At 45.1% G+C, this 144,179-nt stretch overlaps 1 protein-coding gene and 1 long non-coding RNA gene across 4 annotated transcripts; both read right to left on the reverse strand.

Annotated features, from left to right (window-relative positions):
• Window positions 1-32,221: 32,221 nt before the first annotated feature.
• Window positions 32,222-40,103, reverse strand: LOC143930296 (uncharacterized). Its single transcript, XR_013262747.1, has 2 exons — window positions 39,941-40,103; window positions 32,222-32,982 (listed from the first exon to the last, which is right to left on the reverse strand). It is a non-coding gene; the product is annotated as an uncharacterized LOC143930296 (long non-coding RNA).
• A 3,731-nt stretch (window positions 40,104-43,834) lies between these two features.
• On the reverse strand, window positions 43,835-97,766 carry NOLC1 (nucleolar and coiled-body phosphoprotein 1). Of its 3 annotated transcripts, none has more exons than XM_077454502.1 (13): window positions 97,588-97,765; window positions 86,652-86,707; window positions 78,588-78,706; window positions 77,998-78,092; window positions 68,439-68,604; window positions 67,028-67,125; window positions 57,722-57,902; window positions 56,521-56,658; window positions 56,073-56,291; window positions 55,499-55,654; window positions 53,774-53,896; window positions 46,699-47,274; window positions 43,835-44,079 (listed from the first exon to the last, which is right to left on the reverse strand). In XM_077454502.1, exons 1-13 carry the CDS (start codon window positions 97,696-97,698, stop codon window positions 43,964-43,966), a joined length of 2,154 nt encoding a protein of 717 aa, XP_077310628.1. In that variant the 5' UTR covers window positions 97,699-97,765; the 3' UTR covers window positions 43,835-43,963. The 3 variants fall into 3 exon arrangements, with proteins under 3 accessions (XP_077310628.1, XP_077310627.1, XP_077310629.1); XM_077454501.1 differs by having other exon boundaries at window positions 77,998-78,101; XM_077454503.1 differs by lacking the exon at window positions 46,699-47,274 and having other exon boundaries at window positions 77,998-78,101; window positions 97,588-97,766.
• Window positions 97,767-144,179: the final 46,413 nt, after the last annotated feature.

Consider the following 144,179-nt stretch of genomic DNA (forward strand, 5'->3'; position numbering starts at 1 on the left):
CGAGGAAAACAAAATGAACGTTAAGTTGATTTGCCCTCGCAGATAAATTCGCTGATGTAGCAAGAAAAAAAAACAAAAAACACTGGAGCATGAAGGCCCCCATTTGCACTAAAGTGGAAGCGGTGTGGTGGCCTGGCTTCTGCTCATCATCCAGGATAATGTCGTCCTCTTCATTCTCCTCTCCCCATCCACACACAACAGGGATCCCAGAAAGGTTTAAAGCATGCTCTTCTTGCTCCTCCTCTGACTCCTCTTCAGACTCCTGTTGTTGACTTGTCTCAGATAGAGTAGCCCCCCCTGGGAATTTATCCAGCATTACGACTTCCTCATCTTCCCGCTCCTGCTCCTCCACAGCTTGATCAATGACACGACGCAATGCACGCTCCATAAAGAAGGCATAAGGTACCATGTCACTGATGGCGCCATGGCTGCGAAAAACCAGTTTGGTGATCTCCTCAAATGGCCGCAGAAGTCTGCATGCGTCGCACATGAGCAGCCACTGGCGCAGTGAAAAAAAAAACAGCTCCCCAGAACCTGTTCTGCCGCAGAGTTCATACAGGTAGACGTTAACTGCACGTTTCTGCTGGAGCAGCCTATCAAGCATATAGAAGGTTGAGTTCCATCGCGTCGGGCAATCGCAAATAAGACGTCTGACCAGCAGATTGTGTCGCCGCTGAATGTCAGCAAGGCGAGCCATGGCCGTGTAAGATCTTCTGAAATGGGCCGAGATTTTCCTTGCCTGCCGCAAGATGTCCTGGACCCCAGGGTATTTGACAAGGAATCACTGCACAACCAAGTTTAAGACGTGTGCCATGCATGGCATGTGCGTGATTTTGCCCTGTTTCAATGCGCCAAGCAGATTGGCACCGTTGTCACACACCACTTTACCAACTGTCAAATTGAGCGGTGTTAGCCACTGATCTGCCTGTGAACGCAAAGCTGAAAGGAGTGCCGGGCCAGTGTGGCTCTTGGCTTCCAGGCACAACAGACGCAGCACGGCATGGCAACGTCTCACCTGGCATGTCGAATAGGTTCTGGGGAGCTTGGGCGGCGCAGCGGAAGAGACGCTAGCAGCGGAAAGTGAGGAGTCAGCCGAGGAGGAGAGGGAGGAGGATGGAGTAGGAGGAGGAGGAGAAGAAGGGTCAGGCCTGCATGCAATCCGTGGCGGTAAAACCAAATCTACACGGGTGCCACGGGTTACATGCTTGACGGCCGTCAGAAGGTTCACCCAGTGGGCAGTAAAAGTGATATACCTTCCCTGCCCGTGTTTGCTAGACCACGTGTCTGTGGTCAGATGTATCTTGGCACTGACACTGTGCCAGAGATACATTCACTTGCCGCTGAACATGGCCATATAGCTCTGGGATGCCCTTCTGTGAGAAATACTTCCTTCCTGGGACCTTCCATTGTGGTGTTCCAATGGCCACAAATTTGCGAAAGGCCTCCGAGTCCACCAGTTTATATGGCAGTAGTTAGCGGGCTATGAGTTCTGACAAGCCAGCCGTCAACCGTTGGGCAAGAGGGTTATCCGGTGTCATCATTTTTTTACGCACGAACATTAGGCCCACGGAAACCTGCCTTTTTGCAGAAAAACGTGAGCTTAGCGTGATGGAAGGTGGAGTGGAGGACAATTGTGAGGAGAGAGGAGAAGGAGAAGTAGAAGACGAGGCTGGACGGTGAGAGCCTGGAGTGTGGCTTTGTGTGTTCCGTTGCTCCCACTGGGCTCGGTGATGGCTGCTCATGTGCCTTCTTAAGGCGGTCGTCCCTAGGTGAGTGTTGGGCTTACCGCGACTAATGCGTTGACTGCAAAGATTGCAGATGGCAACGCTATTGTCAGCAGCGGACATGTTAAAAAAAGCCCACACTGCAGAGCCATGTGCCGGTGTCCTGGGAGCGCCAGATGTGACCGTACATGGTCGATGACTCGCTCCTGATACATTTGCAGTCTGCTTTGTCCCTCCTGTGCAATGTAAGTTATTCCTGCTTCTCCTCCCTATCTGCTGGTCCATATCTCCCTCTGAACTCCCTTCCTCTTCCTCTCTTGTGGGCACCCACGTGACATCACTAGACACGTCATCATCGACGTCACCTTCCCCACCGCTATAAGTAGAGATCTCGGAGTAGGCAGCAACACCGGGGACCAACCTCCTCCTTGGGCTGATCTGGGTATTGTCGTCAGACTGCCGAGTAGCGGTTGTTGCTACCTCCTCTTCCTGATCCAATATCAAGAGTGGCTGCGCATCAGAAATGTCTTGATATGGATCGGAAAATAATTCCTGTGACTCAAGCGGAAGGTATGTGGTGGTGGTGGTGGTGGTGTTGTTGGTGGTAGTGTCTTTGGGGGTGCACATAGCAGAGAGTGAAGAAGAGGGTGCAGATCGAGAGGATGAGGAGGGTGCAGAAGAGTAAGGCTGAGTGAGCCACTCAACCAAGTCTGGTGCGTCCTTTAAAGTAATTGAACGCACCTTCTGCAACTTCCCACTTTGGCTCAAGCCTGTTGCTCCTGCCCTACTCCTACCACCCCTGCGGAAGGGCCTGCCTCTTCCTCTGACTGTCATTTTTTAAATGACACTGTGACAAAACTCTCAGTCCCTATACCGATGAAGGACTGCTGCAGTATAGGGCAGCAGTCAGCAGTAGTGTACCTCAACCCTATGTATTGTGGACCTATACCAGTCCTTATAGAATGGCAGACTGTACCTCACTCAACCCTATGTACTGTAGAACCCTAGACAGACCAAGTTACCAGTCCTTATAAGGACCTTTGTGGAACAAGTAGGTTGTGTGTGACTGATTAGCAGACTGTACGTCAGTCGCTATACCTATGAAGGACTGCTGCAGTATAGGGCAGCGGTCAGCAGTAGTGCACCTCAACCCTATGTATTGTGGACCTATACCAGTCCTTATAGAATGGCAGACTGTACCTCACTCAACCCTATGTACTGTAGCACCCTAGACAGACCAAGTTACCAGTCCTTATAAGGACCTTTGTGGAACAAGTAGGTTGTGTGTGACTGATTAGCAGACTGTACGTCAGTCCCTATACTGATGAAGGACTGCTGCAGTATAGGGCAGCGGTCAGCAGTAGTGCACCTCAACCCTATGTATTGTGGACCTATTCCAGTCCTTATAGAATGGCAGACTGTACCTCACTCAACCCTATGTACTGTAGTACCCTATACCTTACCAGTCCTTATAAGGACCTTTGTGGAACAAGTAGGTTGTGACTGATTAGCAGACTGTACGTCAGTCCCTATACCGATGAAGGACTGCTGCAGTATAGGGCAGCGGTCAGCAGTAGTGCACCTCAACCCTATGTATTGTGGACCTATACCAGTCCTTATAGAATGGCAGACTGTACCTCACTCAACCCTATGTACTGTAGCACCCTAGACAGACCAAGTTACCAGTCCTTATAAGGACCTTTGTGGAACAAGTAGGTTGTGTGTGACTGATTAGCAGACTGTACGTCAGTCGCTATACCTATGAAGGACTGCTGCAGTATAGGGCAGCGGTCAGCAGTAGTGCACCTCAACCCTATGTATTGTGGACCTATACCAGTCCTTATAGAATGGCAGACTGTACCTCACTCAACCCTATGTACTGTAGAACCCTAGACAGACCAAGTTACCAGTCCTTATAAGGACCTTTGTGGAACAAGTAGGTTGTGTGTGACTGATTAGCAGACTGTACGTCAGTCGCTATACCTATGAAGGACTGCTGCAGTATAGGGCAGCGGTCAGCAGTAGTGCACCTCAACCCTATGTATTGTGGACCTATACCAGTCCTTATAGAATGGCAGACTGTACCTCACTCAACCCTATGTACTGTAGCACCCTAGACAGACCAAGTTACCAGTCCTTATAAGGACCTTTGTGGAACAAGTAGGTTGTGTGTGACTGATTAGCAGACTGTACGTCAGTCCCTATACTGATGAAGGACTGCTGCAGTATAGGGCAGCGGTCAGCAGTAGTGCACCTCAACCCTATGTATTGTGGACCTATTCCAGTCCTTATAGAATGGCAGACTGTACCTCACTCAACCCTATGTACTGTAGTACCCTATACCTTACCAGTCCTTATAAGGACCTTTGTGGAACAAGTAGGTTGTGACTGATTAGCAGACTGTACGTCAGTCCCTATACCGATGAAGGACTGCTGCAGTATAGGGCAGCGGTCAGCAGTAGTGCACCTCAACCCTATGTATTGTGGACCTATACCAGTCCTTATAGAATGGCAGACTGTACCTCACTCAACCCTATGTACTGTAGCACCCTAGACAGACCAAGTTACCAGTCCTTATAAGGACCTTTGTGGAACAAGTAGGTTGTGTGTGACTGATTAGCAGACTGTACGTCAGTCCCTATACCGATGAAGGACTGCTGCAGTATAGGGCAGCGGTCAGCAGTAGTGCACCTCAACCCTATGTTTTGTGGACCTATACCAGTCCTTATAGAATGGCAGACTGTACCTCACTCAACCCTATGTACTGTAGAACCCTAGACAGACCAAGTTACCAGTCCTTATAAGGACCTTTGTGGAACAAGTAGGTTGTGTGTGACTGATAAGCAGACTGTACGTCAGTCCCTATACCGATGAAGGACTGCTGCAGTATAGGGCAGCGGTCAGCAGTAGTGCACCTCAACCCTATGTATTGTGGACCTATACCAGTCCTTATAGAATGGCAGACTGTACCTCACTCAACCCTATGTACTGTAGAACCCTAGACAGACCAAGTTACCAGTCCTTATAAGGACCTTTGTGGAACAAGTAGGTTGTGTGTGACTGATTAGCAGACTGTACGTCAGTCCCTATACCGATGAAGGACTGCTGCAGTATAGGGCAGCGATCAGCAGCAGTGCACCTCAACCCTATGTATTGTGGACCTATACCAGTCCTTATAGAATGGCAGACTGTACCTCACTCAACCCTATGTACTGTAGTACCCTATACCTTACCAGTCCTTATAAGGACCTTTGTGGAACAAGTAGGTTGTGTGTGACTGATTAGCAGACTGTACGTCAGTCCCTATACCGATGAAGGACTGCTGCAGTATAGGGCAGCGGTCAGCAGTAGTGCACCTCAACCCTATGTATTGTGGACCTATATCAGTCCTTATAGAATGGCAGACTGTACCTCACTCAACCCTATGTACTGTAGCACCCTAGACAGACCAAGTTACCAGTCCTTATAAGGACCTTTGTGGAACAAGTAGGTTGTGTGTGACTGATTAGCAGACTGTACGTCAGTCCCTATACCGATGAAGGACTGCTGCAGTATAGGGCAGCGGTCAGCAGTAGTGCACCTCAACCCTATGTATTGTGGACCTATACCAGTCCTTATAGAATGGCAGACTGTACCTCACTCAACCCTATGTACTGTAGCACCCTAGACAGACCAAGTTACCAGTCCTTATAAGGACCTTTGTGGAACAAGTAGGTTGTGTGTGACTGATTAGCAGACTGTACGTCAGTCCCTATGTCGATGAAGGACTGCTGCAGTATAGGGCAGCGGTCAGCAGTAGTGCACCTCAACCCTTTGTTTTGTGGACCTATACCAGTCCTTATAGAATGGCAGACTGTACCTCACTCAACCCTATGTACTGTAGAACCCTAGACAGACCAAGTTACCAGTCCTTATAAGGACCTTTGTGGAACAAGTAGGTTGTGTGTGACTGATTAGCAGACTGTACGTCAGTCCCTATACCGATGAAGGACTGCTGCAGTATAGGGCAGCGATCAGCAGCAGTGCACCTCAACCCTATGTATTGTGGACCTATACCAGTCCTTATAGAATAGCAGACTGTACCTCACTCAACCCTATGTACTATAGCACCCTACACCAGGTTATTACCAGTCCTTATAAGGACCTTTGTGGAACAAGTAGGTTGTGAATGATTAGCAGACTGCAGCAGAAGGGCAGCAGTCAAGTATAATATTCTTTCTATATTTGGAAGAAAGAATATTATACGTGTACAAGCCTATTACCATACCACTGATACCAGTCCTGAAAAGAACCTTTGTGGACCTAATATAGTAACAGCTACTGATTAAACTGACCCTCACTGCCTCACACACTGCTTCCTGCCTGTCCCTATATAAACTGACAAAACAGAGGCTACTGGAACAATAACTGGAATAGCACTTTTGTGGACCTGATAGTAACAGCTAATGACTAAACTGACTGTCCCTACAGCAGACACACCGTCCTGTCCCTTTCTCTAAACTGACAAAAGACGCTCAGGCTGCTGCAACAATCAGTAGCACAGCAAACCTATATACACCTAACACCTATACCAGTCCTGAAAAGAACTTTTGTGTACCAAATAGCTAGTGATTTGGGTCACTGCAACCTCTCCCTATAGTGACAGAAGAAAGAATGTAAAATGGCCGCTAGATCGGGTGTATTTATAAGTTGGGGGAATGTCCAAGTGTCCATGTGCTGTAATGTCTCAATTGGCTGTCCTGTACCCCATGATGGATGTGTCATCATAGGTCAATGTTCTTTTACACAGTAAACACGGAAGTCCACCGGGCGAACGGCGCCAATAGTCCGCCGAACGGGCGGACCGCGAACAGCCGAAATTCGCCGCAAAACGACCGCCGGGCGAACCGTTCGGCCATCACTACTTGCAAATACCAAGTACTTACGACTTGTGTCAATACAACATAAATGGGCGCAAACCGCACTGCAAAGAATCACCATGTGAACAGGAATTTGGTGCGATTCCTGTCCAAATCATATGTGCCATCTAGTGGGCAGTTTTTTAAAATGTCATAACTCATATTAAGTACATATCTGGTCAAATCCGCATAGTGTCCCTGTCCTGCCGATAATAGAAAATCATGGCTGCTGGAGATGCTCACAGGACGGAAGTGATGTCAGCTTGGGGGCAGACCGCCTATACATCTCCTCCAGCCCTGTGAGCACCTTCAGTGATTTTTTTTTTTAAATCGGCGGAACTGGGACAATATGCAAATTTTGCTTGTGACCAGATATGTACTTAAAGTGAGTTATAGCATTTTTATTAAACTGTCCGCTAGATGGCACTTCCCTTTTTATACACACAGGAGCGGTGGGGGATATTGCATGCAATTTGAACAGGAATCTCATTGCATTCCTGTTCAAATCTCATGTGATTTTTTGCAGTGTGATTTGTGCCCTGTATTGATGCAAATTGCACCACAAAGCATTGGTTTCGGTATCTAGAGCATTTTCCCACGTAAGGATTATTCTTGAAAATACTGTGCCGGTACTGGTATTGGTGCATCCCTAATTTTGACCTCTTTAAAGACTTCAGTGCCGACACTTACAGCATTGTATTGTTCGCCTCAACCCTTCTGTATGCAATACAGATATTCATGGAAGTATTTGGTAAGTTCAGCCATCTGATGAAGACAGTTTGCAGTGATTGGCTAAATTCAGGCCAGGCATAGAAGTTTTGGGATAGGATAAGTCACTATTCTATAGGAATCAGAATACTCAAAATGAATATAATTCCAACAGCCAATGTTCCAACAGTTCTGTGTGTGTATATATGCATGCTTGTGAAAGCCCATGGTCGCACAAGCTTTTTGCATTTCTTCTCTGCACTGTTTATCTGCAAGAGACCAGATCCCATAGATCCACCTCAACTAAGCTCACAGCACGATCTTCTGCAGCGGATGTCTCACTCTACAATCTGTGACCCCGCTAAGAAAGCCACCGCGATGCAGTGTTGCCAACCACCAGTATTTTTACTGCCAGGCAGTAAAAAATGGGCACTTTTCTCCTGCCACTAAATACCAGTGAAAGAAAAAGGTTGCCAGTAAAAAAATATGGCTGTGACGCTTGGCCGAGACCATCCAAGTGCCTGCTACAGTGTGTTCGGACTGTACCAGCAGTGTGTCATGTGAAGACATGGTGCAAGGGAAGGGAGCAGCCGGAGCCTCATGTGCAGGTCTGTGGAGTGGGAGGAAGGTAAGCTGGGATTGGACTGAAGGGACCACCTGGCATGGAGAGAGAGGGTCACTGTGACTCAGCAGGGGAGGTGTCATGTTGGTGAGGTGCCATCATCATCTGTGTTGCTGCACACTGCTGTCAGTGTCACTATGAGAGTCAATAACGTGTGTGTGCCACCCATTCTAATTTTGTTGCCCTCACGATTCCTGTCCCTGAGCTACTTATTTACTATTTTAAAAATAAAATAAGTAATATTTTTTTGCCTTAATATCTACCTTAACCACCTCAATACAGTGCAGTTACACCCCCTTCCTGACCAGACAAATTTTCAGCTTTCAGCGCTCTCACAGTTTGAATGACAATTACTCAGTCATGCAACACTGTACCCATATGAAACTTGCATCCTTTTTTCCACACAAATAGAGCTTTCTTTTAGTGGTATTTAATCACTAGTGAGTTTTTTATTTTTTGTGCTATAAATAAAATAAAATGTAAATTTTGTGAAAAAAATGCCTTTTTTTTTGTTTTTGTCATAAATTTTTGCTAATTAGTAATTTTTCTTCATACATTTTGGCTAAATTTTATACTGCTACATATCTTTGGTAAAAATAACCCACATTAGTATATATTATTTGGGCTTTGTGAAAGTTATAGAGTCTACAAACTATGGTGCTAATCGCTGAAAATTGATCACATCTGATCAGGCCTTCAGTACATCAGGTGTATCTCATTTCTTGAGACACTAACAAGTCAGGAAAGTACAAATACCCCCCAAATGACCCCTTTTTACAAAGTAGACATTCCAAGGTATTAAGTAAGTAGCATGATGAGTTTTTTTAAGTTGTCATTTTTTCCCACAATTCTTTGCAAAATGAAGATTTTTTTTATTATTATTATATTTTTACAAAATTGTCATATTATCAGGTTATTTCTCACACACAACATATGCATACAACAAATTACATGCCAAAATACATTCTGCTACTCTTCCCGAGTACGGCGATACCACATGTGTGAGACTTTTACACAGCCTGGCCACATACAAAGCACCAACATTGATGTAGTACCTTCAGACGTTCTACGAGCAAAAATGACGCATCTCATTTCTCAACCACCTATTACACTTTTGAAGGCCCTGGAGTACCAGGACAATGGAATTTCCCATAAAATGACCCCATTTTGGAAAGCAAACACCCCAACGTATAATCTGTGAGGCATAATGAGTCTTTTGAATGGTTAATTTTTTTCCAGAAGTTTTTGGAATATGTGGAAAAAAATTAAAACACATTTTTTTTTACACAAAATTGTCAATTTATGAGATATTTCTAACACATAGCATGTATATAGCAAGAATTACAACCCACAACACATTCTGCTACTCCTCCCGAGTATGGCGATACCACATATGTAGGACTTTTACACAGCCTGGCCACATAGAGAGGCCGAACATTGAAGTAGTACGTTCAGGCGTTCTAGGAGCATAAATGACACATCTCATTTCATTCCTACCCATCACACTTTTGAAGGTCCTGGACCACCAGGACAGTGAAATTACCCACAAAATGACCCCATTTTGGAAAGCAAACATCCCAACGTATATTCTATAAGACATGGGCTGCAAATAGGTACTCGGGTACTCTGAGGGGCTGGAGATAGGTACTCTGATGGCCTGGTGACAGGTACTCGGGTACTCTGATGGCCTGGTGACAGGTACTCGGGTACTCTGATGGCCTAGTGACAGGTACTCGGGGTACTCTGATGGCCTGGTGACAGGTACTCGGGGTACTCTGATGGCCTGGTGACAGGTACTCGGGGTACTCTGATGGCCTGGTGACAGGTACTCGGGTACTCTGATGGCCTGGTGACAGGTACTCGGGTACTCTGATGGCCTGGTGACAGGTACTCTGTTGGCTTGGTGACTGGTATTTGGGTACTCTGAAGGGCAGTGACAGGTACTCATATGGACTGTGACAGGTACTTGGGTACTGAGATGAACTGTGACAGGTACTGAGATGAACTGTGACAGGTACTCGGGTACTGAGATGAACTGGGACAGGTACTCGGGTACTGAGATGAACTGTGACAGGTACTCGGGTACTGAGATGAACTGGGACAGGTACTCGGGTACTGAGATGAACTGGGACAGGTACTCGGGTACTCAGATGGACTGGGACAGGTACTCGGGGTACTCTGATGGCCTGGTGACAGGTACTCGGGGTACTCTGATGGCCTGGTGACAGGTACTCGGGTACTCTGATGGCCTGGTGACAGGTACTCGGGTACTCTGATGGCCTGGTGACAGGTATTTGGGTACTCTGAAGGGCAGTGACAGGTACTCATATGGACTGTGACAGGTACTTGGGTACTGAGATGAACTGTGACAGGTACTGATTCTGTGTGTAGTGAGGGGGGCAGTGAGTCCAGTGAGGCTAGAAGTGAAGCGTTGTAGACAGAAGTGGCTAGGTTGGTGCAGGAGAGGGGTGAGATTTTGTCGTAGAGGTTGTCGGTAGCAGAGGAGGGACGAAAGGGGTTGATGACTGAGTTTTTTGCAGGTAACTTTTGGGTGGTTGGAGGGAGAGGAGGTGGAAAAGAGGGGGAGAGTGAAACTAATGAGGTAGTGATCAGAGAGAGGGAATAGATAGAGAGGTTGCATGGAGTGCAAAGGAGAGAGAAAACAAGGCCAAGGGCATTGCCTTCAGAGTAGGAGTGTGTATCCATTGCTTCAGGATAAAGGAGGAGGTTAAGCTGAGACGTTTGGAAGTGGCAGGAGTGTTAGTATTAATAGAGATGTTGAAGCCACCCAGAATGATTGTGGGGATTTCAGAAGAAAGAAAATAGGGTAGCCAGGCAGAGGAGCCATCAATAAAGGTTGATACTGGTCCAGGGGGCCTGTAGATCACATCTATCCTTAGAGAAATTGGAGTAAAAAGACAAATACCAGAAAAATTCCCTGATAGACACATTCCCTTCTTTAACTAACTTCAGATAAGGTCCAGTACGCCTCAAATGTCGCAATGGAGTCGAGAACTGACACCTTTCAAGGAACTTTGCACCAGACAAGAACCACAGAAGCATCTAATCTCTGAACTTTACTCGCTCCTCTCCCCTAAAGCAAACAGTTTCACTGATCCTGCCATTAAAAGATGGGTGGAGGAGTTGAATTTAGAGCTAACACGGGAAAACATTCTGCTACATATACATAAAGGCTCCAGGAATGTGTCAGTCCAAGAGAATGGTTATAAACTTTACTCCAGATGGTACAGAACGCCAGACATATTACACAAATTCTACCCTAACACTCCGTCCACATGCTGGAGATGCAAGGAAATGGAGGGGACAATGTTACATGTTTGGTGGGACTGCCCCGTTATCCAACCGTACTGGACAGCCATACACCAACTAATTTCTAAAATAACAACCTACAATCTGGAATTTACACCTGCGCAATATTTACTCCATCATGCCTCCATCCCACAGAAGAAATATAGGAAATCTCTAGTCTTACACCTTGTGAATGCAGCAAAAATGTGCCTCCCCATTCCCTGGAAATCAACCTCTCCCCCCACCATAGGAGATTGGATTCGAAGAGTGGGTTCGGACAATGGAGATGGAGGAACTTATTTACCAACTCAATGACACATTGCTCCAAGTTTACCACAGTCTGGGCATGTTGGCTACATTTTCGAGCATCCACAGAATGTAAGAACTTGCTGGACGAGTTATAGCCTGACCTGAGAAACCAATCCACTAATCAGATAGTATTATACGCTTCACAAAAGTAAATTGACTCAGAATACCGCACCCCTCCTTCCCTCTGCCTTACCCCCATATCTTCCTACCTCTCCCCCCACCCTCCTATCAATACTTTGGAATACTAATAGTAATTAGCTGAATGTAAGATGTAACAGGAGTCTTACCACACGGACGCTCAGGTTCTGTTGGGACGTATGTTAATGACAGGGCCCTTTTACGCTCATAGCTAGGCTCCAACATTCCCTCCACTCTCACAGTGTGAGCCCTGTTGGGGTGAGAGTGGGGGAATATGAACTACCTGTCCTCTACCTGAGCCTGGACTGGATATCATCCAGGTCCGATTCACAACACAGTATATCAGTCTCGTGATAATTATATATAGCCGACTGAGGAGCAGTTGATAGTTAATTAATAATACCAGCTTATTCTTACAGAATATCTGTTTCCTGTTTTGCTGTTCAGTATTGTTTAATACCTAAACAGAATGTGCTAAAGTTTTCCACTTGAACATATTGATATGCAAGACAATATACCTTGACAAGGGGAGTTTGTAAAAAGTAAGGCCCCTTTCACACTGGGGCGGTGCGGGCGTCGGCTATTTTTAGCGGCGCTTTACTGTCGTTCTAGCGGCGGTCTGCGGGCGCTAGCGGGGTGGTTTTAACCCCCGCTAGCGGCCAAAAAAGGGTTAAAACTGCCCGCAAAGCGCCGCTGCAGGTATTGCCGCGCTGTCCCATTGATTTCAATGGGTAGGAGCGGTTTAGGAGCGGTGAATACACCGCTCCTTCACCGCTCCAAAGATGCGGCTAGCAGGACTTTTTTCACTGTCCTGCCAGCTGGAGTGAAAGGGCCCGTTTTTTTTCAGGTGCTACACAGGCGCTATTTTTAGCGCTGTAACGCCTGAAAACCGCCCCAGTGTGAAAGGGGCCTAATTGTAACAGTTTTTTTGAACATATTGTCTTGTACTGCATTCCTTGAATAAAAATATTTAAAAAACAAAAAAAAAAGCAAAAAAAAAATAAAGACAAATACAGTGTGCTTCGAAAGAGGAGAGTGACTGAGAGGGAGGTGGTTGAAGTACCTGAAAGGTGCTATGTGGGGCTAGAATGATTCTGACACCTCCTCCCTTACATCCACTGGATCTGGGAAAGTGAGTCCAGGGAAGGCCACCATGGTATAGGGCAGCAGGAGACGCAGTGTCGGACTCGTGAAGCCAGGTTTCGGTAATGGCGAGTAGATTAAATGAGTTAGCGATAAAGAGGTCATGGAGAGAGCTGAGTTTGTTGTAGACAGAGTGGGAATTTCAAAGGGCACAAGAGAAAGGGAGTCTGGTCTTGGTAAGAATAGAAATGGGAACTAAATTGTGTTGATTGTGGCTGCTGCCAGAGGGTGCAGGATGATGGGTGCATGGGGTACAGTTAAATGATGGAGACCCGGGGTTTGGTGATATATCTCCAGAGGTTAGGAGAAGCAGGAGGGTGAGGGATGCAATATGGGAGTGGGATTTATTTGAAGGGACATGCCCCAGACTCCTGGTGATTTTTTGTGTGTGTGGATTTAGAATTAGCAGGAGTTGGTGGATGCAGTAATAAGGCGAGAACAGACGTGAGGGTGAAATATATAGATGCTGTGGGGGAGAGAAGAGGGGTGAAGGTGAGATAGTTTGAGAGAGCTGTCAAAAGTAGTAGAGAGTGCATGTTACAAGGTGAAAGAGCTGAAGGGGTAAACAAGGTCACTTGATGTCTGTGCAGTGTTTTACAAAGAAGTTTCTTGTGTTCATTTGATTTGTGCATTCGCTGAAGTGCAGAGTCCGAAGTGGCATTTGATCACATACCAGCATTATTAACCACTTGCCAACCAGCCACCGCAGTTGTACTGTGGCAGAATGGCACGGCTTGGCGAAACGTTATGTTACGTCACCTTGGCCTGTGGCCACTAGGGGCACGCTCCCGCTGCTTGCCCTCAGAGCCGATGTGAGTGCCCGGCGGTCACAATCACTACCAGGCTCCCGCGATCGCGGCTAACACATGGAGAACCTGGATCTGTGTGTGTGTGTAAACACAGTTTCTGGTTCTCTGAGGGGAGAAGAGAGTCTGTTCATACAGAGTATGAACAGCGATCTGTCATCTCCCCTACACAGTCCTCTCCCCTCTTCAGTTAGAACTCACACTAGGGAACCCCTTGATCGCTCCCTAGTGTTAACCCCTTCCCTGCCAGTGACATTTTTACAGTATTCAATGCATTTTCTAGCACTGATCGCAGTATGCCAATGGTCCCAAAAATGTGTCAAAATTGTCTGACATGTCCGTCGTGTCGCAATCCCTATAAAAATCGCAGATCGTCAGCGTTACTAGTAAAAAAAAAAAAAAAAAATTTAAAAAAAAATTAATAAAAAAAATGCCATAAAACTATTCCCTATTTTGTAGACGCTATAACTTTTGCGCAAACCAATCAATATTGGTTATGCTTATTGCGATTTTTACCAAAAATATGTAGAAGAATACATATCAGCCTAAACTGAGGGAAAAAAAATAGTTTTTTCTATATATTTTTTGGGGGATATTTATTATGGCAAAAAGTAAAAAATATTGTGTTTTTTTTCCACATTGTCACTCTCTTTTTTGGTTTATAGCACATTTACTGTGTAAATGACACTGGCAAGGAAAGGGTTAAACTCTAGGGGGCAATCAAGGGATTGAGTGTGTCCTAGGGAGTGATTCCAACTGTTGGGGGGGTGGGATGTGCTACCAGCCTACCACTGACATGACTGCGATCACTGCTCCCGCTGACAGGGAGCAGTAACTCCCTGTCTTGTCACTAGGCAGAATGGGGAAATGCCTTGTTTACATAGGCATCGCCCCGTTCTGCGGCTCCGTGACATGATCGCGGGCACGCTGTACGCGGCAGCTGTAGGCATGTCCACTAGCCCCGCCAATTAAAGGGGGTGTACAGGTATGCCCATAGCTACCATTGTGCCAACGTATCTCGATGTGCAGCGGTCAGCAAGTCCTGGAAGATTTTACCTCCTTCCTGACCAGAGCACTTTTTGCGATTTGGCACTGCGTTGCTTTAACTGACAATTGCGCGGTCGTGCGACGTTGCACCCAAACAAAATTGATGTTCTTTTTTTTGCCTCTCAAATAGAGCTTTCTTTTGGTGGTATTTGATCACTTCTGATTGACAAGGTCCTAGCCCCGCCTAGGTCCAATCAGACGTCGATGACATCACTTCCTGTTCCACAGTCCATGCTGGTCTGTGTGGAGCTGCTTGGTTCCTTTGCTCCTGGAAAAACACTGTGATCCATTCCAGCCAACTGCGCAATCCTTTCCAGCCACCCAGAACAGCGGTAGGACCCACGGAGTTATGTGGAACACCAGGACTGCACTTTACTTTGCCGAGCATGCATCTTGTGTTTTTAATCTTATACTATTAAAATCATCATTTTAATACTACACTCAGGTCAGCGCCTCCCCTACCTGTTATTTCATTAACATAAGCACCTCTTGTATCATGTTTGCAGTCTCTGACCATTTCTTGTTTTATGTCTGCAGTCTCTGACCATCTCTTGTATCATGTCTGCACACTCTCTGACCATCTCTTGTATGATGTCTGCATAGTCTCTGACCAGCTCTTGTTTTGTTTCTGCAGTCTTTGACCATCTCTTGTACAAGTCCGTACAGTCTTTGACCATCTCTTGTATCATGTCTGCACAGGCTCTGAACATCTCTTGTATCAAGTCCGCACAGCGTCTGACCATCTCTTGTATCATGTCCGCAGTTTGACTATATATTAACCTGACCTTCATGTAAATGGAGAAAATAGGATTTTTGTACTCACCGTAAAATTCTTTTCGCTGTAATTCACCGGCAGACACAGCTCCTCTCTGTAACTAAATTTGTTAGCGTGCCATTAGGAGAACTAGGCAAAAATTGTAACACAATACACAGAACTTTAGTCCCGCCCCAGGGGGCGGACCCTGTGCTAACAACCCTCCCTGCTCCCAGGCAGAAATCAGTACGTCAACAAACAGTATAACGTAGAGAAAAGGAGGGGTGGGTGCTGTGTCGGTCGGTGAATTACAGAGAAAAGGATTTTACGGCGAGTACAAAAATCCTATTTTCTCTTATATGCACCGATCGACACAGCTCCCCTGCTGTAACTAAATGAGACGTCCCCAAGCAGTGCCAAACGAGGGGTGGGGAAAAAAACAGCATTAAAACTTCATCCACCATGGCAAGTGGGAACTAGTGAAACTAAACCCACAAAAAAACAGCAGTGTATGGAAAACACACCGCCATAACTGGGCATTCTCAACAGGAGAGATCCCCAACACCGCAACCTTTTTGCGGAAGTAATGCAACAGTGGATTAACAAACAGTACTGTGTTTTTATCGAAAAACCAGGAAAAAATCTCAATTGCAACTACACGGCCGCCTGTAAAACTTTGCGGCCAAAACAGGCATCAGCCGATGCACTGACGTCTACCTTGTAGAACTTGGTAAATGTATGGACAGACGACCAGGTCGCCGCCTTACACACCTGAGCGACAGACGCTTGGTGTCCGAAGGCCCAAGATGTTCCGATAGCTCTTGCAGAGTAGGTCGTGAATGGAAAGGGGGGCACCTGCCCCTTCAAGGTGTAGGCTTGGACTACAATCTGTCTGATCCACCTGGAAATGGTGGCAGACGAGACCACCATACCCTTCTTTGGACCAGTCACCGGAACAAACAGTGAGTCTGGCTTCCGAAAGGGAGCCGTGGCAGACAAGTACACCTTCAGAGCCCTAACCAAATCGAGAGCATGAAGAGCCACCTCTTTGGGGTGCTTCGGCTTAGGACACAACGATGGTAATACAATGTCCTGATTGATATGAAAAGCCGAAACCACCTTTGGTAGAAAGGACGGTTGCGGACGCAACACCACCTTATCCCTGTGGATGACCAGATAAGGCGACTTGCATGACAAGGCCGCCAATTCCGAAACCCTCCTGGCCGATGTGATGGCCACTAGGAAGACCACCTTCTGTGAAAAGGTCAACAGGGGAATCTCCCTGAAATTCTCAAACAGTGGCTTCTGAAGCGCCGACAACACCAAGTTCAAATCCCATGGGAGCAACGGTGGACACACCGGAGGGACTACATGTCGAACCCCCTGAACAAAGGTACTCACTAATGAGTGAGACGCCAAGGGTCGCTGAAAAAAAAAAGACAGCCAGCGCTGAAATTTGCCCCTTAATGGTGCTCAACGCCAATTTCTGGTCTACTCCTTGCTGAAGAAACAGCAGGATCCTGGATATAGAAAAGGAGCGCGGATGACACCCTTTCTCCTCACACATGGAGATATAGGCCTTCCAGGTACGATGGTATATCTTCCGTGAAGAAGATTTCCGCGCCCTCAGCATAGTTGGAATCACCGAGTCCGACAGACCCCGGTTCCTCAGCACCTGGCTCTCAATATGCCGTTAAAGCCAGCAATGGTAAAGCAGGGTGAAAGATTGGACCCTGAGATAGGAGGTCCTCTCGCAGCGGCAGTCACCAGGGAGCGTCTGCCACCAGACGCACCAGGTCTGCATACCAGGGCCGCTGAGGCCAATCTGGGGCAACCAGGATTACTGGGATCCCCTCATCTTCCACTCTGCGAAGCAGACGTGGCAACAGTTTTAGTGGAGGAAAGGCATAGATCAGCTGGTACTGATCCCACTGAGCCACCAGCGCGTGTGACGCGTCCGTCTATGGATCTCTTGTCCTGGATCCACATCTGGTGTGCCCCATTTCAGGCACAGCAACCTGCATATCTCCGGATGCAACGCCCATTCTCCTGGGTCCAGCATCTGACGACTCAGATAGTCCGCCTGCCAATTTTCCACCCCCAAGATGTGAATGGCTGACAGAGCCGAACGTGGCGCTCTGTCCACCGAAGTATGTGAGCGACTTCCCGAGCAGCGGCTGAGCTTCTTGTTCTCCTTTGGTGATTTATGTACGCCACAGCCGTGGCGTTGTCTGACTGTATCCTGGTCGGACATCCTTGAAGACACGTCGACCACTTGGAGGCACAGCCTGATCGCTCTCAATTCGAGCAGATTGATTGGCAACCCGGATTCGTCCGTCGACCAGAGGCCCTGAGCCGACTGAATCCCCATCACTCCACCCCAGCCTGAGAGACTGGCGTCCGTAGCGATCACCGTCCATTTCAGAGGAAGGAACGATTTTCCGGACTGAATCACCGGGGACCTCAACCACCAGATCAGATTGTCCCTGACTGGCTGGCTCACCTGGACCTGTCGATCCAGGGACAACGGAGATTTGTCCCATTTTGTCAAAATCTCCTTCTGCAGGACTCTGGTGTGGAACTGGGCATAAGGTACTGCCTCAAAGGAGGCTACCATGAGCCCCAGTACTCGCATTCAAAAATGGAGAGATTCATCAGTAGTTTGACCGCAGATCAGAGTCTGCAATTTGTCTGAGGGGAGAAAGACCCTCGCTTTCCTGGAGTCCAATAGTATACCCAGGTACTCCAGACCCTGGGTCGGCACAACCACCGACTTCTTTAGGTTCAACAGCCACCCAAATTCTCGCAGAGTCTGTATGGTGATCGCCACATCCTCCTCTAATTCTGAGGAGGAAGATGCTCTCAAGAGGAGATTGTTTAGTTAACCCACGATCGCGATCGTGGGATAGTTTCTGAAGCCATGCTGACCCTACCCTGTCTGCCACCTGCAAGGGGACCTAGAACAGTGAAGGTCCTACCCTCCTGCTGCCACCGTGTGGGCCTAGCGCCAGACTCACCACCCTGGGGCGTTCTGTGAATGTTACTAGCCGTGCCTGTAGTCCCTAGGAGGTTGCCCAGTTGCAGAGTGAAGAAACAGTGTCGCAGCATCTGTATAGAATAGCGGTGAAACAATCTACAGAGCTTGTACCAGCGTTCAGGGAAGAGCAATCCAGCGTCCTATATACACAGTGGACACAGGAAACAGCATGTGAGAGCACATGTAAAGCTGTCACAAAAGAACTGCGGTGAAAAGAGCGCTCGGGCTTAAAAAAAATGTCCGCCAATAGAACTAATAGGAAAAGCCTATAGAAAATGGCTGCTGAGGTTCACAAGGGGAACCTACTTTGCCCACAGTCAAAATGGCCGCCAGACAGCGCCATGAGGTGACAGGAAAAAAAATCACAGAACAGTGCTGCCTGCATTCAGCAAGAACACCTTCACAGACACCTTTTGGGACCCCCCCAGACCGGGACCAGGACCAACGCTAGCCGCACAGAGCCCCCTACAGGTGAGAGACCCAGCGAACCCCACACACACACCGCCCACAGCACATGCAGCCACCCACCCCCGGAGGGGAGATAGGGATGAGGTAGAGAAGAGAAGGAGGTGAGGTGGCCCCTGAATCGACCTCCCAGGGAATGCCCAGCTGTTCACCCCACCGAAGCAGGGAGAGCCGTACTTACCAGTCCTGAAGAGCTGGGAGACATTCCATCACAGACCTACTCCTGTGCAGTTACAGGGTAGCTGCTGGCCTGGTATACTGTGATCCAGACATCAGTAGCCTGGTCATATGTATACCCCGGAGCATTGAAGGCTTACCAACCACCTCTGCAGCTGAGGTATGTCATGGCCTGCTGAGCCTTAGCTGCGGCCTGCACACGCTTGATGGCCGGACTGGGGAGACTACAAGGATAACTTAACCAGCCTGTCACCCAGCCAGCAGTTGATAGAAGATCCCAGGATCTTACATCTTGCGCAAAAATCATCAAACCCGCATCAAAAAAATGGACAAAAGGGCCCACAGGGTTCCTAGGTCATTCTCCTTCACTAGGCAAAATAAAACGGAGTTCTGCCTGGGAGCAGGTAGGGTTGTTAGCACAGGGTCCGCCCCCAGGGGTTGGGACTAAAGTTCTGAGTATTGTGTTACAATTTTTGCCTAGTTCTCCTAATGGCAGGCTAACAAACCCATTTAGTTACAGAGAGGAGCTGTGTCAGTCGGTGAATATAAGAGAAATATGGTTTTTGACTTTTGTTATAACGTAAACACGTTGCTAGTAGCAGCTTCACAAATTGTATCTATATTTATGTGCATATATATCTCCCTATGTTTAATGATATTTGATTAAAGAGTAATTGGTTAGAGAAAATTCTAGAAACTGTGAATTCATAGTTCATAAGATTTAAGGCTCTTAATATATGCAATTTATACAGTTAATTTCTATTGCTTGAATTATTTTTCCCATTATGGGCGTGAGTGGGGCCTCATGTCTAAGATTTGCCTTTGCGAGGGTTAAATAACAAGCAGGGATTGGCTGTTGGCGCGCCGAGAATGAGGCTTGGTTAGCGCCAATACCCACACAATATACCGGCCGTTTAGACTTATAAAAACAGTTTTACATACATTTTCTCTGGTAAAAAAAATTATAAAATGGGAATTTGGAATATAGCTTCAAAACTTTTAAAGGGGATATTTAGCATTTGAAACAACCTGTTTATACGAGATACACACTTCCGTTTTAATTTTTTTTGTTTTTAGCGTAAGTGACGTCAGGCGGAAGCGATTTGGCGTCCTGAACGATCTGGGGTCACCATTCCTTTATAAGCGATGCTGGGAGAGGGGGTCCACACCCCAGATGACGACTTGGTAGTCGAAACGCATTGTGTGGACTCCTGCAGGCATCGCTGTTTCTCCATTCATGTACGTGCCGTTTTTCATTAAAAAATCTTTCGTAACAATATTACACTATGTTGGACCTTTACTTTTATGGTTCTATGTACGAAACCATTACCTCATCTCACATTGGATATTAACAAACATCTTGCCTATGTGACGTGGTGGTGCAAGCTGAGTCTGTGGAGTTTCTACGCCTATCAGGCGAATTCCATACATAAAGCCTATTTGACTTGGGGGGCATACGCCTGACTAAGTCCAAGTCTTCCGGTAAGCCTCCCCCAGTTTCACGGTGCTGGTGGTGATGCATGTATGAAGAGTACACCATTTTCTTTGGAAGCTGTTTCTTGGAAAGTTGATCCTTCTAAAAATTTACTATTGGACTTTATATTTTGGGACTTACTTAGCACCTGCACATCTTTTTGATAATTGTCCATGAATGGTCATTATTTAGTTTTTTTATTCATTTTTTTCACTTGTATTTGCATTTCAAAGGTTCATTTAACTGCCTTAGGCTCCATGCACACTGAAGCTCAAAAAAGCTTTTTCTGGACGCCAAATTGCTGGCAGAAAACTCTGGTTGAAAAACCTGCTTTTAATAGCGTTTTGTACTAGCGTTTATGAGCGTTTTTTTAATAAAAAATACACAGAGGACACTCCAAAAATCCCACAGTGCATTCCAAACTCCCACAATCCATTGCAAAAATAGAATGCCAAACACTAATTAACGCGTGTTTATAAGAGTTTATGCGTGTTTATCGTCGTTTGTCATTTTTTGGCGGTGAAAAGCGGCACTTTGAACGCAAATTTCTGGCGTTCAGAAAAAAGCCCATAAACTCCACTACTCATTAAAGCTAAAAAAAAAAAAACATCCATGTGTGCATGGGCACATAGGCTAACAGAGTAGAGTTTATGGGCTTTTTAAAAAAAATAAAATAAAAACGCCCAAACTCCAATAAACTGCAGTTTATGAGCTCCAGTGTGCATGGAGCCTAAATGCGGTTTATGTTTTTTCACTATTCGGGAATACGTTTTTCCTTGCTTTAAGATTTATATGGTGACACGTATAATTTTTTAAAATGTTCTGTCTTTGTCATAGCGCTACACATATATTTTTCCTATCTTCATTTTTGCTTTTTTGTCTAGAAGCGCTGTTGGCGGCTTGATAAAGTTTATTATCACAGTGCAGTATATACCAAAACATTAAGATTTGCCTAAGGCCTCACAAAGCGTAGACTCGCCTCTGTTATAAATTAAAGTGTAATAATAACTTGTGACAACAGTCCATAAAGTGATTGGTGCAATCAATCTTCAGTGCACAGAAATAGTTCATACAAATTGTCAGCGATCAAAGTGCAGACCCATATATCAAGCTCCTCGATAATGCTTCACCATCTGTGTGCAGTGTGCCCCAGCCTCTCACCTCAAAGAAAGACCCGCTATGGGTCTAGCCATACCAATGAGGAATCTCATAAATCCACAGCAGTAGGCTCTCTCTTACTGTAGTCCTCTATTAGATAGGGCAGCAATTTTCACAGGTACAAGCAGGGATTTCCATTTAAAACAGCCATCGCCTCCACTTTTCACCACCAATGCAGTCATGCTGTCCCCCATCGTCGTTGTGGTGGGGAAGCATGAACCATAGACTGTCTGACAACATAAGCCTAGCGTGCCGCTTCTGAGAAGACTCCAACAACCTAAACTCAGGAAACTCTAGCAGGGTTGTTGGAGCTTCTCAGTAGCAGCACAATAGGCTTGGTGGTGAAAAGTGGAGATAGCGGTTTTAAATGGAAATGCCTGCTTGTACCTGTGAACATCGCTGCTCTATCTAATAGAGGACTATAAGGAGCTGTGGATTTATATCAGATTCATCATTGGTATGACGACCCGTAGGGGTCTTTGAGGTGAGAGGCTGGGGCACAGACGGTGAAGCACTATCGAGGAATTCGATATATATGGGTCTGCACTTTGATTGCACCAAGCACTTTATGGACTTTCGTCACAAGTTATTATTGCACTTTAAGTTATAACATATCTAGTATTGAAAATTATTATTGCACTAGTATTTTATTATATTGATGTATTTGCACTTGAAGGATTTACATCCATTTATTGATTGAGAATTATTTTGCACATAGCACTTTATTTGCCTTTAATTCATTTTTTGTTTATTATTACACTTGAAGTAATATAATTTTACTGAGAATGCACCACATTTATTCGTTTTCAACTACTCTCAACACCTGTATTGGTAGCATGGTGACCTTCAACAGGAGCGCTGAAGGTTGTCCATGCCTCCCAACTTTTGAACTTCAGAATGAGGGACACTTGGCAAAGGAGGTAATCTGAGCTGTGGCAAAATGTGGGTGTGGCCAAACATAGTGGGAGGGGCTTAAGGAGTGTGGTTAAACAAAACCTGGGCTTCCTGGTACTTATACGGGGGTCAGGATAGCAGGGCCCATGGGTCAGTATACAGAGTCACAAGGGCAGAGGACAGGGGGTCAATAGGGCAGAGGACAGGGGGTCAATAGGGCAGAGGACAGGGGGTCAATAGGGCAGGAGTCAGTAGGGCAGGGTACAGGTGTAAGCAGGATGCAGGACAGGGGGGGGGGGGCCAGTAAGGCAGGGTACAGGGGGGGGGGGGTCAAGCCGCCCCCCCCCCCCCCACCCACCATTCCTCCACCTAGCAATAAGCCCCTCCCTGCCAAATTAACCATCCCTGCGCAAATAGCTCCCCCCCCCCCTTCTACAAACCTCTCATCACAACCCAAATACAAATGATTCTTATAACCCCCCCCCCCCCCCCCCCATTGTAGTGTCAGTACAATTCCCCACCTGTAAGTTCCAACTCTCTCCCCCTCAAACTTACAGGCAGGAAATCACTAAGGCTGCTTTCACACTGGGGCGGTATTCAGGCGTTACAGCGCTAAAAATAGCGCCTGTGTAACGCCTGAAAAAAACCGGCCCCTTTAACTCCAGTGTGAAAGCCGGAGGGCTTTCACACTGGAGCGATGCGCTGGCAGGACGGTGAAAAAAGTCCTGCCAGCCGCATCTTTGCAGCGGTGAAGGAGCGGTGTATTCACCGCTCCTACCCATTGAAATCAATGGGACACCGCGGCAATACCGCCGGCAAAGCGCCGCTGCAGCGGCACTTTGCGGGCGGGTTTAACCCCTTTTCGGCCGCTAGCGGGGGTTAAAACCACCCCGCTAGCGCCCGCACACTGCCGCTAAAACGACGGTAAAGCACCGCTAAAAATAGCGGCACTTTACCGCCGACGCCGCTCCCGCTGCAGTGTGAAAGCAGCCTAAGGCTGTGCTCCCCCCTCCTGTCATACCAGCACTCCTCCATACAGCACGATAATGGATCAGATTGTACACTGTATGATTACTGTTCTCCATCCACATTTTATGCTGCCGGAAGCACAAAAGGGGCCATAATCAGTGTAAAAACAAATTTATGGATCCATTGTCACCTGCCATATGGGGGAATCGCTGGAATGACATGAGGAGGAGAGAACAGCCCCTGTCACTTCTCTCCAAGCTCAGCAGCCAGGAATGCTATCCATTTTGGGGCGGGCCTGACCCCCCACCGCCGCCATAAATCTGGCCATGACATGACTCCTCCCCTGCTGTCTGTGTGCAGGAAAGCATCACAGCCAAGGAAGAGGCAGGTTCAGCTACACACTGCTCTACTGGGTACTGTATGTATGCATCCTTCAGTACTGGCTGTCTGTCAAATATACACAGACACCCTGCACAAGTGCGCTTGCAGGTAACCAAATGGAGCCAAGGGATGGAACTTATTCCGGCACTGGGCTTTACTCTGGGACAAAGCCTCAATTCGCTGTCAAATGCCAGGACAGTGCTGGTGAATCCGGTACAATCGCTATGGCTGGTCTCCTTAATAAAAGGTAAATATGCACATACCCTTGTCAGTAATAATTTAATGCAAGCAGTTACCTGCAGGGAAGAAATTCCTACTCCAGAAGCAGCATATTACCATCCCCACCTGGGCACCTGCTTATCAAATTCCTGCTATGTACAGGAATGCTGAAAGCTTACTCCTGTTAGTAAGAGAGAGAGAGAGAGTCTTAGCGTAAATAAGGGGCGCTAGTAGTATAACAGTCCTGACAACACCACAGCTATACAATGACAAGATGTGAAAACCATCTGAGGTCAACTGCTTTAATATCTATGTATGAAGAAATGGACATATCAAGCATTTCAAACCATGCCCTCATAATTAAGAAAAGAGGCCTGATATCATAAAAGTGTTAAAATGTCACTACTATCTTCTGCGATATCAACGTGTGGAACGCAATGTTTTGTACCACTCATGACAGTAAAATAGTCCTATCAGTTGTAGAGATTTTGGTAGAATAACAGACAACGAATGCTGAATGACTTCAACAACAGGGTTGCAGCTTTATCCGTTTGTGTTGCAAAAAATTGGATTTTTGTACTCACCGTATAATCCTTTTCTCTGAAGTTAATTGAAGGACACAGCTCCTTTAATTCTTGACCTTAAAGGTATGATGCCACCTTCAGGAGAGGACTAGGCAGAACATGTAAAAAAACAGGACCAACCAGGGGGGAAGTCCCTCTGGCTTGACCCCTCACCCTGGTTCCTGCAGCTCAGTTTGTCAAAAAGCCGTACAAACATAAATAGGAGGGGTAGGTGCTGTGTCCGTCAATGAACTTCAGAGAAAAGGATTGGAGGAGAGTACAAAAATCCCATTTTCCCTTTCATTCATTGACGGACACAGCTTCTTTAATTCTTGACCTTAGGGACGTCCCCAAACAGTGTAAAAAAACAAGGGGTGGAAACAGCAAAACATAACTTCACCCACAACAAAAGGAACACCTCAAAAGAGGAGTTGCCATGATAAATGGCCATCATCAAAACGTGCGGTCAACTTGTGCATCAAAAGATGCATGCACAAAAAACTTGTAACTTAAAGAAAGTGTAAATTGCAACCTTACACAGCCGCCTGTAAAACCTTGTGGCCAAAGCAAGCATCCGAAGATGCGCTTACATCAACTTTGTAGAATTTAGTGAAAGTGTGAACGGATGGCCAAGTCGCCGCCTTACACACCTGGGAGACAGACGCTTGATGTCAGAAAGCCCAGGAGGTTCTAATTGCCCTGGTGGAATGACAGGAAAAGGGGGCACCCGTCCCTTTAAGGCATAGGCCTGAACCACAATCTGTCAGATCCACCGAGAAATGGTGGTCAATGAGACCCCCAGACCTTTTTTCGGACCAGCCACTGAGACAAAGAGTGTCTGACTTCCAGAAAGGAGCCATAACAGACAGATACACCCTTCTTATCCTTGTGGATGACTAGGTAGGGAGACTTGTATGACAAGGCCGCCAACTCAGAAACCCTCCTGGCAGATGCAATAGCCACTAGAAAGACTACTTTCTGAGAAAGAGTTAAGGGAATCTCCCAGTGGTAGCCCATCCATAAGGGACGCATGTGCGTCTCCCCCCAAAATCCAGTCAAAAAAAAGTTCCTTTAAGTGCGCTGTGTTCGGGGCGGGAGCCGGACACAACGCACTATGGAGGTGTCATGCCAATGCAATCCTGTGATTGCAGGCAAGACGCTACATTTGTGGTGTTTTTTTATGCCCTGTGGCGTGCGCCTCTAGACGCTCATTGGGGCATTCTCCTTCATGTCTGGGCGGTGCTGTCCTTGGGGTGGCGTGTCATTTCCTGTTTCAGCTCTGTGTGAATGGAGAAGGCAGGTATGTGTTACAAACAGCTTGTAATTGTCCACCCCAGCCATATACAGCAGCACCTTATGCTGTATATTTTCTTACTCTGATCGGAGGGAGCCTCATTTCACCTCTGCCCTGCCTGGAATCAACCTCCTCTCCAGCCCTTCACCCGACTATGTGCTGGAGCCTTCATTACACATCTCCTGTATGTGTATACCATGAGGGCTCCCAGTACTGCATCCTAGAGCCATGCTGTACATTCTCATATCTCTCTCTCTGCATATATATCTCCATCTGCATGGCTAACTGCACATTTATCGACCCCATCCCTGGCAAGTGACGTTTTGTGTGTGTTGGGGGGGTTTGGATTTTTGTGTACGCCCTCCAAAAAATAAATAAAAAGCAGCACCAGCCGCCACTGGAATCTCCTTAATGTTTTCAAACAGTGGTTTCTGAAGCGCCTATAGCACCAGATTCAGATCCCAGGGAGGTAGCGGTGGTCAAACCGGAGGGACTATGTGTCGATTCCCTTGCACAAAAGTACTAACCAATGAGCGAGTCACCAAGGGACGGTGGAAAAAGACAGCCAAGGCTGATATCTGCCCCTTTATGGTGGTTAAGGCAAGTTCCTGATTCACTCCTCGCTGCAAAAACAGCAGGATCCTGGAAATTGAGTATGTGTGCGGACTCCACCCCATCTCCTCATACATGGAGTTGTAAGCCTTGTATGTACAATGGTAAATCTTTTTCGAGAAGATGACTTTCGTGGCCTCAGCATAGTGGAAATTACAGAGTCTGACAGACCTCGATCCCTTAGTACCTGCTTTTCAACAGCCATGCCATTAAAACCAGCGATGGTAAAGCAGGATGAAGCATCGGACCTTGCGTTAGAAGGTCTTCTTGCATCGGCAGCCGCCAAGGAACATCCGCCACCAGGCGTACTAGGTCAGCGTACCAAGGACGTCGAGACCAATCTGAATCCCCACGGCCTCCACTCTGAGCAGCAGACGTGGTAGAAGTTTGGGGGGGCATAAATCAGCCGATAATGACCCCATAGAGCCACCAATGCATCTAATGCATCCGCCCAGTGGTCTCTTGTCCTGGACACAAACCTCTGCTCCTTCTGATTGAGCCAAGAGTTCCACATCGCGTGTGCCCCACTTTAGGCAAAGGAGCCAGAATACATCCGGATGCAACGACCATTCCCCTGGGTCCAGCATCCGATGACTTTGGTAATCTGCCTGAGTTTTCTACGCCCCAGAATTTATATGGGCGACAGGGCCAGCACGTGCTGCTCTGCCCACTGGAGGAAGTGAGCGACCTCCTGTACTGCAGCCGAGCTGCTTGATGGTTAAAATAAGCCACCGCCGTGGCGTTGTTCGACTGGATGCCCCTGTAGCCTCCTTGACCATGTGGAGAGGCACCTCCTGATCGCCCCAAACTCAAGAACACCGATCAGCAGATGGGATTCTACCAGTGACCAGAGGCCCTGGGCTGCCTGTACATCCAAAACAGGTCAGGCTGGCGGTTGTTGTGCTCACCATCCAATGGAGATAAGAACATTCTCCCGGACCAAAGGGCCGGAGACCTCAGCCACCAGAGAAGGGAATCCCTCACTAGCTGGCTCACCTGAATTTGACAATCCAGGGATAACGAAGATTTGTTCCATTTTGACAAAATCTCAGTTTGCAGGACTCTAGTGTAAAATTGAGCGTACGGTACCACTTCAAAAGTGGCTACCATGAGGCCCAGAACTCGCATGCAGAAGTGCAGCGATGACCACCTGCAGTTCATCAACAACTTCACCACAGCTTGAAGAATCTTCAGCTTGTATGAAGGGAGAAAAACGCTCACTTATGAGTAGTCCAGCAGTAAGCCCAGGTACTCCAGGCATTGAGTCAGCACTAAACAGACTTCTTTAGGTTCAGCACCCAAAAACTCCCGTAGAGTCTGTAAGGTGATCGCTACATCCTCCCTTAATTCTGAGGCAGAAGCTGCTCTCAGAAGGAGGTCGTCTAGGTAAACTACAATTGCGATCCCACATTGTCTTAACAGCGCCAGAATTGGAGCTCACACTTTGGTAAAGACTCTGGGGGCTGACAGGCCAAAAAGGGAGAGCCACAAACTGGTAGTGCTCTTCCGACTGCAAATCTCAGAACCCTCTGATGCCTGAGTACGTGGACAGCACAGGTCGTAACACTGACCCCACCACCGTAAACATGGATCAGGCTACTGCCTTAGTCCTCCTGTTGGCAGGGTCATTGAAGGTAGGAGTCCCTTCTATGGGAATCATGGTTACTTTATTTAACCTGGATACCGGGGGATCGACGACCAGAGAAGACACCCATCTTTTCAGGGGCTCTCCTCAAAGGGGTAACGCACTGCCTTTCTTCTTGGGACTGAAAAGGCCTGTTGCGGGCTTCCCCATTCCATGTAGATGAACTTATCAAAATAAGTAAAATACGGAAACACCTTAGGAGTGTGGGCCAGTTTTCGGGACCCAAAAGGGACCACTGCAGCAGAAGTTCCTGCTGCATCCTGTATCTTCAGGGCATTCCGCACCCTGCGCTAACCCAGACAGTCATTCTCACTGCCCGAACGGTCCTGGTCCGCATCCTCGGACACGTCAAAAAAACAGGGGCCGCCAGTCACTGCGGGAACAGAGTGTGAATTAGAGCTTTCCCCAGAAGACAGGGAGGGGCAGGGGGCATTTTTACCCCCCTTGCACCCACCCTGGCAACAAAAGGTCTCCAGGACCACCGACAAAGTGTCCATAGGCACTGCATTTTGAGCAGGTGAGCCGGTTGCAATAGCAGGGATGTCTGGGGAAGAAGCGACAGCTTCTGACGCCATGCTGACCCTCACCTGTCTGCCACAACTTGGGGACTTAAGGCAAGGTACACAAATACCACCCACCTAGCTGCTTGCAGACTGAGGCGATGTGCTGACACTTTTGTATCTGCCCCGAGTCAGTCACAAAGTGCCCAAAGTAAAAACTACGCTGCTCTGAGGTACACAAATACCAGCACTAGCGGTAAACAGCACTGAGGCTACAAGAAAATTGCAGCTGAAACTTCTATAAAATAGCTGACAGTACATACACTGCATAAGGCGACAGGAAAATGGCCTCACAGTGAAGGAAAAAAGGTAAGGAAAGAAAAAGTGGACTCTAACAGCCAGTGCAACCCCCCGCCAAGGCCCGGAGCCCCTCAGGCCAGGTACATACACTGCACCTAATGCCCAGTCATACAGCGGCCCCAGCAGGGGGAAGAGGGATAGGGAGAGAGAAAAGGGAAAGTAAGACCCCCCTAGCTGATCTGCCACGGAATGCCCAGCTGCTCCATCCTACCAAGGCAGGGAAAGCCATACTTAAGCCTCCTGCCGGGATTGCTGGACGTATTCCACCACAGACCCATCACCCGAGCAGTACGGGGTGGCTGTTGGCCATGGCACACTGACATGGACAGCAGTAGCCCGGTCATATGTGTGCCCCTGAACATATAGCTCACCGGCCTGCTCTGGAGCAGAAGTAGCATGTCGTGGCCAACCCAGCGCATAGCTAGGGTCTGCTCAAGCTCAATGGCCAGGCTGGGGAGACTACAAGGATCAATATTATCCAGCCTGTCATCCAGCCCAGCTGTTGATTGTAGATCATAGGATCAAAATTACAGAAAAAATGAAAAAATTCCCAGGACCAATGGGCCCCTCAGGCAGCCAGGTCTTTCCACACCAGGCAGAAAAAAACTGAGCTGCAGGGTGAGGGCTTATAGCCAGAGGGACCACCCCCTGGGCAGTGCTGTGCACTCTTGCCATTTTTACATGTCCTGCCTAGTCCTTTCCTGAAGGTGGCGTGATAACCCTAAGGTTAAGAATTAAAGGAGCTGTGCCCGTCAATGAACGAAAGAAATCGAGCTTCCAAACAACCCTAGGCAGGCCTTGTCCACATTTCTCTCACTGCAGAAAATGCCTGATATGAAGGACTATTTATATTGCAGCTTACCAATCATTAGATGGGGTGGTTGCATCAGTTTTCTTTAGCTTCCCCCCCCCCCCCCCTCACCTGGGAATCTGGCCAGTAAGACTCGGTTCACACCTACGCAGTTTGCTTTCGATACGTTCCTGCAGTGCTTTTTGGAACATTTGCAAGCTTTTCTGCAGCTCCCCAAAAAAAAAGTATAGATGGGAGCATGTCCCATAGGAAACCATGTTAAATGGACTGCAGTTTTTGTGCATTTCTGCAAAAAGCACCAAAATGTATGGTGTGTGTTAAACATAATAGAATTATTACACAAAAACCAAACTCCAACTCACACTTTATAAGCAGTTACAGCTGATTTTTTTTTTTTTTACTATAAAGGTTTTTAATGAATAAAAGCTGATCATTTTAAACACCCTGGCAGTGCTAGGGGGGTTTGTCCCATTCATGTATACTTTGCTTCAGCTTGTGAAGAATAGACTTGCTGGCTAGATCCTCACGTGAAGATAGAAGAAAGAAAACCTAAAAAGGAAACTAATACAGCCATCACATCTGAGAATTGATAAGTTGCAATATAATTCTGCTCCAGGTCAAGGGCAGCATCATCACTCGGGGGGGGGGGGGGGGGCAGCTGTGCATAGTGAACAGTCATCTTCTGAGTTAGTTGAACAAGCTGAAATTAGAGGCCGATTGGTTGAAATGCATAGCTGCACCAAATTCTGTATGCCCCAGTTTTAGTAAATTGCCCCCTGAGCTTGAGTGTTGTAAAAGCCTTCAACAGAGTGAATATTCGCCTGAACTTTTGCTGTGCTCTCTCTCATGGTGTCCAGCTTAGCTAATAATGAGGGTAATATTCTGGGGCTACTCACGGCGTACAATGTGGAGTATAGGGTAATTATAGCCAGGACTACAAAGCAACCCAGGTGCAGACCTCTTGTATTAAAGTCTTCATGGCAATTGGGAGGGAGGAAGCATCTCTAGGTGGAGAAGTTGCAGTAAATTGGTGTCATTTAATGCATTTTCATCCACCTGAGATTAAGCTCCTAGCGGTTGCATTTTAACACCAAGTTAGAAAAGTTTACACTGCAAAATGAATACATTCCAAACATTGTAAGAGTCAAACATACAGACCCTGTCTTATCTGTCTACAACACTGGACTCTTTATAGCATCCACAGTGGGCATAACCCTCAAAAGGGTCTTCTGGATGGACCACTGCCCTGGACCTGTATGGTACCCTGCAGCTGACTATATGTATTGCATAAAGTGCCAAGGTGAGTGGCCATGAGGGATCCAGTACATGAAGCAACATTACAGGCCACCCTCAGGGTTTTACCAAGGTTTCTCTGATCCAGATACATTGCTTTTACTGTGGTATTAGAAGACAATGAAGAATTCAAAGATAAAATAAACTAGTTAAGCTAAAATTAATTTCTCTGTAAGAGAAGAGGTTTATCATCTTAGGACACTAGCAAATAACTAAGAATTCACAGCGTAAGGTAGGGCTAAAGGGGAGGTGCCCAGGCAGCTTGTCCTCAAAAGCATTGACAGTCACCTGACAGTATAAGCCAATAACCCAGTGTCTAAGAATAAAAAAGCCAGGGTCCTGCACAATTATATATATAAAAAAAAAAACACACCAATATCTTTCAGAGTTGTCTGGAGGTATCAAAACTCAGCCCATCTCAAACAGCACTTGTGTAAATTGTTAAGAATGCTAACCAATCTGGTCTATTTGACTAAAACAATTGGCAATACTGTGCAAAGTACATTAAAGAGGGATTCCACCTACAAAAAAAAAAAAAAATATTAAAAGCCAGCAGCTATAAATACTACAGCTGCTGACTTTTAATAGACACTCCCAACCTATCCCAGGGTCCAGCGATGTCAGCAGCCGAGACCGATCGATTTCGTCTCGGCTGCTGCCATTCTAGGTGAGGGAATCAGGAAGTGAAGCGTTGCGGCTTCACTTCCCGGTTCGCTACTGCGCAAGTCACGCAGTGCACTAGGAATGGTCTGCGCCGTCTCTGGGATGGGGGGGCGCGAGGGTTCCGATGAGCGGAAGTTCCACTTTAGGGTGGAACCCCGCTTTAAGCTCACTATGAAAGTCATAGAGGTGTACAGACTGGCAGATATGGGCGCAGCAATTTTACTAGAAGAAATAAAGCACACCTGCAATGAAGAAATAAGAGGTCAACACTGACTTTACTGATGCTCAAGCAAAAGGGTGAGTCAGAACACTGATCTGCTGCATATACTTACTCTGGGTCAAAGAATAAGTACCATATCCACCGAATCTATAGATCAGCAATAAGTATTTACAAAAAAAGGTCTACAATAGCAGCTTCCATACTGCCTCTGAACAAGTCATCTTTTTATATTAACAAATGTCCTTTGATACTATATCTATACTGACTACATTTAAGCTGTCTTGGCAGGTCCACTTTTTAAGATGGTTATCCTCAAATTCTCAATTTTGAATCTAAACATCAGGACGAAACGTTTAAAAATAAAGTTGTAAAAACAAAACATGGCAATTTAATCTTAAATTCTGCAAAAATAAGAACAAAGCATCTTCTTAAAATGTATTTTCTTTTCTTGAATGGCATAAAAAAAAGTTCTGCTTTTCTTAAAGATACACAGAAAATGATCATTCGGTCGTCGACAAATCCTGGGCAGATAAACTCCCACGCTGACGAAGTCAAGTACTGCACAAAAAGTTCTAAAGTACAGGCATCTGGAAAGAAGTTCATGGTTTGAAAAAAAAAAAAAAAAAAAGTTCATTCACTGTCAAACTTGATGGAGTTCACAGTTGTAGAAATGGCACCACCGCAATAACTGCCCCGCTTTTTCTTAGTCTTTTCATGACGAAAAGATTTTCCTTTAGTGAATTTTAAAACGTTATTGGCTCGCTCACCCCAGTCTCCTTGTGCTCCTTTCTGGAATAGAAAAACATAAAATAAGTGCAAAAAACGTTGCAAGATAACATTTACTTGAAACGTAAAAAGGGTCACTAAGGGTCGACACAAATATTTACCATACATCTAAAAAGCAAAAATGTTTGGCCTTTTCAATACATGTACACTTATACACATTTGTGGACACCTGACCCCACACGCATAAGCTTATTGGGCATCATTTCCAAAACAATGGGCATTAATAAAGTGTTGCACCATCTTCGCAGATTTAACTGCTTTCCCTGTTCTAGGAAGGATTTCCACAAGATTTTGGCCTATGACTGGGGTAATTTGTGCCCAGTCAAAACAGCATTTGTGAGGTCAAGTACTGATGATGGACAAAAAGATCTGGCTCACAATCAACATTCCAATTCTTTACAAAAAAAAGTGTTCACTGAGGTTGAAGTCAGCTCATTAAACTGTCTTTGTAGACATGGCTTTTTGGACCTGGTCAGTTCCAGTTCATCCTGTGACAAAAAAGACCTCCTCCAAACTGTTGCCACAAGGGTTGAAGGCCACAGTAGTCTAAAATGTCTTTGTATGATCTATACAGCGTTAACTGGAAAAAAGAAAAATAACCAAATTTGTGGGTGGTGGGGGGTGTCAGCCAGCTTGTGGAGTAGGTGTGTTGGTCTGGTGTCCACAAACTATTGCCACCCATGTGGTGTACATGCAAAAGATCAGCTTGATGTAAATTTTAAGAGGTAATGGTTTTAAAAACCTATGTATAATCTATATTTCTACAAAAACATGGGAACATCCTTGTATACTACCCATGTATAAATATATAAAATTCTACAAAAATATGGGACCATCTGCATATGCTTATTTTTGTTTCTTGCTTGTTCTAACAATACCAACTTAAAGGGGTTGTAAAGGTAAATGTTATTTCACCTTAATGCATTCTATGCATTAAGGTGAAAAAACATCTGACAGTGCCTGCGCCCCCAGCCCCCTCGTTTTACTTACCTCACCCCTCGAAAGCCCCGCACTCGTCTGACGTCCTTTTCACTGTTCAGCCTGGCCGCTGATTGGCTGGAGTGGATGGATGGAAAGCAGCGCAGCCATTGGCTTGCGCTGCTATCAATCACATCCACTGACACGGAGAGCCGGGGGGCGGGGCCATGTGATACAGCGAGCGTCTATAGCCGCCGGCTGTATCACAAGAGCGCACACGCAGATGCTTCTCACCATGCGAGGGTGCTCCGCATGAACGTGAGAAGCACCTGCAGGAGGAAGCAGAGACAGCTGCCGAGGGACCCCAGAAGAGCAGGTTCGGGGCCACTCTGTGCAAAACGAGCTGCACAGTGGAGTTAAGTATAACATATTATTTATAAAAAATAAAAAAAAAATACTCTTTACAACCCCTTTAAGAGCGACAAAAAAATAAATAAAGTGATTTCGGTGTGGCTGATCTCTTAAGCAGACCACAGAGGGGCAGCATTGGACAACTGATAGCCTCACTAGAGACTAATCTATGAATCTTTACACTTACAAAACCACTCTAAAAACTAGGAAGAACAAGCATGAACATGGAAATTACGATTTACTTTAAAGTGTTACTAAATCCAGGACCCTGCATTCACTATCTGGTCTCGCGCAGTACACAGAAAATAGAAATGCAATTGCTTTCAGTAAATATAAACGGCTAAAAAATTTCAGCAGTATATAGCAGTCTTGTGACCATCAGTGTCCAGTTAATTAAAGCTTGTAGAATGAGTTTTCATCCTCCTCCAATAGTCCTATGAGGCTGCATGACCCCTGATCCTCTGTCTGCACAGTGCTAACTGGCCCTGTGCTGATCACATGCACTCTCCCAAGAGAAAAAATAAAAAATCTAGCAATACACACCAAACTGAGCATGTACAGTCACTCAGAGACTGCACCATCAGGAGATGGATTTGGGACTGTGGAAGAAGGGGAGGATCAGAGAAGACAGGATCAAACATCACCCTTCTTTATAAGTTCATGATTTGCTCCATATAGTTAGCTCAGTGGAAAAGTTCAACATCAGACCATAAAAAAAATTTTTTATTATAAATTGCAATTTTCTCTGTTCTTTAGCCCAGGTTCACACTGACAGTGGGATTGAAATCGTACGAGTTCAGCTGAACGCACACAATTTCATGTCAGTCTTCAGGGGCGATTTCAGAGACATCTGCGTAGGTACCTGCACAGATGTCTACACAAATAGCACCCTTAAGTCGCCAAAAGTAGTACAGAAACTAGTTTTTGGAATCTGTGTAGCGTCACACCGATTCGGTTGGGACCATTGCATCGATGTGAACCTAGACTTAAAATGTGCTGCATCCAGGTCATAATGACCCAAAATCTCAATCAGTGTGGTTAACTGACTGCTTAACAGAACTCTGCCCATCTCCTACTCATCTGTCTCTCCATTGTGAATTGATCAGTTTCCTACCAAAACAATTCTTTGCCTGCAAGATGCAATTCTGGGGCTGTGCTTATGTCCATAGCAATGGCCGCATCAGCAGTTGCTCCTGGAAGAATTTTGAAAGACTGGCGACATCACATGAGTAAAAAGGCATCATGCACACAAGGCTTTTTTCTTTTCATGCTTGTAAAAGCACTGATGTTAGCCTATGTGGCCACGCACACATGCATTTACAGGTGTATGTGAAGGAGAGTTTTTTTTTGGTTTTGTTTTTCCTGTAAAAACCAAAGGCGCATTCTGAGAGGAGCTTGAGCTGAAAAATGTACATACATGTCTACAACACTTGTTGAAATGCATTTAAATGACCAGAATTGATTATTGCTGCTAGTAGAATGCATTTAAGCTCAAACACCAAACACTATATTGCACATAGTACACAAGAGGCTTTTTTTCCTGCCAAATTCTGGCAAAAAATGCTGCCTATTTTGATAAGCCTGGGTGCACGAGGTTCAAAAGAGGTTTCTTGCTACAGGAAGATGAAAATGACCAAGCATGCTCTAGAAATAATATTAAAAATGCGCCATTCACACTGTGCGTTTATCTGCAATTTGGTAGTTTAGCTGTGTTTAGAGGAAATATAATTATGTGCATCCAAGATCCGACTAGACACTAACCATAGCTAAATGTAAATGCATCTAAGCCCCTGTTCACATCGGTGCGATTTGACAGGTCAAATCACATGTTCAAATCTGAGCCTATTGCCGGCAAAAGGAGCGTCCCAATTGGAGCTGCGCCCCACCGATTTCCAAATGTACTTACTGCACTTTGCCGACTTCTGGGGCAATTTCAATAGACATCTGTACATTAACCTGCACATATGTCTTTAAAGTCGCCCCCAAAGCCAGATTGAAATGTGGCTTTGAAAGCATAGGAATTCAGATGAACTTGCACAAATTTCAAAGTCGTGTTCAGTGTGAACAAGGGCTACATCTGGTTAAAGCAGGAAAAATGTGATTTGGTAGGCAAAGTTGTTTATACTTCTGAGTGACTTCTGCACTTAACCACTAGGCATCCGCCCTATAGCCGAAAGACAGCTACTGCGCGGACTCCAATTGCTGCGAGGGCGTCCCTGGACGTCCTCTCGTTTTCTTGCCCTCTGCACACTGCCACGGGTGTGCATCTGGGAAATTCTGTGTTGGCTGTGTCCCTTGGACACAGCCAATCACAGATCGTGCCAAACGGCCAATCAGAGCGGCCATTTAGCACTCAATCCAAGTGTCCAATGAGAGATGCTCTCATGTAAACATATGAGATCTCTCATTGCCGGTGTTGCGTTGAATACTGACCCCCGGATAGTTTCCGCCCTGTACTGCGCTTGCGCAGTACAGAAGACAAGGAGACGCCAAAAGTCTCCGAAGAGGAGTCCAGGTTCAAGCCCCACCATCCAAGTGGACAGAGTTAGAATAAAAAAATAAAAAATCGCCAAGCGAGGCCGTGCCCAAAACATAGCGAGCCTGCGAGGGGCCCTGTTACTAAGTGCTACCGTATGTCCACTTGGATGGTGGGGCTTTTACTTGGACTCAGTGTACAGGCACCACTCATCGGAGACTTTGCGCAGTACAGGGCAGACACTATCCGATGGGGGGACAGTTTGACAGTTTTTGGCAGAACACCAGCTCTCCCTCCTCAGAGACAGCGTGTGAGGAGGGAAAGCAAATGGCTGCAGTGAGAGTAAGAAAAAATAAAAAAAGGGCGGGGGGGAAGAATAAAGTGCCCACAGTACATGTCCATGTCACGTGTCCAGGCCACCTATCATCAAAGCCACATCAGTGCAACTGTCCTGGTGCTCCAGGGCCTTCAAAAGTGTAATGGGTAAACAAAACGCAAGATGTGCAATTTATGCTCCTAGAACACGTGATGGTGCTCCCTGCATGTTGGGCCTCTCTATGTGGCCAGGCTGTGAAAAAGACCCACATTTGTGGTATCGTAATACTGGAGTAGAGTAGCAGAATGTATTTTGGGGCATCATTTGTGGTATACACATGCCATGTGAGAGAAATAAGCTATTACAATGACAATTTTGTGGGAAAAAAAATAAAAAAATAAAAAAAATTTGGCAAACAATTGTGGGAAGAAAAAAAAATTGCATCAAAAAGCTCACCATGCATCTTACTAAATAGCTTGTAATGTCTACTTTCAAAAAAGGTAATTTGGGGGGTATTTGTACTTTCCTGGCTTGTTCGGGTCGCAAGAAATGATAGGCCACCAGTACATCAGGTGTGATCATTTTTTTATGATTTGCACGACAGCTTGTAGACACTAACTTTTACAAAGCCAAAATATCCACTTACTTGGGTTATTTTTACCAAATATATGTAGCAGTATAAATTGTGGCCAAAATGTATGAAGAAAAGTTAATTTGCAATATTTTATCACAGAAACCAAGAAAAATGCATTTAATCAAAATGTTTGGTTTTTTTCATTTATAGCGCAAAAAAATAAAAAACCCAGGAGGTAAATACCACCAGAAAGCTCTATTTGTATGAAAAAAAAAGGACAAAAAAAACTCCATTTGGGTACAGTGTTACGTGACTAATTGTCAAAGTGTGTGAGCACTGAAAGATGAAAATTGGTCTGTCACGAGGGGGGTTTAAGCGCCCAGTTGTCAAGTGGTTAAATGCAGGAGTTTTGCAAACTAAATGCACTAATACCAGTGTGAATAAAGCCCAAGAACACAAAATGCAAATTGTCCTCATTGGAAAAAATTTCCCACAGTCAACTGTGGGTTTACTTTTTCTTAAGTGGAAATTAGGTGTTTTTTTTCAACCTATGCAACTGAAAAGCAGGGAAGTAGAGCCAGGAATTGTTGCACATGGGTCTTGCCACCAGTCATCGAGGTTAAAGGGGTTGTAGAAGTAAATATTTTTTTTCATTCTATGCATTAAGGTGAAAAAACATTTGACAGTGCCGGCACCCTGAGCCCCCCCATTTTACTTACCTGACCCCTCGAACGTCCAGTGCTCGCCTCCGGTGTCCTCTTCGCCACTCAGCCTGGCCGCTGATTGGCTAGAGTGGATGGATTGAAAGCAGCACATCCATTGGCTCACGCTGCTGTCAATCACATCCAATGATGCAACACGCCGGGGGCAGGGCCGAGTGATACAGTGAGCGGCTCTAGCCACTGGCTGTATCAATGGAGCGTGCTCGCAAGTGCTTCTCACCATGCGAGGGAGCTTGTATGAACGTGAGAAGTACTTGGAGGGAAGCTGAGACATCCACCGAGGGACCCCAGAAGACCAGGTTCGGGGCCACTTTGTGCAAAACGAGCTGCACTCCACTGAGCACTGTGGAAGTATACCACTTTGTTATTTAAAAAAAAAAAATAATAATAAAACTTTATAACCCCTTTAAGTTAAGCCAGTTCGGTAATACAGCTTGAGGACAAAGATAAAGGCCGACCACACAAAGGTGTAGTGGATAAAACAAATTTACAGAGTATGCACATTCCATGTGAAACGCATCAACTGCCCTCTGTCCTGTGGTTTGAAGCTGTGATATTTGTATTTTTTTTTATGAAGGCTGCAATATAGTCTTATCCAAAGCACCATGCTCAGCCTTTCATCTTTGCTCTCAGATTGCGGCGACCACAGATCAGACCGGCACCCGTTGGTGTGTGGAGGGGGCATTTGTACTTGTGCTCACCTGCAGGGGTGACTTATAGGTAATACAGCTTGCCGTGTTTTCCAGTAACTGAAATGTCAATTTCAGGTTGAAATACGCCGTTTTTCATTTGCAAGGCCTAGTTCACACCTATGCAGTTTGCTTTTATAAGTTTCTGCAGTGCTTTTTACAGTGCATGTTGCTTTTTTACAAAAAAAAGTTTAATGCGATTCATGATGTTTATGCATTTTTTGTTAAAGGGGAGAGGTTTGTTAGGCAGGCTAAATGAAAAACGCATCAAAACACCACAGTGTCCATTGAACCAAAAAGATTTGAGTTGAAAAAAAGTTTGTGAACCTTGCAAAAAACGCAGTAGCTGAAAAAAAAAAAAAAAAAATAAAATAAAAAAATCGGAGATATGAATGTTTCCAATAGGAAAACAATGTTAAATGGATTGTAGTTTGTGTCTGCAAAACGCTAAACGCACAAAAAAAAAAAAAAAAAAAAAAAAAAACAACACGTGTGAGCCAGGCCTAAATGCATCTGCCATTTAGGGCCTGGTACCCACTGGTGCAATGTCTGGCATCGGATGCGATTCACACAGTACTGCAAATCGCATGTGATCTCTGCAATGCGATTTCAGCCATACAGATTGCATGGCTGAATTCACATTGCATTCAGACCAAACTCACGCTGACCCTTTTTTGGTCCACAGTAGAATCGGATGTGTGAACACCGATGCGATTTCTGTCTGAACTTGCAGTTCTTGCTGGGATGAATGTTCAAATATAAGAACGCAGCAAATTAAATACTATACGGGATGAGCAGACCTATTTTGTGCCACAAAGCACCTTCCTTGTAAATGCTACAGACACTATACTTTACCTTTGCTTCAAATGAATTATTACAAACTCGAGGGTCAACTTCAACTTCCTCTTCAACTACTCTTCGGAATGGAACATTTTTCTGACCATCCTATACCGTATCAAAAACAAAAATTCAAATATAAACAGGAAATAGTAATTTTCAAGGTCACTTTTTAAATTCCAGAAATATCAAATTGCACAAAAGTATTTAGAAACACTAAAATTGTTCAAGTGACATTTTAAGCAGAAAGCAGTCTCATTGTGGTAGTGTAGGTATAGTAACTAATCCAGACACAGTCACATAAACGCATTCCAGAAAGATATCACAAAGCAGCATGAGAAGGGCTATGCAGTCCTTTTCCACAAAGCTTACCAGCAGCAGGACATTTGTGAATGACCCATGTAACGTCTAACCATCTCAAGGTTTTCATATACAGAATGGCAAGAAGCCTGCATGTTTTTATTTTTACTTTACACAGAGTAATGGAGAAGATTCTGCATTCTATAAAGACAGGAAGGGCTTGAGAAAGTTGACTATTATTGTGCATCAGTCACAGAAGCTTTTAATAGAGGTTGCCTAAAGGCTGCATAGTAGCTCAAGGAAAAAAAAAAAAAAAAAACGCTGAAGCTATTCAGACATCCTGCTGTGCAACTAATGTGCAGGCAAAATGTCAGAATTGCACCTTCAAATAGTTTTTCCGTGTCAGGTGTTATGATCAATTTCCTTTAGTCTCCACCTGAAATGGTGCAGTAACTTTTATATATTAAAAAAAAAGAAAAAAAAAATCTATGTTACTGTTAATAGGTGTCATCTCACGGGGCTTAAAGCAGAACTAAATAAGTTACATCTAATGGACACTTATCTATGCCTGACTCACTCTTACTGTACAAATCTTATGCTGGCCATACACTATACGAAAAATCGGCCGAATCCATTTTCGAAAAATTAACATTTGACCATAAGCTCAAACGATAGCGCCATAATGTAATGACCGATAAATCGTACAGTAGACATAAATTAATTCGTTTTTTGTTCTTTTACATATACCCCAGACAGTTTGGTTAATCTTTAAATTTATTGTTCATTCGGCAGAAAATTTCCAAACTCGTACTTCAATTTTTTTCGGCTAAAAAATGTCCCAACGATTATCGATTGTGCCCATTAACTGGCTCAAAAATGAAAAAACTGTCTAAACTGAATTTCGGCCAATTTCTCAGTGTATGGCCAGCATTAGTATCATTCATCCCAGATAATACATACAAAGCTCATCTAACGGCTTTGTCAGAGCTCCAGCTCTCATACAGTAAAAGGAACCTGTCATTAACCCTCTTCTCCCTCACCCATTCACAAAAAGCCATATACTCTCTTCACAGAAACAAGGCACTGTTTGACCAGACAAGTGGAGAGGCAGGTAAACCACAGGATCTACCCTTGTTCGTTCACAGAGTGCTTGATATTCTGTGAAAAGAATACAAGGCTTTACGTGAACAAGGGGAGAGGACAGGGTGAGTGAATGACAGATGTCACTACCTTTACTGTATTGAGTGTCAAAGTCGCAGCACTGGGAAAAAAAAAAATGCAGTAACCGGGATGAATGAAATTAAGATTTGTTCAGTAGCAAATTGAGCATAGGACCGTTGTCATAATAGGCAACCTATTTGATTTGTGCCTAGTCCAAAAAAATAAAATAAACAACCCACAACAAAAAGTTTTCCCTGGTGTTTCACTTTAACCTGATCTAAAATGTGTGTAAAACTTCAGTATATGCATTCCAGTAATAACGAATGAAGGGACATTATCAAAAAATTTTCAAAGCCATCAGGCAGTTCAAAGTCATGTTTTTTTTCTTCACTCGAAAAAAGAAAGATTTTAGGAATTGTGTGGCAACTACATATATGGATGAAACATTGAAAAGTCTGCCAAAAAAATAAAATAATCCACACATAGGTAGCATAATCCAAACTCTTATGCCCCGTACACACGATCTGATTTTCAAACAAATGTTGGATGTGGGCTTGTTAGCGGAAAGTCCAACTGTGTATACTCCAAACGTTTCCACCAACAAATGTTGGCTAGCAGGTTCTCAAATTTTCCAGCAACAAATTTTTGTCGGACTTTACAATCATGCGTACACAAGTCCATCACACAAGTCCACGCATGCTCAGAAGCGTCCAGTCTTTTAAACTAGCACTCGTAATCGAGACTTAACATTCTTGACGTGGCAAAATAGGAAATCTCCAAATGCAGTGCACAATTCTCTCTTCTTTAATGGGATAATAATGAAGCTGCTTTGCTGGTGATACTGATGGAGTTATTGCAAAAAATCTTCAAAGGTTTTTTTTTTCAAGTGATAAAGAATATTTTTATTACTATTAATAATGAGGAAGAAAAGAAAAGAAAAAAAAAAAAACGCAAAAACAGCGTGAATCAACACTCAAACATCTACCAACACGAAATTATAAGAAGGAGCCCAAAGGGTGGCGCTAAAGAGCTGAAAAACCACATAATACTTCTAGTATGTCGCTACGTTCATAATTGTTAGCCAATATTTGTGTGACCGTGGCTATGCAAGACAAGTTGGAGCCAACAACCAAACAAAATTCCATGGTGTTGTTGTCAGAAAGTGTGATCGTGTGTACGCATTAGGGGTACATTTGTAAAACAAAATATGAGGCTATTGACTGCAGGACATGTTTTTGTTTGATTTAAAATTAAAAATGTCCATTATGGCCACTAGTAATTATAGGAAGTTCGCCATCTAGTGCCCAATTGCAATATTTAGGCACTTTATGAAAAACATTTGTCCAGCACACAAAATAGCCAAAGATATTTTTTTTGCCCAGTCACACAGAGAAAAATATACATAAAATTATCACTGGGCAAATTAAAGCTTAAAAAAAAAAAAATAAAAAAAAAAAAACAACATCCCTGCTTAGATCAAAAATGGCTTGTGAAAAGCGGCTACTGGCTCACTTCTGCAGTTCCTAGGCTCTGGGGGACCAGTAACAAGGATGCACTTTGATCCTCAAGGATCTCCAGGTGAAATAATGATCATATTTCTTATCAAATCTTAGGAGATGAAAATTCTGAAATCTAACGCTGTAAAAAAAACAACTTACCAGTTCTCAGCTGTAGTGGCTGCTTCAGCTTTTTTTTTTTTTTTTTTTTTAAATAAAGGCTTTGGTTCATTTATTTTCACTTAGTAATTCTGCCAGTAGCACTTCCTGTCCTATGGCGACAACTCACTTTACTGCATCAATGGAGTAGCAGTATTGTCACCCTAGGACAGGACGGAGAGAAAAAAAAAAGAAAAAAAAAAAAAAAAAAACACACAACCTCTCACTCTTATGCATAACATAGGTGCTCTATAGCAGTGGTCTCCAAACTGCAGCACTTTCCTAGCCTTTATCTGGCTCTTGGGGTGCCATTCCACTGACACCGCAGCATCATTCTCGTCACAATGGGGCGCCTATCCTCCCACTGACCCCAATGAAGGGGGCACCATTCCTCTCACTGACACCGATAGTACATTATTTTGCCCACCGACACCAACGATGGGACACTATTCTGCCTACCTACAATGATGGGGTGCTTTTCTACTCCTACTGGCCAGTAAACTGGCCCTTTGTTTAGCTTTGGAGACCCCCTTCTCTGTACAAATAAAATTACAAAAAAAAAAAAACAACAACCCTTTGCCACTGTAAAGATATAGGGAGCTACAAGGTAAATGTGCCGATTGCCATCCATTATTAGTTAATCTGTAGCACCCCCAAAACTGTAAAAAATGTGTTTTGTTTTAATTGTGTATATTTATCCAAACCTATACTTTTATAGTTACAACTACCAGAACGCCATTCATACCAGTCACATTTAAGTGCCCATGACTGCATCAAAAACACAATGAAGACTGTGTACACAATTGTAGGTTTTATTCAACGTCTACAGCAACATGATAAAAATAAAACCTTTAATATAAAGGCATATACATTCATCTCCCACAGTCCACACTCATGATGGTAGTCACTCTTCTGTTGATTGCCCTCATTTTCTCACCTTCTTGTTAGCCTTGGGGAACGTATTTGGAGTTTTCACTTGAATTTTTTTATTGTCTGGTGTCAGCCCCTGATCACCTTCCCTTTTCCTTTTTCCAGAATTACCTGAAAAACAGGTGAAGTATTGTTATAGGATTGCCACAAAATTACACAATGCTACTAATCTTTTAGGCTTTTTTTGTAGCTGGAAACCATTTAAAAAGTAGAACTACCGTATATACTGGAGTATAAGCCGAGATTTTCAGCCTCTTTTTTGAGGCTGAAAGTGCCCCCCTCGGCTTATACTCGAGTCATCGCCGTCTGACTGCTCGATCAGCGTATCGAGCAGACAGACGGCGGACATACTACAATTTGAAAGCCGCGCCTCCGCCTCCGCCTGTGATAGGCGGAACACTGAATTTCCCAGCAGCCTGTGTTCCGCCTATCACTGACATCGTCTCATCCTCGTCCGTAGTACGAGGATGAGACGATGTCCGTGATAGGCGGAACACAGGCTGCTGGGAAATTCAGTGTTCCGCCTATCACAGGCGAAGGCGGAGGCGCGGCTTTCGAATTGTAGTATGTCCGCCGAGGCGCCGACGAAGAGCGGCGATCCTGGCAAGGCACGGGACGGAGGCAAGGCACGACACGGGACGGAGGCAAGGAGGCAAGGCACGGGACGGAGGCAAGGAGGCAAGGCACGGGACGGAGGCTCGGGACACAGGTAGGCTGGACACACACACACACACACACGGACACACACACGGACACACACACAGAGACACACACACACACGGACAGATGGATGGATGGAGACACACACACACACAGGGATGGAGGGATGGATGGATGGATGGAGACACACACACACACAGGGATGGATGGATGGATGGAGACACACACACACACAGGGATGGATGGATGGATGGAGACACACACACACACAGGGATGGATGGATGGATGGAGACACACACACACAGGGATGGATGGATAGATGGAGACACACACACACACACAGGGATGGATGGATGGACACACACGGATGGATGGATGGATGGACACACACACACACAGGGATGGATGGATGGATGGACACACACACACACAGGGATGGACGGACACACAGGGACGGACGGACACACAGGGACGGACGGACACACAGGGACGGACACACACACAGGGATGGACAGGCATGTCTCACCCTCGGCTTATACACGAGTCAATAAGTTTGCCAGTTTTTTGGGGGGTAAATTGGGGGCCTCGGCTTATATTCGGGTCGGCCTATACTCGAGTATATACGGTAAATGCCAAATTGTTTTTTCAATTTAGAACAAAGTTTAACCCCATTTTTGTTTGTCCATCAATGTCCTATTGGGGACATTTCCCTTTACTTCTTGCCCCATAGCCAAAAGGTCAGGTGGGAGGGCATCACCCCAAAATAAGGAAATTCCAAGGTGTCACCATTGGAAGATTTCCCCTTTATTACTGTTCTGGGGATCACCCAAAACTTGGGGTTCTCACTTTTGATGAAAGTAAATATGACAAATAGAGAAGGCAAATTTCCCCAATGAAGGCAGGCAGCAAAAACTGGACGGGGTTCTAATCCCTCTCCACTGGATCCAAAACTTAAAATGTTGCATTTAGTTTATCTTTGAAGTTAACCTGTCAAACCTGGGCTAGTCATACAAAGCAGATGACTCAAATTGCAAAAACAAAGGCTACCTTCAGTAAAACCAGCATGTTAAAGTAGGATGCCCCCTAAAAAAATAAAAATAAATAAAAAATTAAAAGTCAACAGCTACAAATACCGCAGCTGCTGACTTTTAATAATCGGACACTTACCTGTCCCAGGGTCCAGTGATGCGGGGGAACGAAGCCCCCCCCTTGTTCCCCGCTCTGCTCACAGCTGTGGCATTCTTACTGTGGGCACCCAGCTGTGGCTTCACAGCCGTGCACCCACTACGCATGCAATCCAGCAGCCATTTTGATGCAGCTGCAGGCATCATCCCTGTATAACCAATGTTGGTCAACTTACCAGTATACACACACAGCCTGCGGCTTTGAAGTGGTTTATCTGGATAATGGCTGAAGTTATCAGACATAACCCCCAAGATTTTTAGCTGGCTCTCTCATAAGAGATTTGAGCAGCCAATTATCTGCTTGATCGCTTTTAGTAGGAAGAAAAAGGGACATTGAAAAAAAATAAAAATAATAAAGAAAAACAAAACAAAAAAAAAAAAAACTCTCCATGCTCGTGTCCCAAAGCAAACGCATATGTAAATTGTGTTCGTACCACACGTGAGGTATAGCGAGAACAATAATTCTAGCGCTAAACATCCTCTGTCATAGTTTGACAGCAGTCCACGAGCGTGCAGAATTTTAAAGCGTGACATTTTAGGTATCAATTTACTGGGTGTAATATTTTTTTTAGAATTTTAGCAAAAAAACAAAACCAAAACACAATCGGGTTATATAGTGCGTTTCTGCATTAGTATTCATTAAGATGTATTTTTTCCAAAACTGCTGTGCAAATATGGTGTGACAAAAAATAAAAATACAGTTAATCTATAAAAATGTTCGGGGGTTCCAAGCACATTTCTAGCAAAAAAACAAAAAAAAAAAAACAAACAAATAAAAAAACAAACAAACAAACAAAAAAAAAATGTACTTGTAAACAAAAAGTGCCATAAAAAAAGCTTGGTCCTCAAGTGGTAAAGACTATTAAAAATAAGAAACTGACATACCATTCACTTTAACTTCTTCCTCACTGGAGGAGCTTTCCTCTGAACTCTCTTCGCCTTTCTTGGCTGAAGATTTTGGTGTGGACTTTGCACTCTTTGGAGTGGTGGCAGGTTTAGCTGCTGAAGGGGACTTTGAGGTAGCAGATTTCTTAGAGTTATCCTCTTCTGAGCTGCTCTCTTCAGAGCTACTTTCTTTTTTCTTTGGGACGGACTTTGTTCCTTTTTTCACAGCTGCTTGTTTAGGTTTCTCCTCTTCATCGCTGGAGCTGTCTGATGAAGAGCTACTACTGGCTTTTGTTTTATTCACAGGAATCGGTTTCTTGGCAGATGGTGTAACTGCCGGTGACTTAACCGTTTTAGCATTTTTTTCCTCTTCGCTGCTTGAGCTGTCAGAATCGGAGCTGCTCTGTTTAGCTACCTTGTTTTTTACTGCTCCTGTAGACTTCGGGGTCAAAGCTTTAGTTGGGGTCTTTTTAGCAGCCTCCATCTGCTTAGCCGGTGCTGGTTTTGCTGCAGCAGCTTGTTTTGGAGTGGGCTTACTGGCAGTCTTCTTAGTGGAATCTTCCTCGCTGTCAGAGTCTGGGGTAATAAAAGTCATAATGAGAAAACAGATAGGTAACAAATAGGCTTCATGCACACTGGAAGTTTTTACAGCCGCTTTTGGCTTCATGCATTTTTTTTTCTGCAGCCAATGAATGTCCCAGCATGTTATCCTATGTGTCCATGCACACAGGCTGTAATCAGCGTTTTTTGGCAGGGGCATTTTCTGGCTGAAAAAAAAACCCTAGAACTAGTGGGTTTTAAGGGGATTTTTTCAGCTGTAAAAAAACTCCAACGCTGAAAAACAGGTAGCTATTCTGCGCTTAACTGCTTTTTATGCCATAAGCTTGTGGGAGTATCTACAGTGCCTTGCCAAAGTGTTCGGGCCCCTTGAACTTTTCAACCTTTTGCCACATTTCAGGCTTCAAACATAAAGATATAAAAACAAGTGGGACACAATTGTGAAGTGGAACAAAAACTATTGGATTTTTGAAACTTTAACTAATAAAAAAAGTGGGGCGTGCAAAATTATACGGCCCCCCTTGTGTTAATACTTTGTAGAGCCACCTTTTGCTGCGATTACAGCTGCAAGTCACTTGGGGTATGTCTCTATCAGTATTGCACATCGAGAGACTGAAATTCTTGCCCATTCTTCCTTGCAAAACAGCTCAAGCTCAGAGAGGTTGGATGGAGAGCGTTTGTGAACAGCAGTTTTCAGCTCTTTCCACAGATTCTCAATTGGATTCAGGTCTGGATTTTGACTTGGCCATTCTAACACCTGGATACGTTTATTTGTGAACCATTCCTTTGTAGATTTTGCTGTATGTTTGGGATCATTGTCTTGTTGGAAGATAAATCTCCGTCACAGTTTCAGGTCTTTTGCAGACTCCAACAGGTTTTCATCCAGAATGGTCCTGTATTTGGCTGCATCCATCTTCCCCTCAATTTTAACCATCTTCCCTGTCCCTGCTGAAGAAAAGCAGGCTCAAACCATGATGCTGCCACCACCATGTTTGACAGTGGGGATGGTGTGTTGAGGGTGATGAGCTGTGTTGCTTTTATGCCAAACATATCGTTTTGCATTGTGGGCAAAAAGTTCGATTTTGGTTTCATCTGAACAGAGCACCTTCTTCCACATGTTTGGTGTGTCTCCCAGGTGGCTTGTGGCAAACTTTAGACGAGACTTTTTATGGATATCTTTGAGAAATGACTTTCTTGCCACTCTTCCATTAAGGCCAGATTTGTGCAGTGTACGACTGATTGTTTTCCTATGGACAGACTCTCCCACCTCAGCTGTAGTTCTCTGCAGTTCATCCAGAGTGATCATGGGCCTCTTGGCTGCATCTCTGATCAGTCTTTTCCTTGTCTGAGCTGAAAGTTTAGAGGGACAGCCATGTCTTGGTAGATTTGCAGTGGTCCGATACTCCTTCCATTTCAAAATGATCGCTTGCACAGTGCTCCTTGTGATGTTTAAAGCTTGGGAAATCTTTTTGTATCCAAATCCGGCTTTAAACTTCTCCACAACAGTATTACGGACCTGCCTGGTGTGTTCCTTGGTCTTCATGATGCTCTCTGCGCTTTCAACAGAACCGAGACTATCACAGAGCAGGTGCATTTATACAGAGACTTGATTACACACAGGTGGATTCTATTTATCACCATCAGTCATGTAGGACAACATTGGATCATTCAGAGATCCTCGCTGAACTTCTGGAGTGAGTTTGCTGCACTGAAAGTAAAAGGGGCCGAATAATTTTGCACGCACCACTTTTCCGTTTTTTTATTTGCTAAAAAAGTTTCAATTATCCAATAGATTTCGTTCCACTTCACAATTGTGTCCCACTTGTTGATGATTCTTCACAAAAAATTAAAATGTTATATCTTTGTTTGAAGCCTGAAATGTGGCAAAAGGTTGAAAAGTTCAAGGGGGCCGAATACTTTCACAAGGCACTGTATATTTTTTTTTGCAAAATCTAGATAACCCCTACAAAACTCATTCTACAGCTAACGCTATTAGGCCTAAAGGCAAGCAATGCCTGTGGGATGGGAAAATAAAGTGAACCTGTGCTATGCTCACACGGGCGGGAATTTCAAAGCATGTTGGAAGCTACAAAAAACAAAAAAAACTAGTACTATATTTTTAAGATTATGTAAATTTGAATGCCTGCTTCGCTTATCTACTCACTACTGAATGACATGCAACGCCATCACATCCTTCTACAGTCTCAAAACCACCACTTATGCCTCCAGTTCTGATTGACTCATGCATGCACACCTGATTGTCCTTCCTTCACTTACTCCTTCCTGGCTGAATCACTATCACCCAGCCTGCATATTAACAGCCGCAGCCACATTTACTGCAGCAGGGCGGCCGCACTGCGCCAGATCACATACCTAGTATGGGATCAGACACTTCTGGGTCTGGAGTGTGCGCACGCTGCTGGCGACCTGCCCCCGCTGGGACCACTCAATGTCTGGCGGCACCCACCGATTACACAGGACACAGGCAGATCAGCAATCTACCCATGTAAACAAGGCAGATTGTCGTTCTGTCAGAAGGGGAAGGTATTGATCCTGCGTTGCTGCAAAGCACGAACACAGATCTTTGCCTTCCACTAGTCTAAGCACCTCCCCCACAGCGAGTAAGCACAACCTAGGCACACAGCTAACCCTTTAATCATATGTCAACCCCTTCCCTGCCAGTGTCATTAGTAAAGTGTAATACAATCACTAGAAACCTCTGAGGGGAAATCCTTGCAACTCCAGCTTGTAACCACAAGATAATGGAGGTGACCCACTTGTCCTGAATGGTTTTCCAAATGTCTGCAATGTACAGCAACCTTCCCCCATCCGATGGAGTAGGAGTGTCCCCTCAAATGGAGGGCTTTGTGCTGGGTTTAGAAGAATTTTGGACCCAGGGCCTTTTCTGGCCCTGCGGCTTGCCCCCTGGCCCTAGCGTCCTGCTGGCGGCAGAACCGCTCTGACACAGACATTTGAGGAAGCAGTCCCTGAGTTTTTAAACGAGGAACGTTAGGATCTTTTCTTCACAGTATTTCCCACAGGAAATCTTTTGAATAGATTTGTCCAAGTAATCAATGAAAAAAACGTTCCCCATGAAACAGGAAGCCTGCACATATGTACAGACGAGAGCAAGCCAAGAAACCTGCTGTATTAAATCCTTTAAAGCAGGGGTGCCTAACCAGTGGCCCGCAGAGCTCTCTGATGTGGCCCATGACTTCCTGTTCTGGGATGGCGGGTTGGCAAGCCTAGATCGCGCCAACCAGAGCATCAGTGATGTGATGTGATTTAAGCCGGACCGTAGAGGAAGCAAGGCTGTGGAGAGAGTGGAGTTGCATAAGCCGATGCTTCCTGTATTGCGAAGTGATACCAAATGCACTCTGCCTGGGACAGCAATAGCCGGCAATACCTAAATGGAAGGCTGTTATTGAAGGTTCATTACTAAAATCACATTGTATATATAGGAATATCTGTTTTGCAATGGTTACTGGGCTGCTTTCAAACTGATCCAGCCCAGTTACCAGCACAGTCACAGACTTCCCAACCATGACACTACCTGCCTGGAGTATGCATGTGCTCTATGTGCCTGCATGAGTTTCCTCCGGGTACTGGTTTCCTCCCACAATCCAAAGACATGCAGGTAGGTTAATTGGCTTCTGTCCAAAAATTGGCTCTAGTATATGAATGCGGACCTAGGATTGTGGGCTCCATGAGGGTAGGGACCGATGTGATTATGCAATGTACAGGGATAGAGACAATTTTAGACACTCAGGTTGAACCTTACTAACAAACTTCTGTTATTACGTGCGAGTTTGGTGCACTTTCAGAAAGTGCGCCACACCTGCAGGATATAATAGACGTCTATGGCAAAGTGTAGCTTATCTACAGGAAAGCCACAGGTGCACCGCGCTGCACCTGCAGTGTGGGTGAACCTTAGCGCATCAGTGTGAAAGCAGCCTCAGGCTCCTTTCACACAATCCGTCCAATCCAATCAGACCCTCCATTCCCCTCTATGGAGAGGCAGATGTAAATGGACATGTGTGTTTACACCCACCTACCTCCGATCCCCTAAAAAAAAAAAAAAATAATCCATCTGGGCAGATCGGATAAGAGGGCCCATAGAGTAGAGCGGGCTGTGTCCGCTCTGCACATGTGGAGTGGACACAAACCTGTCATCTGCCCGTTCCACTTATTGTGGCCCACGACCGGTTACCAAGTCGCTTAAGTGGCCCTCACTCTTCAAAAAGGTTAGGCAGCCCTGCTTTAAAGCATCAACAGCAAAACACGGCGATCAAGGAATACCTGTCTTACTTTCAGGCAGATCATCCTCCTGGGTTAGGCCTATCCAGCCATTTGACCTGATCCTTTACGGACTGGCAAATACCAATTGCTGCAACAGCTGGCTCAATAGCTGAACCGGCCAAAGAAAAGGAAGCCTTTAGATTTCTTGTCAACAGGGTCTTTCAAGCCCTGTGCGCAAACTACCGGACAAGTTAAGTTCTTATTTAAGGAAGAGACTGCTGCATCTATGGCTGACGTGCTCCATTTTTTAACAAACCTTTCATCCATGGGATATAAAAGGGAAAACCTTCTTAGGAGGCAAAAAAGTCCTGTCAGGATGTTCCCAATCAGCATACACAGTCGGTGCGACCTGAAAGCCTCAGATCGCAGAGGACGACGACATTCAATGCCACAAACAAAAAGTACCTATGTAGCAATCATGCCAAGCAACACCTGGTGACTCACGTGACCCGGGTAAGGAAAAATTTACCACTGCAAGTGTGTTTAGAGCCTGCTCTGTGTCCCACAGCTGCCTTTCTTGAAGCATCACATGCTTGGCTTGCACAGCTTAAATAAGCTGGGTGTGCGCCGGGATGTTCAATGCGTGTGTGCGCATGCATGTGCGTGGTTCCAATGAACGGGCGTGACTATTGGACTAGGACGCAAATCTTTGTTTCACCTAGATAAAGCCTAAGTTAGATGTGCGGCGAAACCAAGTGCGCCATGGCCGCCAAACTGCTGAGCCCAGCAGCGCTCTTGCAAACGAACGTGCGTCATGGCAAACCAAGATGAAATGGCGCACAGTTGTGTGGCATCATAAAAGTTAACAACAGCCAGCCAAAAAAAAAAAAAAAGGGTACACTTTGCAAACGCACACAGCTAGCCCAGAACTCCACTGTATGGTCACCGCACAGGTGTCCAGCCCTTAGCTAGCTTGACTGATTGTTACAATCATTGGGACACCTCACAATAATAAAATAAAGGGGCTTCACTTAACCGTCTAGGCGCAGGGCCACTTAGAAGCTAAGGGCCCGATCTTTACCCTTCACGGCGGGTTCCTGTCACTTGGACCTTCACGGACTGGGTACCTTTCATGTTTAGGGTCCACTCCCATGGACCTGTACAGCACCCTGCAGGAAATGCCTTAGAGCTGTAGTGTCCAGGATTACCACTCCGCGGGGTCCAGTACCTGGAAGCCACGTTACAAGCACACCCTTGCAGGATCTCAAGTCTTTGTGAGGCTGTCTTAAATGGATCCGATCGGTCAATCCCTTGATCCATTTCTAGAACCGCTTGTGGGACTAGAGACCTGGAGCTCAAACAGTGCCATCCCCCTTGCACACTGGTAAAAAAAAACTAAAGTACTTCCCGTATTAGAGGGGGTTATATAGGGGGTGGAGTATAAACAGCAGGTAATGATTAGCCTGTGTCCCATGATGTATGAAAAAGTAAGTGTCAGTTTGGCACAATATTATATTTGCGCTATAAAGTCGCTGCTCACCGCCATTACTAGTAAAAAATATCCCATAGTTTGTAGACGCAATAATTTTCCGCAAATCAAAATAGTTTTTTGTGCTATAAACAAAGAACGACCGACAGGCGATCAAATACCACCAAAATGAATCTCTATTTGTGGGGGGGAACCACAAGTTTTATTTGGTTAGTGTCGCATGACCATGAAATTGTCAGATCAAGTAAAGTAGTGCCATATGGCAAAAAAAAAATGGCCTGGTCATGAAGGTGGGTAAACCTTTCGGAGCTGAAGTGATTAAACATTACACACTGCAGTTATTTTGTCAGCAAATTTCGTTTTAGCCCCATTTTAGTCTTCTCCAATTGTTAGACTAAAACCTCCAGCACATTTCAGTCGACCAAAATCAAATGGGTGTAGTTAAATTGTAATGCAGCATTTAAGCATTTCTCTACAATTTCCAAACTCATACTGCTGGAGAGAAAAATTGAATAGGTTACGGTATTAAGGTTTGAACATGCACTACAGTTAATTTTGACGTCAAATTTCACTTTAGTTTTAGTTGCCTAAAATAGTATTAAATCTATTCGACAAAATTAACACTGCCAGACTCAAGATTCTCACGCAGTCACCTATTGACTACTGTGTATTGGCGGCTTATTGTTAAGGAGCCAGATTCAGTTCTGACAATCATGAAATCGGCTTTGCTCAGGATAGGCTAGTAATAAATAAAAGGATTCTGTCATTCTTGATTTAACGCCAACATACCAGAACTGTCAGAGCTGCTGTCCTTTTTTGTTGCGGGGGCCGCTTTTGTGGCAGGCTTTGAAGGTGGAGTTTTCACTGATGGTTTAGCTGGTGTCTTTTTCTCCTGTTCATCATCACTGGATTCTGCATGAAGAATAGAATGTTTTTTTTATATAACCACCACAGTAAATTAAGGCTACATTCACATCTGCGTGTTCTGGAGATTGCGAGCAGAAACGCAAGATTCTGCACATCAAGCTTAGACCCCTTTCACACCAGGGAGTTTTGCAGGCGCTACAGCGTTAGAAATAGTGCCTGCAATCCGCCCTAAAAAAGCTGTACCATTGTCTGTAGTGTGAAAGCCCGAGGGCTTTCACACTACAGTGGTGCGCTGGCAGGACGTCAGCGACAAGTCCTGCCAGCAGCTTCTTTGGAGCGGTGTGTTTACCGTTCCTCCACCGCTGCTTCCCATTGAAATCAATGAGGCAGCGCTGCAATACCGCCGGCAAAACTCTGCTATTGCGGCGTATCGCTGGCGGTTTTAACCCTTTCTTGGCCCTTATGGGGGGGGGGGGGGGGGGGCTAAAAGCGCCCCGCTAGCAGCCGAAATGCGACGCAAAGCCGGCTGTAAAATGCCGCTCAAAACTGATTTTGCCACCGATGCTATGGGCAGTGTGGTGTGAAAGGGGTCTTAGGGTGCAACAATTTAACACAGGAATAAAGTGTGATTAAAAAAAAAAAAAAAAAAAAAAAACACCACAAAAACCACAAATACACACAACACACTAGAAAATGCTCCATGAGCTACTTTGTCACACATAGGACCAATAAATGTCACAGGACAAAATGCACATTTCAAAAAAGCTAGGTGAGAATAGGGCCCAAAAGCTAGAATGCTAAACCTTTGGTCACAACTGCCAAAGTTAACGCTAAATCAGATTAGGCAAACCCTGTAAGAAACATTCCAACCAAGTCAACACTACATCTCTCATATGAAGTGCAGATTATGAGGAATACAATATAAGAAGCCAGGGGCTTTTTATATAAAAGGAAGGTTTAGATTGTGTTGTGTGTACACAAATTCATTTTAATGTATCGTTACCTAAAAACGTGCGATAAATATACGAACAACAAAATTGCAACTGCTACCATTTTACTAAATAGCCTCCACTTTCAGGAAAAATATTAATTAATTGTTTGGGGGGGTTTAAAAGAATCCAACTAAAAAGTCCAAATTCAACAATATTTTTGAAAATTAAAAAATAAATAAAATAAGGGGGGGGGGGGCACCCTAAGTAGAGTTATCTTTTGCCTAAGTTCACACTGTAGCGATATGGAAACCAGTGGCGGTTCCCGCATCTCTCCCGGAGGCAGTTTACACTGGTGTGTGCAAACCGCTGCGGGTGTCAATACAATGTTAATGACACCCCCCAGAGCATATCACAGATCGCAGTGCGAACTGTGGTTTCAGACAGTAATCGGATCCCATAGGTGAGAACACCCATGCATTCCGATTTCAGCACAGATTTTTATGCAAATCCAATGCAAGTTCAGCCATATAACTGAACACCGCAATTTATGTGCGAATCACATGCGTTGACTATTCGCTATATAGTGTGGACCCGGGCTTAAAACTTATACTTAAGTCATGCCCCGCTCCTATGGAGGTGGAAAAAAAAAAAAAAAAAAAAAAACACACACACACACACACACACACACACACACACACACACACACACACCTTACCGGAACTGTCAGAACTACTAGCATCCTTTTTGGCAGCAGCAGCTTTGGCTGGTGCCGGTTTGGGAGTTTTGGACGGTGTCTCTTTGGCAGCAGGTTTTGTTGGCGGCGTTTTTGCTGAGGGCTTAGCCGGGGTCTTTTTCTCATCATCACTTGAGTCTGGGTATAAAAATAAAAAAAAGTTACTCCTTTACATTCTGTGTTCGCTTTAAGAAAAAGTTTTAGGTGTGTAGATACTCAAGTTTAATGCCAAACTTTTTGCCACAGACCTGTTCACAGCAACTTAACCCATACTTGGTAAAATCCAGCACACATTACAAATTCCTCATTGACTCAGTACAGACAAGCCGTTTACCCACAGGATTTATGGTTTTAGGCATAAGCTGCAAAACATTTTACAGCTAAATATCTGAGAAATCTAAACTGCAAGTTGTTAAAAGCTCGACAAACAGTTTCCACAGTGTTTTGTATTGCTTAGTAAATCAGTGTTCAGTTTCTGATTAACATCAGCACCATTTGTTTGTTTAGCAATGTGTTGAGATACTCTGAATCTGATGCCACACATGTACCCACTTACCAGAACTGTCAGAAGAGCTGGAATCCTTTTTCGCTTTAACAGCACCCTTAGGAGGTACAGTTTTTTTCACTGTAGTAGTCTTGCCAGCTGGGGTTTTCACTCCTGGTTTAGTGGTCTTCTCATCCTCATCATCACTCGAATCTGAATCACTGGACTCTGCTTTGGCTTTATTTGCCACAGGTTTAGATGATGCAGGGGCCTTTCCTGGAGTGACCTTGGCTACAAATAGAAAAAGAATAAATTAAAAAAAAAAAAAAAAAAAAAAAAAAGGATCTGGAAAGAAAATTTGCAATGATTTAGACAATTCTAGTCAACACACTGTGCCTGACACCTGTAGGCAGCAAGTCTTGCCAGCCAATCAAAAAATGTGCTATTCGTTATATGGGTGTGCAGCAACATAACGAAACAGACAGGTAATTGAATAAATCCATGGAACAAAAGAAAATACCTTTTTTTGCCGACTGTTCCTCCTCACTATCTGAGGAATCACTGCTGCCTTCTGCTTTTTTAGCTTGTGTCTTGGGAGTAGCCTTTGGAGTGGCCACTTTCTTGTGGAATGCAGGCGGAGGTACAGCACTGTATGCACCTACAAAAAATTTACAGCAATAAGTGGTTTCCATGCTGGACACGAGAATCACATAACTGGTCATAATAGTTGCAAACCTTTAAACTATAATCTAGCAATAAATATCCAGCGTACCTTTCCCCACACTGCAAGGTTTACAGCTTATTTTGTGCAGGGGGAGGGGAACAAAGTGACATACTTTATTTATTCCCACAAAGACTTTGTGCTCCAAGACCAGTCCACTGAAGCCACTGATCTTCAATGCCCAGTCAGTCAGTCACAGCTCTCATGTCATCATGCACAATGCAGCACCAGCTGTCCCACATTGGATGTGAAGATGCAGAGGATCAATCCACAACCTATGATGTAGGGGTAGCAAGAAGTATATGGCCTTATTCATCATCCTCTAGGCAAAATTAGTAGTTAACCCTTGCAGTGAGGAGGAAGGGCTTAGATCAAAAGCCCTGAACAGTATTGTAACAAATAAACTGCAGGGTAGCTTCCTGTTCAAAAAAGCCAATTTACGTAAATGCACACACACAGGTGACAACCCATCAGATAACATTTGAAGAAAAAAAAAAAAAAAAAAAAGTTTAGCTAAAAAAATTGGAAGAGGCCTGTGAGCCAAATGTATAATACAGGCATACCCCACTTTTAAGTACACTATGGGGTTTATTTACTAAAGCTGGAAAGTGCAAAATCAGGCTCACGTCTGCATAGAAACCAATGAACTTACAGGTTTTATTACCAAAGCTTAATTCAACAAGCCGAGGTTAGAAGCTCATTGGTTTCTATGCAGAACTGAGCTTCATTTTGCACTTTACAGCTTTAGTAAAACCCCATTGTGTACTTAAAAGTGGGCTATGCCTGTATATCCCCATTTTCACCTTTAGTCATGTGCTATGAGCAATGATAAAGTTGTACTCCAGACAAGCAACAAAATAAAATGGTTATATAAAAACACACATACAATATACACACACACACACACATATATAATCCATCTCTCCAAATGTTATCCGAGTGTGTGTATTTTTTGCTTTGGCCATTTGATCTAAAACAGACATAGGCCATAATTTCTCACCTGGCTTTGGTTTAGGTTTTGCTGCGGGTTTCTCATCCTCAGAACTGTCTGAAGAGTCATCACTGCTGGAGCCTTTTTCCTTGCTGCCTGCCAACTTCTTCACTGCAGGTTTGGACACTGCAGGGGATTTCACTGCAGGAGCAGCAGCAGCAGCTTTGGCAGGAGTAGTTTTTATAATAGACTGCAAAGTAAATTTTTTACAAGTTACATTTTTATTAAGCCATACAGTGGTTATCATAAACATGTCCTGCAATATACATGTACTGATTATGACCTTTGCTCCTAAAAATGTGAACTGGTGGCCTTTTTAGTTTAAGCTGATTGTTAATGCCTTGAGAAAAATCTGGAAAACACACATTCAGTAGTGCTAAATTCACTCCTAATCTGCAATGCTTGCTTCAGTTTAGTCACTTAGCATTAAATCTAGGGTTGAACAATTTTTAGAAGGCGATGTCAGTCCCATCAATGTCCCTCAGTAAAGTTTTAAGTCTTCTTGCACACTGCTGCCTAAAAACCTCAGCGTTTTTAGGCATACAAGCATTTTTTTTTTTTTTTAAACACTGAACTAAATGCAGACCACATTTATGCATGTTCTTAAGTGCAAGAAATGGGAACTGTGACTTACCAGTAAACCCCATATATTAAGAGGACATAACAGCCCCAAGTTACCCCTCATAACTCCACCCACTGCATAAGACTCAATCGATTTAGCTAGCAAAGAGGTGGAACTTGTGATCTGTACTGTAAATTTAGTGTTAAATCAAATTTCCTAACTTAACCATACAGCAAGTTACAGACCATGGAATGAACCCAAGTAATAAACAGGGCAGCAACATCACAAACAGGCCCAAAAAAAAAAAAATGTTAAAAAAACGTACCCATAACAGTATAATCACTTGAAGTCAGAAATTTGCATTAGCAGAGGCCTGAAGATCCACCCAGTAAAAACATTGAGAATGTATCAGAAGACCAGGTGGCAATCTTGCAAAACTCAAACTAATGCTCAATACTGGAAAGACCAAAAAAACCAAACCCCAGATTTGGTGAAATGAACCCTGACGGGGAAGGAAGGAACCATTCCCTCTTAGGCTGCATTCACACCTGAGCGTAGCTTTTACCGCGATTCGCAGCGTTTTTAACCGCGTTTTGTCGCAAATTTGTGCAGGGCAAAAGGTCACCAATGTTAAGCATTGCAGATACAGCGTCAAAACGCCCATAGAAACGCTCGTTGTCGCGCTAAACGCTCGAATCGAGCGTTTCTATGGGAATGAAAACGCCCAAATCAGCCCGATTTGCGCTACAAAAAGGGGTCCGGAACTTGTTTGAGCTTCAGGCGTAGGGCTTCAGGCGACTTGGAGTGGAGATGTGAACCATCTCCATTGAGAATAATGTATTTTTTCCCCTCCAGCGTTTTGTAGCTTCAGGCGTAGGGCTACAAAACGCTCAGGTGTGAATGGGGTCTTAGGCATAAGCTCTTGAAATTAGCTGCCTGAGCCACCTAGCAATGGTAAAAGAAAGCAGGACGATTTTTTTTTTTTTGGGGGGGGGGGGGGGGGACCTTTAGTGAGAACAGACTGAAGGAAGATGCTACCAGCAAGGTAGACCAACTGTTCTGACCACATACAGGCAGTGAAATTTCATCAATGTGTTTTGGGGAGGAACAATAGTCTCACCAAGGTGAAATTACCACCCAGTGGAAGGAAGAGGGTTTGGATTTCAGAAAAGGGCTTTTTACAAGAAAAAGCCACCAAATCAAAAACACACCTGATGGAGGTAAAAATCACTGAAAACGCCACTTTAAATCCAAGATCCTCCAATGGGATAAATGATGGTAAGGAAGGTTTCTGAACAACCGTTAAGTACCAGATTCAGATCCCAGGAGAATGCATAGCCAAAGGTTTCTGGACTAGAATGGACAATGCAGAAATCTGTTCTGTTTGAGTACCAAGAGCCAGATACTGGTCCAGACCAAGCTGGAAGAAGGCCAGTTTGAGAAATAGAATATTTCTGGGGTTGAGATGCCTGCTCTTGCACCAACCAAAAGTAGGCCATCGATATGCAACAGTAGATACTTTATAGTTGAGCAAGGTGTGAAAGGGTCAGCAATGAGCAAGGTGTGAAAGGGTCAGCAATGAGCAAGGTGTGAAAGGGCCAGCAATGAGCTAGGTGTGAAAGGGTCAGCAATGACCCTATTCTTTAGAATCTGGGTTTCAAGTAGGTGAAACAGAGGGCCGTATGACAGGAGGTCTCGCCTGTGTGGAAGGCTCATCTACCAGGAGTCTGTTTATCAAGTTCTCCTGGGCCAATATAGAGCAACAAGGATCACCAGAATCCAGTCTTACTCTATCTTGTGAAGCAGTCGAGGAATAATAACTGGAGGGAATGCATACACCAGTCTGAATGTGAAGGGTACCTGGCCCTGGCCATAAATATGTCCAGTTTCTCTGTAGCCTGCGATATCCACATCTGGTAATGACCTTTACTGAAAATCATCTGTAAGAACTCAGGGTGGAGGGACAACGCCCCCAATTCTAAGCATTGATTTTTTTAAATCAAAGTTCCCTTGTCAATTTTCCCACTTCTGGCAGGTAGACAGTTGTATTATGGTTCTGCACCATGGAGAAGATCAGGTTTGCTAAAAAGGTTTAGTTTGGAACAGAGCAAAAAAGGAACTAGCAAAAAAAAAAAATAAGCCACCATGAGGCCCAGAACCCTCAAAACAGAAGAGTTGAGGGGTGCCTGTTTGACCCGCGAGTCCAACAGTTGAACCTGGGAGAACAGAGATGCAACCTTTTTTTCCTGGTGAAGAAAATTTTTGGCCTGGATCATGTCCAAGATAAGCCCCCACAAATTCAGACAATGGGGTGGAGGGCAGAGTTCAAGATTAGTCATCCAAAAGTTTGAAGGGACTGGCTTGTCTTTTGAATGTTGAAGGACATAACCCTGGTTGAGCAATCTCAGGTAGGTTGTCCAGGTACTCCATGATAGGGATGCCCTGAAATCTTAGCAGGGCCAGGAGTGGAGCAAGCACTTTGAGGACTCCTGGTGTAGTGGAGGATCCGAACGGCAAAGTAAAAAAAAATTGAAAATGTTGATCCTCCAGAGCAAAGTGTAGAAAGCGATTGTGTATGGAAAACATGGGATTGTGAGGACAGGCATTTTGAAAGTCCACCAATTACAGAAATTCCCCCGATCTGAGAGAAGTGATAAACAGATCATGCAGACTCATGTACATTGAATCAAGGAGTGGAGATGAAAAATTCTATTTTGTAGCGAACAGAAATGAAAGACTGAACCCAGAAGTCTGGGATGTCTGACAGGTCCCAAGGCTTGCAACAAAGGATGGATCTGCCTTTGACCCTTTGAGAGAAAAGGTAGTAGCTGTAGCAGGCTAAAGCCGTTTGTAGGGCAAACATAGCCAGCCCGCTCAAAACATGCACAAATCCCTCACTAGAACCCACCTGTTTGAATAACTTAAGACCCATCTGCCCGCTCTCGTTTGCCTCCAAGCTCATCGAACACCTTGTCCATGACCGAATGAGCCACTACCTCACGGACAACAACCTTCTCAACCCCCTACAGTCTGGCTTGCGCCCAAAACATCCTACTGAAACTGCCCTACTAAAACTCACCAATGACCAACTGCTAAAACCAATGGGCACTACTCCATACTCACTTTTAGACCTCTCTGCTGCATTTGGCACAGTGGACCACCTGCTCCTCAGCAAATTACACTCCCTAGCCTCCGATTCTGCTTTATCCTGGTTCCCCTCCTACCCATCTCAGCGCACTCTCATGTAAAACTCCAGCTCCTCCACTCCCCTTCTTTCTGTTGAGGTACCCCAAGGCTCCAGCCTCTATCTCTTCCCTGGGCCAGTTGATAACCTCCCATGGCTTCCAATACTGCCTCTATACCAACGAAACCCAGATCTCTCTCTCCACTCAACTCACCCCCCCAAGGATCTCAAACTTACTGAATGACATATCGATATGGGATGTCACACCACTTCCTCAAACTCAATTTTTCTAAAACTGAGCTTGTTATATTTCCTCCTTCACGGTACACCCCCCCCTGTAACTTCACCATTAATAACACAACCATTGGTCCCTCCACACATGCCAGGTTCCTGGGTGTAATCCTTGACTCTGACCTCTCCTTCAGCCCTCATATCCAGTCACTAGCTAAAACCTGCTGCCTTAACCTCTGCAACATCTCCAGAATTCGACCCTTCCTGACTAATGACACCACAAAGCAACTTATTCACTCCTTGATTATTTCTTGCCTTAACTATTGCAACTCGCTCCTTAATGGCCTACCATTAAGCAGGCTACCCCCCCCTTCAGTCTATTATGAATTCTGCTGCTAGACTAATACACCTCACCAACCAATCCATGACTGCTGCTCCTCTCTGCCAATCCCTTCACTGGCTTCCCCTACCCCACCGTATAAAATTCAAAATGCTAACCATAAACATACAAGGCCATTCACAACAATCACCAACCTCATTTGCAGATATTGCCCGAATCGTCCCCTCCACTCCGCCTACTCTTTTGCTCCCTTGTTACCTCCTTCCATGCTTGCCTTCAGGACTTCTCCAGAGCCACTCCCATCTTCTGGAACTCCATGCCCCAGTATGTCCGATCAGCCCATACCCTGTCCACCTTTAGGAGATCCCGGAAATCTAGTTTATTCAGGGAAGCCTATCCCACACCCACCTAACAACTGTCCCCGAGCCACCACCACCCCCCCCACATCAAATCATTCTCTGCAGCTATTACCTTTTGTACCACCACCACCCCCTCCCTTCAGAATGTAAGCTCTACTAGCAGTGCCCTCCTGTACCTTTTGTATTGAACTGTACTGTAATTGCGTTGTCTCCCCTATACATTGTAAAGCGCTGCGTAAACTGTTGGTGCTATATAGTGTATAACAACCACCTTTTTAGGATTTGGCTAAACCTCATGCAAAGCACAGCGGGAGTCCACCGGTACTCCGCGTTTTTTTTTTTTTTTTTTTAAAAGCCAGCAGCTACAAATACTGCAGCTGCTGACTTTTAAAATAGTGACACTTACCTGTCCAGCGCGCCCGCGATGTCGGCACCCAAAGCCGATCTCTAGATCGACACTCAAATTCTGCCGCCGCCATCTTGGGTATGGGAATCAGGAAATGGAGCCTTTCGGCTTCATTTCCCGGTTCCCTACTGCGCATGTGCGAGCCGCGCTGCGCAATGAGGACGGTCCCCGCTGCCTCTGGGATCTGTGTGTTTCCCAGCAGGCAGCGGGGCACTTGCGGAAAGGGGCGTAAGTTACGCCCCTTTCCGCAGAGAGCTATCCCGGAAGTGGGTGCAGTTACCTGGATTATCCAGGTAACTGCACCCCCTCCCCCCTGAAAGGTGCCGATTGTGGCACCGGAGGGGGGGGAGGGTTCCGATGAGCGGAAGGTCCACTTTAGGGTGGACCTCCGCTTTAAATTGTGTGTGCAAAGGAAAGTTCTTTAGACTTTCTGTACCCATAGGCGCTTGTTTAGGTTGAGTAGATTCTGGTGGTGCTGCGCAGTTTAGCAGGCACCACACCAATAAGTGAGCTCACAGGAGAAAGAAAGTGGCATCAAATCTTAACTGGTGCCTCAAAATACAGGAGGTGAAAATTCCTCTGTACACCTCACCTTCTGCAATATCTTCTTTGAAGGAGGAGTTACAGGGTCACAATTAATAGACTGCGGTGCTGGAGATGTAAAGAGTGATTTATGGCCCTGGAAATTGAAGACTCTAGAAGGGCAAAATCAGACCATAGTTGCAGTGAAACCTGCCTTAGTCAGTCATCTTGTTGCGTGAATGACAGGGGAACGAAAAAAATAAAAATAAAAATACACAGGAAGGGGGTTATGCCAATATAAGACCTTGCTCCAGTGCTAGGGAACAGTCATCACCCTGAGTGTTTTGCTGGAGTTCTTTTAGACCATCTCTCAGCTCCTCTGCACCTTGTTTCACCATTGCCAAGTGACGGAATCCCTGTGGGGTACTCACAAAATAGGATGTGGAATGAGAAGGTCCTAACGTATATGGTTAACAAGTTGCAATGCCCCAGGTGCCGATTAACGTCGTGCGACAATGGGAAAAGCAGGCAGCCGAGAGACTAGCAGACATACTTCTTGCGGTAGAGAGATATCACCCTCCAGGTAGGTTAAGCGACAGTGAAAAACCTTTTTATCCAGCTTGGAAGCCCAGGTGCCAGCAATCCATATAGCAATCAAAAACAGTTAGAAGATCTGGACAGCTGCACTCAAACGTTTTTTTTTGCCTTTTATTCCAAAATTCTTGTGAACAAAAATACAAGCCACAGCAGGAACAGACAGGAGCTAATGCGTTTCACACTTCAATGTAGTGCTTAGTCATACTTCTCATTTCTGCTGAGACCGCAAGTGCCGTGGGTGAAGGGCATATAGTTGAACTGTCACCCCCAAGCAGCAACGCTGTGTGAGAAAAACCTGCCAAATTAATAAAGCTAAGCGTTCTGTGTGCATATGAGGCCTTAGGATGTTTTGCCAACTCAGCTAGAAGCCTTACCTCCCGGCAGCAATAAAAAAAAAAAAAAAAAAAAGCCTGTAAAAAGTGTGTAACATGTTTAGGTGCATTTACAGGGGTCAAACGCTTGGCTTTAATGTATTTTATTAATTTTGGCCTTTAACACTCAAGCGCTAAACATAGCTAGCTTTAAAACAAGTTTAGCAAAGAATGCTTCTGTCAAAACTCTGTTGCTTCTGGATGCACTGGCAGTGGGTTCATTTCCTGCCTCTAAAAGCTTGTGTGTGCACTGACAGACTAATATGCCACGGTGTTTAAAAAATAAAAACCCACACGGCAGACACCCCTAGGAGCAGCTGAAAAAAAAAGTGTGCATGAGGCCCAAGGAGGTTACCTGCCACCAAAGTACTAGGCATTTACACGGGGAACACACGGGGAACACAGCAAAGTGATTAACACCTAAATGTATACAAAAGGGGATCCAGTCACAAATACAGGGAAATTGTTATACTATATCCATGCTGTAGGCTCCCTAGAAGGGATCAAAATACCCTCTTAATGGTGGACATAAATGCAAAAGCAGTCTGGGCCAGAATAGCAGCCTGTGACCAACTACACTCATTGCATGCCAAATGCAGGATCCTATTCCCTAAACAAACCTCACAGGTCAGCTTTGATGCTGTTGGGTCCGAGTATGGCTCCCAAGATGAACATTGTGGGCAACCAATCTAGAAACGTAATGACCCCTGAGACAATAAGCAGTTCGATCTTAATAAAAGTGTCAGTTGGTTTAGTGAAGAAAAATAATTTTTTTTTTTTTAAACAATAGAATTTATTTTCAAGCAGTAAAAATTTGCTGTCTGCCATGTTTTTATTTTCCCCATACATACTAAAATGCATGAAGATTTGATTCAATAAGTTATTGATTTTCTGAGATTCGAAATTAGACAGAAAAATAAAAATAAAAAGGGTAGTTAATCGTTTTAGGTTACATTATATTTGCGCATCTGTTTGCCAAATGCATATTTTCAGACAAAAAAAAAAAAAACACATTCAAATGATAGCAATACACATACTGTAAAAATTTAAATAAGATGCCAAATAAGCCAAGACTCGAAACACTGAGTGACCTTGACACTGAGAAAAACCAAAACTGTCCATAGGGAATGCTTTTAAAAGCCTTCATAGTTCATGTACTTGGCTTTGACCATAAATGATAGCCCTAGAAAGACACGCACGAGAGAGGAGGGCAAAAAAATAAAAAGCCACACACAAAATACATATTCTGTGTTTTTACACGTTCTTCCTCACTTAACTTTATTGCTATCAGAGGTGCCCATAGGCTCCTATGCAACAGCATTTTTTGAGTAACCGCTACAGTCAATGGGGATCACTGCTTCACATGACTTTCCAAGCTAGGTACTGACAACTTTGAAACAGGAAGTGCTCAGAACTGAGCGCTTGTAGATTTATACCTCACAGGATAGATGGGGGGGGGGGGGGGGGGGACATGGGTGTGGGTATTAGGACCCACACTTAAAAGCGGAGTTACAGCCACAGAATTGTTCTCTGACATCCCATCATAATGCATTAATAACCCCAATAAACGTTATGTATGTTTGCTAGTGGATCTTAATTTTACATATTTTTATACCTTTGCCATGTGAAGCCCAATCTCAACCTCTTCCTGGAACTGCGATGGAGATGTGCATGCTGGGTAGGCAGCATGCACCTCTCGATCTCCCGCATGCGCAATGCAGCAACGGCCATAGCGCCGTTTAGAAAGTTACCATAACAACAGAGGAGGGTCCTGCCCCATTGTGATGGCAACTGCCTTAAGCCACTTTTCCTGTCGGGAAATGAAATTTTTGCTCACAGTACTGCCCCACTGACTTCTGGGAAACGATGACCCACATTTCCCAGGAGCACAGGTGAGGGAGAAAGTGCAGTGAATAAGTAAACATGTTTTTCTGGGTGGAATTTCGCTTTAAAGTGGTTGTAAACCCCATTCATGAAATCTGACCTGGGCACATATCTGTATGTAGTGTTTACTTCTCTAAGTTTTAAGCGTCGTATCTTTGTTACTCCATTCTTCTTATCAGCATAACATCTGACAAGCTTTCTGACACGGGAGAAAAAAAAAAGCAGCTGGAAATGTGTCAGGGAGGGAGCTTAGAGGAAGATTAGCAGAGAGCTTGTCTATTCAGATAACAGCCCTGTAAGTTTCTCTGTTCCTCTGCCTATGTGGAGAGAGGGAGGGGCAACTTTCCTGCAATCAGCTCTCACACAGTGTATGTCCACCAAACTCCCCTCCCACCGCTGAATGAGGAAACAAGATGTGCACTTTCTAAAGAGTGTAGAAAGCTGAAGAAAGCATATATACATGTAAAAATTAAGGTGATTTGTTTCATCTCAGTATCATCCAAGGCTTTTCACTTCACTGGGTATATGTAAGGGTTTACATTCAATTTAAAAACACACATTAGAATCGATCAAGCAACTGAAGCTGCCAAATTTATTCTAATATAAGAAGAAAAAAAAAAAAAATTTCGGAGTTTGTTTGCCCGCTTTCGCAAAATTGACCAAGCGGATGAAAGCAATATAGCACAAATAAATTATATAATTATGTTTGCAACCAAAAATAGCTAAACTTGCTAGAAATGTGTCTTGTATAGAAGGATGAGAGCCAATGTAGGTGGACCCGTTACGGATACAAATTGCTGATTAATACGGTAGGAGCAAAGAAAAAAATAGTGATAAAAGGATATAAGCACCATTTTACCTTTGCCGGTGTGCTGTCATCTGACTCTTCACTGCTACTGGTATCCGATTTCCGGGTTTTTGAGGCTGGAGTAGTTTTTGCTGCTGGAGTTGTTTTTGCTGTAGCCGAAAAGGAAAATAGATTTTAAAGATAAAGATAAAAATAAAAAAAATAAAAAAATATAAAAAAAAATTTAAAAAGTGAATTAGTCACCCCCGTGAAAGAACTTTCTGAAACATTAATACTAAAATGTAGCTATATATGCAGGGTACATCACTTGTAGAGATTGCTATATATGTGCACTAATGTCTATATGGTACACCAGCCAACTCCTGACAACTGCAAATATATAATTCTTTGCATTGCATAGTCCTGCAAAGGATACTAAAGTCTTTTTTTTTTTTTTTAAACATGTTATGTTATAATAACCTGCTCTGTGCAGTGGTTTTGCATAGAACAGCCCGGCCCTTTCCTTCTCTTGAATGGCCCCACAGCAAGCAGCTTGCTATGGGGGTATCTGCAGCTTCCCACGTCCATTCAGACATAGCGCAGCAGCATAACAGATCAAACACAGCTGATCGCTTGGTTTTCAGAGCTCCGTGAGCAGATAGCTGCAGACTGTCAGTGACTGCTCTCTGCTCTGCCTCCTCATTCAATTGAACGCTGGGCTGTGGAGGGGGTAGAGCGGCCAGCTCAGGCTCTGAGCGACAGAAACTGAGCCGGGTGTCAGTCCAGGCACCTGGTGGATCCAGACTGTCGTGATGATTGAACAGACATCAGCAGAGAGTACTTTATATCAGAGAGTCTCCCGGCGCTCACTTGACTTCTCTGCTCTCTACGGCTGACAGCTATAGCGGAAGGGGCCGATAACTCTCGGGGACTTAAACCAGGGAGGAGAGAGCCAAGGAGCCACGTGAGCACTGGGAGAGGCTCTAATATAAGGTATAGATTGCCAGCTTTTTTATACAACACAGACACTAGGGCACAATGTTATTTTACAGAGGGGATGGTATGTTTCTATTGTAGTCATAATAGCAGCTGGATGGGGAGAGGAGAGCTGCCGATGGAGGCACGTAAACTGACCACGGTGTCAGGGCTCAGCAGCCATGATAAACCGTGTCAGTTTACAGGTAGGAGGGCATAGCCAGGCCAGATCAGCCAGGTTGAGGGGATAGAAGGGGCCAAACTACACAGCACAAGCACTGTGCTGTTATTCATGCATTAAGGGAACAAACATTTTTTTTCTTTTTTAGGGTAACACTTTAAAAGCAGTCACATGAAAATGTACTTAAAACGCACAAAAATTTCCTGAACTTGCTCAGCATTCCAATACTGCCCCCATTGCAGTGCTTGTGGCAGGAGTAAAGGGGTTGAGGAACCGTTTTCCAGGTACTGTCACACTAGCAGGAAAAAATAAATATTCACTTCTTACACGGCTGTGCTGGGGACTTTGCCACAGGGGACTTGGCAGGAAGAGCCTGTTTTTTCTTGGGAGGTTCATCTTCTGAACTGCTGGAGTCTGAACTTGAATCTTTTGTAGCTTTCTTTTGAGGTGGAGCTTTCACATTTGCCACCTTTGCCAGGGGTGTAGTCTTTTTCTGTGTGCAGATAAAATTAAATCAGCTTAAGTGCACAATATCAGTGTATAAAAATGCTACCAAACAAGCATATATTAAATATAAGTACTTGAGGCAGATGTAAAATCTCCAATACCAGAAATGCAGCCCTTAGGCACTTTAGATATTCTAAAGCTGATGAAGCCTCATACCACTTAAACGCACTGTTGATAAAAATAAGAATTGATGGATTAACTTTTGATTAATAATTCCACAATGGTATGATATTTGAAGCTTTGGTGCCTAGTCATAGCTCCAAAGACTGTTGGAGCCAATGATGACACAGGTAAACCCCTGGGAGACCCTTCAGCAAAGTTTCATAAAAGCTTAAATCGGAACTAAAAAAAAAAAAAGGTACTACTGTTCTTCGTTCCAACACCCGTAAAGTGCCCTGGCTTTATCTTCTCCCTGACTTCCAGTCCTCAGCCATCTTGATTGGCTAGTGCAGGATGAAGTCATTCCTGTGCATGTGCAGCAATCCCAGCACACAGGTAGTGTGACAAAACGTAAAGTGAGCAGCAAGTTTATTTTATTGCACAAGAGACATTGCATTGTCTGTTCTGTAATAAAGAGCCTGCCAGTTTGCACATTTTTACTTTTGTTCTGCTTTAGGAAGTCCATATTGATAGGCATTTGGTTGCATCACAATGTTTTTCCCCCCTATAAAATGTCAATATGAAGCATGTTTATACAGCTTAGGAGGTGGTCGAAAGCTAAGTTTGAAAATCTGAAAGGCATCTCAAACTGATCTTAAACACAAGTGAATGCACCTGGAAGCATGTGCTTTTGCCCATACACCAGTCCAAAAAGACTAAGTTAGACTTACCGGTGACGGTATTTCTAAGAGCCTTTCAGGACAACCCCGGAGAGAGTAGCTCCACCTTGCAATCAGGAAACACATGCCCACTTTAAAAACACCTCCTCTTCCTCCATGGCTTCAGTTATTGTGGCCTTCCGACGCTGGAAAACAAAGCACAGAAAGCACAACACCATGGTAGAACTTAATACATTTACTAAGCATAACCTAGGGAGGGAAGGAACGGTTGTCCTGAAAGGCTCTTAGAAATACCGTCACCGGTAAGTCTAACTTAGTCTTTCTCAAATCGCCTTTCAGGACAACCCCGGAGAGGATAACCGAGAAACTTACCCTAGGGCGGGACTACTGCCTGCAGTACCTTCCTGCCGAAGGCCTGATCTGCTGCAGACAGTAGATCTAACCGGTAGTGCCGGAGAAATGTCGAATAACTGGACCAAGTGGCAGCCTTGCAGATTTGTTCAGGCGTTGCACCGGCCCTTTCAGCCCAGGAAACTGCCGTGGATCTAGTAGAGTGGGCAGCAATACCTGAGGGAGGTATTTCTCCTTTTGCTTTATAGGCTTCTGTTATAGCCAACTTAAGCCATCTACCCAGCGTACTTTTAGAAGCTTTCTCCCCCTTGCGTGATCCAGAAAATATCACAAAGAGGGCGTTTGATTTTCTAAATTCCTTAGTAACTTCCAGAAACTGTAAAAGACATCTTCTCACATCCAATGTGTGAAAAACTTCCTCTCCTGCATTTGCTGGGGTTGCAGAAAATGTAGGTAACACTATTTCCTGTGATCGATGGAAAGTTGAAGATACTTTCGGTAGGAATGCTGGATCCGTCCTCAGTACCACCCTGTCCTGATAAATTTTAAGGAAGGGTTCTGTAATAGCTAGAGCTTGTAGCTCGCTGACTCTCCTGGCCGAGGTGATGGCCACCAAAAAGATTGTTTTTAAAACCACCTTCTGTAAAGAAGCTTCCTGTAAGGGTTCAAACGGTGCTCCCGAGAGACCCTGTAAAACTGTAGACAAATCCCAACTGGGAAAGTCTTTAAGGGCTACTGGTCTATTTCGAGCAAGAGCCCTAAAAAATCTAGAAATTAAAGTTTCTTTAGATAAAGTCTTTTCAAAGAAAACTGATAAGGCAGCCACCTGAGTCTTCAGGGTACTGGCTGCGAGACCTTTCTCCATTCCTTCATGTAGAAACTCCAAGACGGACACCGTGCTCTTGACCTTGAGTTCTCTAGAACTGCACCAGGAGTTGAACTTTTTCCAGACCTTCATGTAAATTGCCTGTGTAACTGCCTTCCTACTGGACAGCAGAGTCTTTACTACTTTATCTGAGAGACCTTTGGCTTTTAATAGGTCCTCCTCAGAAACCAGGCGGTTAGCTGCAGGAGTTCCACCTCTGGATGACTTACTGTCCCCTGGGATAACAGATCTTTTCTGAGTGGTAACTTCCATGGGGGCTTTGAGGCTAGGTTTCGAAGACCCGCGAACCAGGGCCTTTTTGGCCAAAAAGGAGTGACTAGTATTAAGTCTGTCCTTTCTTCCCTGAATTTCCTCAGTACTAGTGGAATTAGAGGAAAGGCATAGCACAGCTGGTAATGCCAGGGGTGAGCGAATGCATCCAACCCTATTGCTGCATCTCCTCGGTGAAGAGAAAAGAACCTGTCCACCTTTGAGTTCTGCTGGCTGGCAAAAAGGTCTACCTGTGGAACCCCCCAGGCCTCGGAGATCATCAGGAACACTTCCTGATTCAGACTCCATTCTGCCTCTAGTAATTTGCACCTGCTTAGGAGGTCCGCAAACAAATTCTGAGAGCCCTTCAGATGCACTGCCGATAGTGAGGCTGTGTTCTGTTCTGCCCAGGCTAACAACAGATTGGCCAGCTCCATCAAGCTCCTGCTTCTGGTTCCCCCTTGCTTCATAATGTAGGTAACCGCTGTTGTGTTGTCTGACAACACCTGGACATGGTGGCCTTTCAAACTCTGCTGAAATGCCACTAAACCCAGAAAGATCGCCTTCAACTCCCTCCAGTTGGATGATCTTTGAGCTTCCTGTTTGGACCAGACCCCCTGAGATGTCTGACCATCCAGATGGGCTCCCCAGCCCCAGGCACTTGCGTCTGTAGTAAGGCGCTTGTCCACAGGAAAGGTCCACACCAGGCCCCTTGAGAGGTTTGCCTGGTCTCTCCACCACCAAAGAGCCCTTTTCGTCTTTGACGAAATTTTTAGCTGTTTTTCCAAAGGATCTTGATGGGACCAGCTTGACAAAACCTCCCTCTGAAGGGGTCTGGAATGGAACCTGGCCCACTGAACAGCCGGGATTGCTGCCGTAAGCAGGCCCAGAACTGCCATAGCCATCCTGACTGAGACTGTCTGGTTGCTCTGTATCCGCTGTACAGCTAGCTGTAACTTTTCCTGTTTTTCCAACGGTAGGAAAACTTTCTGGAGAACCGAATTTAAGGTATACCACAGAAATTTCATTTCCTGTGAGGGGGTCAGGATTGACTTCTCTAGGTTTAGAAGCCATCCCAGGCCCTCGAGGTGAGACTGGGCCCTCTGGAGATTGACTAGGACCTGCTCCCTGGAGTCTGCAAAAAACAAAAGGTCGTCCAGATAAGGAACGACTGGAATCCCCTTCAATTTCAGGGGTTCCAAGGCCTCTGCCATAATCTTCGTAAAGACCCTGGGAGAGGATGAGAGTCCGAACGGCAGAGCCCTGAATTGGAGGTGCCATACCGAACTCCCCACCTTCAATGCCAGGCGCAGGAACTGCTGCGATGCCTGATGAATTGGTATATGAAGGTAGGCATCCCTTAGGTCCAGGGATGCCATGAAGCATTCTGGGGTCAACAGCTTTGTGATGGAGAAAATTGTATCCATCCTGAAATGTTTGTACCGAATGAACCTGTTCAGGAATTTCAGATTCAGGATTAGACGGTACTTCCCTGAGGGTTTTTTCACCAGAAAAATATGTGAATAAAAACCCCCGCCCTGCTGGTTTACTGGGACTTGAATCAGAACCTCTTGCTGTATCAGCTCCTGTAACAGCTTCATTGCAGAGGCCTTCTCCTGATCCCTTGGCAATGTTGTCACATAAAACCTGCTTGGGGGTAGTTCTGAAAACTCCAACCTGTACCCCTGATCGACAACGCTCTTCACGAACAGATTTGGAGACAGCCTGTCCCATTGTTCGCGAAAAGCTGACAGTCTCCCCCCCCACTGGGGAGATATTGTCACTTGTTCTTAGGGGACTGCTCTGGGGGAGATCTAAAGAGGACTCCACCCCTGCCTTTGCCCTTCTGTGAACCCCATCTGCTCTTGTGCTCCTGGTCTTTTTTATGGGACTGCTGAAAAGCACGAAAATTCTTTTTAGCAATCTGCTTTTTCTTAACTGGAAAAGCCTTCTTTTTATCGGCTGTTCTATCCAGCACAGACTCTAAATCGGGACCAAAGAGCAAGTCACCCGAGAAGGGAAGACCACACAGCTTGACCTTAGAAGCAGTGTCCCCAGACCATGTTTTCAGCCAAACTGCTCTCCTGGCTGAATTTACAAGAGCCGAAGACCTAGCGGCCAGTTTAACCGATTCTGCTGATGCATCCGCCATGTATTTGACTGCATTCAGGATCAGTGGAAAGGACTCTAAGAGATCCTTGCGGGGTGTCCCCGCCTCAATATGGCTCTTCAGCTTCTCTACCCAACATTCCAGATTCCTGGCCACCACCGTAGCTGCCATTGCTGGTTTTAGACTGACTGACGCGGCATCCCAAGCTTTTTTAAGGATGGAGTCAGCTTTTTTGTCCATTGGGTCTTTAAGGATCCCCATATCCTCAAAGGCTAGATCCGTTAGTCTGGATACCTGTGAGAAAGCTGCATCGACTCTGGGTTTTTTGTTCCAAACCTCTGAGTCCTTATCTTCGAAGGGAAACCTTCTCTTGAGAGCTTTAGAGAAGAAAGGGGCTTTTTCTGGGTCCTTCCACTCTTTTCTCACTGAATCTGAGAGGACCCTGTGGACAGGAAAAACTCGCCGTTTTGTTTCGTCCAACCCCTGGTACATTTTATCATGAACTGACAGTTGTACTTTTTCTTCTTGAATTTCTAGAGTAGTGTAGATTGCTTTTAAAATATCATCTACTTCCTCTAGTGATAGCTTGAATTTGGAGCCCCTGCTATCTTCCTTCCTCTTCCTCCTCCTCAGAATCCCTGAAGGAGATGAGAGTACTACCCCCTTCGTCTCCAGACTCTTCAGTTTCCACCTGTCTGGATGACGACGCCCTGGGGCTGGGCGGTAAGTTCTGAGGCTCGGTCTGTGCGGGAGGGTTTTGTATCAGGATGGACCTGACTGAACTCAAGGAGTTTGTCAGCTCTTTAACCGAAGAAAACAAATCCTTATATTGTTGAGATGTTTCCTCTTCCATCAATTCTCTGATACAATTTCTGCACATTGCCTTCTGCCATGAATCTCTGAGGGGGGTTTTGCAAGAAGGACATTTTCTCTGACCTGGTCTAGCTTTTCCTAGTGATTTTTCCTGAAACGACATACAGGTTTAACTCACTAAAAGCTCTCAACAACCAGTTGTTTAACACCAAGCCAGTGCAGAGACCCACCACCAAACAGACCACTAGTGAGACCCCAGAACTAGGCTGCAAAAGGTCAGAGCGAAGTCCACCTCAGACCTGCAGCGACAGGCCCCCAAGAGGGGGGAACAAAACAAAGACATAACCCACAGTAAAGCAGAGGGTGCCAGTGCACCTTACGTACCTGGGCTGGACCGGTGCTGGGGGCGCCTGTCTCCGCCATAGCTGGCTTGCACTCTTCCATCGCTTGAGTGAGGCAGCTATTTTACAAACAGCTCTCATTTTAAATTTTCCCGGCCGCCGCGTCATCAAGGCCGGCCGGAAGCGGAAGCACGCGGTCACCTGACCCGCCCCATGACCCCTGCGTTCCAGGCGCTGAACCACGGCGCCACGCCCCCTCAGAGCGCCCGCGCGTCACCGCAAACGACGCCGTCGCCGCCCGGGACCCGGCGCCGAAAACGGAGCCATGCCGCTGACCTGCAGCGGCCTCCGCCAGCAACAGAGCCCTCCCTGTGCTAACAAGCGGACACCGGGCACCCGACGCCGGCACTCCGAGGGTCCTTACTCCCGTGAGATGGCGGGACCAGGAGCTCCAGGAGTCCTCTCCCCGTGGAGATGCTGCTGGGGGTCAAAGAGAAACAACCTGCAACAAAAGGTAAGCCTTACTCCCCTGCAGAGAGTGTAGCTCTCCCTGGTTCAGGCACATGCTTCCTCCAAGGAGGAAACACAATAACTGAAGCCATGGAGGAAGAGGAGGTGTTTTTAAAGTGGGCATGTGTTTCCTGATTGCAAGGTGGAGCTACTCTCTCCGGGGTTGTCCTGAAAGGCGATTTGAGAAAACTATTCCCATAGATCACTTCAGCCAGGTTAGATCCAGCAATAATGATTAAAGAGTAACATTTACACAAAAAACAAGTTTTGGAATTAGCATGTTAATTTTTTTTATTGTATGCACTGGTAAACCAGTCATACAAAAAGAACCCTAAAGGGGAGTGTGGATCTACTAAAACTGGTGCAGCAGTGCAAAGAAACTAAACTGAGTCCAGGTTTTATTGTAAAAAAACTCCTTGGGGGGTGGAGAAGAGATAACACGATCTGCCTCTACTCCCCTGAAAGAACCAGGATGTTGAGTGACCAGCGGTCATAGCGCTCGACATCTACTCGCATCAGCCCCAGGCACACGCTGCAGGTCCTAGTGGCTAAAAGGCGAAGCGGCTTAAGGTAATGTTTCGCCCAGCCATGCCATTCTGCCGCAGTAAAACTTCAGTGGCTGGTCGGCAAGCAGTTAAAATAGACACTGGATTAGGGTTGCCACATCATCCTTTTAATCCAGGACACATTACACAGGTTAACCACTTCAGCCGCGGACCAATTGCCAGCCTAAGGACCAGAGGTCTTTTTACAATTTCGCACTGCGCTGCTTTAACTGGTAATTGCGCGGTCATGCAATGGTGTACCCAAACAAAATTTGCGTCCTTTTCTGCCCACAAATAGAGCTTTCTTTTGATGGTATTTTATTGCCTCTGCGATTTTTATTTTTTTGCGATATAAATGGAAAAAGACCGAAAATATATATTTTTTTTTTTCAAAAAGATTTGCTTTTTTGTTACAAGAAAAATCTAAAAATTTTAATCATACATTTAGGGCAAAATTTATTCAGCCACGTCTTTAGTAAAAAAAAATGTCAATAAGCGTATATTGGTTTGCGCAAAAGTTATAGCGTCTACAAACTAGAGTACATTTTCTGGAATTTACACAGCTTTTAATTTATGACTGCCTATTTCTTGAGGTGCTAAAAATGGCAGGGCAGTACAACCCCCCCCCCCCAAATGACCCCATTTTGGAAAGTAGACACCCCAAGGAAATTGCTGAGGGGCATGTTGAGCCTATTGAATTATTTTTTTTTTTTGGGACAAAAAAAATAAAAGTTGTCACTAAATGATATATTGCTCACACATGCCATAGTTATATGTGGAATTGCACCCCAAAAAATATTCTGCTGCTTCTCCCGAGTACGGGGATACCACATATGTGGGACTTTTTGGGAGTCTAGCCACGTATGGCACCCCGAAAACCAATCACTGCCTTCAGGATTTCTAAGGGTGCAAATTTTTGATTTCACTCCTCACTACCTATCACAGTTTCGAAGGCCATAAAATGCCAAAATAGCACAAAACCCCTCCAAATTACCTTATTTTGGAAAGTAGACACCCCAAGCTATTTACTGAGAGGCATGTTGAGTCCATGAAATATTTTATATTTTGCCACAAGTTGCAGGAATATTAAATTTTTATTTATTTTTTTGCACAAAGTTGTCACTAAATTATATATTGTTCACACATGCTATGGGCATAAGTAAAATTACACCCCAAAATAAATTCTGCTACTTTTCCCAAGTATGGGGATACCACATGTGGAGGATTTTTTGGGAGCCTAGCCACGTACGGGACCCCGAAAATCAAGCACTGCCTTCAGGATTTAAATATAAAACGCTGCAAAAAAAAAAAACTGTTAGCGATCGCAGGGATCAGGCCTGACTCTGCGAACGCTGCAGTTATGCGTTTAGTGTTTTGTAAGTGACAGTGATTGATTGATACTGCACTTGGGTGGGCTGGGCGGAGGGGCAAAACGCAGGTGCCAGCAGGTATCTGGGCTGATCCTGCTAACAATGCGTTTTTTTGGAACCCTAAACTGCTGGGGACGCTAGTATAGATCTGTTCAGATTCTATACCATTACGGGAGGTTTATGCTTTGCGCGTGGGTGTTAGCAGTACTGGCACTAACCTAGCGCTGCCTGGGGCGATGTAGACCCTGACCCTAAAACCTAATTGATATCACCCGCCGGGTGATCAGGGGGTTAAACCTTTATTGGGTAATAAATGGTGGGTGCCCTGATGCTATAAAAAGCAAACAAACCAGAGTCACCCGTAACACTTATACGGTGATCGCTGGTGAAAGGGTTAACTAGGGGCAATCAAGGGGTTAAAACCATTATTGGGTAGTATATGGGGGTACCTAGCACTATAAAAACCTGGCGGTGAACCTAAAAAAAATAACTAGCTACCTAGCGACACTAATGCAGCGATCAGAAAAATGATCGCTTAGTGACACTGGCAAAAGGGGGGTGAAAGGGTTAACTAGGGGCAATCAGAGGGTTAAAACCGTTATTGGCTAGATCTAGTATATGGGGGTACCTAGCGCTATAAAAACCTGGCGGTGAACCTAAAAAAAAAAAAACTAGCTACGTAGCGGCACCAGTGACACTAATGCAGCGATCAGAAAAACTATCGCTTAGTGACACTGGCAAAAGGGGTCAAAGTGTTAACTCTAGGGGCAATCAGGGGGTTAAACCTTTATTGGGGGGGGGGGTGTAGGGGGCTACCCTGGACCTAACACTAACTGCCCTGACAGTTTTTACTGTCACAACTGACACTGAATGCAGTGATCAGTAAATAAATGATCACTGCAATCAGTGACACTGACTGGGAGGGGGGGGGGGGGGGGAATCGGGGGGCGATGGGTGATTTGTGTGCCTAAGTGTACCTACATGTCAATGTAGTGTTTGGTGCACACTTACTCTGTGTTCTCCTCGCAGTCCGGTCAAAAAGACCGCCCCGAGGAGAATGACATCACTTCCTCCCTGCCTGTGTTTACTATACCCAGCGGGGGAAGCTTCTCATTCGCCAGGAGCGATCGAGAGGGGATGGCCAGAAACCAACAGCCATCCCCTCATCCCGGATCGCTTCTGCAGCGAAACGAACCGCCGCATCCAGCGGGAGGGGGGTCCGATCGGACCCCCCACCCACTGGAAGGCGAGCACGTACATGTACGTGCTTGTGCCTGTCGGTGCCATTGCGCCAACGTACATTGCCAAGCGGCGGTCCTTAAGTGGTTAAAAATTTAAAAATAGAAAAAGGGGGCAGGAGGTAGAAAACTGCATTTAAACCCACTAGTCTCATGCAGGAACAGCTCATTAAGGTAAGCTTCTTACAGGAGGTGGCTTTGTTTCCTCTTCAGAGTCAGAATCTTCACTGCTGCTTTCCGCTTTCTTTTGTGGAGGCACTTTAGTCACTGGCTTTTTGGCTGCTGCCGGTACTATAAAAAAACAAAACAAAAAAAAATGCATAAATCATTTAGTAAAGGTGCGCATGCATGTGGCTTTATGGAAGTGGGTCTGAATATATGCGCTACAGTGTTTGTGTTGGGATCACACTGCATAGCACACTTTCAGTACAGAGACCAACCTGTAGCTGGCAGCTTGAAATGGGAAAATAGATTCTCGATTGCCTGATAAAATGTGATGGCCTCTAATTTTTATTTTTTTTTAACCCCCTCAATATGCAGATTTTTTTTGTACATAGCTACATAAGGCACACCTCCCTAGTCCTAGAACTTAAAAAAAAAATAAAAAACACACACACACACACACCAATTTGAAAGGAAGGATAGGAAACTAAACCCTGCATTTATCATTGTCAACACACTGGACACAAACCCTGTAATTACATGTCATCTCTAAAAATGGACATACTACTAGTTCATACTTGCTTTTGTTACCATTTCTCTATATAAAAAACATACTTTTTTTAGCAGGTGGCTCTTCATCTTCACTAGAACTGTCTTCGCTGCTGGATTCCTTAGCAGGTTTTTTAGTGGGCAAGCTATTAGCAAGAAGTTTTCTTTTCTTAGGAGCAGGTGATCTGAATGCAAGGGTGGAAAAGATGTTAAAAAAAAAAAATATATATAATACATGTAGCCAAGTAATCGCATATTGGAAAGACACCTTTAAGGCTAGCCACTGGATAGTTCCAAAGTTCCCTGGGTAAAGATAAAGGTAAGATTTTCTGATCTATAAACAAATTATAATTACAGGATGGATGGTGAATATTTTAGACACTGATCCTCTTTAATCACTTCAGCCCCAGAAGGATTTAGCCCCTTAACTACTTCCCATCCAGGCCAATTCTGACATCTCTCCTACATGTAAAATTCGTTTTTTTTGCTAGAAAATTTACACAGAACCCCCAAACATTCCATGGGTTTTTTTTTTTTTTTTAGCAAAGACCTTAGAGAATACAATGGCGGTCATCAACTTGATATCTTGCATGGTATTTGCGCAGCAATTTTTCTAACTTTTTCTTTGGAACAAGAAAGTAGAGCAAAAAGGAGGCCAGAGGACTCATACTGCAGCCTGCAGTATACTGCGTCCAAATATCCTCATGACCTTTAACATCGATTTAATAAAATCTGGTAAATGTATGAACCGAAGACCAAGTTGCGGCCTTACGGATCTGAGCCAGAGAGGCCAGATGATGCACCTTAAGTGCCCGAACTACGTCCAGAGCGTGAAGGGCCACCTTCTTAGGGTGCTTCGGCTTAGGACAGATGGTAACACAATGTCCTCATTGATATGAAAAGCAGAGACCACCTTCGGCAGAAAAGACTGTTGCGGACGCAACACCACCTCATCATTGTGGATAACCAGATAAGGCAACTTGCAGGACAAAACCGCCAGTTCTGAAACCATCCTGGCCAATGTGACGGCCACTAGAAAGACCACTTTCTGGGAAAGTCAAAAGGGGGATCTGATATTTTCAAACGGTGGTTTTTGAAGCGCCGATAACACCAGGTTCAAATCCCATGGGGGTAACTGTGGATGCACCGGGGGGGGGGGGGGGGGGGGCTACATGTCGCACCCCCTCAACAAAGGCACTCACTAATGAGAGATGCCAGGGGTTGCTGGAAAAAAAAAAAAAAAAAAAAGACAGCCAAGGCTGAAATTTTCCCATTGGTGCTTAACGACAATTTCTGATCTACTACTTGCCGAAGAAACAGCAGGACCCTGCATATAGAAAAGGAGCGTGGATGCCATCCTTTCTTCTCACACATGGGAGATGTAGGCCTTCCAGGTACGATGATATATATTCAGAGAAGAAGATTTCTGCGCCTTCAACATAGTTGGGATCACCGAATCCGACAGATCCCGGTTCCTCAACACCTAACACTCAATAGCCATGCAGTTAAAGCCAGTGATGGTAAAGCAGGATGGAGAATCGGACCTGGAGATAGAAGGTCCTCTCATAACGGCAGTCCCCATGGGGCGCGCAACACCAGGCGCACTAGGTCTGCGTACCAAGGACGCTGTGGCAATCTGGGGCAATCAGTATTACTGGGATCCCCTCGACCTCCACTCTGCGAAGCAGACATAACAGTTTCAGTGGAGGAAAGGCGTAGATCAGCTGGTACTGATCCCACTGAGCTACCAGCATGTCTGATGCGTCTGCCCACGGATCTCGCGTCCTGGACACGAATATCGGCACCTTCCAATTGAGACAGGAGTCCAGAAGATCCACGTCTGGTTTGCCCCACCTCAGGCACAGTAGCCTGAATACCTCTGGATGCAACACCTATTCTCCTAGGTCCAGTATATGGAGACTCATAACCCACCTGGCAGTTCTTCACTCCCAGGATATAAATGTCCGACAGGTCGCTCTGCCCAACGACGTATGTGAGCGACCTCCCGCTCGTGGCGGCTGAGCTTCTTGTTTCCCCCTTGGCGATCGACGTATGCCACAGCCGTGGTGTTGTCTGACTGGACCCTGCAGGGTCTGCATGGTGATCGCCACATCTTCCTCCAATTCTGAGGCGGAAGATGCTCTCAGGAGGAGATAGTCTAGGTATCCCACGTTGCAATATCAAAACTGGAGCCAATTGGACGTACCACTTCATTCTTGGGAACTACAAACAGATTTGAGTAGAATGCCTGGAAACATTCCAAAACCAGTACAACCACCCCACGACTAAGCAGATCCCTCACTGCCCCCAAGCGGGCCTCCTGGCCAGCCGGGAATACGGGTATGCTGGAGGTGAAGATTTGTTTGGCGGTCTAGAGAGAAACTATCTTGTAGCCGGAGGAAATCAGATCGCAGACCCATTGGTCGGATAGCCAAAAGGACCATCGGGCAGCAAACTCCCGAAGGCAACCCCCCCCCCACCCGAGACATGGGTGGGGGGCAAACCTTCATGCGGTAGCACTTTTGTTCGCAGGCTTCCAGGGACGTTTTTTGTCCTTCCGTGGTCGTCCTGTCGGGCTGGGGACGTTTTGCCGAAGCTCCGGGCGGAGGAAAAAGCTGTTTGCGAGTGGAAAAAAGGGTCATTGCCTACGGTGTGGCTCCTTAGCCTTCCTGGCCTGTGGGAGTAGGGTACTCTTACCACCAGTGGCATTTTTAATAATGTCATCCAAAAGAGGCGCCAAAGAGCCAGTTGGCAAGGAAGGGAAGATCTATCAGGGCTTTTTTGGATGCCTGGTCGGTAGAGTATCCAGGGCCACGTCAAAAAATTTACTTAAGGCCTTGCACTAGTTGGTCTGCTAGTTCCAAGCAGACAGGAGAAGCGGATGCCAGTACTGGTCGCACAGCTGACCCCACAACCGTAAACAAGGAACGATCCACTGCCTCGGCCTTTCTGTCCATGGGATCCTTAAATGCAGGAGTCCCCTCTACCGGGATTGTGGTTACTTTATTTAACCTGGATACTGGGGGGGTCCACGACCAGAGCAGCCATTTCTTGAGAAGGCTTTCCTCAAAAGGGCAACGCACTGCCATGTATTTGGGGACCGAAAAGGTCCATTGCGGGCGACCCCATTCCTTGTAAATGAACTTGTCAAAATCAGTCAGGGGCCACTTTTTTGCTCCCTTCCCCCCCCACGTTCTGCCTCCATCTTGGCAATAAACGAATTGAGGACCGCCGTCAGGGTGTCCATGGGCACTGAGCAGTCCGCAGGCAACCCGGCTGCAATTGCCTGGATTTTGGGGGAAGAAACACTCGTTTCTGAAGCCATGCTGACCCTACCCTGTCTGCCACCCGAAGGGGACTTAGGACAGTGACAGTCCCACCCTCCTTACTGCCGCTGGCTGAGGGTATCTTTCCAGCTGGACTCACCACTCTGAGGCGTTCTGTGCTATTCAGCAGGTAGTGCCTGCAGTCCCTGTTGGCTCCCAGGTGCAAAGGAAACAGTGCTGTGTCGGTGGAAGCAGCTGCAAATGGCACTAAAACCGCTCGGAAGTGTGCTCAGGCTTTAAGAAAATGGCCGTCCAGCACAAGGACATAAAAACACAGGGAAAATGGCTGTAAGAGCACATGCCGCCACTAGAGAACACAAAAGAAAAAAAAAAAAAAAAACACACACACACACACACACACACACACACACACACGTTCAGGCTTCTAGAAAATGGCCGCCGGTGTCCTGTATAGGAAATCACCAGGAAAATGGGCACTGAAGCCCAGGAGAGCATGCTGCCCTTGCCCACACCTAAAATGCTCACCGAAAGCAGCTCCAGGAGGTACAGGGAGAAAACAATGGCAGTGAGCACAACGCTGCACGGGACACCAGCATGGCCTCACAGACACCTTCAAGGGGCATGAAGAACAGGACACAGCTAGCCAGTGCACCACCCTGCCGCCAAGTGAGAGCCCCTGCAAAGACACACCGCTCAGCAGCCACATGCAGCATCCCCCCCCAGGGAAGAAGAGGAGGGAGCCCCGGATCAACCTCCCAGGGAATGCCAAGCTGCTCCGAGGCAGGGAGAGCTGTACTTGCCAGTCCTGAAGAGCTGGGAGACATTCCATCACAGACCCACTCACTGATTAGTACTGGGTGGCTGCTGGCCCTACATACTGTGACGCAGACATCAGTAGCCCTGTCATATATATGCCCCGGAGAATAAAAGCTCACCGACCATCTCTGGAGCTGAGGTTTCATCATGGCCTGCGTAGCTACAGCCTGCACATGCTCAATGGCTGGACTAGGGAGACTACAAGGATAAGGGTATCTTGCCTGTCACCCAGCCGGCTGTTGATAGTAGATGACAGGATCAATCTTGCGCAAAAAGTCACGCTTCTGCAGGAAAAAATAAAAAATAAAATAAAAAGCATGGACCAAAGGGCCCGCAGGGTTCCTAGGTCCTTCACTAGGCAAACTAAAAAACTGATGACTGTATGGCAGGCTGGAGGGTTGTTGCTCAAGGGACCACCCCCTGGGCAGAAATAAAGAGTTCTGAGTGCTGTATTACAACTAATGCCAGGTATTCTCCTAGTAATGGGCATAACCACCCAATGGCTAAGAGGAGCTGTGTCGGTCAGTGAATATAAGAGAAATATTGGCACGTGGAGATATGCATCCTTGATTTAGATTAAAGCCAACAACTCCCCTCTTTGCAGGATGGAAACGATTGGATTGACTCCACGCAAAAGGATCGGATGTTTAAATGCCGATTCGGATCTTTGAGATCTAGAATGGGTCTTAGCTCTCCTCTTGGTTTTGGAACCATGAAAAGGTGTGAATAGAAACCTGTGCCCTGTTCCTCTAAGGCAGGGATATGCAATTAGCGGACCTCCAGCTGATGCAGAACTTTAAGTCCCATGAGGCATAGCAAGACTGACAGCCACAAGCATGACACTCAGAGGCAGAGGGATGATGGGACTTGTAGTTTTGCAACAGCTGGAGGTCCGCTAATTGCATATGCCTGCTCTAAGGGAACCTCTTATGTCACCAACTGGGATAATAGATGATCCAGAGCTAGAAAGAGAATTATTTTTCTCTGGATCCCTGGGAACATTAGATCTTAGAAAACGAAGAGACGGAAATTCTCGGAACTCTAGTTTGTAACCTAGATAAACCTAAGAAGCCACCCATCTGTCTTGACATTGATCCTGCCAGATCTTTGAAAATTGCAAGAGCCTTCCCCCCACCCAAGAGAGCGGGGGCACCCCTTCATTCTTCTTTGTGGGCTTTCTGCCTCAAGGATCTCTTGACCCTGGTGCTGCCCTTGGGGTCTTCCCCTTGAACCTGACAGTTGAGGCCGTTGATACTGGCTAGAGGCTGATGCCCCTGGCACAGGTGAGGAAGCACGCTTCAAAGAAAAAATGTTTGAACAACTTCTTTACTGGTTAAAGAGAACTTTTCCCATTAGAGATCCTTTGGATGTATTTATCCAGATTGTCTCCAAATAGCCGTTCACCATGAAGGGGGAACTGGCCAAGAGTTTTACACGGTACTTCAGCTGACCACAGAACTCGGCGAGAACGCACTAGTCCAAGCATAAGCCGCGAAGCTCGAATGATAGAATATTTCATAGCAACAATTGTGAAAACAGTGTGTCTGATACACTAGCCCATTGCTGGGCCTACTGCGCAGGCAGAATCTTCTCCACAAACTGTTCCTAATGGACAGATAAACCAATTGCCACAAGAACCAGCTGCGCTGCTGAACTTGCTAAAGACATATGCTTTTGGAAAGAAGTTCCAACTTTTTATCTGTTGGATCCTTTAACATTAGCGCATTATCCACCAGACATGTGAGACTATTGTTCACTGAGGCAATTGCAGCATCAATTGCTGGAATGCCTATTTCTTACAGAAATCCTCTGCCATAGGATAAATTGTGGAAAATTTGTTAGGATAGCATTGTTTATCCAAATGTTCCCATTCAGAATACATAAGCTTTTTTTAGCCATGAATGAATGGGAAAAGCATCCCCAGATAGGGGAGGTTTAAATGATCCCAAACAAGAGGTGGGTTCATCAAGATCCTGCGCTGGCAAGTAGTAAGAACGTGCACAAGCAATCTGTCTTGTGATGCTACTCCCTCTTCATTAGGATCCTCAGAACAGGATATATTAGTATCTTCCAAATCTTTTGGAAGATGTTCCTGATGCCCTGACCCTTGCACCTCAATAAGAGGGTCCTGAGCACTGGATGGGGATCTGCTATGTTTAGACCAACTATGGAGAGATATAGCATCAATCTTTTCCAAATTACAAATGGTAGAAGAGAAAACCTCCTGTGTAATATACACAGGGACTGAAGTGTCTAGCGCAGCTGCAACAACAGTCTCCTTTGACAGCTCAATCTGATCCACCGCATTACTCTGAGGATGACATTCTTTTGGAAATGGACTTAGTTTATTGTGAAAACCATTGACCCCTTTAGGAGTTCCTGGTCCCTTTTTAACTCATAGCCTGAAGCACAAAAGCAGAGGTACTACCAAAAAGATTGTGCACTGCTAGGTTATAGTCCAGCGCTATAAGCTGCTATTAATACCCAGCCTGGTAAAGTAATAAAGTGTCAAAGGGAATGCCTGTGTCACCAAACCTGAAGAAAGCCAACCTCCTGCTCATGTGTCCCTCCATTGCCAGCAGCAGCAGACACACAGCTTTAAAAACGTACTCCACGTGTGGCCGGCGTAGGTGACCATTAGCCCCGCCCCCGCGCTAATAACAGCCCCATCTTTCAAAAGAGTGTTTTCCTGCACGAGCGGCAGACTTCAGACACCTTGTAAACAGCTGATATGGCGGTGGGGGTAAAAACTACCGCTGAACGGCCAATCGGTCATTTTTTTTTTCCTAACAAAGAAAATGCTTTCGGCATTTAGGTTCCCCGAAAGTGAAGATTCCAACATTGGGGGCACAGGAGAACCAGTCCCTCCTTTCTTACAGGAGGCTCTGCTTGTTGTGGCCGGAGGAGAGGAGGAATGAAAGCTTCCAACACAGCGCTGTTTCCAGCATCAGGCAGCGAGTGCTCAATACAGCCCCCAGTGGTGACACATAGGCAACGTTATAACTTAAAATGTCCACTTAAAGCGGGGTTCCACCCTAAAGTGGAACTTCCGCTAATCGGAAACCCTCCCCCCCCTCCGGTGTCACAGTTGGCACCTTTCAGGGGGGAGGGGGGTGCAGATACCTGTGTAAGATGGGTATTTGCACCCACTTCCAGGCATAGACTCCCATGGGAGTCTATGCTGTTTCCTGTCCCGCCGCGCTGTCTGCTGGGACACACACGGGTGTACCTACAAAATAGGGGAAAGATTCAGGGACTTTACTACTAGTAATGGAGGGGGTGGGGGGATCAGCGATTTTTAGTGGGACTGTGACATTGCGGCGGACACCAACAGTGATGAGTGCTTTATTTTTTTTATTTTTTACAAATGCGTCTAGACATGGCTAAAGGGACGTTTTAAGACCCTGGTTACTAGCTTAAGTTAAATTGTTCAGGAGAGGTTAAACAACGTCCCGTGCACATGTAGCCTCAGCAAATACACCCAATGACGTTTCTCCTCGCTTATTTGTGATGCTCTGGAACAGCCTTTAGGGTTCCGCAAGAAAACAGCAATTTCTGACACTCATAGATTGCCATTAAAACCAATGGTCTTTTTAGCTATCTGTAAGAGGGGGGGGGGGGGGGGGTATTTACAAATAACTACAAAAGTGTAAAAAACGTAGGGCAATAGTTTTAAACGTCCTTCGTGTACAGGGCCATACAAATCTGTAAACCTGTGTACTATATTCTCTCAAAACAAAAAAAAGTTGCTGTGAAAAACTGAGACAGAAATAAGCTAATTTGTTGTTACAGCGCAACTCCAGACTTTTTCACTCTGCTAAAAATAGGGCATGGAATGGCTGGATCCTCACAGACTAAACTTTATAAACACAGATGTGTAGAGTTAGAAATAACCAAGGTTTCTACTGCCATCTATACTATCCCCTAATTTCTATTTGGGTATTATGGCGACAGGAAGTAAAATCCAACACATCTGCAGAAAGCCAGAAGAAACATCTAATCAAACATATACATAATAACCACTCACTTTAGCCAATCGCTGTATATATCCACAAGACTGGCGGGGCTGTTGTCCTTATCTTTCTGTTGGGGGAAAAAAAAAGGGGAAGAAGGAAATTGGTTATAAATATAGTACAAACAGTAGAAGATCAAGGCCACTTTGAGGCATCCCTCAGACACCCCTAATGCCAGCATAAGCCTCTGTTTTGACAGGCAACAGCTGTTCTGGCACATTCATTTTAATAACCAAGTTAAAGAGGAAGTAAACCCTAATGGGTTTACTTCCTCTTTCATTCCCTGCAAAGGTAAAGCATAATGGACTACTATGCATCGCATAGTAGTCCATTATGTGTCACTTACCTGACAGAGGAGCCAGCGATGTTACCGCTGTCCCCTGTAGTCCGGCACATCCATCTTCTCGGTGGGATCTTGCAGCTCCGCCGAAGCTGCGATGACATCACTCCCGCGCATGCGCACGGGAGCCGACACGCGCGGCATCTTCATCGCTGACGATGCCGCGCTCAGTGCGCCTGTGTGCCGCTGTCTACGGCGGTGCCCGTCTTCGGGCAAATATCTCCTAAACCGTGTAGGTTTAGGAGATATTTCTTGGACCTACAGGTAAGCCTTAATCTAGTCTTACCTGTAGGTCAAAGCGTGTTGTAAGGGTTTACAACCACTTTAACTGTAGTAGCAAAAAAAAAAAAAAGGGATGATGACACTAGACCTAAAGACCTTAAAAGGGCCCACAAAACGCTGCTGCCAATAGCGTTTTTCATGCGTTTTACAGGCGCTTCCCATTGATTTCAATGGGAAGGGGCGCTTTAGGAGCGTTGTATTCACCGCTCCAAAAGCGCTGCAAAGAAGCTGCTTGCAGGACTTTTGACGCCCTGCCAGCGCAGCGCCTCGGTGTGAAAGCACTCGGGATTTTACATTGGGATTGCAGTTGCAGCTTCTTTCAGGCGCTTTTTTTAATGCTAAAGCGCCTGAAAAATGCCCCAGTGTGAAAGGGATCTTGGTGTGAAAGCACTCGGGCTTTTACATTGGATTGCAGTTGCAGCTTCTTTCAGGCGCTTTTTTTAACGCTAAAGTGCATGAAAAACGCCCCAGTGTGAAAGGGGTCTATATAGTTTCCAGCTTTTTTTAATCCTTTGTTGCATCTCACGGCTGTCAAACTCCTCCAGTCTCTTTAACCACTTGCCACCCAGGCCAATTCTGACATTTCTCTCCTACATGTAAAAATCTGTTTTTGCAAGAAACTGTACACAGAATACCCAAACATTATATATGATTTTTAGCAGAGACAATAGAAAATAAGATGGCGTCGTTGCAACTTTATCTCGTACGGTATTAGAATTATTTTAAAAAAAAGTAAGCCCAGATAGAGGTTGTTACGCCAAGTAAATACCCAAGATGTCACGCTTCAAAATTGCACATGCTCGTGGAGTAATTGGAGCCAAACTTCAGTACCAAAAATACCCATAGGCGCCGCTTTAAAAAGTTTTTACAGGTTACATGTTTGAGTTAAAGGTCTAGTGCTAGAATTATTACTCTCGCTCTAACGTTCAGATACCTCACATGTGGTTTGAACGCAGTTTACATATGTGGGCGTGACTTACGTATGCGTTTGTTTCTGTAACTCTGCACGCGGGGGACATGGGGCGCTTTAAATTTATTTTTCTTGTTAATTTTACTTCATCACTTTTATTCCTATTACAAAGTAAACATTCCTTGTAAAAGGAATAGTGCTTGACAGTGAGATCTGGGATCAATAAGTCCCCAGATCTCAGCTCTAGGCTGGGAAACAAAAAAAAATAAATAAATAAAACCTCAGCTTTCCAGCTGAGGTGGCAGCATTTTTTTCAAATGCAGAGGACGGGCGTGACGTAAACACGCCTGGCCTCCAAACCATCATAGAGATTCTGGGGACCATCTGGTCTGCTGAAAATCTCTATGGTCAGCATGTGGGGCTGGTCGGTTCCTTGTCCGGTTCGCTGATGGCAGGGGCGAGCCGGGAGAAGCACAGGAGGGCGGCAGGAACGTCCCCTCCCGCTGCCTGTAAGAATCAACAGCCACTATGGTGAAGGGAAACGCCGGCTCTAAAAGCCGGTATCTGATCTCTTTGAGCATTGATATCTGAATGAATGATGCCTGCAGCTACAGGCATCATTCATCTTTCAAATATCAACGCGCAAAGTCCGCTACGTCATTTTATGTTATGCGGGCGGCAAGCCACTTCCTGTCTACATGATTGCATATCTCTGCCTGTCGTACATTTTTGCTCTGCACTGATTTTCTGATGGTAACACAGACAAATCTAGTGTAATGTGGTTCAACACAGCCACTTGTACCCTTCACTGTCATGTGACTACTAGACAATCTAGGAAAGCAGTTCAGTCAGGACCTACATGGCAGAATCACCGGGTATCATTTTAATGAAAGTTACAGGTTTAAGAAAAATAAAATTACTAAAATAATTCTGGAAATTACATTAAACTTGTGAAGTGTATGGGATTTTACAGACTGGGTTTACTAAAGATCAGCGAACTACTATATGTTCTATCACACACAGAACAAAGTAGTTTTTTTGCAATAAAATGATGCACTGCAATTTATAAAGTACAACCCCAAATCCAAAAAAGTTGAATACTGTATAATAAAAGAAAGCAAAGATTAGCAAATCTCTTAAACCCATATTTTATTCACAGTGGAAAACATAGCAAACGTTTAAACAGAGTTGGGTCAGGGCCATGTTTACCACAGTGTATAATCATCTCTTTTTTGTAACATTCTGTAAATGTCTGGTGGGAACTGAGACGACCAGCTTTGGGAGAGGAATGTTGTCCCATTTTTGCCAGAAAAAGAATTCCAAATGCTCAGTCCTAGATCTTTTGTCGTATTCTTCATTTCAAGACGCACCAAATGTTTTCCATTGGTGAAACGTCTTTGCCTCTGTTTAATCGAGAGCTGCCATGATGCTGCACATGTTATCAGTTATAACACCAGCTATTCGATGGGTTGACAGTGGATTCTGGGACAATTTCTACTCCCACTGGCCCCACTAAAGTCTAAAGGACAGTAAACAGGCCCTTTGTTTAGAAAGTTTGGAGACCCCTGATCTAAAGGAACCAAAATTATACTTTGTTTATAGTTATCTCCCAGCGCTGACTAAGTTGATAAACACTTGCCGAATAATTTTTTTGACAGCTGTGAGTGAGCAGAGAACGGCTATACAATGTATGAATCGTGGAAATGCTGGATTAAGATCTTGAGGGCGATTGAATCAAGATTTGTTTTTTTAGAGATGAATCGTGCAGCTCTAATGCACCCCCATACCATCAGAGATGAAAGCTTTTGAACCTAGCGCTGATGAGCCAAAGGGTCATTGATTCATTTTACCACAGAATAGTTTTCCACTTTGCAAAAGATCATTTGTAACGAGTGTTTACCCAGAGAAGACGGTGACGTTTCTGAATCATGCTCAGACATGGCTTCCTCGCTGCATGATAATAGGGCTGCAACTAAAGATTATTTTCATAATCGATTAATCGGCCGATTATTTTTTCGATTAATCCAGGGCCAGGTCGCCGATGCGACCAGAAATCGCAACCTGGCGCCTAAGCTGCCACCAGCCCACTCCCGATTGATGCCGCAGACATGCAGAGCATTAACACTGACTGCTGTCCTCCTCCACACTCAGCGGCTCTGGCAAGCATCAAGCGCCGCAATAAGTGTGTGAAAGGAGAATATGTCAGATTTCAGCTTGATGTCGGGGTGGGCAGGACCCGGCCGCTATCAAACACCAGCCAATGGGATCTGGGTGAGGCACTACTTTTATGTGGCCCCGCCCCTTTTCTTAAGCAGCCCAATCGTTGGCTGATGTTTGATAGCTGCTGAGTCTCGCCCACCCCAACATCAAGCTCAATACTGGCAGCTCCTCTGTTACTTTTCAGTAAGAGTGCTCAGTGTGCGACCAACCAGTGCCACCTGCCACCGCCAACCAGTGCCACCGCCACCAGTGCTACCTGCTACCACCAACCAGTGCCACCTGCCAGTGCCATCTAGTACCACTTGCCGCGGACTTTCCTAAGGCCGCGGCTACGGAATGGTCCGTAGATCGCATGGTGCGGACCAACTAATCGATAATGAAAATCGTTGACAACAATTTTCATTATCGATAATGTCGATTAATTGTTTCAGCCCTACGTGATAGAGCATTACCTTGCATTTTTGGATGACATGACTAACTGTGTCCACAGATCGTGATTTTTGCCATGCAGTGATGTCCGACCACCGGAGGAGGAAGATTAGGACGATATGCCTAGCAACAGGCATTTCTGGCAAGTTAAAAAAAAAATAAATCTTTTTTTTCTGATTTTTTGCTAAATTTTTATGTATTTTGTTTTTTCAGGGTGGCCGTCCACTTTAAGTAATGAGGAAGATGATATATTGAAATAAGGCTGAAACAACTAACCGATTAATCAACAACCGATTATGAAAATAGTTGTCAACTATTCTCATAATCAATTAATCGGTCAGGTAATTAGCTGGATTTTATTGTATTAAGGAAATACAATGCAGCACACATACAGCTCAATACACCGTCCATACATATCAGTAAGTGCCTGAGAACTTGTGAATGTGTGAGAAGCAATGTCCCCATGGGAAATATAGTCCTGGGCAGGAAGTGAGTGGTTCTAAAGCCAGAAGATTTTTTTTGACCTTGCTATAGGGTCACACTATTATAGGGTCACACTATTATACTGTACGAAAATTCCTTTGACCAAGAAGTTTTCTATTCTGCTCCTTAGTTTTCACCCATAGTGATGGGTAAATTCAAACATCGATTCGACCCCACGAATGATTAGCAAATCGAACGAACCTTCTTAAAGTGAATTTTTGTTTTTTGAAGGAAGACACTGTTTTTGTATGGCTGGCCTAAGTGACAGATAGCTAGCTTTGATCACGTGCCTATGACAAGGGAGTCTGTCAAACATATTACAGTTCTGTCTAAAAAACTGAGTTTTTTTTATATATAAAATGTGATCCGAGTCTGATGATATTTATCAATCAATTCAATCTCTAATAGTATATACAGGATATATGTTCTGTCTGTTATTAGAGATTTTGCTCCCTAACCATATAGTTTATTTATATTTACCATTGCATGGAAAGATTTATGAATAAATTAACCACCGAATGGATTATGAAAATAATCGTTATTTGCAGCCCTATATTGAAAGTCTTTGCAATCTTAAATTGAGGAACATTATGAAATTGTTCGACCATTTTTAGATACAGCTTTTCCCATATGGCTGAACCTCTCCCCATCTCTACGTCTGAGATACTCTGACTCTTTAAAGTGGTTGTAAACCCTTACAAACCACTTTGACCTACAGGTATGCCTAGATTAAGGCTTACCTGTAGGTCCAAGCAATATCTCCTAAACCTATATGGTTTAGGAGATATTTGCCCGAAAACGGGCACCACTGTCTACGGCACATGCGCCGTAGACAGCGGTGTGCAGGCGCACTGAGCGGGGCATTCTCAGCAACGGAGCTGCCGCGTGTGTCGGCTCCCGTGCGCATGCGCGGGAGTGACGTCATCGCGGCTTCGCCGAATGACAGCGGCTGAGCTGCGAGACCCCATCAAGAAGATGGATGCGGCGGACTACAGGGGACAGCGGCGACTTCGCTGGCTCCTGTGTCAGGTAAGTGACACATAATGGGCTACCATGCGATGCATAGTAGTCCATTATGCTTTGCAGGGAATGAAAGAGGAAGTAAACTCATCAGGGTTTACTTCCTCTTTAAGATACTCTTTTCATACCCAATGTAACTGACCCGTTGCCAGTTAACCTAATTAGTAAAAAAGCTCTTCCTTGTTTGTATCACTTTGCCAGCTTTTTTTTTGCCCTGTCCCAACTTTCAGATGTGTTGCTGCCAGCAATTTAAAAAGTACCTTATATTTTCTTATAAGGGTGCATTTTTGTATGAAGATTGCTTTATAACCGCGGTCATCACTGTTGTAAGCAGTGTAAACAAGAAAAAAAAAAAAAAAACACTAACAATTTTACAAATTTTGATCAACTCCCCAAAATAGTAGTGTAACGGTAACACTGCACTGCTTTGGTCACAGTATGAAAAAAAAAAAAAATAAAAAAAAAAAAGAAACACACTAATTTCTTCCAAAAACAAAAATCACAACGCCTCTTACTAAACACCTCTGTCTACTTTCCGAAAAGGGGTAATTTTGGGGCATTTGCACTGTCCTGGCATCTTAAGGCCTCAAGAAATGTCAGTACATCAGGACTGATCGATTTTCCGATATAGAGAGATTATATATAGACACACACATACACTAGAGCTGCAACCAACGATTAATTTGTCTGTCGACTAACCTATCGATTATTTTTTCGATTAGTCAACGACTATCTGATTATTATTATTTTTAAATTAATCTAGTGTTTTTTTTTTTTTTATCAGCCCTGTTGGGGGGGCTATGGCAAAATTTCAGGGGTCTTAACAGACCTCTGACATCTCCCATCTGAGACAGGGAAGGGGACTGGAGAAAGATTCCCCAGTCCCTTTCTCTGCAGCCTCTGCTGCACTGATAATGAATGGAGAGAAGACAACGGCTTCTCTCCATTTATTAACTGAGACATCGTAATCACAGGAGGTTACAATGTTTCAGTGGTCACTGACTCTGTCCATTCTGAAAACGAAGGAGCCTGGTTTACCGGCTCCTACCTCCGCTCTCCATCCTAAAATAACGAGAGGGGGGGCACAGAGAAGAGAGGGGGACGATGACACGGAGGGGGACAGATGCACGATTGGGGAGAAGAGAGGGGGGAAAGATGCACGATGGGGGAGAAAAGAGAGGGGGACGGCTAGGGGTGCAACGGATCAAAAAACAGTCACGGATCGGATCATTTTTCGGATCAGCAAATAATAATTTAATTTGCAAAAACCTGTGAAAATTCCACCACATAGTCCACACTGTAATGTACATCTCCCCCACTGTAATATGGACATGGCAGGGCATGGGCAGGCAGGGCATGGCAGAGCATTGCTGGGTACTTCAGGGTATGAAGGGATGGCTGCTTCCATCCGATCTCTCCCCTCCACTGTACAGATTAGTACAGAGAGGGGAGAGAGGAACCGGCATCAAGACATGACGCTGGTTGGTTTACAAGTGACAGTGTAAACAGCCTGGGTATACAAAGATGGTCGCCGCTTTGGAGCTAGGCCCAAGCCGCGGCCTTTCCTAAGGCCGAGACCATGGTGCGCTCCGCGGATCGCGGTATGCGACGATCCGAGCGGGGTGACCCATTCGGATCGGTGACGTTCCGTTGCACCCCTAGGGACGGCGGCACGGAGGGGGAGAAGAGAGGGGGGTGGCAGCAAGAAGGAGAGCGGGAGATAATGAGAGATACTAAGCACTGTGACGCATCGACTCCCTGAGCGCACGTTGATGTATTTTTGTCATCAACGTAATCGATTACGTCGACTCGTCGTGGCAGCTCGAACACACACACACACACACACACACCATAGTTTGTAGACTCTATACTTTCACAGACTGAAAATATACCCATTTGGTGTTATTTTTACCAAAGAAATGTAGCAGTATAAATTTTGGCCTAAACTTATGAAGAAAAATTACTTATTCCCAAAATAGTATGACAAACCAAGAAAAATTCTTTTTTTTTCAAAACAAAAACAAAAACCCCAAGCGTGCCTTAATACCAAAAGAAAGTTCTGTCTTTCACACTTAAGCAACCTGAACGTGACACGATTTTGCCGCAACTTGAAGCAATGCCCTGTGCAATCATGAGGTCTATGGACCTCAACTCGCATTAAAGTCAGACCAAAATAGTGCAGAGACTAATTTTGAAGTCACAGATATGAATGGTACTTATTGGAAATCATGGGGTACGACTTGTCATGCGACTTTGCAGTCCTAAGTCACACAAGTGTGAAAGGGGCCTAAAGTGTTGCATGACTAAAGGACTCATTTAACTGCTGAAAGCTGAAAATTGATATGAGCAGGAAGGGGGTGAAAGTGTTAGGCTGGGTTCACACCTATGGGAATTGGATGCAAGCTTCTCCACATCCAACTTGCATGACAGGAGATTGTGACCAGCTCTCTATGGAGCCGGTTCAGATATCTCTGTTGCAGCTGCAAAGCAGCTTTGGCTCGGTTTCAGGGCAAATTCAGGCAAAAATTTGGCCTCATTCGTCCCTGAAACAGAACAGGGACGCACTGGACCCCTGTTGCAAGCCGCATCAGTATTAGGTGTGAACCCAGCCTCAGGTTTTGAAATGGTTAAAAATTTGATATGTTTTCTATTGTGAATAAAATATGGTTTATGTGATTTGAATGCCCATTGAATGCATGAAGGTAAAAAAAACCTGTGTGCAGCAGCCCCCCCCCCCCCCCCCCCGATCCCAAAATACTTACTCAGGAGCCAGAGATATGTGATCCCGGCTCTCTGAGGACAAGATAGTGGTTACCCTTTAGGTGCAGCGGGATGCACCGTTACAATGCATTACAGCATTTACATTTATAGGGCTGCAACTAATGCTTTTCATAATCTAGTTGGCTGATTATTGTTATATGGTTAGGGAGCAAAATATCAAAGCCACTCATAAGACATAAGAGATATACTGTATATACTAGGAGTGCACCGAAAAGGCCGAATACCAAAACCGATACCGAATATAACGTTTTTTTAAAAATGGCGACATGGTACAGGAGGTGGTCAGAGACTGCGGATATGATAAAAGAGATAAGTGCAGCCAGTGATGCCCCCTGTGCAGAGAAGAGCCACCTCCGCCATCTGGTTGACTAGAGCGCCGGGAACATCACAGCCGCTGCCCCTTGTCCGGGGACACACACACACAGATCACCCGCCCCATTTTTTACGCAATTATCGGCCGTTTTCTCCTTTCGGCAAATTGCCAAAAAGGACATTTTCGGCCGATATTTCGGTGCATCCCTAGTATATTAGAGGAGAGATATACTGTGTATACTATTAGAGGGTAAATAGACTCAAATCAATTTTCTTTTTTTTTTATAAAAAACTAAGTAATTTTAGAAACGTTTGTTCGATTTTCTAATCGTTAGTGGTGTCAAATCGACGTTCATTTTCAACCACAGTAACGGGAAAATTTGGAATTCGAAAACTTCTTGGTCAAAACAATTTTCAGACAGTATGTGGTTTTTGTTCAGAAACTACATTAACTTTTAAAAACAGAATGTTAACCACTTGAGACCCGCGCTATAGCCGAATGACGGCTACAGCGTGGACCTCCTTAGCTGGGACTACATCTATTGACGTCGTCCCGTGCATGAGCGGCCTGCGTGCCCCCTGAGGGGCGTGCGCGGAGCGCTCTGTGATTGGCGAGTCTATGAGACTCGCCTGATCACCGATCCGAGCAAGGGGTCGATCCCGACCCCTTATCATGTGATCAGCTGATCATGTGATACAACGGAGCCGGTAATCGGCTATTATTCCTCCTCGCGCTGATAGCGCGAGGAGAAAAAAAAAAAAGGAGCCGATCACCGGCGGCCGTGATCGGGACATCAGTCCCGATCACGGCCAGCCCTGCCAGTGCCCACCTGCCCCCTGCCAGTGCCACCTCAATAAAAAATAAGTGCCCGCGGTCAGTGCCCACAATCTACCTCAACAAAGGTGCTGCACCCCAGTGCCACATATCCGTGCCGATCAGTGTCATCTACCATTGCCCATCAGTGCCGACCATCAGTGCCCAGCAGTCCTATCTATCAGTGGTACCTATCAGTGCCCCTTAGTGCCGCCCATCCGTGCCGCCTTATCTGTGCCCACCAGTGCCACCCATCCGTGCCGCCTTATCTGTGCCCATCAGTGCAGCCCACCAGCGCAGCCCACCAGTGCCGCCTCATCAGCGCACTTCAATGAAGGAGAAAAAATGACCTGTTTGCGAAATTTTATAACAAACTATTAAACATGATTTTAATTTTTTGGCATCTTTTTTTGTTTGTGTAGCAAAAAATAAAACTCCCAGCTGTAATTAAATACCACCAAAAGAAAGCTCTATTTGTGGGAAAAAATGATAAAAATTTCATTTGGGTACAGTGTTGTATGCCCGCGCAATTGTCCTTCAAAGTGCATCAGCCCAGTAAGCAAGTGGTTAAAAGCCAAGTGAAAACTTCAAACAACATTCTTTCATTCAGTGAATGTACAAAGGTTTTTTCGTCTGAAAACGGATCCGTGTGGCCAGCATAAAGCTTGGTACACATGTATGCAGTTTGATCATCAGTATAAATGTCCCGAGCACAGGATAGCTGGTTATCGGCTAACTTTTCCTCACACGGTGACAGCGCTGAGCAATGGAAATGCAGATAACTGGCATTTGTTTACATATGATCAGTTGTGTGATTGGCCCTTTACCTCAATCATGGAGTGCATGTGCCCCGCACGGGGGAGTTCTGTAAGGACGTCAACAGATATTCCCCCAGAACTGGACTGCCCTGCTGTGGCCATCTTTCAGCCATAGCATGGTCAGCAAGTGGGGGGGGGGGAGTAAACAGAAGCCCAGGGCGAAATTTTTAGTCGCCATGGCACCTGGGATCTGTCGAGCTCTGCGGTACACAACAAGCCAGCCACTCAGCACAGAACCCAGAATCTAGTGGAGCATTTTGTGTCTACCACGGAGATTTCCATCTTCCAGGGGGATCCCACAGGCATGGTACAGACATGGACCAATAGAACTAAACATTAACCAAATTAACATTTACCCATAAAAGCTCCTTGTGTAGGAGTACAGAAATGCCCAGCAGTGCCTTAGTAAGCCAAGCTGTGTGACGTCAGGGGAGATGATGATCCCAGCACACTCCATGCCATGTGTTACCTGTGGAGTGTCAGGCTGGGTACACAAAGGAGAAGGTGACCACGTGCTCCAGGCCTCCACTCCAACACTTACCAGTCCTGTGGCCTTGCTGAACTCTTTGGCGGCGCCTACGAACTGGTTGTCCCGCAGAAAGCGCAGTATATGAGGGAATAAATCGCTGGGTACTACAGGTTTGTCCGCCATGGTTCCGGGCTCACACGCTGCACTTCGTCAATCACGTGGAAAAGAGGACTCGTACGCTCGTCGCCTACGTATTACGTCAGAAGCAGGAGACACTGAGCAGACCAGAAGGGGAGGGGCTGGGTATGGGTGGAGTAAAATGCAGGCTAGTTACTGCTTGTCATAGCTGGCTGTATAGACTGCTGCGGGTATAATGTGGGAGACCCCGTACATACAGTATTAGACTATGTAAGACTCCATGCAATGGGCAAGAAAGCTTCATTCCTGGGATACGTGACACTGAAGAATAAAAAGTCATCCCTCTTTACACTCAGCTCAGCAGTTAGAACAGAAGGCTCCATTCATACATGCATTAGGCTGCATTGCCCCGTGTGATGACAAGCTGATAGTAGAACTAGCTGGATTCTCACCTATGCATTTTTAGTGCATTTTGCAGATTTGCACTACAGAACGTGTTCCATAGGAAACCGTGTTAACTGGAGTGTAGTGAAAATCTAAATAATGTAAAAAGCACTAAAAATGCATAGGTGTACAGCAATGAACATTCGTCGTCTATTTATGAATATTCAGGGATCCCACGATGACATCAGGTCGAGGGTCGTGGTGGCTCTGGATGCCGCTAAGGCCTTCGACTCTGTGGAGTGGAACTACTTATGGGAGTGCCTTTCGAGATTTGGATTTGGCCCCAATTTTATTCGTTGGGTTCAACTCCTATACCAATCCCCCAAGGCCAGGGTGTTTGTGAATGGTTGGTTATCGGACCAATTTCCCCTTGAGAGGGGGACCCGACAGGGCTGTCCTCTTTCCCCTATGCTGTATGCACTGGCGGTGGAGCCGTTGGCCATCATGATTCGGGCAGATGCTAATATCCGTGGCCTTAAGATTGGTAACCTGGAAGAGAAGATCGGGCTGTATGCCGATGATACCCTCCTGTACCTGGCAGACTCGGGTCCTTCCCTGTGCGCTGCCCTTCATTCTATAGAATGTATCGGTGGCCATTCGGGTTTGCGTATTAACTGGTCCAAATCTCAGATCCTTCCCATTGACCATTTCCCCCCTCCGTTCAAGTCTCCACCTCTGAGTCTCCCAAGGGTCTCCTCGATTAAGTACCTCGGGGTGCAGGTGACCAGATCACTCACAGACTACACACTCCTTAACATTGAACCCCTATGTACCCTGATCAAGACTAAGACACAGAATTGGGCCAGACTACCGCTGGGGGTTATGGGACGCATTAATTTGGTTAAAATTATACTTTTACCAAAGATACTCTATCTTGTGTGGCATGCCCCCCTATATATACCACAAAAAATTTTCAAAACGATTGAGTCTATTCTTAACTCATTTATATGGGGGCACAACAGACATAAATTATCCTGGAAGCTCCTGAAAAACCCGGTGACGCTGGGAGGAGCTGCTCTTCCAGACTTTCAGGAGTACTATCTTGCCTCACAATTATCCCATTTTTATTATTTTGATAAAAGCGAACTACTACGATATCAGGCACTAATCTGTGGGCATCCTGACAATCCAGCCCACACCCCCCTTCAGGCAGTCCTCAGGGCCCCCTTGACGGGTTGCTCCCCCCGTCATAACGCAGACATGCTGACACATCACCGGAGGGTATGGGGGGTGGCACTGAAAAAACTTGGGATCCCACGGGTCCACTCCCACACGCCTCTCTGGTTCAACATGCACCTACCTGAACTGCTGTCCATCTTATATATTTATCAGGTCATGACTAATATGGGAATAAAAACGTTTCAAATGCTCAAGGACGAATTTTCCCTCCCTAACCGTCTCCTTTTTAGATACCTGCAGCTCCGCCATGCCATACAAACCCAATTTATTAGCTCTAACCCATCCTTGGCAGTCCCCTCTATAGTAGATACAGTTACGGGTACTGAGCCAGCTAAATTAATCTCCACCTTGTACTCCGCTATCCGTCTCCCTGGTGTCATGGCCTTGGCCTATGCTGCTAAGACCAGATGGGAGGTGGACGTTGGGCTTATTGCAGATGAGGATTGGGATGACATTCTGGGGGATGTGAAATATGTATCCCCCCGGCTGTCAGATCGCCTCACGCAGCTGTATATCATACACAGGACATATCTAACTCCCCAGAATATAGCACGTTTCAAGCCCATGTACAATCCGGGATGCCGTCAATGTGGTCATACCCCGGGCTCCCTTTATCACCTTCTATGGACCTGTCCCACTATTCAAGCATACTGGATGCAAGTGATACGATTCCTGCACGACCAGATGGGTTCACCTGCTACCCTAGACCCCAAAATGTGCCTGCTCGGTCTGATGCCTAGCTTAGAAGCTGATAAATCTCTTCGCACCTTTTTGCATGAGACCCTATTCCTGGCAAGGAAAGCGGTGGCTAGAAGGTGGATGCAGGCCCTGCCCCCCACAATCCAGTGTTGGAAAAAAGAGGTAAATGATACTCTTCCATATAAGAAGCTGATTTATGTGCATAGGGGGTGTTCACCTAAATACGAAAAGGTCTGGGGTAGATGGTTGGCAGATGGTGAAACGTGTACTTGATATACTCACCCTTCATCTTCTCCTTTCCCTCTCCCTTTTTTTTTTTTTTTTCTCCTCTCCCCTCCCTCTCTCCCCCTTTCCTTTGTCTCTTTTTATACATACATATGTACTATGTGATGGCTCTACCTCTTGTGGGTAGTTTGCTTTATGCTACACGGTTACTGTAATGTATCTATATATGTGCTATCGTTTTGGCCATGTTGGCCTCCGTCAATTTATGTACCAAGCATCCAAGCATTCGTACCTCAATAAAGTTGGCTTTTTCAATAATAAAAAAAAATGCATAGGTGTGAATCAAGCCTAAAGAGGTATAGAAGCATCGGTCATGCTTTAATTGCTGTTGCCCCATTAGGGAGATCTCCCCTCCTTATTTGTCCTTTCTACCATTATCACAAAAGTACATATATTGCATATTCACATCAATCCATGCGCTCAAGTGGATTACAATCTAAGGCAGACTATAGATTATGAAATTTACTTTCCTGCAACCATAAATTGATGGGGGGGAATCCCTTCTGTGGACTTATTTTGTTCTCCCAGCAGGGGGGACAATGGTTATTGCTACCGGCTATAGCCACTGGCATAAATCACATGCTAGAAATCTAAAATGCTGGTTGTACCCAGGTTGGTCGATGGATTGACTTGGATACAATCAGCCTGCCCATAGATGGATCAAATCTTGTCCGGACCCTGCTGAGCCAGCAGAGATTCAAACCTTCCATGGCCCGTTTAAGACATGGGTCTCCAAACTATGGCATGTGGGCCATATTTGGCCTACTATAAGATTTCATTCAGCCCATAGCTAGGGTCAGTGGCACATCTTCGAGTGCACAGATTGAGGATTCAGGTTAGCAGAGGCTGCCTACTATGGTCTCCACTTCTCTGATGGGGACCCTGATGTAAAGGGGACTCTCATCTAAGGGGGACCCTGATGCAAGGAAGACTCTGATGGGGACACTGATGTAAGGAAGATTTCAATGAGGACCCTGATGAAAGAGTGGACTTATTCATGTAAAAAATGTTTTTTTTTTGGGCCCATAAATATTTGTTGAATATACAATGAGACCCTCATACTGAACAGTTTGGAGCCCTGTGATCTAAGGTCCTTACCTCACAAACATACATTCACACATACCAGGGACAATTTAGGCAGAAGCTTATTAACCTACCAGCATATCTTTGGAGTGTGGGAAGAAACCTATGCAAGCACATGGAGAACATGCAAACTCCATGCAGGTAGTTTCCTGGCTGGAATTTGAACAGATAACCCCAGTGCTGCAAGGCAGAAGTTCTAATCACTAAGGCTAGGTTCACATCTGTGCGGCTCACACATGCCACGTTTGCGTGGGTACAGCAGCCCACTCATTTGAATGGGCTGCTGTGCCTGCAGGAAAAGTCCCTGACCCTATATAAAAAATGTGGCCACACGTGGTTTCATGCACCTGTATTACTACCCCCGAAGAATCTGCTGGTTAGATTTGGGCTTACCGTTACCTTTTGTTCTCCTCGTTTCACTTCTAGGGGCGTCTCATGGTAAATGGCCCAGTAACTCGAGAAATTGACAAGAGATCCACTTGAATGGATTTTATTTGCAAAACGTAGACGAAAATTAAATTGGGATCAGGGGGTTGAAAAGGAAGTTCAGGTACTCTTAGTGTCAAAGTCAAAATGTTGAAGAACTTGCTTACTTTGTCTACATCCACAGAATAGCCATTCGCAACTGGATGTTCACTCAAGTTGGACAGTCCTTCTCTCACAAGGCCTAGCAGCCAACAAGGTGCTTACTCAGGAATAGGGATGAGCTGAACACCCCCCGGTTCGGTTTGCACCAGAACTTTCGAACGGACCCCAAATTCGTACGAACGTTAGAACCCCATTGAAGTCTATGGGACTCGAACGTTCGAAATTAAAAGTGCTAATTTTAATGGCTAATATGTAAGATACTGTCCTAAAAAGGGTTTGGGGACCTGGCTCCTGCCCCAGGGGACATGGGTCAATGCCTAAAATGTTTTTAAAAATGGCCGTTTTGGCGGGAGCACTGATTTTAAAGACGATTAAAGTGAAAAAAAGTGAAATATTCCTTTAAATATCGTGCCTGGGGGGTGTCTATAGTATGCCTGTGAAGTGACACGTGTTTCCCGTATTTATAACAGTCCCTGCACAAAATGACATTTAACGGAAATAACGTCATTTATATCTGGTTCCTGCAATATGGTTGAAAATCATTGAGAAAAATGGCATGGGTAGCCCTCCCTGCCCATTACCAGCCCCTTTGGGTCTTGTACAGATATTAAGGGGAACCCTGTACCCATATTAAAAAAAGGAAATACGTGTGGCCCCCCAGGCCCTATATACTTAGAACAGCAGTATACAGGCGGTGCAAACAAGACAGGGACTGTGTAGGTTTGTTGTGTTAAGTAGAATCTGTTTGTAATTTTCAACTAGTACATTTTTAAAGTGTAGCTCCAGTCAAAAAATCTATTTTTAAGCTTTTTGGAAAACATAGGGAAGGGTTATCACCCCTGTATAATTTGTTTTGCCATCCGTCTTTTTTCATCTCACTTGCTGTTGTCTCCTTCCGTTTGCAAGTAGGAGAAGTTTGTAAGCTGGATGTTTGAAAGTAGGGGCCTGCCCTATATGCTCTGCAGAAATGGCAGAACAAGGTGTTGGTGTTGCCACAACATTGGAAGCCCTCAAAGTGACTCTTGGTGGGCGCTGGAGCGCCCTGCTGTGAACGATTATATCAAGAATTGTAATTACTTGCCATTGTTGAACAGTGGTAGAAAAATTGGGCCTTTGGTGGTTGTGGTGCTGGTGCCACAACACTATAAGTCCTCACAGTTACTCTCGGTGGGCACAGGAACAGGCCCTGCTGTGAAATATTATATAAAGAATTGTAATTACATGCCCCTGTTAAACAGGGGCAGAAAAATTGGGCTTTAGGCACTGGTGCTGGTGCCACGACACTGCAACCTCTCCCATATACTCTAGTTGTAGTGCAGGAATGAGCCCTGTTGCAAAGCATTGCATCAAAAATTGTAATTAAAGGCCCCTGTTAAACAGGGGCAGAAAATTTGGGCTGGTGGCATCACCCAGAACCAAAAATGTTCTTCCAACATATCAGCAGAGGAGGAAGAGGATAGGCAATCAACATAACAGGACAGTCACTCAGCATCAGCATAGGCAGTCTTGAAGGGATGTGATATTTAAAAAAAAAACTATTCGGTTACATCAGCTTCAGGTGCTTGGTAGCTGTGGGTGATCCAAGACTGATTCATCTTGATGAAGGTCAGTCGATCAACTGATTCAGTGGACAGGCCCACCCTGTGATCGGTAACAAAGCCACCAGCAGCACTGAAGGTGCGTTCCGAAAGAACGCTGGATGCAGGACAGGCCAGTAGCTCAATTGCATACTGTGCAAGCTCTGGCCAGTGATCCATCCTCAAGACCCAGTAAGCCAGAGGATTTTCGGTGGGAAAGGTGTCTAAGTCTGACCTTGCCCCTATGTATTCTTGCACCATGTAAATCAGACGCTGGCGATGGTTGCTGGAACCAATCATACCTTGGGGCTGCGGACTAAAAAATTGTCTGAACGCATCGGTCAGACGGCCACCTTCTCCACCGCTCCTTCTGACCGATGCCTCAGCAACACGTTGTCCTGGACCAGGAGTTTGTAACCTCCCAGTCTCTGGGAACGCGTTGCACAGACCTTTCTGCAAGGCCTCCCGGAGATGTCCCATCCTCTGCTCCCTCTGCGATGGCAAGATAAGGTCGGCAACCTTACCCTTGTACCGTGGATGAAGGAGAGTGGCTAGCCAGTAATGGTCCCTCTCCTTGATCCGAAGAATTCGAGGATCCTTCCGCAGGCTTTGCAGGATCAGGGAGGCCAGGCAGCGTAGGTTAGCTGAGGCATTCGGTCCGGAGTCCTCTGGGTCACTAAGGACAACATGATCCGCAGCTACCTCCTCCCAGCCACGTACAAGTCCACGGGTTTCTTGGGACTGTAAATCATCCCTACAAGACTGCTGCTGCTGCTGATTCTGAGTGCCAGCCTCCACCTCCATGCTGACACAATCATCCTCCTCCTCCTCCTCCTCCTCTTTCTGTGTGATGGGTGGGACAGCAGGAACACTGTCTGGATAAAGGGGGCCTTGAGAGGCAAGGAAGTTCTCCTCTTCTTGCCTCTGTTCTGCCTCAAGTGCCCTGTCCATTATTCCTTGCAGCATATGCTCCAACAGGTGGACAAGAGATACAGTGTCACTGATGCATGCACTGTCACTGCTCACCATCCTTGTGGCCTCCTCAAACGGTGACAGGACAGTGTATGCATCCCTGATCATGCCCCACTGGCATGGTGAGAAAAAACCGAGCTCCCCTGACCCTGTCCTGGTGCCGTAGTCGCACAGGTACTCATTGATGGCCCTCTGCTGCGTGTGCATCCACTGCAGCATGGCCAACGTTGAGTTCCACCTGGTGGGCATGTACATATAAGGCGGTTCTTGGGCAGGTTCAACTCCTTTTGGAGCTCAGCCAGCCGAGCACAGGCATTAAATGATCGGCGGAAATGCACACAGACTTTCCTGGCCTGCTTCAGGACATCCTGTAAGCCCGGGTACCTGCCCAAGAACCGCTGCACCACCAGGTTAAGGATGTGAGCCACACAGGGCACATGAGTCAGTTGTCCCTGTCGGAGGACGGAGAGGAGGTTGGTGCCATTGTCGCAAACCACCATTCCCGGCTTAAGCTGGCATGGCGTCAAACACCTCTCGGCCTGCCCCCGACAAAATATCTGCCCCAGTGTGGCTCCTGTTCCCCAAACAAACCGGCGCAAGCACGGCATGGCATTGTTTTGCCTGCGTACTTGCGTAGCCCCTTGAACGCCTACGGAGCACCGCTGGTTCTGAGGACAGAGCACTGGAAGAGGCCATGGAGGAAGAAGAAGAGGAGGGGGTGGAGGAGAGAGGTGTGTCACAACCAGTAGTAGCATTTTGGAGGCGTGGTGGTGGAACAACCTCCAACACTACTGCACCTTGTCCTGCATCCTTCCCAGCTGCCAGAAGAGTGACCCAATGGGCCATGAAAGACAGGTAACGTCCCTGTCCATGCCTGCTGGACCATGAGTCAGCGGTAATATGCACCTTACCACTGACCGCCCTGTCCAGCGAGGCAAGGACATTGCCTTCCACATGCCGGTAGAGAGCCAGAATCGCCTTCCGTGAGAAAAAGTGGCGTTTGGGGACCTGCCACTGAGGAACCGCACATTGTACAAACTCACGGAAGGGGGCCGAGTCTACCAACTGAAAAGGCAGCAGTTGAAGTGCTAGCAATTTAGCCAAGCTAACATTCAACCGCTGTGCATGTGGATGGCTGGGAGTGAACTTCTTTCGCCGGTCCAGCAGCTGGGGCAGGGAAATTTGCCTGCTATAATCGGACATGGGTGTACTGCTAGCAGAGTGCCCGGAAGCACTTGGCTGTGACACACCTAATTCTACACCTTCATTCCCCTCAGAGCAGTTTTCTGAGAGGACTGAAGGTCTAGTGGGGTTGGAGATCCCAGCTGATGAGGAGCAAGGAGAGGTCCGCTTTGTTCTTTGGTGTGCGTCTTTGAGGTACGCTTGCCAACGAGCTGCATGGCAGGTCAACATATGTCTGGTCAAGCATGTGGTGCCCAAGCGGCTGATGTTTTGGCCACGCGAGATACGCTTGAGACATATGTTGCAAATAGCAGCGGTGCGATCTGATGCACTCGTCTCAAAAAAGGCCCACATCAAAGAACTTTTAGAATAACACGCAGAGGCAACGCCCTGCACAGGCGGAGCTCTGCGGTGTGATTCCGTCGGTGCTGGCCCCTGGAGGCCATCCTGCCTCGTTGGACATGTGCCTCCTCCTCCTCCTCTCTCCTACCAGGCACCCACGTGGAGTCAGTGCCCTCATCATCCCCTCCCTCTTTATTGCTGGAGCAAACCTGGCAGTATACTGCAGCTTGTGTAACATGACTGCCAGATTGCTGCCCTTCTTGAGCATCCCTTCTCTCTGTGCTCACGCTACTGCCTTCCTCTAGCTGAGTATCATCATCAGAGCCTACAGGAGGAGGTGGTGGGTCTAGGGAAGGAGTCACTGATGATGACATTGAGAAGAGGGAAGACGATGCGTTGGCAGCTGCTTTGCTAGTACCCTGAGCCTGGGTGAGAGAGGATGAGGAAGATGAAGAGGGCTTGGTCATCCACTCTACCAAGTCTTCGGCATGATGCGGCTCAACACGTTCAGCTGCCGAAAAGAAGGACAAGCGTGTCCCATGGCCACGTGCTGATGATGACGATGCACCGCGTCCACGACCAGCACTGTTGTCTCTAGACACAGAGCCTGCTTGCCCTCTTTTATCGGCTCGTGCCTGTCTGCCTTTCCTTGTTGGCCTTCCAGACATGGTAATGGCCTGAAGGGAGATGGGAAACCCAGCAATTGGGTAGTGTATATTGTGCTGGAAGCACAAAACACCCACTAACTCCTGCAGATGCCTTTATTATAGAACAGGAATTAAAGAGTACAGTAGATACTGGTGTATACTGTGCTGTGCTGGAGGCACACAACACCAACTAACTCCTGCAGATGGCAGATGGCTCAATTAGAGAAACGCTATATTGGTGGATATAATGGTGTATAGTGTGGTTAGGGCACGCAGACAACACGCACAATCTCCTACAACTGACTGCAAGCTCTATTACAGAAGAGCAATATAACTAGTTATATAGGTGGATATAATGGTGTATACTGCGGTCAGGGCACGCAGACAACACGCACAATCTCCTACAACTGACTGAAAGCTCTATTACAGAAGAGCAATATAGCTAGCTATATAGGTAGATATAATGGTGTATAGTGCGCTCAGGGCACGCAGACAACACGCACAATCTCCTACAAATGACTGCAAGCTCTATTACAGTAGAGCAATATAGCTAGCTATATAGGTGGATATAATGGGGTATAGTGCACTCAGGGCACGCAGACAACACGCACAATCTCCTACAACTGACTGCAAGCTCTATTACAGAAGAGCAATATAGCTAGCTAGATAGGTGGATATAATGGTGTATAGTGCGCTCAGGGCACGCAGACAACACGCACAATCTCCTACAACTGACTGCAAGCTCTATTACAGAAGAGCAATATAGCTAGCTAGATAGGTGGATATAATGGTGTATAGTGCGGTAAGGGCACGCAGACAACACGCACAATCTCCTACAACTGACTGCAAGCTCTTTTACAGAAGAGCAATATAGCTAGCTATATAGGTGGATATAATGGTGTATAGTGCGCTCAGGGCACACAGACAACACGCACAATCTCCTACAACTGACTGCAAGCTCTATTACAGAAGAGCAATATAGCTAGCTAGATAGGTGGATATAATGGTGTATAGTGCGGTAAGGGCACGCAGACAACACGCACAATCTCCTACAACTGACTGCAAGCTCTTTTACAGAAGAGCAATATAGCTAGCTATATAGGTGGATATAATGGTGTATAGTGCGCTCAGGGCACACAGACAACACGCACAATCTCCTACAACTGACTGCAAGCTCTATTACAGAAGAGCAATATAGCTAGCTATATAGGTGGATATAATGGGGTATAGTGCGCTCAGGGCACGCAGACAACACACAAAATCTCCTACAACTGACTGAAAGCTCTATTACAGAAGAGCAATATAGCTAGCTATATAGGTGGATATAATGGTGTATAGTGTGGTCAGGGCACGCAGACAACATGCACAATCTCCTACAACTGACTGCAAGCTCTATTACAGAAGAGCAATATAGCTAGCTATATAGGTGGACATAATGGTGTATACTGCGGTCAGGGCACGCAGACAACACCCACAATCTCCGACAACTGACTGAAAGCTCTATTACAGAAGAGCAATATAGCTAGCTATAGAGGTGGATATAATGGTGTATAGTGCGGTCAGGGCACGCAGACAACACGCACAATCTCCTACAACTGAATGCAAGCTCTATTACAGAAGAGCAATATAGCTAGCTATACAGGTGGATATAATGGTGTATAGTGCAGTCAGGGCACGCAGACAACACGCACAATCTCTTACAACTGACTGCAAGCTCTATTACAGAAGAGCAATATAGCTAGCTATATAGGTGGATATAATGGTGTATAGTGTGCTCAGGGCACACAGACAACACACAAAATCTCCTACAACTGACTGAAAGCTCTATTACAGAAGAGCAATATAGCTAGCAATATAGGTGGATATAATGGTGTATACTGCGGTCAGGGCACGCAGACAGCACGCACAATCTCTTACAACTGACTGAAAGCTCTATTACAGAAGAGCAATATAGCTAGCTATATAGGTGGACATAATGGTGTATAGTGCGGTCAGGGCACGCAGACAACACGCACAATCTCCTACAACTGACTGCAAGCTCTATTACAGAAGAGCAATATAGCTAGCTATATAGGTGGACATAATGGTGTATACTGCGGTCAGGGCACGCAGACAACACCCACAATCTCCGACAACTGACTGCAAGTTCTATTATAGAAGAGCAATATAGCTAGCTGTATAAGTGGATATAATGGTGTATACCAGGGGTTGACAAATTTGCTTGGAATCTAGGAGCCAGCTTAAAAAGTTAGGAGCCAGGTCCGTGACGGCGATCCGGACCTGTCCCTGGCCTGACATGGAGACGAGTGAGGGGAAGATAGCAGCGCCGTCGCCGCCCCCCCCCCCGTCTCCAAGTCATTGCCCATAGCTCTTAGAGGGACATTTTATTTATTTTTTTCAAATGACAATTTTTTTTTCAATTGCATTTTAGTGTAAATATGAGATCCGAGGTCTCTCTGACCCCAGATCTCATATTTAAGAGGACCTGTCATGCTTTTTCTATTACAAGGGATTTTTACATTCCTTGTAATAAGAATAAAAGTGACACAACATTTTTTTTAAAAGAACAGTGGAAAAAAAAAAAGTTAAAATAAGCAGAAAAAATAATAATTTTTAAACGCGCCCTGTCCTGCCCGCATATAAAATCGGTGTTCGAACCACACATAGGAGGTAGCGCCGTGATCGGTAGAGCGAGAGCAATAATTCTAGCCCCAGACCTCCTCTGTAACTCAAAACGTGCAACCTGTAGAATTTTTTTAAACGTCGCCTATGGAGATTTTAAAGGGTAAAATTTTGTCGCCATTCCATGAGCGGGTGCAATTTTGAAGCGTGACATGTTGGGTATCAATTTACTTGGCGTAACATTATCTTTCACAATATAAAAAAAAATTGGGCTAACTTTACTGTTGTCTTATTTTTTTATTAACTAAATTATTTTTCCCAACAAAAGTGCGCTTGTAAGTCCGCTGCACAAATACGGTGTGACAGACAGTATTGCAACAACCACCATTTTATTCTCTAGGGTGTTAGAATAAAAAATATATATAATGTTTAGGGGGTTCTAAATAAAGGGAAGAAGATGCAGGTAATATAAAACAGGCAGAGGAAACTTTGCAGAGGAAATTAGCATTGCTGGTTTGTCATACCAACAACGACCACAAGAGGGCGCCAGATTCCATAAGGAATCATAGGACCGCAGAAGGCCTCAAAGCCGCGGCCTAAATTTTCGGCCGCCGGCGGAACGGCCCGACGCGATCACGCTGGGGGGGTCCACAGAGACAGGATACCCCCAGCTGTGCTGCCCCAGGCGCGAGGTCGCTATTTCTAGTCGCCAATGCGACCTGGCGACCGGGTTTTGTCGAGCCCTGGTGTATACTGCACTCAGGGCACGCAGACAACACCCACAAACTCCTGCAGATTGCTAAAAGCTCAATTACAGAAGAGCAAGAACGCTAAATCGGGCGATAACGAACGGTGTATACTGTGTTGAAGGTACACAGAGAACACCCACTAACTCCTATAGACGCCAACACACTACACAAGGCCGCCGCACTGGTGGCCTTATATAGTGTGGGGCGTGTACTACACAGCCTGAGCTATGATTGGCCACAGGCATCCTGCCTGTGGCCAATCATGGCTCTCCTCGCTGCCGGCGCTGTGATTGGCCAAGCATGCGGGGTCACAGTGCATGCTTGGCCAATCATGAGCCAGCAATGCACTGCGATGGCACAGTGCATTGTGGGCCGTGAGCGCCACACGAATTTGGCGCGAACGGCCCATAACGTTCGGTATTCGTCGAACTTGCGAACAGCCGATGTTCGAGTCGAACGCATGTTTGAGTCGAACATAACCTGATCTTGCTCTACTACAGTGACACGGGAGTCCAGCACTGCTGTATCCTGTCTGAAAGATTTTATCTCGCTCTTCATGGCTGTCTCTATTCTCTGAACAATTGATTCCAAATCAGTTCCTGTGGGTAGCTGCTGTTAGAAATCCCACATTCTTTGTTCAGAGGAAGCAAGGAGAGGGAGACCCTGTGATTGCTGTGTGCAATAGAGTGTACTCACTGTGTTCAGATGTGTGGATAGTTGCCGCTGTTCCTCCATGCCCCCTGAGCTGAAACACAGTGCGCTGGATGGGATGGGAGCTGAGGGTGAAGCTGGGAGCTCTGGGCTGTGCAGGGCTTCCTCTCTGTCTGGTGAGGCTGCCAGTGATCTGGGAAGGCAGGGTGAGAGATCACTGGGTGGTGAGAAGGGCGGAATTGTGTGGTCATCCGCCATCTGTAGAGAGGGATCAGCCACGCAAGGAACCTCCGCAGTGTCCTGGGCTGTATGGTGGGTCAGCGCCATTTTGGCAGCTGCTGGTGTGGAGGCCGTTAGCTGGAGTGAGCGGAGATAGCAATCCATGCTGTTCTCCTGAGCGGGTGGAAGGCGGTCGGGTTCCCCGAGAGTCTGGGGAGGCAGGTAGATGCCGGTAAGTGTCGGTAATGCGCAGTATTCAGCTGCGGGAAAGCCACTGGCCGGAAGCCCTGAGAAAATGCGTCTTTACGCCGCCATGCCTAGGCCACGCCCTAGCCTATCTATCTAAACCACCCATTCTCCGGCAGCTTGATAGATGCTTGGTGAATCCTGAAAGAGAAGAAAAACATGCAAACAATACACTGTACACAGACTATTAGAAGGCAGGGTTCCATCCAATCTCAATGGATCCCTCTCCTCTAAACTTTAAAACTTTTAAAACCCCCCCCTTTTTTTTCTACTTATAAAACAGTGCTAATTGCGCCGACTCATGCCACCTAGTGGTATGTGCCACTAAGGTGCAGTCTCTTATTAGAACAGGTTATGTGTCCGGTAAAGTGATCTTGACATGAATGTTTCTTACTCTGTGTAACTGGTCCTTTTTAACTACCCCGCAGTTCAGTAGTTCTAAAGGAAAATGCAAAGAGATAAAGACCAAGAGAAACTCTCCTTGCAAATTCAAAGACTTGGCTCAGGAACAGAAACCGGGATCAGACAAAGTTAAATCTTTCCCCTGTGCATCCGCAGTGGTAATGAAATAAACGGCACTGTCTTGTCCGGTCTGCAAATCACAATTTTTTCTCCATAAATATGCCGACCATAACGCCAATGCTGTAGACATCCGACAAACCATTCATAAAGCTCCGGTGAAAAGCCTTTTTGCGAAGCGGCTTTGGTACCTTTAAATAGCTCCAAACATCATCCTCGTACCATGCCTCGCGTTTCTCCTCAATAATGTTCATAAAATCCCTTGGAACATAGGGGAAATCTAACCGGTACTCATTAGCTACTCTCGTATGAAGGAGTAACTGTGACCTTGCAATTCTTGGCAGTACGCGGGCACTTCCTTCCCCGGGCGGTATGCAGGAGTTTGGGTACCGTCGCACCAACATGGCAGAGTCCCTTTGAAGTGTGGGCAAATTCATGGGTTTAGGCAGAGTCACATTTACAGTGATGGGGTTTTCCGCACTCGGCATTCCACCCCCTGAGGTTAAAGCTAGCCAGTCTGAAACATCTGTACAAGTGGCAGCTACATGGTCCCCTCCAGCCCACAACAACTCCTGAGACAATGTCCCCAAACTGTCATCATCTCCAGTGTCTGACAAAGACTCTAACTCTGAATTGCGATATTCCTCTGCTGGTAAATAATTCACTAAAGGTTTACTCACAGTCAAAGTTTTTCCCGAAGCAACCTTCTTCCGCCGATTGGATCCAGCCGGACTCGGTAGCGGTTTTCCATGTCGGTTCCGGGAAGACTTTGTATGCAACACTTTATCCAAAGGAGGCATGGTAATTTCAGTAATGGTAGTAGAAGCAGTGTCCATCTGCTCCATAGTGGTCTCTTCGGCAGTCGCAGTGGTAGAAGCAGCAGCATCTCTCTCAGAGGTGTCAGCAACGACAGGTATCACCGCTGTGGAAGGCCTCACCAGGGGAGAAGATGGCCGACTCCTCGGTTGTCATGCTTGTGGCCCAGTCCACGCGGTAGGCCCTTGGTAGTGGAATTGACTGCTCCACTTTAAAGAAATACTCCCCACAGGCAAAACAACGGACAAATGGCCGGAGGTTCACGAACAGTCTCTCACACTTTACACACAACATCCCCAGGGCTTCAAAATCCCCTGATGCGTACAGGACGAACCACCCTTGAGGGCCCAGACGAATCCCTGTATCGGTCAAAGTGGCTCCTGGGAGTGTCACTCCCATCATACCTTCTCTCCACTGTATACGGGGTCCCATGCTGGGTGGCATTCCCGAGCTTGAAACATTCTCATGTTGAGAGCCTTTTTCTCCAATCACTGTGAGAGAAAAACCAGACTATCTTCCTCTCCTTCCATAACACACTCTCACGCGGTGCCTCGTGCAGGAAAAGAATAGCTCAGCACCCCCCTGTCAGAACAAAATAGCTTGGTGGGGGAGATCGCTGTGCTAACATCGCATAGTTAGTACAGTGGCTCCTTCTGAGCTCTTTCATTTTGTCTGTTCAGCCTGCAGGGTTGAGGAAAAAAAAAAACTAATAGCATGTACTATTCTTCAGACCCCGGTGTTTTTTCCTAAAAGTTCTATTGTTTTAGAGCAAGAACAACTCAGTAAGCCATATGTGCACAACATGCAATTTCATACATCAGGATCAGATAAGTAACCTATTATATCAAAGAGAATACAGTTCAGTTGACCCCCTGAAATGTCTTAATGCATTTAAAGCACTTAGATTTTTATGGCTGCGGTATAGTTCAATGCATAATGACTTTAACTGGCTATATAATCATTGTGCTGTAAGGTCCGACTGTTCATAAGTGCATATTAATTATCAAAAATAACTTCCATGGGGAAATAGATTAATAAACAAGGAATAAGTCCAACCTCATACCATCAATAGCTGGATAACTGGAAAAGGGTGCTCAAAAACGAATGCTTGTTCTATTAATATAGAACGTTTATGAAGTGACATCTTACTTTGTAAGTTATCTATGGATTAAACTTTATCCATGTCTGTGACGGCTAGTATTACCAGGAACAATTTGTGTCCATGGAGCACATGCATAATGAAAAGCCTTTTTTCTAAAGGTGCATTAAGGACACAACTAACTAATATTCCATATCTGACTTTTGGAGTTTGATATCTACCTGCAGTGTTGATTTATATTGGGGGAGTGTCCAAGATCTACAATGGAATTTTATACATTGTGGATATTACAACACACTCCCCTTTCCTTTACAGACTGCGAGGTTGATTTACTAAAACTGTAGAGTGCAAAATCTGGTGCAGCTCTGCATGGTAACCACTCAGGTTCTAACTTCAGCTTGTTCAACCTGACAGAAATAAAAACTGAAAGCTGATTGGTTTCTATGCAGAGCTGCACAAGATTTTGTACTCTCCAGTTTTAGTAAATCAACCCCTATTTGTACACATGCAGGTTCATTTTTTTCTGTACAGCAGAAAGTTGGAGCCATTCCTTGAGCTTACTGGAACCACATGTTCTTGAACTGATAATCTGATCCCCCAGAGTAATGAGTTTTGCAATGCTCAATTTATTAATTGAAACATTTTTTCAAGTTATCCCATCAGTGCTTTAGATCTTTACAATATTGGCTAATATTGAGCTTATGGGGAGTGTTTCCTCTTTTATGAATATTTGAGCATTTCTGTTTCAATACCTTTTTGTTCAGAGGATTATACATAAACAATGCACGGAAGCATAAATGATCTTAAATGAATTATGAATTTGAATAATGATGATCAACTTGATGATCAATTTGAATAAATTAATGCAATGAAAAAGCATACAGAAATACACATCATGGCACTGGGCACATCATTGAAATCAAGGCACAAGTGCATTCAGGTTTCAAGCATGGTGTGAGTGTGCAAGTCCCCCATCACAACATAATTTGTAACTTTTGGAAGGGGGCATAGTGTAGCCCAATCTTTACTGGGTGTCTGGTGACAGCTAAGTTAGGACAGCATGAGGTTTATTTACTAAAGATGGGGAGTGCAAAATTAGGCTCACTTCTGCATAGAAACCAATCAGCTTCCAGGTTTGATTACCAAAGCTTAATTGAACAAGCTGAGGTTGGAAGTTGATGTAGTATAGAGCAGGATCTTGAAAGTCAATGCCTCCCCTCAGTTTTAGCCTTAGTAGCAACACCCTACTAATACATGGATGTTTCCTATGCCAGAGGAACTTGATAAACGCTGAACATACAGCATGAAATAAAGTCTGGGGTAGTTTAACAAGTAGGGCTTGTAGTAAATACAGGAGTCTTGGCATTGCATTCATCTTCAGTACATCACAGTGACCAAACCAAGACAGAGCAAGGGAGTTCCATTTCTTGAAGTCTGCAGTAAGTGTTGATAGGAAGGGTGGAAAATTCAGGGGGAAGATGTCCTTTAGGTTTGCGGGGATTCTGGTTCCCAAATATTGGATCGAGTGGGTGGCCCATTTATATGGGAAGAAGGGATGTATACCTGACAGGGTTCGGTCCGTTAAAGAGATGCTCAGCGCTTCAGATTTTTGGAGGTTAACTTTAAAGATGGAGAGAGTGCCATATCGCTTAATTTCTCGTAGCAATGAAGGAAGTGAAGTTATAGGTTTGGTGAGAAAAAATAAGAGATCGTCTGCGTACGCTGCTACTTTGTGTAGATTGTTCTCGGCTTGAACACCACTAATATTTGGGTAATCTTTTATATGACGAAGAAATGGCTCTAGGGAAAGAACAAACAGTAGAGGAGAAAGTGTACATCTCTGCCTGGTGCTGTTGGAAATCGCAAACATGTCAGAATCCTGCCCATTCATCCAAACTGTGGCTGTGGGGTTAGGCTGAGATCCAGTCGAGCACAGACTTCAGCATTCTGACTGAACAGAGCACTTCCTGGAAAAACAGCCAGTCCACCCTGTCGAATGCCATTTCGGCATCAGTGGATGAGAGTAGGAGGGGAATGCAGGATCATCGCCTCGCCTCCTCTATGACGTTCAACATCCTGATAGTGTTGTCTCTCTCTTTCCGTGTCTGTATAAAGCCCACCTGATCAGGCGCAACCAAGCGTTGTAGTAGACCATTTAGCCTGGAGGCTAAGGTTTTTACGAAAAGTTTGATGTCACAGTTTAGAAGAGAAATGGGTCTGTAACTAGAACACAGCAGCGGGTCCTTTCCTGCCTTTGGGATTACAGAGATAGACACTCGTAGCATGTCTGGAGGAATGTTATAGCCCTCTAGGATGGCATTAAAGGCTGTGGTAAACTGGAGAGCTAGTTGGGTCTGAAATGCTTTGTAATAAAGAATTGTAAAGCCGTCGGGCCCGGGAGCCTTCCCTGGTTGTGTGTCCGCTATGGCAGCTGTAAATTCTTCTATTTTGAGAAAGTTGCTCCTGGACATCATTTGTAAGAGGAGGAAGGTTGTCTTCCTGTAAATATTCTTGTATATTTGAGAGGGAAGGGGCTGTTGGGCTAGTGACATGTGCCGAAAGTAAATTATAAAGCCTTGACTAAAAATCCCGAAAGGCATCTGTCAAATCTGGCAAGGCATGGATCTTGGACCCTGAGGGGGTCAGAAAAGTGGGGATGTATGATTGGGTGCCTTTTCCTCTCAAATGCGTTGGCCAGCAAATGGCCACATTTATCGTCGTACTCATAGAAAGAGCGACAAGCCTTGAGTAGGACATACTTGGCCTTGTATACGGAGTGCTCCCTGATTGCCTCTCTAATCCGGAGCAGCTCTGTGCGGTCAGGTCGACCTTTAAGTTGCTTCTCCAGGGTGTCTAGTTTTGTCAAAAGGTCTGTAAAATTTTCAGCGCAGCGTTGTTTGGCCGCATGGCCATGCTTTATGAGGACCCCCTAATGTAGCATTTATGTGCTGACCACAAAGAGAGAGGGTTATATACGTAGCCAGTATTGTGAAAATAGGAGCAACGTTCTCCAATAATCTCTGCTGATGTATCAGGGTCTCTAAGAAGTGTTTCGTTCAGGCACCAAGTTGGTGTCTTGGGGAATGAGCGTGGGAGAGTAAGTTCCAGGAGAACTGCAGCATGGTCAGAAAGTGTTACCTGGTCAGTCTGCTTTCAGGTTTTGTCATGCACTTTGCGGTAGGGAGAATGAGTGTACAGAGGAATCCTTTGAGGGATCTAAGACAAGGTTAAAGTCCACCCCCAAGACAAGATTACCTTCACGGAAAGACTCTAGTGTGTTTAAAAAATACTTCCAGAAACTGGGGTTGATTCGTTTTAGGAAGGTAGAAGTTTGCAAGGGTAAATGTGTGAGAATTGATTTTGCCTTCTAAGGAGCAGGAACCTGCTCTCTTGATCTTGGTGTTCATCTAGAAACTGCCATTGTAGAGATTTGGATAGAAGAATACTTGACCCCTTAGATTTAGAAGATGTAGATAGACCATGGCAGGCCACCAGGAAATGCTTGTTCTTAAGTCTAGGGACCCTGTCTGCCGGAAAATGAGTCTCTTGGAGGAAAGCTATGTGTGCGCTATGTCTCCAGAGTTCGGCTAGACACCTGGTACGCTTCTCAGTGAAGTTCAGTTCTTTAACGTTCCATGAAAGGAATTTAAGAGCCATAACGTCAAAATGCTTGATAATACCTACTCCCTAGGTGGCGTTGGGGGGGGGGGGGGGGGGAAGGGTTAAGGCAGAGGGGAGGAGAGAAGAAAGGGTGGTAGTAGAAGGCATGGGGGTAGTGTTAAAGATAGAGTAAAAAGGAAATAGAAGAAGGATAGAAAATAAATTTGGAACTCCGCAGAAGAGAACTTCTTCCACCAGGGCAGAGTATTCCTATTGTGGGAGGTGGTAGGGCACAGTCAAACGCAGGGCCATAACCTTTGGGATCCCTGCAGCAATGCCAGTAAATTTCCAGTACACCTGCACCAACAAGTAAGTTAATACAGTCGTATTGAGTCAACTTTTGGAAAACCAGACAAAAACATGAAAACCATAAAGGTATCTACTGAAAAGCTGACAAAAACGGTCATCTAAGGTGCTAAACTACGGTCATGCAGACCAGGTGGCCCAAGAGACAACATCCCCAAGCCCCCAGGTGTGCTCATGACCTGCCCGCTATTTGTGGCAGGGACCGTAACCTCTGTGGCTCATCGAGGACCCACTCCTCCACGTTGGCGACTAGTGCCCAGTTGAGGAGAAACTTGGTCATCTCTCAGCTGTAATTCAGAGAGTATATCCCAAAGTGGGGCCCGCTGTACATGGCCTGTGTTGGGGGTCCGAGTGATCAATAAGCCCTCTGAGGAGGCTAGGGAGATGCCTAAAGGTAGAAGTATAATTAAAAGTAACAGGCATTACAAAGTAACGGGTGAGTTGACGTAGTATGAAATCTAGGATCCGACATCTACCTGTCAGAAACCATGAATCAGACCGAGGCAGAAGTACAATTAAATCACACTTGTTTATTAATAAAAATAAAAAGGTAAATAGAGTAAGTGTATTCAAAGCATAGCCAGAGTCCAGTAACTGGATCGCGTAGTCAGCCAGTCCAGAATTCAATAACCAGATCCGGTATTCAGCCAGGCCAGAAGTCAGGGATCTAAGTGGAGCAACAGCAAGCAGAATAAGGAGCCAGAGGGATGTCAGCAATCCAGTCTTTAAACAGAACTGCAGGAGATGGTTTCTTGTGATGTGACCAAGGCGAAGGCAGATATGAAGTGAGCTGGACAGCTTTAAGTAGGCAGGTCAGACGAGCTGAATAAGGAACAGCTGGTACTGTGGAGAGAGATGAGAGCTGGCAATTAGCCGACAGCTGAGCAGCCAGCCCAGAGAAGGAAGGGCTAAGCCAGCCCTGACAGTACTCCCTCCTCAATGACCCCTCTCCCTCGGAGGGCCACCGGGCTTGAGGGGAAAATGTCTATGGAACTCGCGGAGGAGGACAAATTGCAAAGATATTGTTATTCGAGAGACAGACAAAGGGGGTGCTATAGTGGTACTTAATGATAGTGACTACATAAATGAAGCCTTGTGGCAACTTAATGATTTTTCCACGTACCGCCCCCTTAAATCTGATCCCACTCCAGTTTTCAAGAGTAAACTCAAACACCTCTTGGACACAGGTGTGGAAATGGGAGTACTGACTAAAAAGGTCACAGAGCACCTTTTAGTTGAACATCCAGTTGTCACTGTGTTCCATCACCTCCCCAAAATACACAAACCTGAGAGACCTGTAAAAGGTCGTCCAATAGTATCAGGTATCGGTTCACTCCTAGAGAGATTAGGTGAATGGGTAGACCAGTATTTGCAACCTATAGTGACAAGATTGCCGGGCTATATAAAAGACACAGCAACAATCCTAAAGCACATACATGAAATCCAATGGGTAGAGCATTTTTTGTGGGTTACCTTAGACGTCAAGTCTCTCTATTAATGCATACCACATCATCTTGCTTTAGATGCACTACAATATCATTTGTCCATATATAGCTTTTATGATCCCCAGATCAAAGAATTCATCATTATGGCTGTTACCTTTTTATTACAACACAATTATTTCTTCTTTCACGATTCCTTCTATGTACAATGCTGTGGAGCCTCCATGGGAGCAAAATTTTCTCCTTCATTAGCTAACTTATATATGGGATGGTGGGAAGAATGTTTTCTTTTTTCACATCTCAACATCTATGCACCCCACATCCATTGGTATGGGCGATACCAATGGATGTGGGGTGCATAGATGTTGAGATGAAAGAAGAAATAATTGTGTTGTAATAAAAAGGTAACAGCCATAATGATGAATTCTTTGATCTGGGGATCATAAAAGCTATATATGGACAAATGATATTGTAGTGCATCTAAAGCAAGATGATGTGGTATGCATTAATAGAGAGACTTGACGTCTAAGGTAACCCACAAAAAATGCTCTACCCATTGGATTTCAGAGAAGGATAGGAACAATCTATTACATAATAGAGGGACATCCCCTTGCTCTCTTAAATATATACAACATAAAAAGAACAAGGACAGGAGTTCCTTTACCTTTGTCACCACTTTTTCCAGAGAGTTTAATCAGATCAAACAAATTGTTAATAAACATCTTCCCATTCTTTATGGCGACAAGGACCTAATAGATGTGCTGTCTAAAGGGTGCAATTTCTCCTGCCGTCGAGCTCCAACTTTAAGTAACTCTTTGTCGCCCAGTCTACATCAATTCACCACTATTTCCAAAACGTGGCTCAGTATTAATGGCTCATATAGTTGTGGTTTGAATACTTGTAGGTATTGCAACAAACACAATAAGAATCACAAGTCTATCACCTCGTACCTGTCAGGTCACCTAGAGCCCAGGTGACAGATGCACACTGTAGGGCTTAGGAGTGCACCGCAAGGTTGTGGACCCTACGGCTGACTGCTGCGGACAGGGGTCAAGGTCATAGGAAGGCAGGGCAGCCAGAACACCAAGATGGATCCCACCGGGGGTTAGAGCGTAAGATTCCCTGGGGCGCGGAGTCTAAGAGCCAGCAGGTGTTCACCAGAGCCTCGAGTGGTGAGGATGGACTTAGCTGCAACTGGCTCCAGGTCGCGACCCCCAGGGTCCCCCTGCTCACACCCACAGTAGGCAACAGGAGGATAGGGATGGTGAGGGACAAAGCCAAGGTCGGAGCCACAAGCAGACAAGAATAGTCGGGGACACGGCAAAAAGGTCAGGATCACAGGCAAACAGGGATAGTCAGGACACGCCAAAGTCGGTAACGGAAACAGTAGAAGAGCACACGGCAGGTAACAGGAAGCTAACACACAAAGGTTGATCAGCAGGATTGGCTAGCAGTGCACAGGTTAATATAGAGTAGTCTGATAGGAGCTAGGGTGGAGCCATGCCAGAGGATGGATTATAAAAGCAGTCAGGTGAGGCTCGGCTGGTCTCTAGAAATGAACACATGGAGACAGGTAAGCAGACGAACTCTAATGCATAACCATGACAGTACCATAATAATAAGGTATTTCCTATCAAGGACTTTATAAATTGTAGTACTCAATATGTAGTCTACGTGATAGAATGTGATGTTTGTAAATTACAATATGTAAGATGCACCACTGGAGCAGCATATAGTAATGAGAGAAGGTTATCCAATGTATCTAAACACTTTAAATTCATACATGATGGCAACATGGATTCCTTCTCTTTCTCTGCAGTTCAAAAACTCAAGATGTCGGTACATGGAGGAGACAGGCACAGAAGGCTACTGGAACAGGAAGTCAAGTGGATTTTCCTGTTGGGGACACACACCCCCACGGGCATGAACCATAGATGGGATGTGGATCTATTTCTCAAATGAGATCATCCTATCCCACCTTTAGTTTCATTGTCACCTGCCTCAGTATCTGCCTTTTTGCCCCAGAAGGTTCCCTCTGTGCTTTTTGTTCTGTTTTTCTGTTTTCTATTTTTTCCTCCTTTTTTTTTGATCCTGCCATAAATGTAATCCCTCTCTTTTTGATCCTGCCATAAATTGCATCACTCTTTTCTGATCCTGTCATGTTGAATTTTTTCTTTTTTGATCCTACCATAATTTCAATCCCTCTTTTTTGATCCTGCCATAAACTTAATTCCTCTTTTTGATCCTGCTACTAATTTAATCCCTTTTTTTTAATCCTGCCATAAATTGTATCCATCTGGGCGCATGCGCGGCGCGATGGAGAGTGGACGTCCTTAGAGAGAGCTCCAAAGGAACGGAGACATTTCGCCTTCCTGCAGGGCTATTATCCCACCAAACCTAACTCAAATTGCCAGACACCCCTGCGGGAGTTCCAGGTGTATGCCGTCCCGCAAAAAATCGAAGAATAACAAGCCGCAAGGGTCGCTTACAACTTACCTCCTCCGCACAACTCCCAGAACAAGCATTGCTAAAGATGGCGCCCAGGCACGGCGGTCCACTTCATCCCCGGAGGTCTGCCCTGGAATCTCCTCTCCAGCTCAGGATGATGGTGAGTGCCCCACATATCTCACTAAAGCAGACTTGGAAGATAGCCTGACATCTATGTATGAAAAGCTAGCTGGGACTTTCCAATCAGAACTGCACAAAGGTACGAACACTTTATCATTGGAAATTACGAACCTAGGCAACCGAACGGATACCCTAGAGACCAAACACGATGAGCTGGCACTAGCGCACGCTGATCTTCGTAAAGATTACGAATCCTTGGCCGAAAACTTCCAAATGGTTCAATCACAGGTCGAGGACCTCGACAATCGTAACCGCAGAAATAATCTTCGTTTGCGTGGCATTCCCGAAACTGTCACAGACCTCCCTGCGGCGGCCATCAAAATATTTCAATCTCTCCTCCCCACCACCCCTTCCTCAGCGTTCACATGCGACAGGATACACAGGGCACTCCGCCCCAAGCCTCCTGCAGATAAACCGCCTCGTGATATCATATTGTGTCTTAAAGACTATTTGACTAAGGAAGAAATCCTGCGCTCAGCAAGAAACTCCACCAACATTGAACTGGAGGGAGTTAAAATTCAAATTTATCCAGACATCTCCCAAGCTACATTAGACCGTAGACGAAAGATGAAAGAGGCCACTTCTGTGCTACAAGCTGCTCGGATCCGCTACAGATGGGGATTCCCGTTCAAACTCACGGTACCACATAATGGCTCAACATATACAGCATACCACGCATCAGAAGGAAAGGAGATACTGATTAAGTTGGGACTCTTGGAACCGGACATTCCGATCCGCCGCCCTTCTACACCGGCACCTAGTCCTATATGGAACACACCTTCTTCACGCCGTGGTCACAGTAGTTGGCGCCAATCCCTCCGCGACAAGCCAGCCTGAATCATCATTTCTCCTACGTTCTCAGTCATCACAAACTCAAGCTCAAATTTAACATTTATTTTTTCCCTTTAGCTGTTGGCCACTTAGGCCTATTCGTTCACTACTCAATCTATCAATCCAACCTCTATGTCCCTGGCTGAACGTTGGGTTCTCCCCCCCCACCCCCCCCTTGTTCTTTTTTTTAACCACCCTTTACGGTTTTTACAGCCTGCAAAATTGGGACGGCTTTCTTACACCTATGCACTTATAAGTTATGAACTGTTAATCTTTCGGGCGACTGGTCTCCCCTCGTCCGCTGTCATGCCCCCCTATCAGCCACTGGTCCCCTCTCTTTTCTGGGCCCACTGGTTGATATTGGACTTGTTGTCCAAAGTTATCTTGTATTTTTTGGTCATTAAGATTTTTTTTTCTTATGACCCCATTGCTTTTAGGATAATGAGAAAGGGACCTGGGTTTTTTTCCTGCCTCCTACTGAGCCACTTTTTTATTCTGGGTCCTTTCTCTTTTCTGATTTTTTCAATGATACTCTATATATCAGTTATATCAATTTTACACTCCTTTAAGTATTCCGAATGTTTTAGTCAGTCAAACAGTTACCCTTACAATGCCAAGACATAGATTTCTTCATTATTTCTGTTATTATGTATGCATTCTGCTTATGGTCCCTCCATGATACGCAAATTCACTCTATCCCGTTTGCGATATCTTACTCAAAAAATTGATAATTTACCAATGGCTTTAAAAATTTTATCACATAATGTTCAAGGCTTTAACCTACCGCAAAAAAGCCTTTTATCAATATAAAAGCCTTGGCGCAGATATCCTCCTGCTCCAAGAGACCCATTTCTCTACCGATAACCACCCACAATACTTTGACAAATCATATAAACAATTCTTTGTAACTTCCTATACTTCCAAGTCTCGTGGAGTGGCCATATTCATTAAAAACTCACTATTTTTTGACCCCGAACATGTTTATAGAGACCCCAGTAGCAGATTTATAATCCTGCAAGGTAAACTGCAAGGCCGTACCACAACAATTTCCTCTGTCTACGCCCCAAATGCTGCACAAGCAACTTTTTTTCAACAATTTTTTACCATTCTTGATAGATATATATCTCCCCACTTTCTATTCACACCCACATGATAGCTCAGCCCGTATAGACTACATCTTCTGCACTCCCATAGTACTTGCAAATTCCACCAGCGCAGATATACATGTCTGCCCATGGTCAGACCACCAAATCGTGGCTTTTAGCATCTCTAGATTAGGCCTTAAGCCCACCACTTACACCTGGAGACTGAATGACTCTCTGTTAACTGACTCATTAATTATAGAGACTCTTACAACACATCTCAATAACTATTTTACTGAAAATCAGCTTCCAGACACCCAACCTGGCTCTCTTTGGACTGCCCACAAAGCAGTAATGCGTGGTCATCTCATCAACATAGCCTCCAAAAAAAACAAGGCTAAATTATTGGAACTTAGAACACTTACAAAAACACTTGATAAACTTTACAATTGTTATAACCAATCACCTACCCCCGATTTATTACAGCAGATAACTAGCAAAAAACAAACTTTAGACCTTTTATTATCTGATAAAACAGAAAAATCTCTACGATGGGCAAAAGCTAAATTCCTCCTTTACAGTAACTCAGCTTCTACAATGTTTGCACGCAAACTCAACCAAACTGTTAAACCGACTCACAATTACAAACTCCGTAACTCGACAGGCTCTTTGGTATCACACCCAAGTGACATAATTAAAATCTTTGTAGAATACTATGAAAAGCTATATGCTGCTCCTTATCCTACCAAGGATCCTTCCTCCCAATCTTGGTTCTCGAACCTCTCACTGCCATCCTTATCACCCCAACAGATAGAGATGTTAAACGCCCCATGCTCAGAGCTAGAGATCTCGACGCTTATCAAATCACTTAAAACCTCTACTGCACCAGGCCCAGACGGATACTCAGCCTCCTACTACAAGAAATTCGCACACATCTTATCACCCAAACTGACCTCTCTTTATAACCATATATTAAAAGGTAATGACTTCCCTGCAGAAATGTTATTAGCCAACATGTCCCTTATCCCCAAACCCCACAAAGACCACACTCTCCCCCAAAACTTTCGCCCTATCTCAGTGATAAATAATGATTTAAAAATCTTCGGTAAGTTGTTAGCCAATAGGTTGGCCACTGTTATATCTTCCCTAATCTCACCAGATCAAACCGGGTTTATCCCAAGCCGACAAATTACTGACAATATTCGCTTGGTCACCAACATAATTCAGGACGCCAATCTCAACTCTAACCAAACACTCTTGCTTAGCCTTGACGTTCACAAGGCGTTTGATAGCGTCAGCTGGTCCTATTTAGACCACCTATTACCCAAATTCGGTATCTCAGGCGAATTTTTACACGGCTTCCACGCCTTATATAGAGAACCCCAAACCAGAATAAAATTACCAGGTAATAACTCCCAATTTTTTCCACTACAGAGGGGCACAAGGCAGGGATGTCCTTTATCCCCCCTCCTCTTTGCTCTTGCAATAGAGCCCCTAGCCCGTGCCATTAAAGAAAACACTAACATTCAAGGTTATCACAAAGGCCCAGACGAATTCAAAATAAGCCTATATGCTGACGATGTACTTCTATTTATAACTAACCCCCTAATTGCGCTTCCCAACTTAATCACTTTGTTAGACTCTTTTTATACTATTTCAGGGTTAGGAGTCAATTTAGCCAAATGCTCAGCTATGCCCATTAATATCCCTAATGACTTAGCCTTATCATTACAACGCCACTTCCCCTTTGCTTGGTGCACCCAAACATTTCGCTACCTAGGCATACAACTTACCCCTGAATTTAAAACTTTGTTCCAAGCAAATTATCACCCTGTAGTTTCAAATATTAGATCGCTCCTACTTACTTGGGATAAATATCATATCTCATTCCTTGGCAGGGTCACGGCCATAAAGATGGCCATATTACCAAAATTACTTTTTTTCTTTAGATCCCTACCTATTTATATCACAAAAATCTACATAGACTCCATTCAAAGAGATATTAACAAATTTATTTGGCACCATAAAAAGCCCAGATTCCATAAATCCTTGCTATACAGACCTCTTCCCATGGGAGGTCTAGGCCTCCCAAATCTTTGGCTTTACTATTTATCTGCCAGACTGGCCCAATCAGCTCAATGGCATAGTCCTCCAGCCAATATTCCTTGGCTCAAATTCGAAAGCCACTCCATCTACCCCTTTCTACCCTCGGGATTACTATGGTCGAATTCAATTAAACCCAGTTGTTTCACCTCTCGCAATACAATCGTATATCAATCTATGTATTTATGGTCACTTTATAGAAAGAAATTCCATCTAGCCTCCTCTATCTCGCCTTTACTCTCATACCTAGGGGATCCCGAGTTTCCCCAAGCGTTCCACGACTCCTCACAGTTTTTTCTATGGCACAAGGCTAACATAACCACATTCCAAAGCTTTAAGACAGGAACCCACTTTAAGTCTTTTCCTCAATTACAAACGCAATACAAACTTCCCCCCACACAACTACATAATTACACAATAATTAAACAATTTTTCCAGCTCAGAGGCTCCTTGGACATGCGCCTGCAAAGCACTTGTTTTGAACGTATATGCTCTCATTCCCCTAGAGATAGAGGTATTATCTCTATCATATATCGCTCACTTATGGAGACCACGATAGATGATAAAACCAAACCAATGCTCAAATGGGAAACGGATATAGGCTTATCATTCGATCCGACTGAATGGCAGAAAATGCTGACCAACATGTTTAAAAGTACAAGATCATACTCAATACGGGAGACCGCTGTCAAACTACATACGAGATGGTACATGACCCCTGCAAAAATCCATTCGATATATCCTGCAGTTTCCCCACTTTGCTTTCGTGGCTGCAATGAAACAGGCACACTATCACATATCTTTTGGAGCTGTAGTCACCTTACCCCAATATGGCAGAAGTCCTCCGCTGTAGTTTCCACTATAGTAGGCCGTCCTATTACCTTTACGATGCAAATCTGCCTATGTTTTTCTTCCATCCCTAATATACCAACACACTGTAGAAAGCTTATTTACACACTTTTTGTAGCGATCCATTGGGTCATTGCTTTTAACTGGCGTTCTCCATCTCTCCCTTGGGCTCAGGTCATAGCAAGAATGGAAACTATTAAATTATCTGAACACATCCACCATATTTTATTTGATACTATGCAGATATTTGATGATAAATGGAAACACTGGAACACGTCACTACTATAATTCATGGGACACTCCCATTAGGACCCTGTATGTCTTCCAAACTTCCACCCTTTAGCATTTGCTTTGCCTTTTATCCCCTCAGGTCAATTTCTGTACTTACTAATCCTTTGTATCCCACCCTGTATATGAATATCTTGTCTCGCTCTATATACCAAATCTGATCTGACGCTACTGTTGTACTCTTTTTATATTCATTGAATAAAAACTTTTTGTAAACAAAAAATAAATTGTATCCATCTTCTCTGATCCTGCCACAAATAGAATTTTTATTTTTTGATCCTGCCACAAATTGAATCCCTTTTCCCCCTTTTTTTTTTTTGATCCTGCCATTGATGTAATCCCTCTCTTTTTGATCCTGCCATAAATTGCATCACTCTTTTCTGATCCTGTCATGTTGAATCTTTTCTTTTTTGATCCTACTATAATTTTAATCCCTCTTTTTTGATCCTGCCATAAACTTAATTCCTCTTTTTGATCCTGCTATTAATTTAATCCCTCTTCTCTGATCCTGCCACAAATTGAATTTTTCTTTTTTGATCCTGCCACAAATTGAATCCCCTTTTTTTTCTTTTTTTTTGACCCTGCCATAAACTTAATTCCTCTTTTTGATCATAAATTCAATCCCTCCTTTTGTGATCCTGCCATAAATTGTATCCCTCTTCTCTGATCCTGCCACAAATTGAATTTTTCTTTTTTGATTCTGCCACAAATTGAATCCCTTTTCTTTTTTCTTTTTGACCCTGCCATAAACTTAATTGCTCTTTTTGATCTTGCCATAAATTGAATCCTGCTCTTTTTGATCCTGCCATAAATTGTATCTCTCATCTCTGATTTTGCCATGAATTGAATTATTATTTTTTGATTCTGCCATAAATTTAATCCCTCTCTTTTTGATCCTGCCATAAACTTAATTTATCTTTTTCATCCTGCTATAACTTATATCCCTCTCTTTCTGATCCTGCTACAAATTGCATCCCTCCTCTTTGATTCTGCCATAATTTAAAAAAAAAATGTCTTTTCTTTTTTGATCCTGCCATAAATTGAATCCCTCTCTTTCTGATCCTAAGGTCTCAATATTTTCATGCAGAATTTTTTCTACACATTTCTTTTTGGCTAAACAAATCAACTTTTTATATTGCCCTTTTTTTCTCTCCCCCTTCTCATGTTGGCTAAAAACAGGTGTAGACACTAACCACTTGAATAATTGGCGGTATCAATTAAATATGCTAATTTTATGTGACACTAACCTGATGGGCTAATGGAGTTTGCATATGTGTATATGAGTATATTTATATTCTCTGTCATATCTGTTTCAAACCAGCTACGACTAAGGCTTTTGCCAAAATGCGTCAGTTTATTGTTTTACTGTCACTCTGATGTACCAATAAACGACACTTCAAGGATTACAGTGTTGCCGGCTCTTCTTACTACTATTGCATTGGAGTGTGTTGGGACACATTGAGCCTTGGCACCTGTGAGTGGACCTGGTGTATGGATTGAGTTGTCCCTGCAGAGAGCGCTGTTACTTTTCTTCTTTTCCAAAACATCTATGGAACTCGCGGAGGAGGACAGGGGCATGTATGTCCGAGGATGAAACCCAGGAGCGTTCCTCCAGACCGTACCCCTTCCAATGCACCAAGTACTCTATGCACCCACGGAACCTACAGAAGTCAACAATGGATTGTACCTCATACTCCTCATGGTTCTCAACCTGAATAGGGTGAGGACATTGCACCGAGGTGGTAAATCGGTTACAGACCAACGGTTTCAATAAGGAGACATGAAACACATTTAAGATGCGCATACAAGGAGGAAGATCCAATGCGTAAGCCACTAGGTTAATCCTGCTATGGATACGGAAAGGCCCAATAAACTGAGGTGCAAACATCAGTGAGGGAACACGAAGCCGGAGGTTGCAAGATAACAGCCAGACCCTGTCCCCAACCTGGTAGGAAGGCACAGGCAGGCGTCTGTGGTCAGCATGGAGTCTGTACCTATCATTAGCATGACGCAAAGCCTCCTGGACTTGTACCCAAGTTGAACAAAGAACACGGAGATGCTCCTCTAATGCAGGAATACTCTGCGGAACAAACAAGTCAGGCAACATGGAAGGTTGGAAACCATAATTCGCCATAAATGAAGACAATCGGGAGGCAGAATTCAAGGCACTGTTGTGAGCCAACTCTGCCCATGGTAATATGCCTGACCAGTTGTTATGGTGGTCAGAAATATAGCAACGTAGGAATTGCTCCAAGGACTGATTGGCTCACTCTGCGGCACCATTAGACTGCGGGTGATATGCAGAAGAGAAGGCAAGCTGGATTCCCAACTGTGCACAAAAGGCTCGCCAGAACCGGGAGACAAACTGATTGCCCCTGTCCGAGACAATCGCCTTGGGTAGCCCATGTAAGCGAAAGATCTCCCGAGCAAAAATGGAAGCCAGTTCCTTAGAGGGGGCAACTTCTTAAGTGGAATACAATGACACATCTTTGAGAACCGGTCAACCACCATAAGGATAACCAGCGGAAACCTGGGTGAGGAAATAACTTGGGATTGGATTATCTCATGATGAAGAGCCTCTATGGCCATGGACAACGGAACTGTCTCATGAGTCACATGGGCAGGCTGTAAAGGTCTCCCGTCAAGAGCCTCAATGGCAAGTGGAGTGTCACGCAGCTGCAGCGGAATCTAATGCTGTAAAACAAATGCAGCATCAATGAAAAGGCCTGCAGCCCTTGAGTTGATTAGAGCCTGTATCTCAATGGATGACTCAGCCCAAGAAAGGGTGACCGAAACCAGGGTCTTAACCTTCTGGATAACTGGGGACAAAACAATGCCACCTAAGGTCTGTCCATGACAGGACCTCAAGGTTCGGGCGTTCCCTGGACAGGTAGGACAAGACTTCAAAAAGTGACCTGCCTGGCCACAATAAAGGCACAATCTCTCCCTCCTCCTAAAGGCTCTCTCATCCGCAGAGAGACGCGTAAAGCCCAGGTGCATGGGTTCATCTTCACTGACCGACTCGGTACCAGGAGGCATGGGAGGTGAGGGAGGCATGGGTGGGACTACAAAGCTCGGAGGCAAACGTACAGGAGGCTTCTGCAAGCACTCCTTAAGAGAAAGTCTTTCTCTGAGTCTGGAGTCAATGAGGATGGCAGACAAAATCAAGCTCTCCAGCTCAGTGGGTATATCTCAGGCTACTATCTCATCCGTGTTAGAATCCGAGAGAATATGTGTCATGGAGATCCTGCCAGAAATCTGCGCCCCAGGCCCTCTGGCTCGTGCCCGCTGTCTGCTCTACAGCGTTTCATGCCTGAGAACCTGATCCAAAGTACTTACCTGTGATTTAGACCCGGCTTGTTTGTGACCTACCTGTTATCTGCCTGCACCCGACCCTGGCCTGTCTGTGACTACTCTCCTGCATGCTCCCTTGTACCTTGCTGCCAGCCCGATACCTGACCTTGGCCTGTCTGTGACTACTCTTCGGCCTGCTCCCTTGTACCTCGCTTCCAGCCTGATACCTGACCCGGCCTGTTTGACGATCCTACCTGCTAAGCTGATCCAGTTTGCTGAGCTGATCCCATCTGCTAAGGTGATCCAGTTTGCTGAGCTGATTCCATCTGCTGAAGTGATCCAGTTTGTTGAGCTGATCCCATCTGCTGAGCTGACCCAGTTTGTTGAGCTGATCCTATCTGCTAAGCTGATCCAGTTTGCTGAGCTGATCCCATCTGCTTAGGTGATCCAGTTTGCTGAGCTTATCCAGTCTGCTGTGTTGATCCTGTCTGCCAAGCTGTTCCTGTCTGTGGAGCTGACCCAGTCTGTTAATCCCTTCCGGTCTGTTGATCCTGCCAGGCACCCGTGCCCCTCCTTACTCCTGTGTCACCTGTTACATTACCAGGGAACCGGTAGTAAGAGCCGTAAGGGAGGCCTTCCTCTGCAATTCGGGCTCAAAACCACTAGGTACGTGACAGTAGCAGACAGACATGTCTGAGCCCGAGCGGGGAGCCTCCGCTATGGAAGAACTGTGTCAACACCTGGCAGGACTTACCGAGGCAGTTAAGAATCTCCAGCAGGGCTACACCCGGCTGGAAGAACGGGTGCTCACCCTATCCAACCCCTCCGGTACCCTGGGGGCCCCTCATCCATCTGCTCCTTCAGCCAAAGCAGGACCGGCACCTACAGTTGTGATGCTTCCTCCGGAACCTAGAGTTCCTACACCTGAGCGACTCCTGTGAATTGTATTTCGCCCTCCAACCACGGACCTTTTCTCTTTGGAAGCCACCAAGGTGGGCTTTGTGGTGTCCTTACTTACCGGAGACCCCCAGACTTGGGCTCACCGCCTTTTAGAATAGAAGGATGCAGCCTTGACTAATCTCACCACCTTCTTTGACGCAATGGCTCAACTGTACGAAGTAAAACGAAAAGAGGGGGAAAAATGGGGAAGGAGAAAGCCTAAAAAAAAACAAAAAAAAAGTGTTGATTGTATTGGACTTTTTAGGCATAATAGTGTATTTAAATATACAAAAGGGAAAAACAAGGAAAAAAGAATATATATAACATAAAAAATTATTTATTTATAAAAAAAAAAAGGACATACTTTGGGTTTTTTTTTTTCCCCTGGGAGGAAGGTTTGCTCTATGGTTTTTACTTTGTAATAACAATTTAGTTGTCTTCTTATTTATTTTGCAAATTAAATATAAATGTTAAGGTATATTAAATATTTTATGCTTTGATCTGGTTGATACACTTTCTCTATTTTAGAAAATTGATAAAGCTCCTGAGGAAGCGTTGATTAAAATGCGAAACATGTAGAGCGCCAGAATATATCTAAGATTGGTTCTGTAATCAATACCCTGTCTATTGTAATTTTTTCTTATATTGAGTATTAATGTAAATTTTTTCATTCTCTGGGTTTATATACCTAATGGAAACAGATATGGATACTGCCTAAAATGTACTAATTTAGACAGGATATGAAACAGTACTTGATATGTTTTATACTCATTTTTATTTTTTATAAATAAATAATTTTTTATGTTATATATATTCTTTTTTCCTTGTTTTTCCCTTTTGTATATTTAAATACACTATTATGCCTAGAAAGTCCAATACAATCTTCACTTTTTTTTGAGTTTTTTTTTTAGGTTTTCCCCTTCCCCGTTTTCCCCCCTCTTTTCGTTTTACTTCAAGTTATTCAAAGGACGTGGCATTTGAATTTTTTATTTTTTAGTGTATCCACAGAACCACCCTGTGATAGATACACACTACCTCTATTGTAAATCAACTGTATGAAGAGCCTCAACTTTCAGCGACTGCAGAAACCGCCTTGCGGACCCTCCAGCAGGGACAAAGAGCGGTAGAGGACTATGTGGCTGAGTTCAGGCGATGGGGTGCGGATACGAACTGGAATGACGCTGCCCTTCGTCATCAGTTCCGCATGGAACTCTCTGATTCCCTAAAAGACGAACTCGCTAGAGTCGGTGTTCCACAGACTTTAAATGCGCTGATCGACTTAGCTATACAGATCGATCGACGTCTGAGAGAAAGGAGGGCCGAGAGGGCCACGGGTTTCTCTCGTCCAACCTGGATGCTTCCAAGAGTTCCAAGCCATCTACACCCAGCACCAGCTGCCCGACCAGCATCCACTTCTGACGCACCTGAGCCCATGCAACTTGGGGTCTTGCGGCCGTCTCTTACCCCTGAAGAACGTCAACGATGTCAGAATAATAATCTGTGTCTCTATTGTGGGGAATCTGGACATTACGTCAGGAACTGCCCTATAAAGCTCCGTAAGTGCCCATCTATGCCTTCTGGTTACACAGATCCTCTAACCAAGATTTTATCTCACCTTGCCCTTTCTGTCTCCTTTCAGCTCCCAGGAAAGACTTTACAGACACCCGCCATTATTGATTCCGGGGAATGCAGCTGTTTTATGGATTCATCTTTTGCTGCCAAACACCATATCCCCCTCCTGCCTAAGACCCATGGACTCTCTATTCATCTGGCCGACGGGTCTGCTATCAAATCTGGCCCTGTAGTTCAAGAGACTGCCCCACTACCTGCTGTTATCTCCGGTTCTCACAGAGAATTCCTTCGTATGGACATCATTTCCTCTCCACTCTTTCCCGTAATACTTGGTATGCCATGGCTGCAGGCCCACAATCCTGCCATAAACTGGGACACGGGGGAAATTACTTTCTCTTCACCTTACTCCCTGAAGTTCTGTGATTCTCCCGACCCTCTGAGACTATCCACCTTGTTATGTCTAGACTCGGAAGTCGAATTACATCAGGCCATTCCTGAAGCTTATCATGAGTTCCTCGACGTGTTCAGTAAACAAAAGGCAGAGGTGCTTCCATCCCACTGAGCCTATGACTGCCCCATTGAACTGCTCCCTGGAGCCAAAATCCTATTTGGAAGGATTTTTCCCCTGACAGAGGTAGAGCAAGGGAAGCTAAAAGAATATATCGATGAAAATCTGAAGAAGGGTTCATTCGCCCATCCACTTCCCCCACAGGCGCGGGTATTTTCTTCATCGAGAAGAAAGACCACACCCTCCGACCCTGCGTGGACTACCGGAAATTGAATAACATTACAATAAAGAACCGTTACCCTCTTCCTTTAGTCCCGGAATTATTTCAAAGACCGGGGACCGCTATCATTTTCACTAAGCTCGATCTCCACGGGGCCTACAATCTGGTCCGTATCAAGGACGGAGACGAGTGGAAGACCGCTTTTCATACCCGATTTGGACACTTCGAGTACTTGGTGATGCCCTTCAGGTTGTGTAATGCCCCTGCCACCTTCCAATACTTTATCAACGATGTGCTCCGGGACTTTCTGGACTTATTTGCTGTTGTTTATTTAGAAGACATTTTAATCTTTTCTTCTTCCCTCGAATCCCATCGCAGGCATGTCAAGAGTGTGTTGGGCTGGCTCCGACAACACGGTCTATATGCAAAAGCCGACAAGTGACAATTTGAGCAGGAAAGTATACCATTCTTGGGCTTGATCATTTCCAGCAAAGGTATAAAGATGGACCCCCAGAAGATCGCTGCAATTCTGGATTGGCCAACTCCTGCGGACAGGAAAGGAATCCAACGTTTCATCGGGTTCGCCAACTTTTATCGCAAATTCATCAAAGGGTTCTCGGCTATTGTTGCACCAATCACTCAGCTAACAAAACAAGGGACCCGTTTCCATTTCCGTTGGACCCCTGAAGCCCAAGAAGCTTTTGAAATCCTCAAGGGATTAAGACTCTGCTCCTGTCTTAAGACATCCAGATTCCTCCCTGCCATTTGTTCTAGAAGTGGATGCATCTGAAATCGCCGTAGGGGCAATATTGTCCCAAAGACAAGGAGCCAGGGCCCTGCTCCATCCCGTGGCTTTCTTCTCACGCAAGCTATCAGCAGCCGAGAAGAACTACGATATAGGAGATCGGGAATTGTTAGCAATTAAATCTGCATTGGAAGAATGGCACTATTTATTGGAAGGAGCTTCTCACCCGATCTTAATATTCACCGACCACAAGAACCTGGAGTATTTGAGATCCACAAAAAGATTAAAGCCGAGACAAGCCAGGCAGGCACTCTTTTTCACCCGGTTTATCTTCCATGTAACTTATCGCCCAGGTTCTAAGAATGTAAAGCCAGATGCCTTGTCACGGATGTTCCACAAGTGCCAAGAAATTTCTCCTCCAGACACCATTCTCACTCCTGGGAATTTCCTTCTGCTTCAGGAAGACCTTCTTTCCGGACTGAGACAAGCCTCCGTGGGGCAAATACCTTCTCCCGAACCAGAACTACAAGCCAGAAATGGGTTACTGTGGCACAAAGACAAGATCTACATTCCCGAGGGCCTACGGGTAACCGTTTTAGAGCTATGTCACGACCACGCACTCGCCGGGCACTTTGGCATTACCAAGACCACCGACTTGGTACAATGTACTTTTTGGTGGCCTCAGTTGCGGGAGGACTGCAAGAAGTTTGTGGATACCTGCACTACGTGCATCAGGAGTAAGAGCCGTAGGACCAAGGCCTGGGGCCTACTCAAACCCCTGCCTGTTCCGAACAGGCCATGAAGAATGCTGTCTCTGGATTTCATCGTTGAACTGCCCCCGGCACAGGATCATACCACTATCTTTGTGGTAGTTGATCGTCTGTCGAAGATGGCACACTTCATTCCCATGAAGGGCACAGGCATTCATCAAGGAAATCGTCAGGCTCCATGGGGTACCAGCCAATATAGTTTCAGATCGAGGGGTGCAGTTCATCTCTCGATTCTGGAAGTCCCTCTGCAAGGCTTTAAATGTTGAATTGTCTTTTTCATCCGCCTACCACCCTCAGTCCAACAGGCAAACTGAGAGGACGAACCAAACCCTTGAACAATACCTGCGCTGTTTCTCCTCTTTTGCACAGGATGATTGGATCTCCCTGCTTCCAGTAGCCAAATTCGCCTACAACAATTCTATCCACTCCGCCACCAAGCAGACGCCCCTTTTCAACAATTACGGCTTCCACCCTTCGTTTCTACCCAACTCCCTTCCCGAATGCACAGTGCCAGCGGTTCAGGAAAATATGGATTTCTTCTCAATCAATAACCGACTTCTGCAAGAAACCATGACTAGAACTCAAGAGCACAACAAGACAACCTTCGACAAGAAGAGACGAGGGAATTGGTACTGGTACCCATGTGTCCCTGTTGAAATCTTCCATTCCCAACCCATTTCCTAACCGAAGTACCACTCCTCCTGATCCGGTCTTGGTAGACGGTGAGGAAGAATTTGAAGTAGAAGCTATCCTAAACTTCAGAAGAAGAAGAAACCAGAACCAATTCTTAATTAAATGGAAGGGGTATGGTCCAGAAGAAAATTCTTGGGAGCCTGAGGACAACATCCATGCTAAGAGTCTGGTTCAATCTTTCAAGAGGACCCATCCCGAGAAATTTGCCCTAAGGGGCACCCGGAGGCCGCCCCTTGGGAGGGGGCAATGTCATGGAGATCCTGACAGAAATATGCTCCCCAGGCCCTCTGGCTCGCGCCCGCTCGTGCGCTCTTGCGCGGGAGCGTGTGCGCGAACACGGGTGCGCGCCCCTGTTGGCACCAGACAGGCTACTTAAGCCTGTCTGTCACAGATGGTCCCCGCTGTCTGCTCTACAGCGTTGTGTGCCTGAGAATCTGATCCAAAGTACTTACCTGTGATTTAGACCCGGCTTGTTAGTGACCTACCTGTTATCTGCCTGCACCCGACCCTGACCTGTCTGTGACTACTCTCCTGCCTGCTCCCTTGTACCTTGCTGCCAGCCCGATACCTGACCTTGGTCTGTCTGTGACTACTCTTCTGCCTGCTCCCTTGTACCTCGCTTCCAGCCTGATACCTGACCCGGCCTGTTTGACGATCCTACCTGCTAAGCTGATCCAGTCTGCTGAGCTGATCCCATCTGCTAAGGTGATCCAGTTTGCTAAGCTGATTCCATCTGCTGAAGTGATCCAGTTTGCTGAGTTGATCCTATCTGCTAAGCTGATCCAGTTTGCTGAGCTTATCCAGTCTGCTGTGTTGATCCTGTCTGCCAAGCTGTTCCTGTCTGCGGAGCTGACTCAGTCTGTTCATCCCTTCCAGTCTGTTGATCCTGCCAGTCACCCGTGCCCCTCCTTACTCCTGTGTCCCCTGTTACCTTACCAGGGAACCGGTAGTGGGAGCCGTAAGGGAGGCCTTCCTCTGCAATTCGGGCTCAAAACCACTAGGTACGTGACAACATGAGAAATAGCAGCCACGAGGGCCTCATTGTTACAAGCAACCTCTGCTGCCAGAGTACGGAATTCAATGGCGTAGTCGGCAACAGTTCTCATACTCTGTTTGATGGACATGAGGCACTTGGCAGCAGAAGCGGAGTGTGCGGGAACGTCAAATACCCTTTTAAAAGAGGCCACAAACTCAGGGTAACTCAAGACAATAGGTTTTTGCGTCTCCCATAGAGGGTTAGCCCAGGCCAAAGCTCTCTCAGAAATCAAAGATATCACGAAACTTACTTTGCTTCTGTCCGTGGGAAACGCCTGGGGCAGAATCTCGAATTCTATCTCAACCTGATTGAGAAACCCTCTGCATTGAACTTGATCACCCCCAAATTGCTGGGGAAGCGGAGCGGAATCAGACATACCTCTTATAGAGGTAGTACTCAAGGCGGGTGCCTGCACAGAGACTGGCGCTGCAGCAGGGACGGTCTGTGACTCAGGTTGTACCGGAGCAGCCACTGTGGGGGATTCCAGGTGAGCCGTACGACTCAGGAGCATTTTAACGCCAAGGCAATTGATCCATGCAGTGATCTTGCTCATCCAAACTGGAAAAAATATTACCAACAAGTGGATTGATTGTATCTTCTGAATTCATGGCCCTCGCCTACTGTCAGAAACCATGAATCAGACCGAGACAGAAGTACAATTAAATTACGGGGAATATGGATAAGGAAACAGAATATCCTACATGGTAGGTGATCAGGAAGCGGAAAAGGAACAGTGTTTGGGCAAGCACAGCAGAGAGGGAGAGTGGTCAGAAACCACGAATCAGACCGAGACAGAAGTACAATTAAATCACACTTGTTTATTAAATAAAAATAAAAAGGTAAATAGAAAAAGCATAGTCAAAGCATAACAAGAGTCCAGTAACCAGATAGAGTAGTCAGCCAGGCCAGAGTTCAATAACTAGATCGGGTAATCAGCCAGGCCAGAAGTCAGGGATCCAAGTAGAGCAACAGCAAGCAGAATAAGGAGCCAGATGGGATGTCAGCAAGCCAGTATTTAAACAGAACCGCAGGAGATGGTTTCTTGTGATGTGACCAAGGCGAAGGCAGAGGTGAAGTGAGATGGACAGCTTTAAGTAGGCAGGTCAGACGAGCATGATCATTAACAGCTGGTAACTGTGGAGAAAGATGACAGCTGGTAATAAGCTGACAGCTGAGCAGCCCGCCCAGAGAAGGAAGGGCTAAGCCAGCCCTGACCAAGGGCCATGCAAGAGAGTGTGTAGGGAAGGGGGAGGAGGAAAGCAAAAAACAAGATGGAGGAAAAGAGAAAATGAAAAAAAGGGCAGGAGGGAGTAACCAAAACTCAGTGAAATGGATTTCCACTTATAAATGCCTTTCCTATCCTAATCCTCCTTCTCTCCGTTTGTGGGTCTGTCTGTATTCAGTACATGCTACAAGTCATCCTTGGTGAGAAACACTTCAGTTTAAACTTCCACAGCTGGCAATTGGCATTGTTCAGCTTTACTATTGCAAACTTCACATCTGAACCACTTGCCATTTTTCAGTAGCTTGCATACAGTACTCACTGACTCACTGTAGAATTCTTTCCAGTGCCTGGATGCTGCTGGGTGCTCTGCTGGGTACACTGGGGTATTCTCTCCAATGCCTGGGTGCCTAGGCCCATAACCTATTAGCAGGTTATTGAATCATGCGCTTGGAAGCTTGTTATATGCAGAGAATACTGTACTTTCATGGAGGATGTCTTACAGGAAACAGGATAATACAAGTGCACACTTAGCTACAGAAGGTACATCACGTGATCACATTACCGCAGAGAATACACACTATAATACTGCAGTGCCACCTTCTGGATAGAAAGGTATAATGCATATATATATATATATATATATATATATATATATATATTGATTGTTAGTTTATATAAGCGAATTTACATTACATGTTGTTCTTCCAACACGTGAGAGCTCCCCACCCTTGCATGCATGGACCACTGCAGGACTTTCCAAGTGTTAGTTTGAGAGAGCTCTCAAGCTCTTGCATGTGCAGACATGCAATGGGTCTCTTTGTCCTATAAACTTGGCAGAGACCTGTGGGGTGTCTGGAGATGTGTGAGCTCATGGTCCAAGATGACAGAATAGTGAAGAAGAAAAACCTCATAGGTGGGACTTTATGATAAAGTAAAAAAATACAAAATCTTTATAGTAAAAACCATGTATAGGGTGAAAACACTGTACACAAAGTTGTGATGGCTATTCATACAATACATATGTAATGCAGCATAGTAGGTTCAAGTGTTCCCATAAATCACTGGTCAGATGAACTCAAGATGGTAGATACCATTTGCTTTATCATATGCTACAAGCAGTGAGATGGTATTTCCTCTCTTGTTGCTGTTTAAAGTCCCACTTATATGGGTTTTCTTCTTCACTTGGATGTAAGGTAGGCCAAGCTCACATATATGCAAATTGGATGAGGTTTTCACCTCTTCCAATTTGCACGACATGCAAGCATAGGTTTCCAAAAGGGTCCTGTGCGTTTTTAGATCTGGTTCAGGTGTGAATTCAGGCAAAAATTCGGACTTGAATCTCTCCTGAACCAGTGAACAGAATGGGATGCCGACAACCGCAAGCTACTATCAGTAATACTTTAAGATGGCAGCATAGGAGCAGAGCAATGAAGAAGAACTTTAGGCTGGGAGGAAGACAATGTTGGACTGCATGGACTAGTAGGTATGTGTTTTTTTTTTTTGATTTACATATAGGGACAATTAGGGAATAGACATAACATTATTCCAAGGTAGGTTGACATTTATGTTTAGGTTCAGGTTTGAGGACACTACCTTTCTAGCAAGATCAACAGCTTTTAGCTAGAAAAAGGAAACCCACTGCAATCACCACATCTAATGGCTGGTGTTTTTTCCCTTTTTTTTTTTTTTTTATACAGTATTTATGTTTCTCTTATTTTATATGTTTTTATGTATTATTAGAAGGCACAACCACAAAAAACAAAACAAAAAAAAAAGAAACTTACAAAATGAGCAAGCCAGTTTTTGTTGGCTGCTTTATAAATAGCACCACCTCTGTAGGAGCCCACATACAAGCCCTTATGCTTCATTTAAATTATGTACACACTATAATCCCAATATTGCTTACTTACTCATTTCTGCATAGCCTGCTCTCTAGCTTTTCTTTCATAAATACCTTTCCATATAATTACTTTGTTTATTTGCATCGTGCTGTTTTCCTGAATAACCAAACGTTTATTGCTGCAACAAAAAAATAACTTTTTACTTTGGCGATGTAATCACAGAATTGCTAAGCTTTCTTGCCTGTAGTAAATTATATGTTTATTATGCTCTTTTCATCCATATTGTGTTATGTTAGACTCAGTTATGGTAGATAAAAAGCAGTAATTACAGAACCTACACAGTCACTCAAAAAATGAAAAAGTGCTAACCAGGGGCCAGTGTAATCTGCTCGGCTCTGTAGCATTGGTTGTATAGCTGGGGGATTTTGAAGCACTTGTAATTTCTGTACAGCACCAGGAACAGAAACTGCGATAAAATGACTGGCAGTTATTGATATCTCAACAAGAATCGAGACACACTAAAGTGCGGTTGATTCTCACCACGATTCTTTTGTGCTGGGCTTGTTGCAAACCCATTTAGCAAAGTGGTCCCCCTTGACATTAAAATTATAATGTTTAAATTCCAGTTTTAAAGGAAAGCTTAAAGAGAATGAAAACACGCCTGGCTTACCAGCAGTCATCAGCAAGCCATTTAACACTTTTAGAGAGTTCAGAACTGCTGGAAAGGAATTAATTATAGTAAACATTTAAGTTAAGTGCTAACCAGTTAAAGAAATGCTGTGCAATATTGCAATTTGAAGTAAGTGATATTTGCATGTAGGTCTCTTAATTTATACTGTTCTTTAGAACTTGGCTTTTTTAATTTTTCTAATGTTTATTTATTTATTCAGTAACAGAATGCAAACACAGACACATGCATGTGTGTTTGAACTTTGGCGTGCATGCCCTAATGCAAAAGGCTGCACACACCTATGCTCAACATGTTTGCGTTGGAGAACAGCACAACACAAGTACGCAAGTCTTTGGGCTGCAAACGGAATGGTAAGTGGGATACCCTAAGATTCTGTCTTGGGATCAATTCTATTCAATTTATTCATAAATGATATAGAGGATGGGATAAATAGCTTAATCTCAGATTGTGGATGACACAAAAATAAACAGGGCAATAACTTCACATCAGGATATAGAAGCTTTAAAGAAAGACTTGAATAAAATAATGGGGTGGGCAACTACATTGCAAATGAGGTTAAGTGTGGAGAAATGTAAAGTAATGCACTTGGGGGCTAAAAACATAAACGCAAGCTACTCACGAGGGGGAGAACCTCTGGGGGAATCAAGGATGGAGAACGATCTGGGTGTCCTAGTAGAAGACAGACTGACCAATTGATTGCAATGTCAAGCTGCAGCAAGCAAAGCCGGCAGAATATTGGCATGCATAAAAATGGTGATTTGCACCAATAAAACAATAATCCTGACACTTTATAAAACTCTGGTTAGGCCACATCTGGAGTATTCCACCCAATTCTGGTCACCAGTCCTCAAAAGGGATTTGCTGGAGCTAGAGAGAGTGCAGAGAAGGGCAACAAAACTAATAAGGGGACTGGAGGACCTCAATTAGGAGGAACGACTACAGGCACTAAATGTATTCTCACTGAAGAGGCGCTTGAGAGGAGACATGGTAGCAGTATACAAATACCTCAATGGTGATTCCAGCATAGGAAGGAAACTTTTCAGTTTTAGGGAGTGTAAGAGGACACAGGGCCACACGATGAGCCTGGAAGAAAAGCAGTTTAACCTTAACCGCTTAAGTACCGCCTCACGCCGATATACGTCGGCAGAATGGCACGGCTGGGCACAAGCACGTACAGGTACGTTGCCCTTTAAAGAGGAAGTAAACCCTGATGAGTTTACTTCCTCTTTCATTCCCTGCAAAGGTAAAGCATAATGGACTACTATGCATCGCATAGTAGCCCATTATGTGTCACTTACCTGACACAGGAGCCAGCAAAGTCACTGCTGTCCCCTGTAGTCCGGCGCATCCATCTTCTCGGTGGGTCTCGCAGCTCCGCCGCTGTCATTCGGCGAAGCCGTGATGACGTCACTCCCGCGCATGCGCACGGGAGCCGAGATGTTCGTTATCGAGAATGCCACGCTCAGTGCGCTCAGTGCGCTCAGTGCGCTCAGTGCGCTCAATGCGCCTGCGCACCGCTGTCTACGGTGCATGCGCCGTAGACAGCGGTGCCCGTCTTCGGGCAAATATCTCCTAAACCGTATAGGTTTGGGAGATATTTCTTGGACCTACAGGTAAGCCTTAATCTAGGCTTACCTGTAGGTCAAAGTGGTTTGTAAGGGTTTACAACCACTTTAAGTGCCCAGCCGTGGGTCGCACGCACGCCGCCAACGGTGCACTCGTGACCCCATCCTGAGCTCCGTGGCCGTGGGACCCGCAGTCCCGATTGCCACCGGTGTCCCCCGATCGGGTCACAGAGTTGAAGAACGAGGAGAGGTAAGTGTAAACAAACCTTTCCTCGTGCTTCCTAGTGAGGCTTTCACTGATCGTTTGTTCTCTGTTATAGGGAAAGACGATCAGTGACGTCACACGCCAAGCCACGTCCCCCTACAGTTAAAAAAACATACACACACACACACTTAACTCCTACACTGCCCCCTAGTGGTTAACCCCTTCACTGCCAGTGACATTTTTACAGTAATCAGTGTATTTTTAATCACATTGATCACTGTATTAATGCCGACGGTCCCAAAAATGTGTCAAAATTGTCCGATGTGTCCGCCATAATGATCGCTGCCATTACTAGTAAAAAAAAAATATTAATAAAAATGCCATAAAACTATCCACTATTTTGTAGACGCTATAACTTTTGCGCAAACCAACCAATAAACGCTTATTGCGATTTTTTTACCAAAAATATGTAAAAGAATACTTATCGGCCTAAACTGAAGAAAAAAAATATATATATATTTTTTTGTTTATAGCGCAAAAAATAAAAACCGCAAAGGTGATCAAATACCACGAAAAGAAAGCTCTATTTGTAGGAAAAAAATGACGCCAATTTTGTTTGGGAGCCATGTCGCACGACCACGCAATTGTCAGTTAAAGCAACACAGTGCCAAATCGCAAAAAGGGGCTTGGTCCTTTAGCTGCAAAATGGTCCGAGACTTAAGTGGTTAAGCTGCGCATGGGGGTTTTTCACTTTCAGGGCGATAAGGATGTGGAACTCTCTTCCACAATTGGTGGTGTCAGCGGGGAGTATTGATATATTTCAAAGACTCTTGGAAGTGCATCTTAATGAACACAACATACAGGGATATGATTATTGACACTCACACACTTATACGGGTTGAACTGGATGGACTATTGTCTTTATTCAACCTTATCTCCTGTAGCTGTAGTACTCCTGTGTACTCCTAGTAACCTGTAACGATGTAACTATGGTATGTAAATGGACTGCCTTAATGTAGCACATGATAATGAATGGGAGACTAACAATAAAAGTACAGTATATTGAAAAACCTCAAACAAAACCTTTTTTTTTATATTGGATGGGAAAGGAGGGGGTTAAAACCTCTGTCAGTCTTTTTTTTTTCTTTGCCATCTATGTCCCCATTTGAATATGTTCCTTCTATTCTCTTCTGGTGGTTTCATTGTCAGTAACATTGGTTATTAGGGCAATTGAAGAAAGTAATTCTCCCTAGCAAAGACACAAAAAAGACCCTTACTACTCTATCCAAATCCCCCACCACCACAATAATCACTGAACGTGATCTGCCACTAAATATAGACTAGTATTTCTGCCTGCATCTTAAAGCAGTAGAAAATCTTTGACAGAAAATGTTTTAATTTCCACCTGCAAGGCAATACCATAATGTGCTAGTATGCACCACATATTTACCTAGCGGCATGCTGTCACTTCTACAGAGGCTTCCATCTTCACCTGGTCTTCCTTCTGGGTTCGGGATACTCTACCTGCCTGGACGAGCCGTGATGACGTCAATCCATGCACGCTGGAGTCTCGGCTGCGGCACACAGCTCTGAAGGAACGGCAGGGGTATGCCATTCCTTGAGAGTGCATGCGCTGGTGACAACACTGGCTGCTGCTTGTTGGAATATCTCCTAAGCGGTGCACATTTAAGAGATATTAATTTTACCAACAGGTAAACTTTATTATAAGCTTACCTGTACATACAAATAAAATACTTTATGAGAGTTTACTACTACTTTAAAAGCAAAATCAAGCATTTATTATATTGCAGCTTACCAATCCAAAGATGTAATGTCTGCATTCATTTTCTTTTTCAGGCTTTCTTTCTTCTATTTTTGTCTGGTGATCCAGCCAGCAAGTCTGTTGTCTTTCAAAATCACAAACTTTCCAGCAGAATGAATCAATTTACATGGATGAGACAAACCATTTGACATTGACAGGGCTACTTACAATGATCAGCTTCTGTTTATTCATGTAAAACCTTTATCTCAAAAGGAAAAAAAGCTGTTTGCTGTAGCTGATTATAAAGTGTGAACTAGAGTTTGTTAGGCTCCAGATGACGTCCAATGACGAA

This window comes from Lithobates pipiens, unplaced genomic scaffold (genome assembly GCF_037356315.1).
Source record: "Lithobates pipiens isolate NorthernLeopardFrog02 unplaced genomic scaffold, aLitPip1_a1.2 Scaffold_25, whole genome shotgun sequence".
Classification (NCBI taxonomy): domain Eukaryota; kingdom Metazoa; phylum Chordata; class Amphibia; order Anura; family Ranidae; genus Lithobates; species Lithobates pipiens.

Bases quoted from the DNA above. Each gene is read 5' to 3' on its own strand.
- NOLC1 (XM_077454501.1), bottom strand. From the start codon at position 97,698: ATGGCGGACAAACCTGTAGTACCCAGCGATTTATTCCCTCATATACTG. The intron at 68,605-77,997 runs GTAAGAAGCTTA...ATCTGCACACAG, and splicing joins AGGAAACAAAGCCACCTCCT to AAAAAGACTACACCCCTGGC. The intron at 67,126-68,438 runs GTAAGAAGTGAA...TTTCGGCTACAG, and splicing joins AAAGTCCCCAGCACAGCCGT to CAAAAACAACTCCAGCAGCA.